General features: G+C 36.6%; 9 protein-coding genes, 2 long non-coding RNA genes and 1 pseudogene across 14 annotated transcripts; 7 read left to right on the forward strand and 5 right to left on the reverse strand.

Moving 5' to 3' along the window:
* The first annotated feature begins 14010 nt into the window (after positions 1-14010).
* LOC137727055 (putative laccase-9) lies at positions 14011-19752 on the forward strand. The gene is made up of 7 exons (XM_068465997.2): positions 14011-14172; positions 14480-14631; positions 15263-15507; positions 16635-16760; positions 17689-18280; positions 18802-19154; positions 19426-19752. Exons 1-7 carry the CDS (start codon positions 14074-14076, stop codon positions 19563-19565), a joined length of 1707 nt encoding a protein of 568 aa, XP_068322098.2. The 5' UTR covers positions 14011-14073; the 3' UTR covers positions 19566-19752.
* Positions 19753-36138: 16386 nt separating this feature from the next.
* On the forward strand, positions 36139-39309 carry LOC137722809 (laccase-14-like). Its single transcript, XM_068461907.2, has 7 exons — positions 36139-36304; positions 36514-36665; positions 36754-36998; positions 37138-37263; positions 37354-37948; positions 38200-38561; positions 38787-39309. Exons 1-7 carry the CDS (start codon positions 36185-36187, stop codon positions 38969-38971), a joined length of 1785 nt encoding a protein of 594 aa, XP_068318008.2. The 5' UTR covers positions 36139-36184; the 3' UTR covers positions 38972-39309.
* Positions 39310-59159: 19850 nt separating this feature from the next.
* Positions 59160-61338, reverse strand: CYP78A7 (cytochrome P450, family 78, subfamily A, polypeptide 7). The gene is made up of 2 exons (XM_068463143.2): positions 60299-61338; positions 59160-59984 (listed from the first exon to the last, which is right to left on the reverse strand). Exons 1-2 carry the CDS (start codon positions 61298-61300, stop codon positions 59352-59354), a joined length of 1635 nt encoding a protein of 544 aa, XP_068319244.2. The 5' UTR covers positions 61301-61338; the 3' UTR covers positions 59160-59351.
* Positions 61339-63771: 2433 nt separating this feature from the next.
* Positions 63772-65052, forward strand: LOC148697151 (uncharacterized). The gene is made up of 3 exons (XR_015962095.1): positions 63772-64074; positions 64176-64252; positions 64798-65052. It is a non-coding gene; the product is annotated as an uncharacterized LOC148697151 (long non-coding RNA).
* Positions 65053-75575: 10523 nt separating this feature from the next.
* Positions 75576-78206, forward strand: LOC137724363 (uncharacterized). The gene is made up of 3 exons (XR_015962096.1): positions 75576-75651; positions 77516-77797; positions 77885-78206. It is a non-coding gene; the product is annotated as an uncharacterized LOC137724363 (long non-coding RNA).
* Positions 78207-84152: 5946 nt separating this feature from the next.
* Positions 84153-85755, reverse strand: LOC137725306 (Oxidoreductase family protein). The gene is made up of 2 exons (XM_068463951.2): positions 85231-85755; positions 84153-84939 (listed from the first exon to the last, which is right to left on the reverse strand). The coding sequence occupies exons 1-2, from the start codon at positions 85693-85695 to the stop codon at positions 84322-84324; spliced, it is 1083 nt and encodes a 360-aa protein (XP_068320052.2). The 5' UTR covers positions 85696-85755; the 3' UTR covers positions 84153-84321.
* Positions 85756-87892: 2137 nt separating this feature from the next.
* LOC148697152 (monooxygenase 1-like) lies at positions 87893-89007 on the forward strand (annotated as a pseudogene).
* A 649-nt stretch (positions 89008-89656) lies between these two features.
* Positions 89657-90886, reverse strand: LOC148697153 (uncharacterized). Its single transcript, XM_088693464.1, has 3 exons — positions 90850-90886; positions 90736-90779; positions 89657-90170 (listed from the first exon to the last, which is right to left on the reverse strand). The coding sequence occupies exons 1-3, from the start codon at positions 90884-90886 to the stop codon at positions 89733-89735; spliced, it is 519 nt and encodes a 172-aa protein (XP_088549590.1). The 3' UTR covers positions 89657-89732.
* Positions 90519-97016, reverse strand: LOC137725307 (cleavage stimulating factor 64). 4 transcript variants are annotated; one of them, XM_088694957.1, is made up of 10 exons: positions 96701-97016; positions 96410-96488; positions 95680-95854; positions 95103-95136; positions 94757-95001; positions 94604-94681; positions 93854-93889; positions 93282-93749; positions 92720-92968; positions 90519-91047 (listed from the first exon to the last, which is right to left on the reverse strand). In XM_088694957.1, exons 1-10 carry the CDS (start codon positions 96729-96731, stop codon positions 90898-90900), a joined length of 1545 nt encoding a protein of 514 aa, XP_088551083.1. In that variant the 5' UTR covers positions 96732-97016; the 3' UTR covers positions 90519-90897. The 4 variants fall into 4 exon arrangements, with proteins under 4 accessions (XP_088551083.1, XP_068320055.2, XP_068320053.2 ...); XM_068463954.2 differs by having other exon boundaries at positions 93282-93755; XM_068463952.2 differs by having other exon boundaries at positions 92705-92968; positions 93282-93755; positions 96701-97002.
* A 1373-nt stretch (positions 97017-98389) lies between these two features.
* On the forward strand, positions 98390-102326 carry LOC137725308 (pentatricopeptide repeat-containing protein At2g17525, mitochondrial-like). The gene is made up of 2 exons (XM_068463955.2): positions 98390-98591; positions 100202-102326. Exon 2 carries the CDS (start codon positions 100292-100294, stop codon positions 102236-102238), a length of 1947 nt encoding a protein of 648 aa, XP_068320056.2. The 5' UTR covers positions 98390-98591; positions 100202-100291; the 3' UTR covers positions 102239-102326.
* A 10-nt stretch (positions 102327-102336) lies between these two features.
* On the forward strand, positions 102337-106004 carry LOC137725310 (plant intracellular Ras-group-related LRR protein 1). Its single transcript, XM_068463957.2, has 3 exons — positions 102337-104875; positions 104965-105131; positions 105222-106004. The coding sequence occupies exons 1-3, from the start codon at positions 104117-104119 to the stop codon at positions 105853-105855; spliced, it is 1560 nt and encodes a 519-aa protein (XP_068320058.2). The 5' UTR covers positions 102337-104116; the 3' UTR covers positions 105856-106004.
* Positions 106005-106802: 798 nt separating this feature from the next.
* LOC137725309 (NAC domain-containing protein 17-like) lies at positions 106803-110813 on the reverse strand. The gene is made up of 5 exons (XM_068463956.2): positions 109990-110813; positions 108816-109093; positions 108427-108723; positions 107617-108214; positions 106803-107370 (listed from the first exon to the last, which is right to left on the reverse strand). Exons 1-5 carry the CDS (start codon positions 110177-110179, stop codon positions 107012-107014), a joined length of 1722 nt encoding a protein of 573 aa, XP_068320057.2. The 5' UTR covers positions 110180-110813; the 3' UTR covers positions 106803-107011.
* Between the last annotated feature and the right edge of the window lie 11083 nt (positions 110814-121896).

The following is a 121896-nucleotide window of genomic DNA, read 5'->3' on the forward strand; positions in this document are numbered from 1 at the left end:
CACATTTTGACCATACTACCCTTCTTATGATAGTCAATATCCCCCCGCAATCTTAACTTGGGTTACCAGGTTTAAGATTGTAACAATGTTTGACAAATAACGGACCATGCAACCCCTTAGTTAGAATATCGGCATATTGATCTTCAGTGGGAATATAGGAGACTTCTAAATCACCTTGTTGCACCTTCTCTCTAACAAAATGGTAATCAGTATCCAAGTGCTTGATTTGAGAATGAAACACTGGATTTGCACTTAATGCAATCGCAGACAAGTTATCACAGTGTATAACAGGTGGTGTTGGCAGAAACAACTCCAAATCCTTCAAGACTGCCCTTATCCAAGCTAGATCAGCTGCAGTGTGAGCCAAGGCTTTGTATTCTGATTCAGTAGAGCTTCAAGAGACAAAACTTTGTTTATTTGACTGCCATGAAATTGGATTATTACCAAGGAAAACAAGATAACCAGTCACAGACCTCCGAGTGTTCAAATCTGCAGCCCAATCAGAGTCTGAAAAAGCCTTGAGAATCAGTTTTGTAACTGCTGAATACACAATACCATACTGCATTGTACCCTTAAGATACCTTAAGATTCTTTTCACAGCTCCAAAATGAACATCAATTGGTGCTTTCATAAATTGGCACACAGAATTAACCGCAAAAGCAATATCCGGCCTAGTAAATGTCAGGTATTGGAGAAAACCTAAAACACTTCTGTAAAATGTAGGATCAGTCAATGACAGTCCTTCAGTGAGAAGCAATGAGTTGTGTGGCTTACATGGTGTTGTGGATGGTTTACAAGAATCCATTCCAGCTTTATGAAGCAAATCATTTATATATTTTGACTGGTTTACAAATATATCACCATTTGATTGATATGAAATCTGTAGGCCCAAGAAATAACTGAGTCTACCCAAATCTTTTAATTCAAACACCTCTGATAATTCATGAATGACTTGTTGAACTTGGACAGAATTAGAACCTGTCAAAATTATATCATCCACATAGAGAAGTAGGATGATGATATCAACACCATTATTCTTTACAAACAGACTTGTGTCAGACAATGAAGCATGAAACCCCATAGCACACAGATAGGTGGTAAACTTAGAATTCCATGCCCTTGGTGCCTGTTTAAGGCAATACAGTGATTTATCCAGTTTACAGACATAAGTAGGATAAGTGGGATCAATAAAACCTTAAGGTTGTTGCATATAAACCTCTTCTTGTAAATCCTCATGCAAGAATGCATTTTTAATGTCCAATTGTTTCAACTCCCAGTGATTCATTGTAGCTATAGCAAGAATGATTCGTACTGTTGTGTGTCGAACAACAGGACTAAATGTCTCTGAATAATCAATTCCATGCTTCTGTGAAAATCCTTGAGCCACCAATCGAGCTTTGTATCTCGATACACTGCCATCAGACTTCTTTTTGACCTTGTAAACCCATTTACTACCAACCACAGATCTGTTACTAGGATATGGAACTAATTGCCAGGTACCCTAAGCCCTAAGGGACTTATATTCTTCCTGCATAGCTTGCTGCCAATGTGGAATACTTGCAGCTTTTCGAAAATTAGAAGGTTCTTTAGTATAAGTTATCTCTGTCACAAATGAATAACCACCAGAGAACACTTCATCTTCTATAACCTGTAAAGACTGCATTCTGGAAAAGATGTCAAATAGGCAACATAATTTTGTTGTTGTATAGTCCCACTTTTCAATCTTGTAACCATGGGATGAATAGATAATACATCTGGGGACATTGAATGTTTTTCAGAATGTTCTCTTAGTTGAGGAGAGATAGGAATTAAAACCTCCAGTTGGGAACTATGATGGACAGGCAACAAGGGTGATTCATTGACTTCTTCATTGAAGTGATGATGGGAAGGTGATTCATTGACTTCTTCATTAGAGTTGCTAGAACTATTAGCAGATTCATTAGATGCTTCCATATCAGAACTGGATTGCACGCTTGACACTTGCTGCTGAGAAACAGGTTATAACACTGAAGCTGCACTTGATACGGATACTGAACTATGAACTGCAGGAATAGGCATTTGAACCATAACCACATCTTCTGTTATGTGTTTAGACTGTTCAGAACGAATATAACCTCGAGATAGTTCTGTTTTATATGGAAACACTTCCTCATTGTATACGACATGCCTTGACAAAATCAATTTTCGATTGTTCATATCATAGCATATTGCTCCTTTGTATCCCAAAGCATAACCAAGAAAAACACATAGTGAAGATCGAGCTTGAAACTTATTAATAGTATATGGTCTCAGTAAGGGATAAATGGTAGTGCCAAAGACTCTAAAATTATGAATCTCTGGTGTTTTTCCAAACACAATTTGATATGGAGACTTAAACTCTAAGACTTGAGATGGCATTCTATTAATTCAGAAAACTGCATGAGCACAAGCATGATACCAGAACATTTGAGGCAAACTTGCTTCTGTCATTAAAGTGATGGCAATTTCTAATACATGACGATGTCTCCTTTCAGCAATACCATTCTGCTGAGGAGTATAAAGACATGAAATCATGTGTGAAATACCCTTACATGCTAGGAACTCCTTAAATGTTTTAATCATATATTCACCTCCCCCATCAGACTGAAAACATTTAATTGAAGCATGAAACTGATTAAGCACAAAAGCTGTGAACTTCACAAAAATTGAACAAGCTTCTGATTTATTGATCATAGGAAATATCCACATGAATCTGGAAAATTCATCCACAAAAGTAATGTAGTACTTATATCATTCTATAGATTGTATTGGAGATGGTCCTCATACATCGGAGTGAACTTTCTCAAACAAACACTTAGCTTTATTTTGTCTCACTGGAAATACTTGTCTACACATTTTCCCTTTTACACAAGAAGAACACATAGTTGGACAAGGATCTTTACTAGTACTAATTTCAACAGTCTTCAACATTCCAGCCAAAATATCCCCTGATGGATGTCCTAGCCGTTGATGCCAAATTGCAGTCCTTACTTTTTGTCCCAAGAATGCAGCACATCGGCTCAACCTTGTAGCAAATGAATTATCAAAGACAGTTATTGGAATCTTGAAAAGTTCCCCATCATCACTCTTTCCATGGTACAAAATCACCCTTGTTGCTTTGTCCTGTATAAAGAAATCCACATCATCACAAATAAACCAACATCCATTATCTTTGCATAACATCTTAACAGAAAGAAGATTGACAGTGATTTAAGGCGCATGCAAAACATTATACAGAATTAAAGCATTATTTGGAGTTGTAATTGTAGAAGAACCAATGTTCTTGATTGCCAAACCTTCACCATTTCCAATTGTTATCTTTTCATCTCCATTGTAAGAATTGACTTGAGAAAGTGCATGAACATTAGAAGTCATGTGGTGTGTAGCTTCGGTGTCTAAAATCCAAGTATCCCCATTTGAGAACCCATGTCCATTGTTCTGTGGTGCATTCTGTCCAATATTAGCCTGTGCAGTCATTGCAGTCAAGGAAGAAGGTGGTGGAGTACCCTGATAACCAAAATTATTTCGTCGATAACACTCCAGTGCAATATGTCATCTTTTCCCACAAATCTGACAAGCAAGGAACCTTGTATTTCCAGTGGCAGCTCTGTGATAGCAATTAGCTGCTGTATGTCCTCTCCTAAAACATATTTGACATTCAGGTGAAACACCAGATCTGTAAGTTGTATTGCCATTCCAGGTATTACTCTTTTGAAAACCAGTACCAGAGAAACTGCTTCCATTCTGTGACTGAACATTTTTACCATTGCCAGAAAAGTTGCCATTAAAATTGCCATTGTTACTTCTGTGACTAGATTGATTTCCATTGCCAGAGAAGTTTCTTGAACCATTATTACTTCTATGATCAAAATTACCATTGTTATAATTGCCATTATACCGCTTATTTCCCACTGAAAAATTGTTCTTCTGTACAAACCTGTCACCATTCCCCACAAAGCCAGAACCACCATGAAACGCATTGGAGTGTTCTCCATCATATTCCCCTTGAAACCTGTGAGAATTGGAACTTTCCCCAACTTCGAAACCGTTATGATTATTCTGAAAAGCATTGGAACCAGATCCATCTCCATGAACATACATTGTTGCCATGGATGTACTCAAAGACTTCATTCGTGATTCAATATTAGCCTTTGCACCAAGAAGTTAAGCCCTCAAATCTTTATATGATGTAGGAGAATCCCGAGCCAATATCACAGTCTTTATCATTTCAAACTCAAGAGGTAAGCCAGATAGCACAGCTATAAGAAAATCATTCTCAGTAATCCTTTCTCCAGCAGACACTAGTTGATCTTTAATTGCTTTAACCCGTAAAAGAAACCTATCCACAGATTCCCTACCTTTTTGGATAGTGTGAAACTCACTCTTCAGTTGATTGATTATAACCATGGAGACAGACGCAAACCTTTCTTGTAAGCAAGTCCAGGCCTCACACGCAGTCTTACTACCAATAATGTGTTCCATAACATCATCAGATAACGTAGCAATGAGAAGACTGAGTAAGGTTAGATCATTCTTCACCCAATCTTTATACGCCACAGTAACTTCATTAGTAACTCCTGACTCTGTATCAATAACAAATCTCGGAGGACATGGATCTTCACCCGTGAAATGATCAAAAAGATCGTATCCCCTAAGAACAGACTGAAACTGGAAACTCCATTTAACAAAATTGTCATCCTGAAGCTTTACCGTAAGCATCCCAAACAACCCTTCAATCTTGACATTAGACGCCGCCATTTGAATACCAAACAACTAAACAAAATATGTTCTTAAACCCCAAATATGCTACCCTTCTTTTCTTATGGCTATCGGCCTTTTTCTTTCTTCTACGAAAACAACTTCCACAGTCAAACAATGGCTATTGGCCTCTTACAAACTCAAATAATGGCTATCGGCCTTTGAATTTGCTAAAAATGGCTATCAGCCTTCAAATTCATAGAAAAATAACAAACACTCTTCAACTAGAACATATCACAAACAGATGGTGTGCACTGCGAAAACAGAAACCAAGAACCTGATATGAACGAACCCCTTGACCCTTTTTGACAGAAATCGCTGTGAACTTGCAGCCATCATTAACCTTCAATCGCAGTTCCTTAATCTCCAGCGGAAGAAACGGCACCAAGAATCGTCCGGGCGATTGATACCATGATAATAGTGCTCAGAAAGAAAACCAGAAAATACCTAGAAATATAGAGAGAGAGAGAATGATAGAGAAAAGAGATGGAAAAAATATGATTTTTCAGTGTATTACATTTGATAGATCACTTACAAGATTTATCACACTTATATACCCAAGTGTTATCTTATCTCCTAAGCTTCCAATCCTAACAACTCTAACTAACTAACTATCTTTTATACCAGTTTTACACACCAGCACCATTTTACACATTTTGACCATACTACCCTTCTTATGCTAGTCAAGACAACCACCTCCACCCGCTGAAGACCACCATATCCATTTCCTTCGCCTCCCCAAAACGCTGTGAACCCACCTCCCCAAATCCCCGTCTCTGCCGCCCTCACCAAGCAAGGCACTCACAGAAGAATTCAAAGAAGAATCCCCAAAAGCCACCTATTCAAGTTATGCTTCAGACGCTGCCGTTTCGCTCGTTAACCCGATTACGATTCAGGGGGTGATCTGATATTCTCTTTTAGCCAGCAGCAAGCTGGTCGAATCCGTAGACTGCCTCGTCGTGTGCAAGTTGGCCAGCGGGTCTAAGTCCATGTCCATACCGGCGGGATGGTTATCCAATATATAGATGAACAATATTTTTCACTTAAACACTGAAATTTTGACAACATTAATTAAATGGATAATGAATTTTATTTGATTGATTTGTTGCAAAATTAATTTTTGAAGGTGATCTTAAAAGTAGATGATAATAATCATCAAGCAAGAATGTACAATGCAAAGATAAGCAAAGATGATAAAACGAGAAAGTTTAAGTGAGAAAGTTGCTAGTATCGTTTTTATTAGCTATTATCATTCTCTATCTAATATTTAGACATATATGTCTACATGTGCGATATATATATATATATAATAATAATTAAATTAAATTACCATATTAAAATAATATTTTCGAGCATAATTTGAGTGTCACTTGTCGCTAAATGAATAAGCCTTAGGATTTCTTATCTTTATATAATCTCAATAATTTTTCGGATATGATTTCGAGTGTAATGTGTCGCTAAAGTGAGTAACTCTCCAGATTTCTTATCTTTATGTGATCTCAATATTTTTTTCGGATAGGATTACGAGTGACATGTGTCGCTAAAGTGAGTAATTAGTTGTGCAATAGAATGTGAAGAATTGAAATAAAATGAGCTATAAGATAGTATGGAATGGTGAAAATGATGTGAGAAATGGTGCAGGAATGACTTAGGCATTTATAGAAAGAAAAAAATTAGAATTTTTTCGTCAAAAAAAAAAAAAAAATTCAAATTCCAACGGTAACCTGACGTCACCTAGCTGTTGCTAGCTGTCATTAAGGGTGCAACTCGGGCGGTTGGAAGGTCAACCCAATCCTAACCCAACTTTTCCAATTCGGACTCGGGTTCAGGTTGGGTTTCATTCGGGTTCATTTGGGCTCGAGTTTAATTGAGTTAGGGTTTACTTGGGTTGGGTTCGGGTTGCCCAACTTTTTTCAAGTTTAATCTTGTAACAACTTAGTTTCCAAGAATTCCTAAAAAAATTAAGCCAAGTAGCATCAAAGCTAGCTAACTTTAATTTCATAAAATCCATCTACTATAAAGCTTTAGGATTCAGAGACTACAAATATGGGTTGACTAATCAAAGACTCTTATTCCCTAAAAACTTAAGTAATTATAATGGGTAATTTATTAAAAAAAAATATATTAGAAAGCGCGTTGGTTTTTGAACTTGGCTTACTTGGATGTAGTATGAGCATTAATTGATATGGGTTACAATCTGTTTAGATTGGGTTTGGTTGGGTTGGAGATGGATGGGTAAATGATCAACCCAACTCAACCCAATCAATGAACGGGTTGAAATTGGGTTGGGTTTGGGCGGGTTATAACTAAACAAAAAAACCACCTGTTCGAGTTTAAAGTTTGGTTGAACATGAGAGGGTTCAAATTGGCCCAACCCAAGTTGCACCCCTAGATGGTGTCAAGCTAACACCAGGTAGCCGTTGGGCTTTGAACAAGCTGGGTTGGAGGGCTGATTGGCTGGATATGGCCATGGCCTGTTGGCCTGATTTCAAATTTTTGGCTCGGTGGGGCCCACGAGCCCTTTGGTCTAGCCCTCGGTTGGATACGATTTTCATGTCAAAACGAGCTATTTTTTGGCCTATGATCCTTTGTTCGGGTCGGTTGGAGATGGCCTAATGTTATCACTCTACTAAAAAAGTCTAAGTTAGATTTTTCCACTCTCTCCCGGACACTACAATAAGAAGTATTATTTTTATAGGAAAAAAAAAAAAGTAGAAACCTTGATGAGTCCTTAATCTGTTTAATAATTCTAAATGGCTGTTCTTGAGAGACAAATGACAAAAACCCGATTCTTGGTTCTTGGAAAGCCAAAGTAAAATGCAAAATCCCATATTTTAGCTTATTAGGGTTGGAGAAATTTCACCCTCTCCGCATCAAGTAAGGAATGACCGCGGATTGCGGCGGCGATTTGTAGCGAGTGACAGCGTGAGCCGAAGGGAGGTGAGTGTGTGAGTCTAAGATTTGCAGCCGGGAGAAATGAGGAGTGATGCAGCATGATTTGATTTAGTCTTTATTGAAATTTCACAACACTCCCAATTATTAACGGTTGTTAACGGTTCGCAGGTAGACCTGAAATTACTCATTACTTAATGGGCGATTAATGGGTTCATCCACTAACGACATGAACCATTAAGCATTCCACCAAAATGTTAATTTTAACGGGTAGGCTAGGTCAGGTTAATGAGTTGGCCTAAAATGTCATCCCCAATTTCTTTCACCTATATTATAAAATGTAGAATACTGCTTGAATACTCCATGTTATATTATAACATGTGACGTACTGCTTGAATACTCGACATGAAGTACTGTTTGAATAACCGACACATGAAGAAATCTCTCCTAGAGTTTAGACTTAGAGTATGGAGGTGGTGAAAAACAGGCATACATGTATATTATTAAATTCTGATTTGAATTTTTTATTTGGTAAACTGGAAATTGTATTCTAGGGCAAAGGCCAACAAAGTATAAAGAGTAAAATACACAAGGGGCCCAGTTACAAGCCGAGAAACCGCCGCAGACCAAAACTCCAACCTGACACCATAGATCCAGCCAATCAAATCCGCAAGAGTGAAGGAGAAGACGACTCCAACAACATCCAAAGACCACCACAAAGATCAGCACAGTAACCAGAAATAGAAGGAAGCTAGTGAGAGATAACCCACCAGCAACAAAGCCACCGAAGACAAATTCATGAGAGGTGGTTGTGCGAACACCCGAGCCGGAGCTCTACGCGCTTCCCGGGAGAATCACGTCAAAATGCGTTGATGGTCGAAAGTTGCAGATCCGAAAATACATAAAGTCAATGATTGTTGGAACCAGGTGGGAAAGATAAGAAAAGGATGGAAGAAAATCATGGAGATTGATGGTGCGAAAAGAAAAAAGAGGACGGGAAAGGGAGATCGGAAGTGATGGCTGAGAAATTTGATTTTTAAAGCACAAAGAGTTGAAGGAAAGGGCAGATAAGAGCGGAAGAAGCAGGAAAAACAGAAACTGAAAAAAGAGAAGGAAGCAAGGAAGAAGGACCACCAACCTTCGTAGCTAGGGCCGATGTCAGAGGGGGAATGGAAAAGTAGAACTAGCCTCGCACACAGGCAAGAAGAACTCTCACAAGACGGAGAGAAGCCTTTACTTTTAAGAGTGTTAAGCTATTCTAATTTGAATTTTTGACAGCGTGTACGAAACGAGGAAGGGTAAGGAACGCACAATTGTAAAACTAAAAACTAAAAACTAAAAACTAGATCAATATTGTAAAACTAAAAACTAGATCAATACATATTGGTTACTAATAAGAATTTTGTAGATAAAGTATATAAAATTACTGTTACATTAGATCGTGGCTGCGTAACAGTGAACAAACTCATTCTCTAAAGGGATTCAATTTTTTTTTAGAAATCAAGACTAGTTGTGGGGCGCGCTCGATATCAAATTTTAATGATATGAAATGTCTATTGTCCAAGTTGTATTTCATACATCATCTTTGTAAAATATTAATCAAATAAAAAAAGTTTGCGACATCTAATTGAGCTCGAAGAAATGGTCGAACACTATGTTTTAAAAAACATTGAAATTTCATAATGACATCCTAATGAGTAAGTTGTTTTGGATTGAGTTTAATTTTCTGCAAAGATGATTTATGAATGTAGACTAATTGATGATTCGGGATGGTTAAAATTCAATACAAAAGTGGGCTTCACAACTAATCTTTATTTTTACATATAAAAAGGATTCCCTTTAGAGAATAGGGTCTGTAACAGTAAATACACTCAATGAAATATCTCACATTGCAACTAGACATTTTGAGATAAAGTTTCGTATTGGTACCGAGAGTAAAGTTGGGAGCAAGGGAATGCATTTTGGGCAGGCTAGCTTTGTTACCAATAAATGATAAGAAACATTTCACATCAGAATCAAGATCTGTTATTAAGGCCATTAAATTACTTGGATGACAAAACTCTGGTTTCAACTAAGCAAATGAAGCATTCTGCGTTTGTCAAACCTTAAAAGTTTACACGCTTCCTTTTGATTGCATAACAAAATCCTTATATAGTTCAATCCAGGCAGGTTTGTCAAGGCGGCTCTTAGAAAATCAAATTAAATTTCGGTCCTTATTTATATGAAAAGCAATGACGCGTCTAAGGATATCCATCATGACACTTTTGTACAATGCGTGCACTCCATTGGCACACTCAGAATATTGCAATTGGACCAGAAAATTAGCCAAGTGGTGGTTGCTATAGCCTTAAGAGCATGGAATATTTCAATGCAATTCTTTTTTATCATGTCCCAATTTTTTAAGGGGAATGGCTGGATACATTTTCCTCTTATTTTGTTTTATTTCATTTACCATTTTGCGAAGTGGTTTGGAAATTATAATTAGGGTCGGTCTACAATACATTTTAAAGAAATTTGTACTGGTATCCTTTAATTTGATGGATGATTGTGAACCAAAACGTTAGAGAGAATTATATTCTCCATCTACAATACAAAGGCATATGAGATGGATTTACAAATTCGTACTTAATAAAAGTCATTTTACAAAACCATTCTCACATGCTTATGTAATGGTTGTCGATGACATTTTGTATTCCCTTTTTGTCATCCATTCTTTAATATTCTAGCTTCAATCCCTTGAGTTGTAAGTTCCTCACCCAAATACATCCTTAATTATTACCTAGTATAGTCATTATACGCCACACTCCAGGTGATGCATGTCCCAAATAGTTGCCCAGATTCCAGTGGTATATCATCAATTCACATGCATCCTTATCTATAATATAAAAACTCATGGGCATGCTTGATGTTCATTGTTAGTGTAAACTAATGAAGGTTACTTCTGTTTGTAGCTGATACGTTCATGATCCACAAAAAGAGGAGGAAAAAAAAATTTTAGAAATGCATGTGTAATTTTGGTCATGTGTTTTATTTTTCTCCCTGTTGAGATTCGAAGGGATTTCAATAGAGCTTCATTTCATGGATTTTGATAAATTAGTTTTAAGGCCATCTCCAACCGAGGGTTGGTCAGATAGCTCGTTTTAACCCTCTGGCCCTCCAAGATTCTCCAAGATATTAATATTTTAATGAACAGTACATGGCCATATTTGCATTCGTCTCCAACCGAGAGCCAAAGGGTCAGAGGGCTCGTTTTAGCCTTATCACAAAAAACCGTCTCCAACTGAGGGCCATAGGGCCAAACATAATTTATTATTTAAATTTAAAAACAACAACTTAAATTTAAAAACTACAACTTATATTTAAAAACTACAACTAAAATTTAAAAACGACAAATTAAATTTAAAAACTACAAATTAAATTCGAAAACAACATTAACTTAAATTTAAAAACTATAACAACTTAAATTTAATATCCATAATCAACATCATCTGCATCATCCGCTATTGTAGGAGTATAATCAGAGGTAAATAACTACCGTCGGCTCATAATTTCTTTTTTTTCCTATCAAAGTGTTCGAGTGTTCCTTTCTATATTCTTATCATCCATCTCTTCTTGTATTTGTTTGGCCCGTTCTTCATGCCTACACTTCCTTTCTTCCGCCTCAAGGGCATTTTGCTCTGCCAATAATCGCAATGAGGCTGCCACTTCATGTTGAGCGGTGTAATCATCATTTGCCTTACCCTTTTCCTTCAACTTTCGCGCCTTGTTTCGTCCCATAGCCCTAGGTATGGAACCTTCACCCGAAGACGAATTTTCTACCCTTGTTTGTTGAATGGTTGGAGATCCATCTTCATCCATATCTGCAGCTAAGGATGCAGTTCCGAACACCGGTATAGGAGCTCTTTGTGGTGGATCTTCAAATAACACCCACCCTTTAGAAATTTCCCAACAACTGTGAAACTAAAAGGGTTTCGAAAACTGAGTCTATAAGAGGTAATTGTGGTAGAAAAAACCTGCCGTCTTCAGTCTTGATGAATTTTTACCGTTTTTAGTCTTGACGAATTTTTACCAACAAATCAAGTAAATACCTTTGATCAATGACCAAAGCCACGTGCCTATTGAGGTGAGGGGAGGAGAGTTTGGCTAACTAGGTATGCGATACCTAAGTCAGTTTTTTTGAAAAGTGTGAGTTTAGGGCTTAATTGCATATCAAAAGCTTACATGAAATTGGTGGAGAATGGGGTACTCATAGCGAGATAGTCAACCACATGTGTCGACGGTCAGTTAGCCAAGCTGTGTCATCTGTTGGAATTATCTCATGAAATCCTTGATAAATTATCTCGAAGATATTATTTAATTAATAATATCTTGGAATTATCTCGTGAAATCCTTGATTGGATTTGATGGTGATTTCTTACTTGATTGAGTTGGTATTGAATGATGAGAGTTTTAACGATAGGATTTGGTGATTAATCTTACCTTTAATACCTTTGACTTTTCTCCTTACCACGTGCATGAGCTTGGAGAAGTCGTCGTCAGCAGCTCATGTCTTCTTGAGGTTGAACTGCGTGTGGAACGGATGTACGTAGACCTTGCCAATGTAATGAGAGCATTTTCGTGTTTTGTTGGTAAAAGTCCACTGTCATCTCCATAATTTGTGGGGGGGGGGGGGGGGACGGACTTGTGCAGCTCTAGAAGAGAGAGAGAGAGAGAGAGAGAGAGAGAGAGAGAGAGAGAGAGAGAGAGAGAGAGAGAGAGAGAGAGAGAGAGAGAGAGAGAGAGAGAGAGAGAGAGGAGACAAAAAAAATGAAATGGACGGATTGTTTACGTGCAAAATGCCAAAAAAATAGACGATCCAAATTCATTTTCAGAAGTGCACCGTGCTTATGAACAATGCTTTAGAATATTTGGATTTTAGTATATAGATTGACTTTCTCAGCTTTTGAAAACAGTAAAGGAGTAGTACGAGTGACCAAGCAATTTTAACAAATAAAATTGTGGCGCAGCTGTCCGGAACAAATAATACTATATCTGATCATCTAAGAGCTATATAGTCCTTTTGACTTGAGTAGAAGTGTAGAAATAAGTTGTTTTAGGTTTAATAACAGTAACAACGGGCCAAATGGCTGTTTTTCTGGATTGTGGGTGGTTGACCTGGTATATATTATTTTTTGACGAAAATATAGTCGTCTAATTTTAGTAATATAAAGCCTGTTTATAGAAAAATACCTTTTGTTAAAGAAAATTGGCTGAGCTAAATCGTGAATGTCATTAAGTATAATGTAATACGCAAATGGAGCAGGTAATGTGAGGAGAGTGCATTTTTGGACTCAACCCTCAAGCCATGAGCAGGTCAACTGCCTATTTGATCTTCATCAAGAGGCACGTGATTTCATGGCAAATATATGCAGACTACCTTGCAAAGTTACGATCCAAGCCAAGGATTAGCAGGTCGTTATTCAAGTTGTTCAATTAATTAAATCAGATGATACTAATTTGCAGGTCATACATAAAGTTTATACTAGAGAGGCTAAAAATTCTTAATTAGTTTAGACTAATATGAATTAACTTCTAAAGAAAGTAGGAGTTTTACCATATAGCTAATTGAGGATATAAGAAGTTGTCCAACTATTTATAAACACATTCAAGGTTCATTCTTTCCCAAGGTGGATTCATATACTCTCAACACGCCCTCCTCACCCGCGACGAATTTTCAAGCTGAACGGGTGGACAACACAAATGGAGTGATGTGGAGTACGTGTGACCATTGAATTTCACATGTACGTAAAACAAATTGTTCTTATACCATGAAGAAAATGTGGGTTCCAACCATAAAGCCAATTGGTAACGTTGGGAGTAGCTCAGCTACTTATAAGCATATACAATGTCCCTTCTTTCTTCAATGCAATGAGATTCATACTCTTAACACTTCATACATAAAATTTGTTAAATCCATACAGTAGCAGTACTTAATTGAAAAAAAGTATAAAAGTTATATTACAAGGATTCAAACAGTACTATACCCAGGAATGGGAAAAAGAAAAAAAAGGAAAGGGGAGGGAGAAAGATTCAAAACTATTACTGGACCAATGTTAGTCTTGTTATTCAAGTATTAGGGCCTAAAGTTGTTACCAGCAAAGCACAGTTGCATTAGAATAAGCACCTATGTTTTACTTGCCTTGTACACTTCGTTTTTCATGTGTTAGTGGTTTTTTTATTTGTTAGGTACGTACAAATTAAAATGTTTAATCGTGGGAGGGAGTCGTATTAACTAATCAAATAAGCAACTTGGTACGAAGTTTACTCTATAAATTGCAGTCGAGAGGAGATCCAACTCGCAAAACATCTCAAGGGCAACCTGAAGGACACAGGGTGGATAGTTAGGTTTCAGACAAACATCTGAAAATGGGGAACTATAACAACATGGGTTTCCTGGTCTTAGCTCTTGTAGGGTTTATTTTCCTGAGCAAGGCTAATGGTGCTATCCATTATTATGATTTCATTGTAAGTGCTTGCTACATATACTGCATGCAACTTTTTATTTTGAGAGGTGATATATTTGATTCTTGTTAATGCCGAGTTCGAACCAAGTTAGTATCATTTGTCCAAGTCACTCACTCCTTAGTGTAATATGTCGGTGTATATAAGAAAATGTCTATTTTTTTATATTTTCGGCATGGTAATATGGGAACTTTTTTTTATATGTTTTTGGGCTTCTATTTTTGTTATGAATATATAATCAATGTTCTCAGATCTTTTCTGGGTATTTCACTCAACAATGTTATTGACTAGTTACTATGATATTGTGCAGGTGCAAGAAACAAATTTTACAAGGCTTTGTAGCACAAAGAGCATCTTAACTGTGAATGGAACTCTTCCAGGGCCAACCATCACTGTTAACAGAGGAGACATCGCTTTTATCAATGTCCACAACCAAGGATATTACGGTCTCACCATTCACTGGTAAACTTCGCTTGCAGCCTCCCCTAATTGCAGACCAGCTAGCTCTCTGTGTGTGCGCGTGTTTTTTGGATATTGACCAGAGTCATTGTAGTTGAAAGATAGAAAGCTTAGCTTGGTAGATATTTTACTAAAAATGAAAAAGAACGATGAATAATAAGTTCGGTGGAAAAATAATATGGATACTTGATAGCTAGCTAGCTAGCTAAGTTCGTTTAGAATTTAGATCGATTGAGACTAATGAATAACTAATTAGTACAATGGTAGTGTAGCCCTCTTCACTTTTAAGTAGAAAGTTTTAGGTTTGAATCTTGTAAATAGCAAGTTTGATAACACTTTGTTCCCTCACCCCACCCCTTAGAATATTATATATCATTCGACAGAAAACAAAAGAACTCAAGGACTGGAGGGTGAAGGAACACCTTAAACTTGGGTCTTCTGACTTTTGTCTACGTTAGATGAATTCCCATCAATAGTTAAAATTTATTTTTGTATTGTTGTGTATCCATAGAAGAATTTGTATGTATGGCTTTTATGGCTTTTAGCTCGGTTTGTTTTTGGTTTCTTAAACAAACACAAAAACAGAACGTTCCAATTTAAATTGACTGCTCAATATGTTGTTTAATTTGTATAGGCATGGAGTGAAGCAACCAAGAAATCCATGGTCAGATGGACCTGAGAATATCACTCAGTGCCCTATTCAACCAGGAACAAACTTCACATACGAAATTATATTCTCCAGTGAAGAAGGAACATTATGGTGGCATTCTCACAGTGACTGGACACGCGCCACCGTCTATGGTGCCATTGTTATTCTACCGGCTACCGGCACCACTTATCCATTTGCAACACCAGATGCACAAGAAACAGTCATTCTTGGTACTTTCACTGTTTTAATATCTATTAATTTTTTTAACTACTTAGTTATGACTGTGTTACTATTTAGGCATATAAAACTGTGGATTGATCACAATGCATGCAATTACTTAATGCATGCACTACCTAACGGTCATATATGATCATATATGATATTCTCTCTTTTTAGTTGTGTTTAGTTAAATGATGAAGGTATTCAGCAAATACATGTACCCAAGCCAAATCCTGTTTTTAGTATATGTGAATTTGAAATACAAGGGTCGATAACATCTCTATTGTGAAAGTGATTTATTTTTGTATGTCTAAATAACTTTATTGATTAATTGTTAATTGCAAGTATCTTACTGAATATAAAATGAAAAGATTTATTTTTAGGAAATTTTAATGGAAAACTCCCGGTACTATTCACTTTAACGAAAAACCACATCTTTACACTAAAAAGTCAATCCTAATACTATTCACTTTACCCTTTATTTTATCTTTATAGTTAAAACTCAAAGTTTTTAAACTATTTTCATTAGTTTTCTTTTATTTATATTCTAACCTTCACGTTACTTTCTGTATTGTCAGATCTGTTCATTCTGATATACGTACTTAATTTATGGTTTAGTGGTTAAGTAATCATCAGGTACTATGGTTTAGTGGTTAAGTAATCATCAGGGCTATCTGGTCTTATCACTTGTAGAACATCACATGATTCGAAGAATGACATGACTGGGATTTGGGATGTAATGCGTGTACTGTTTATTCCATAGAACCTTCCAAAAGGCACTCTCATTCTCTTTCTTTGTTTTCGTCGTTGTAAAGGCATTTTTATTTTGATGATCCGTTGAATAATTTTTTTTAATTTTTAATAATTATATTAACATACAAAAGTCGTTGTTTGTTAGTCTTTCTTGCGTTTGCTTACTTGCCTGCCATAACTACAACGTGATGTGGCACGCCAGATCAGAAAAAATGAATTTTCTTCTTATTATGAAAAAATAAACTATTATTGTGGCCTTGTGGGGCAAAAATGTTACATCTTACAGTTGAACCATTGGATTTATCCTAGAGTAGATAAATTATTAGATTGTAATACATATATTAATATTAAAACTAAGCATCCAATTTTGATCATCTGCCGGCAGGATCATGGTTTAAGGGAGATGTGATGGAAATAATAGAAGAGGCTCTCTCAACAGGTGGTGATCCAAACATTTCAGATGCCTTCACAATTAACGGACAGCCTGGAGATTTATATAGTTGTTCCAATGGTAAGACTAATTAAAGATCCAGCTTAATCTAGTTTAATAATATAAATCTTATCTTATTTATTCATTCTTTGTTATTACTATATATGTTTGTTCTAAAAGCAAGAGTTGTCGGTTTCCAATTAGAGTTGACGTTGAGGATGATAGTATATAAATTATAACACTACGATCCGCATAAATCATGAAGACTAGAAGTTGTTTATGTTACATAATAACATACAGAGAGATACAAAGAGATGCTTATTGGCTTTTCTGACTTCTTGTTCAGTTGGCAAAACATATTGAACGCTGAGTCGGAAGAAAACGATGGAAAATCATTATTCAAACTTCGTTTTTTCTGTAACCAAATCACTATACATATTTGGTGCATGTGGTTTTCTTTATTTACATTGAAGTGTTTGTCAAGTATGCAATAATTTTTTCATAAAATAAAAAATATTTTTTTTCAATTTAGTTATGACTGCAATTTTTCGTATTGCTTAGTAGTTTGGGCTATTGAAGAAAAATTGCAAACCCTAATCTATCATCTTTGGTTAGTCAAAAAACCATCTTATAAAAAAGAACATCAAATTTCTTAAAAACTTAATAGACATTTTGATTTCGTCCAGAATAGAATATATATATAGAGGAAATATATTGCATAAAAAATTTCAAAGGAAAACGGCTCCCAAAATTAAAAGTAAGTTTAGCTTTATTTGGTCTTTGCAAGTAAACATTAAGCGATAAACTCTCTATACGTCATCGCCAAAATAATCTCCAAAATTAAAAGTAAGTTTAGCTTTATCTGGTACAGTACTTAGTGTTTCGATTCCTCCTAAACATAATATATTTCTGCAACCAACATAAACTTTCACATGCATCATCCGTTAGGGTTTGTAGTGATTTTTGTAAAACAAGTACAACTTAATGGATTTCGTGTTATTGCATGCAGAGACAACATACCGATGGATGGTTGATTACGGTAAGACCTATCTTCTTCGGGTAATTAACGCGGTGATGAACGAAGAACAGTTCTTCGCCATCGCGAACCACAACCTCACAGTCGTAGCACAAGACGCTGCATACATAAAGCCTATAACCACCTCTTACATCATGATAACTCCAGGCCAAACCATGGACATTTTAGTCACCGCAAACCAACCTCCCAGCCATTATTACATGGCTTCTCATCCTTTTATGGATGGAACTGGCGTTTCACATAACAACAGCACCACCACTGCAATTGTTCAATACAACGGCAACTACAGCACCCCATCAACCACTCCCTTTCCAACCCTTCCGTTGGAAGCCGATGACACAGCTGCTGATAACTTCACTAAGCAAATCAGGGCATTGGCAAGCAAAGAGCACCCTATTGATGTCCCATTAAAAATTCATTCCAGGATCTATATGACTATTGCAATCAATGAAAGAATTTGTGCTAATTCTTCATGTAAAGGCCCGAATGGAAATGCGCTTTCTGCAAGCTTAAACAACGTCAGTTTCGTGATTCCATCTGTTGATGTACTGCAAGCATATTATCGGTACGTACTAGCTTTTTGTTAATTATTGGTCATTTTCCGTAATTATTAATTAAGTTGTGATAGCTGCTATTGCTACTATTTTCAGTCATGTGTGCATGTTTTCCGGAATACTAGGTTTCGGTTCATGAAGTTTGGTTCAATTAATTAAGAAATGCATTAATGCCTTCCAATGTGGGAGAAATTTCTATAACTACGTATGGGAACACCAACCACATGTATCATTCTATGTGTGACAATAACAGTAGACATGGTTGATATGTTCCAATTTTAGAATATATTAACAGAACATTTATTTATGAGTTATAATTTGAATAAACTTATAACATCACATGACCATATTCTAAGTACATTAAAAAATTACGTAATTGCACTTTATATTCTGGTCAATGATGGGTGGAAGTAACTAGTCTCATAAGAAATGGAGAAAAACCAAAGTAAAACTCCCATATTTGTCAATTAACAATTTGATTAACCTTATTTATTCCTAACAAAACTTAGACCTTATTTCTTAATTTGTACAGGGGTAACAATGGAGTCTACAGAACTAGTTTCCCAAACAAGCCACCTAATACTTACAACTACACTGGAGACGTGGGTAACAACACAATATTCCCGAACTTTGGTACGAGGGTGAGAATGATCAAATATGGTGAAGGAGTTGAGATCATTTTCCAAGGAACCAACGTCATCGCACCTGAGAACCATCCAATGCATCTCCATGGTTTCAGCTTCTATTTGGTCGGAACTGGTGCCGGCAATTTTAACCATACAACATCGCCCAAGACCTACAATTTGGTTGACCCCCCAGAAGTAAACACCATTGCAGTTCCAAAGAATGGATGGGCAACCATCAGATTTAAAGCCGATAATCCTGGTACGTTCTATAATTTTGAGCGTCAGGCTATCACCGTCACTATGTCACATACATATAGTCTTTCTAATGCTAGTGAACGACTGTATTTTAGGGTCTAGTACTGATAATAAATACACAACGTCTTATGATATTGTTGGATTCGTAACACATATTGTGACCATATCGCTCTCTTTTATAGCTACCTAATTAATGTGCATTTTACATGTTTGAGGTATTAAGGTGCTTAGTTAAGAGGAACCCCGAAACTAATTAATTGATTATGATTTTGCAGGAGTATGGTTTATGCATTGTCATTTGGAAAGACATTCCAGCTGGGGGATGGATACTGTGCTCATAGTGAGGAATGGAAAGACCAAAGAAACCAAAATTCGCCCACCGCCTGCTTACATGCCTCCTTGTTCCAAGTCTTAGATAATTTAAAATTCTTTCTTTTGCTTTCTTTTCTTTCATCGATCTCAATTTAAATTTGTGTATTTAACTTTTACTTGTGAGAATAATTGTAAGATTCAAGTCTTTGCCCTTGAGTGATTTTATATATATACTAGTCATCCTGAAGTAGTATATGGTAGTTTAACTGCGTAAGACTGATATTATGATCAATATTTCCAAACCCAAACCTCCTTTCTATAGTAAAACTGAAAATGTTAAAGAGCTACATGGCTAGTACTGCTTAAGCCTAGAGTACTAGCCCGATATATATGCTAACAACTTCAACCTTTTAGTTCTCAAATTCCATCTCTTTTCAGCTCTCATATTCATCTTGAATTGTTGCTTGATGATCAGAGTGTAGCAGTAATGTTCAAAACATGAAATTTGGAATCTAAGGAATAAAAGTGAAGCGATGGGTTTTGGTTGCTTTCGGCAACCATCGCTAATTAAATTCGAATTGGCAGATCACCATTTCAAATTAATTGGCTGCCACCTTTTGGTTTTGGCAGCAGCCACCCCTTGGAATTTACAGAGACTGGTTGTCTCTTCTTGGTTATTAAATAAGTGTCGTTGATCACTATTGCTTATTAATCTAACGCCTAGCATTTGTCCATAACATCACAACTCTTCGACAAAGAGTGGTGATTATTAATCAAAGCAGTGCTTACTGCTTACGAACAGGGTGTTGCACATTTTAAAGAGACACGAGAACCTCTATAAATAAAGGTTGTTTCCAGCATATTTGACATAACTAAGAAGTTCTCGTTCTCCTTGAAGAATCCCGTTGTTCTCTCTTTATAATATTCTTATACAGTCGTGCTCTCCTAAGGTCCTCAGTTTGAGGATCAAATGTGTATTACTCGAGTCCCTTGTAGAACTTCTTTCGGTGTTGGGTTGATTTTCGTAAGTGCAAGACGCAGATTAACAATAGTAATTGCTACGTAACTTGAATAGATATATTTGCACAATTGTAGTGAGGGAAAATGAAGTCTTAAGAAAATCGTAATTACTGTAACTTGAAGCAAAACTCCTTCTAGCCATAACCCATAAACACTGAACAGTCTATTTTTTGTGATAACCTATATTATAGACCAACTCTACAAAAAATAAACCAAATCATAAAATCATTTAACAATTTGATTAACGCTGGTGTTTAAGTGACAAATATGGTTCTTCTATCTATTAGATAACTAATAGATGACTAAAAGGTTTCAGATTTAGTTAAATCATTTAGTTAACTACATTGCAATGTTTGGATATAGAAGGGAAAATCAAGAAGAAAGGATGAATAGAGGGATGAACACATAGATATTAGAGAGAGTTTCAGAGAGAGAAATAGGATTTTGTATTGATTGACAAAATGTAGATTACACACACTGTTTTTATAAGAGAAATCCTAACAACCTTACTAACTGTATTACACTTGTACCCTTAATACTCCCCCTCAATCTCAACTGGGGAAACCCAATTTGAGATTGGAAGAACATCTGCAATCACTACTATGAAACCCAGAAAAACAGAAAAGCTTGAACCAACTGCAACCTTGATTATGCAAATATGGAAATTCTCTCGAACCTTTTCTGAATAAAGAGTTTGTTATAGCTGCAGAGCAGCAGTGAACATCAATCTGCCCCAAATTTATTCATTGACTCATTGCCCCAAACTCAATCTGCAGGCTCAATAGGAAGCACATCCAAAAGTCTAATATTCTTATGCCTTGTGTAGCTTCAATCAAAGAACAACTTCTTGTAAAGTTGTAACACACCCTCATGCCGGTTATAACAATTTCTTGCGGGTTTACCCTTCGTGGGATTTACCGTCAAAAATCTCATTCAACTTGGCTTCAGCCTTTAATATTTACAAAAACAGAAAATTAACAAACTATAGTGTGGCATGGGCCTTAACTATAGCACCACAGGATCGCCCTTTGTGGATTTTACCAAAAATCAACTTCTTCGAACAATGGCATCAGCCTTCACAATTTCAACTGAAAATCAACATCTATGTAGGATTACCCTTCATGGGATTTACCTACTCAAAACACGGGATTACCCTTTGTGGGATTTACCATTAACAACTTCTTCTACCCTTCGTGGGATTTACCTATTCACATCATGGAATTAACCTTTGTCGGATTTATCGTTTCCAACTTCTTCAAACTTTATCCTATAACTGGCCTTACTGTAGATTTATGCTAATAACTGAGTTGGTTAGAATCTGAAATTATAGGCTGTGATAAGGAATATACTGCACAACTCCTCAATTAGCACCTGAACACTCACTCCAGTAACCTTTGCTGAATCTAATAAATAGGCATCCTCAGTTAGCACCTGAACACTCACTCAAGGAACATTCTCATGCATCGTCGTCTCCCAAAGCCTTAACCTCTCACAAGAATTAGTACCCCAACAAACCCCCCTGATCAGGCACATGACTTTGCGGGGTCAACTATTGCAATGGAGACTTAGTCCCAACATATCAATCTACCCAAATCAAACACTCATCAAAACATTCACAAGAAAGATGAATAAAATCAAACATTCGTTCATCAACAACTTGGCAACAGTCATCAAAAGATTCACAAACACTCACCAAATCAATCTTCAAGACATCAATATTATAGAACTGAGATCCACAAACACAAATCAATATTGAGGTTTTTAGTCCCATATATGTAGTTGCAATGCGGATTTTGTTCATCATATTATGGGACTGAACATCAATCTTCGTCGTTTTCCGAACACTCATAAGCATAACTCAGCAAATTAACTTGGCCGGAATCGATCTCCAAGACATTGTGCACCAAATCAAATATCCCAAATATCACAAACACTGATCTTGAAGTAATGACCAATCTTGAGTCCAAATATCACACCAATATCCTAGAAAAGGTTCACAAGAAAGATGAACAAAATGGTGAACATTTTCTTATTGAAACATTTAATCAAACATATTATGTGCACTGTGAAAACCAGAAATCAAGAACCTGATAAGAACTTCAATCTTGAGTCGAAGAACACAGAGGAAGCAAATCAGAAACCTTGGCGAATCAATCTACTGGCTAGCAGCAACCATGGCTTCGACCTTTCTAAAGTGGGACGTAAAAGGGAAATGGCTATCGGCCTCTAACAATTATGCAATTTGAAGCAAAGAACTTTGACTGCGACACTCCATCAAACACATAGAGTGCAAATATAAACAAACCTGACAATTCTGCAAACCTTGAATCTGTACTTGAACTAGAAAATATATGAACGAAGATATTCACCTCCGTTTCGATCACAAATTAGCAGAAGTCAGTTAAACGACGGTGAATTCACGGCGTCACTCAAACATTTCTTGGGAACTTTGTAGATCTTCTTGTATCCGTGCATGTCAATGATCTGATTGAGATGAGCGACAGTGAGATGGAGGTGAGAGTTGGACTAAATAAGGAGAAGGTAATCTTCTCAAAACAAAGTTTAGTATGAAATAACACATGTGACTGAGCATTTACTGTTCTGTTGAGAGCCCATGTGATGGATTCTGATCAAACTTCCAAAATCCAGTTTGGAATGATCAAAGCTTCATCTTTCTAGAACCCGAATTAAATCTTTATGTGGATTAAGTTGTTGATGATGCCATCTGGGTTGCAATTTCTCTTGAAAAAAAAAAATAACCCATATCAAATCGCCAAGCGATTCTACTTCTCGAGAGTATGGACCCTTTCAAGAAACATAGCCGCCTGGAACACGCTGGTGGCACTAAGGATCTTCAAAAGAACACTCATTCTCAGCCCATCGCATCAACAAAAACTGAGTAAGAAATTGATTCTGCTTCCTTCTCCGATTCGAGGATCAGAGAAAAGAAGGAAATACTGAAGAACTTGACGAAAAATTCAAGAAAATATGAAGAGAAAATAAAACTAGAAAAATGAAATCTAATAAAAACAAAATACGGAACCACCAAAATCAATGGCTTGAGCCTGGTGGCTCTGATACCATGTTAACTACATTGTAATGTTTGGGAATTGAAGGGAAAATCAAGAAGAAATGATGAACAGAGGGATGAACATAGAGATATTAGAGAGTTTTAGAAATAGAAATATGATTTTGTATTGATTGACAAAATGAAGATTACACACACTGTTTTTATAAGAGAAATCCTAACAACCTTACTAACTATATTACTAATTGTATTTCTAACTGTATTACACTTATACCCTTAATATCTATTAGATAACTAATAGATGACTAAATGGTTTCAAATTTAGTTAAATTTTTGCATAGATGATCTTTAAAGGACAATCTAAAAAGTAAACAGTTTCGATCATTAAGCAACATTGCAAGATGAGAAAGTTTGTTACTAATTCTTTTGGGTCCTCTTGAAATTCAATGAGGATATTAAGAAATCAAACCATCTTTGCAATTTTTTTTTTGTTTTTTTTCAATAAGGCAGTTTTACATTGTTCCAACTTGAATGCTAAATAGTCTTAAGGTGCAGGTATAATATACATATTTTGTGAACTAGGGCCAAGGTTCATCCAAATAAAATATAACTAGGGACAAGTCCGAATAAACAAACTAAATAGAGACAGATCTAGGTAGAGCCAGCCCATTGAATTCAGCAGTCAAAACTAATGACAATTGAGAAAGGAGGAAAATCTAACCAATGGAGAACCAATCTAAATGCAGGATGAACTTGGGGAGAGGGGGGCAAATCCAAAATTTAGCTTAGATTTACAAGATTAATTGGAAAAATATGTCAACCTTTGACTGTCAATATATATTTATTAATTCTATTAACTTCTCATTAGTTTAGAGATGTTGTAGAGAAAAATAATTTGACAAAGAATGAGGGAATTTTTATTAGAGAATCTTATCTATTACAATGTGAGGCATTGCCATCTTTATATAATGTGTGCCTATTCTGGCATATTACACAAATATCCTTAATTCAATAAGGAGAATCAATTGCCTAATCAATTGCAGAATCAATGACCTATTCATTTGATGAATCAATGACTCAACGATTACACTAATTAGTGGACGTACATAAATGTCCTGCAACACTTTTCCTTTAACGTTCACAAATTGCTTAGCTGAGTAATCACTAGAATTCCAAGTTAGTGCCCCGTCTTCGTCTCTTTAAAAAATGTAATGTTTTCTCGACGATCCAAAAAAATCCAAGTAGGGAGAAAAACTGGTAATCGGCAGAGAGAAAACTCCATACTTATGATAATTTCTCCCCCTAAGTATGACAAAACTCATTAGAAGGACTTCCATGACTTCAGACATGCTTAAGTACATTTGACCGTTACTGTCAAGTTGGAAGACCATAACTGGTGTCTTATTAAAAAAAAAATTCTAAGCAAAACCCAACGCAATGAAAACTTCGCAATGGACAAAGAGTTCACAGGCCACACAACATTATCTTCGGGATCCCTTCCCCTGAATACTAGCATTAATGAGACTCCTTACGCTAGCTTTGAAAGCCTACGTAGCCCAATACCTTTAAGGTGTTTCTAGAATAAGCTCTTAAGCAGAAATTCAGTATATAAGTCAACATGGTTATCTTGGGAACCAATATAACGGACTTCAAATGTCTTCTCTTGCAATTGTTCGTGCAAGAAGTACAATTTGGGTGCTATGTGTTTGGTCGCATCACCCTTGATAAAACCTAACTTTGACTAGTTGATACATGCAATGTTGTCCTCATAGATGATTGGTATGTCGTCAGTAGCAAAGGTTAACTTACATGTACTTCAAATATGCTTAATCACAACTCATAGCTAACTACACTCCTACTTAGCTTCATAAAAAGCTATGAGTTCAGCATGACTAGTCAAGGTAGCAACCAAGGTATGTTTCGTAGAACTTTAGAATATAATGGTGTTTCTGATGGTAAAGATATAACTCGTATGAAAATGTGCCTTGTGCAGCTCTGATAGGTACCCAACATTGGTAAACGCAAGAAGAAGCGCACCAGACTTCGAGGATGCATAGGTATAAAACATGCCTATATCCCTAATACCATTAAAGTATCAGAATAAGTCTTTGATGTCATTCCAGTGGCAACGTGTTGGCACGAAATTGTATCTCTCCAAAAGATTCACACCAAATGAGATGTCTGGTCTAGTACACTAGGTTAAGAATAATAAATCTTCAATAACACTAAGATAGAGGAATCCTAGTCTCAAGATCTCTTCATCTTCTTTCTCAGAATGAAAAAGGTCTTTCTTAGGATACAAATATCGAACGACCATGCGAGTACTAGCTGATTGCTCTTTTAGGAAGTTAAATTGTCACAACACTTTCTGAGTGTAGTTCAATTGGTGGACTAAGATCTTGTTTTCATAGTGCTCGATTTGCAGGCATATACATACTAAGTCTTACCTAGATTCTTCATCTCAAATTCCTTCTTGAAGAGCATATCAATCATTTGGATCTCTTCTAGAGTTCCAATGATGTTCATGTCATCGACATATACTGCAATTATCACAAAACTAGAATTGGTGGTCTTAGTGAATACGAATAGGTATAATTTGTTGTTCACATATCATATTTTGATCAAATACTTCAACCATGAATGCTTCAACTTAATTGGAAGTGTGTTTCATAGATGGGAACACATTGATTTAGGTATAATCAATCCTACTAGAACTTTCATATAATTTTCAAATCTAAATCTTTATAAAGATATGCATTGACCACGTTCATAAGCTGCATACTCAATAACTACTAATCCGATTAAGTAACAGAACGTAATAACATTCATTATGGGAGAATTTGTCTCCTCCTATTCAATCTTAGAGGATTGTGAGAAACCTTGCACCAGGAGACGGCTCTTATATTGTACGACCTCATTATGAAGCCTATACGTTCGAGGGTGCTAGAATAACTGGTCCGAACACGGGACGTTACATTATAAAATCAAGTTTGAACTGGACAGCTTCTTTTAATTTTGGCTAGTCGAATCGAATTTGCGCTTCAACAAAGGATCATGGTTCAATGTCGTAACTTTTTACTATTCCAGCGGCCACACCATAAGCATACACATCATTGATGATCAGAAGTGAACGAACTAAGAGGCAAGGATGGTCAGCTAACCTTCTAAATTCCAGTGAATCTCAATAGATAACTTAGGTGCTGCCTCTTTGAAGGTTGGAGTTGGCCTTCATACATGTCATCCAACTGTTTGATAAAATGCCTCAAAGAAGGTTTGTCTTCTTATTATTTTACTTTTGAATATTACCTTGCCAAAACGACGTCATTTTGAGCAGTTACTCTATAGAAAAAAGCAGTAGCAGCAGGGAAAAAAAAAGAAAAAGAATCCCATTTGTAGGCTGCAGCGAGCCACAAACCCCAATCCCCACACTCAATTCCAAAATTCCAATTCCCATTTTCAAATCCCAATCCCACCAAACTCAATCCCTACTGCCCAAACTCCTACCATCCTACTCCGACGATCATTTTGATGACCACTCAAATTTCATCTTTCAAATTTCAAATTAAGTTCTTCATAACTTATTCAAATTCATTTTATTTTATGAATAATTAGATTTGATCATTGATGTGAATCATATATGGTTTTTATTTAGATCAATTGATGTGTAGAATTAAATTGTCACTTTGATGAGATAAATACCTAGTTGTCTCTTTGTATGGATGTTTGAGTCCAAATGATTCATTCTCTGCTTTTGATGAACAAAAGCTAATTCGTTTTGCTCAATTTTGTCAGAATGAATTTACTTCTTATCAAATTTTGGCACTTCAATATCAACTTGGGCATTATTTATTGATATGGTTTGAGTAGTGAATTTTCTCAATTGAAAGAAGCTGCTACTGCTTCACTGAAATGAGCTTTTTCTGCTATGAATATTGTGAAAGGTCCATTGCATAATCGAATGGGAGATCAACGGTTGAATGATAGCATGATAATTTATATTGAGAGTAATGTTTTTTTCTTCCATTGATAATGAAGCTATAATGCAGCATTTTAAAAATATGAAAACGCATCGTGGAGAATTGTAACTTGTATTGTTCTTTGTTCTATGTGTTATGAATGATGGAGCTATGGTTTAATTTTTAAGGTTATTATATGTCTAAGAAATATTTGTGAACTTTTACATATGACCCTCCAAATAATTTTTCCTGGATCCACCACTGTTGATGATGATCTTGTTTCATTTCTACTTATCTTCCAGAGAAGTATCTTAAAGTTCTCCGGGTTGGGATTCTTAGGTCTTATCCAGGATATTCCTATGATCCAAAACAATGTCAACTTGTGGAACTATAGAGGTAGCAACAAAAGGACTAAGACACTAGACATGTTCTCCTAAAACACGGCATCCGACCAGGATGAATTTAGGAACATCATTCCTTACAGGGATATTGGCAACAGGAATATGTAATCTTATGTTTGTCACGAGAGCAAAATGGGCATATAGCATATTCTAAGCAATGCTTTGAAGGTTTAGGATTCTAAGCACTTCTTTTTTGCATTCTGTTCTGGGATCAAGATGAGTCAAAGTGGTGGCAAACCACGTCAATTCTTAGCATTCTTCAAGAAAACAAGTGTGACCTTCTTTGCTTAATGAAGAGAAGGTTGAGTCATCTGTCACGCTTTTGAATTCAGGGTCGGTGGAAACCTCACACTTGGTGCACCCAAAAAAATGAAAATAAACGAAATATGGAGTTGAAAATAAACTTCTCTGATACAAATAATTTGAAAAACCTTACAAGGTGTAGAAAATGAGTAGAATATGTAATCATAATGAATGTAAAACCAAATTAAAGGTTGTTTTGCAAGAAAACTTCGGTTTCTGTGACACACCCCAACGTAGATGTCCATTGGACACCAAAACTGATGCATGTTGGCCATCTTCGAGATGGGTCAGAAAGCTATAATATGCATGAAGTCATAACTAAATTATTAAATATTAAAATCTACCGAAAATTCAGCAGAGCTTCTCCTAAAATAGGGATAAGGTCAAATCAAACCACATGCAGATAATCGCATTTGTTTCAACACATCCTCGAAGAGCCACACTTGATGGGTGTCCGACCCTCAATCACATGCATGAGAATTGGTTGAGAGCATAATTACCAAATACAAGTTCTTAAATATCACTACTACAAAATTGGCTTATTGTGTCAGTTAGTGGTGGCGGTTTTATACTGTTACTATTGGATAAAATGTTTTCCGACAACATGTTTACAAAGTATCGGAAAATAAGGTATTATTGTCGATTATATTCGACAAGATTAATGAAGTGGGCCTTTAACTCCATTAGATACACTTTTTAAATAATTTTAACCAATTCTGGCGGTTATATCTGACATAAGTAAGTAATGTGTCAAATCTGTCAATTATTTTCAAATTTTTTATACTAACTCTGGCGGTTATAACCGACACAAATATTTTCAAATTTTTTATACTAATTATGGAGGTTATCTCCAATACAAATTGTGTCAAAATATTATATTATTTTCAATTTTTTCTAAACCATTACTTTTGATTAAACTTTCTTAAAAAATATTATATTATATTAAACAAATAGTGACTTTATTGTTTATAACCGTCGAAATTTTGGGTCCCGTTAACTAATCTCTGAATATTTTATTTTATTTTATTTTTTGCAATTTTTTACACATGCTATCTCAGAGTATAGACAAACATATTTGACGGGTGGATTGTTGAAACTAGTTTCGTAAAATGCATATCCTATCAAATTGATAGATTTAACAAACACTTAAGAGTTAATGTTATACTTCCATTAAGTATAAAATAAGATTTATCCAATAGTGTAAATATTTTAAATTGAAAAATTCATTCATTGCATTCTTATAGGGTCGTGGAGTGTAGCTGTAAAAAATCATCAAAATCGGAGCTACAATAACCGTTAAATTGTGATTTTTCATTTATAACCATCGAAAACTTTTATTTCGTTATCTAATCTTTGAATGTTTGTTTTTTGCGATTTTTTACATATGCGATCTCGGAGCGTGTACAAACAAGTTTGACGGTTGGATCGTTGAAAAACGTTTCATAAAATGCGTATCGCGTCAAAACGGTAAATTAAACAAACACTTAGAGTTAATGTTATACTTCCCCATCAAGTATAAAATAAGATTTTGTGGTATCCACTAGTGTAAATATTTAAATTGAAGATCGAATTTGTTCAATGCATTCTTATAGGGTCGAGGAGTGTAGCTGTAAAAAATCATCAAAATCAAAACTAAAATAACCGTTAAATTGTGATTTTTCGTTTATAACCATTGAAAACTTTTGTTTTGTTACCTAATCTCTGAATGTTTGTTTTTTGTGATTTTTTACGTATGCGATCTCGGAGTGTGTACAAACAAGTTTGACGGTTAGATCATTGAAAAATGTTTCATAGCATGTGTTTCGCGTCAAAACGGTAGATTAAATAAACACTTAGGAGTTAATGTTATACTTCCATTAAGTATAAAATAAGATTTTGTGGTATCCACTAGTGTAAATATTTTAAATTGAAGATCGAATTCATTCAAAGCATTCTTATAAATTCGAGGAGTGTAGTTGTAAAAAATCATTAAAATCGGAGTTAAAATAACTGTTAAATTGTGATTTTTCATTTATAGCCGTCGAAAATTTTTGTTCTGTTACGTAACCTCTGAATGTTTATTTTTTGCGATTTTTTAGGTATGCAATCTCAAAGTGCGTACAAATAAGTTTGATGGTTGGATCGTTGAAAAAAGTTTCGTAGAATGCATATCGCGTCAAAATGGTAGATTAAACAAACACTTAGAGTTAATATTATACTTCCATTAAATTTGCCTAAATTTTGAAGTGGGAAAAGTAATTTGTGCTAAATTTTTATTTATGTTTTTCAAGTATTGATTAGACAATATTTAGTTTGTGTGATGACATTTTCATTGTACAATTATCTTTTTATTTCTTTATCGCATATTTTACATGGGTTATTATCTATTAAACCAAACAATTATTTATTTAATTTTAAAAAATGTATTCTACTTAAATACATATTATTTATTTATTAAACCAAACAATTATTATTTTATTTTTTAAAATCGTAACAAATTTTTTTTTGGGGCGGGGGGGGGGGGGGGTGGGAATTTAAAATTTTAGGAGGGAATTTTGGGGGGATTTTTGCCACCAATTTTTTTTCTGTCCGTTATGACCGACAGTAATGAAATTTATTTGTCGGTTTATATTTTTAAAAATGTTTCTGTCCGTTTTAATCGACAGTAATGAAAAATTTTCAAAATAAAACCCCTCCATCTCTTCCTTGCACCGGTGCCTTCTCCCTTCCCCATTCTTTCCTCCTTTTCTCCTATCCTCATTTCCTTCTCCTTCTCTTCTCCCCTTCTCCTTCTCGCTTCAATCACCATGGATGAACAATTCGAGGAGCAATATTCTGAAACCAGTACGTTTTATATTATTTGTATTACGTTTAGTTTGTGTTTTAAATTTTGATTATGTTATTAAATCGAGTTTGTATTTTGAATCTTGACTTGAGATACCTTATCAAATATTATGCATAAATTGAAAGTTGGTCTTTATTTAGAGCTTTTATGTAGGTTTTGTTTTTGTAAATATGCATCACCAATGTTTTTTTGTTATTAACAAGGAGCAATGCCTCAACGGAGAACTCGGAGCTATGGAATCCCAAATTGTATATTTTTCCTCTGACAAAGGATTGGTGCTTGATTAAGGAAGATGAAAAGGAAGTCGAATGTAGGTATATATATTTTTTTTTTTTACAAATTGTATAATTAGTAAAAGATTATAAACATAATTAACGAACTTATATAAATATATATATATATATATACACACACACGAATATATGTTTTATTTTTAGTATTATTTATTCAATTATTAGTTTTGTTTATGTTTATTTAAATTTTCCTTTTTAAATTTTTTTATTATTAATATATTTGTTGTCGGTTTTATTTAACAGAAAATGCTCTTATTTATTCATCATTAATAAATTCTTTGTCGGTTATATCCGACACAAGTTCTGTCGGATTTAGACTATTTTCTGTCAGTTTTATCTGACAGAAAATGCTCTTGTTTATTCATTATTAATATATTCTCTGTCGGTTATATCCAACACAAGTTCCATCGGTTTTAGAGTATTTTCTGTCAGAAAATTCATTTCATGAGGCTGGCAATTTTGTCACTTATTATATCCGTCACTGCATACATTTTCTGTCAGATTTTGCTTAATATCCAACAGTAATATACGTGTCTTGTCGGTTATCATAGCGACACTAATATATGGTTTCATAGTAGTGTATGTTGTGTAAATACCATACTTAGTAAAATATGTCAGAGCTGCTGGAAAGTGCTCAACGTCAGATGTGATCATTACTACGACTATTGAATCTTGAGGGGGTGCAAAACATGAAAATGTGAGAGGACGAAAAATAAAGTTTTCCAAAACGATTTTATTTTCTAGACATACTAACCCCCTGTTTTGAAAACACATATAATACTACATATAGTTTCTAAAAATCTAAGCATGCCATAAAAAACTGAAATCTATATATACCTGTATATACTGAGAGCTGATCAGAGACATATATATTGAGCTGATACTTACCAGTTGCATGACATACAACATCATCCACTAGTGGAAATTGGATAATATAATCAGCCACTTGCTGTAGCTAGTGGAAGCTGGATAATATAATCATGTCATTGCTGAGCAATCTTGAGGCAATTACAAGTTGAGAATATATCATGTCATAAATCACCATTCTAAAGATATAACATGAAATCAGTATAATTCGTAAAATATAATTGAAAATTCATATTTATCTAGGCATGCTTAGAATTTAGATAAATAAAACATTTCTGAAATAAAAGTCCACTCACTGATCGTATATGAAGTCTTCCTTAAGTTGGGTCTGTCCTTTAAGGCTTCTACAACTGCTTGCATTTAAACATATAAAATGGCATATTAGTAAAACTCATTTAGAATGTTTGAATTTGAAAAAATGGTGCGCAAATTCGGAATCAGTGTGTCAAATTACCCTAGGAGGGATTCGAGGCCGAAAACTGAAAAGTCAATGGTCAACGTTGACCATTAAAGTTAATAGTCAAACCAAGTCAGATCCGAGTTGACCCGAGCCACCAGAGCTTACCCTACTCAACGGAGTCGAACCTAAGCTACTAGAAAAGTCGTTGGTTTCAAGAAAAATTTAGAGAATTTTCCTAGCTTCGTTCTCACTCGATTCTCAACCAAAATATGTGAACCATACATAAAAATTCATCTACTCGATGAGATGAACACAAAAAAAGTGGTTTGAGGCCTTACCTGGGCTGAATTTGACAGGAAATTTGCTATAAAAAAAGCCCCACTGCAGAGCTCTATGAAACGGTGTCCACAATTTTAATTTTTGAAAAAGAAGACTGTGGGACCATGACTTTCCAAGGTCGGAGTAAGGCTGATCTGAATACATTTATCTAAGAAGTCTGGTCATGGATTCGTTAACTTCGTGCAGAGCTGTATCAAACGAAGCAGTAGTGCCATCATCACCCTATTCCAAGGCATTAGGCGAAGTCCTAGCGACTCCACTGGATGAGCATGCTTCCCAAGACACGCGATTTGATTTGTATATGGACATTGTCAGATCCTATAAGTCTTAGAGTTCCAACAATCTAGGAATTGGCTTGTGCCGCAAGTAATTACAATTCCTAAGAGGATGCACTATCTACTCCTAGATATCCTCTAGGATTCTCCTGACTTAGAACGAGGATTATATCACAAAAAGGTCTCTCTCCCCACGGTATAAATACAGTCATCTAGGGTTCATCTATGGTAATGCAATCTAAACACTTCAATTCTCTCGCCCACTGCTTAAGTCTTGAATTATTCACTAACTTGACGATCAAAGAGCCTTTGGCGGGCGTACTCCCCTCTCTCCTGCTTGCTTATGGTTGTTTACTATTTTACAAGTTGCTCGAGTTTATGATCGCGCATTTGGTTCCAACAGAGACCACTGTTGGACTCGTGGTGATGAAAGGAAGGCGGTGGTGATTTTAGAATGCCATGGTGAGATTTGGACTACAGATGTGCACTCATAGTGAAGCACAGTTAGCGAGTCCACTTGGGCTCGGGTTTTGTTGAGACTTGAAAGTCAAAATGAATTAGTTGAGTTCATGCCACTTAAATGAATTATTCTTATTCGCATATTCTTCTAAAATATGGAATTGGGCTTCGACATGAAAGCAAAAAATTATGCATTCAGCTAGAATGTGAATATTGTTTTAGACTGGAACACTAATTTGGGCATTCGATTTGAATGCATGGGATGAACTTCAGGGCGTTGGGTTGGAATTACTTCTGGAAGTCAATTACCAATAAAGTTGCTGGGATTTTTTGGCAATGGAGATTGGGACATCATTTTGATCCTCCATATATGATACACACATGTTTATAACGAGAGAAAAAAAAAAATTCACGCTCAACCATTTTGGATTTATAATGCACAAAATTAGATTTACGAGGGTTCATGCGTCATGTTGATGTTTTTTATCGTGAGGGTTTTGCAAAATTACAAAAAAAATAAAACGATATATGATAAACATAAAAATCACACAAGTAATAAGAAAATATTATAATCAGTTTCACGGGATGTTTAAACACATAATAGAGTTTGTCATGAACTTGAAATAATGAAACGAAATAGTTACTTCAAAACTAAAATATGATCCTACTCTCACTAAAAAGTGAGAAAAACCAGTCAGCACATTTGTGACGAGATTGGTCGCGAAAGATCTTCAGTAGCGGCTTGACAAAACTATGGCAGCATAAGGCTTTTGCAGCGCGGTAGGGAAAGAATTGCACCAATAGAGTGATTTTGCAGCGGCATGGATTTTGGCGATGAATTCTTAGGCTAGGGTGGCCGCAAAATAAATATCTAGAATTTTGAGAGATTATTTTCTGGTGGTTTTGATTCCATTAAGAGAAAAAGTGCTGATAATGTGTTGGAGAGGGAAATAAATTGAGAGAGGATGAGGGAATTCATCATTTGTTACAATGTGACGTATAGCCACCTTTATATATTGCTATGGATATCCTAACAAAGTACAAAATGTCCCAATTTCAATAGGGAGTAATAATTGCCTAATCAATTGAGAAATGAATGGCTTACTCATTTGAGGAAGCAATGGAGCAACGGTTACACCAATTAGTGAACGAACATAAATATCCTCCAATAAGAGCTTCATTATATCTCACATTTGTAGACATTGCTTGCTACATCATGCTTTGTTAGAATGTTGTTGAAAAATGTGTAGAGCAAATTGACGGTATAAACATCAAGTAACACACTTACGACAAACAGTTCATTTATTTGATACATTTAGATAACTAAACAATTGCCAATTCAAATAATTTTAGGATTGATTTTTAAATAAAAATTAAAAAAAATTCAATTATTAAATTATAAATTTAAATATTATTCGCAAAAACTAAAATATGTGAATTCTCCACAAAAGAATGCACTATTATCCATTTCAAAAAGCCCTATAATCGCAAAAACTGAAATATGTGAATTCTCCACAAAGAATGCAACTATTATCCATTTCAAAAAGCCCTATAATTGAAGTGCATGAATCAAAGTAGGACTTCTGAGGGGAAAAAAAAAAAATCAAATTAGAACTTGGGCTAAAAATAAACTTTTCGGCAAGATAATACCGAAATGAAATAAATCCTTCGGGCCCACACAATAGCCGCTTTTTCCTTTCAAAACAGTTTTATTCCCTTCTTTCCCTTTGTTTTTGTTTGGTTTTTGTTTTCGGCTTGCTACTTTTCAATTTTTTGGTTTAGTTGTGTTACTTTGGACTTTCAACTTTTACATTTATACTTTTCTGGAATTTTCTGTTTTTACCAACAGTGTAATCTCTCACACAAACGATTCTAACAGTCAAAGAAAGCGGGTTTAAAATGAAGATACCAAAATTGCCATGAAAGAAAAGTGTAAAATAAGAAGAAAAAGGAAAACTTTCATCACATGGAGAAATACCGGAAGCTTGCGACAAATTTTATTAAAAGAAATACAATAATTTAAAGCGTTTCTAGTGCAGGGGTGCAAATTTGAGATGTAAGGATCCCATTTATGTTTACGTGAGATGTAAATGTGATTTTTATCCTCAAAGAAGAATGTAAATTATTTGAAATAAAAACAAATTAAAGACTGAAATTTTACAGAACAGCCAAGATGAGTATTTTATTTTCCTTTGAAATTGTCTAGTAAAGAGATTTTCGATCAACCAGAGATGTAATGTGTTATACGTCCCCAATATGCTTTAAGTATTTTAATACATTGGGAAAACTAAAGAAGCTCTGTATAAGTTCGAATCAATACTTTTAGAAAGTTTCCCATGCGGGTAATTTGCCTACGTGTACAATACAAGAGAGTCACTGTAACCCCATTTGCAAGTAGGTGATGTTATTTCCCTAAAGAGATAGGGTCCACAATACAAGTGGTCCCATCTCCCTAGCGTTTTCCTTGCAAGTATAAGAACCCCACCCAACAAGGTTATAAGAATTAACAAGCACCTGCATATATTCTAAGAGATCGAGCAGAGATTGCACTCTGAAAATGGAGTGCTTATTCAAAACAACGGGCTTCTTTTTCTTAGCTCTTCTGTCTACTTTGCTCCTCCAAACTCAGGTGTTTTCCTGCTTGGCTCAAGGAAACGTTCATTCCTATGACTTTCTTGTAAGTCGATTTCCCCGCTTTGTTCTTGCTTTTATTAATTTTCGACTTGTTTGTGACAAAATATTCACAAAATGTTGACAAGGTTATAAAGATTTGAATTTTCATGCTAATGATCACATTACTGAGTTCAAATTTTATATATGGACTACAATCGTTGAATAAAAAGAAATTTTTTAATTTTATTTTATGTTTTTGATCTGTGATTGCAGCTTAAGGACACCAACTTCACAAAGTTATGTTGCACCAAGAGTGTATTTGCTGTGAACGACAGTTTTCCGGGGCCGGTGATCCAAGCTCAGAAGGGAGATACGGTCTATGTGAATGTTTACAATCAAGGAAGATATGGTGTCACTATGCACTGGTAATTAAGAAAGAGTGCTTGTTTCAAATGATGTTCACTGAAGATTAATTAGATTTTTGGTTTTTAATTTGTATATGTTATTTTGTAGGCATGGGATAAAGCAGCCTAGAAATCCATGGTTCGATGGACCTGAGTATATCACACAATGCCCTATTCAACCTGGAACAAATTTCACATACAAAATCCTACTTTCATCCGAAGAAGGTACATTGTTTTGGCATGCTCATAGCGATTGGTCTCGGGCCACTGTACATGGAGCATTTCTCATCTTGCCAGCAAATGGAACCAGTTATCCATTTCCAAAACCAGATGAAGAACAGGTTATTGTATTTGGTATGCAAAAATCTTCTACTGTCCTCTCTCTTGTGCAATTTTTAGATTTTCTTTGTTAGCTTAAAGTTCAAAGCTATATTTTATAAATTAAAGTCGTACATCTTACTTTGTACTTGCGCCTCCTATTGTTCTTACGCAGCATCCTGGTATAAAGATGATGTGATGACATTGCTGGATGAGACCCTCGAATCTGGTGGACTTACAACGTCATCAGATTCTTATGTATTCAACGGCGAACCAGGAGACTTTTACTCATGCTCCAAAGGTACAAATTTAATCTGAACATAGAACATAACAATCTCTAGAATTTTTTCCACAGAACTAATTAATAATCTCTAGTAATTTTGCATTGCAGAAACGACATATCGAATGTCTGTTGATTATGGAAAAACCTATCTTCTCCGAATAGTCAATTCGGTGCAAAACATAGACATGTTCTTCGCCATTGCGGATCACAATCTCATACTCGTGGGTATGGATGGTTCTTATGTCAAACCTATAGTTTCCAGTTACATAATGATCACCCCAGGACAAACAATGGATGTTTTAGTCACAGCAAACAAATCTCTTGGGCATTACTACATGTTTGCCAGTCCTTATTATGATGGAGAGGCTGATGACTTTGACAAAAGTATTGCCAGCGCCATATTCCAATACAATGGCAACTACACTCCTCCGTCATCGCCCATCTATCCAACCAACATTCCCGGTTTTTATGACATTGGTTCTGCGAGCAACTTTGTGAAACAATTCAGGAGTTTGGCATCTGCAGAGCACTCGATTGACGTTCCACTGAATGTCACCACCCGAATGTTCGTAACAGTTTCCATAGGCATGTTGCATTGTCCTAACAGATCATGTGCTGGGCCTGAGGGAAATAGGATTTCTTCTGGGTTGAACAACATCAGTTTTGCCAACCCTGCTGTTGATGTTTTGCAAGCATACTACAGGTACTATTACCTTTCACACTTTCAGCATGATATATAACTGTATACTACATAATTAAATGGTGCCATTTGATGAGAAGTTTTCTGTTTTTTGGACGATAACAATGACATACATACATACATATATACATATATATATATGTATGTATGTAGTTGAGATTATGCAGATAAATCGCCTCTCTACTTAATGGAGGTCGTAAGTGCGAATCACTTCAATTGTGTTCTCCCGATATAACAATTTTCATTTGTCACAGGAACATCAGTGGATATTACGACACAAGTTTCCCAGACGAACCGCCCAATCTATTCAACTTCACTGCAGAAGAATTGAAAGCAGACAATTATAGCATTACTGATCGGGGTACCAAGGTGAAGATGCTGGATTATAATGCCACAGTCGAAATCACATTTCAAGGAACCAATGTTATGGACTCAGCAGAGAATCATCCAGTTCATTTGCATGGATTCAGGTTTTATGTCATTGGATCTGGTCTGGGAAATTTCGATAATGTTACTGATCCATTAACTTACAACTTGTTTGATCCACCTGAAGTTAATACCTTCTCAGTTCCTAAGGATGGTTGGGCCACCATTAGATTCATAGCTAACAATCCAGGTATGCTCTTCAATATCTGATATATATATATATGTGTGTGTGTGTGTGTGTGTGTGTGTGTGTGTGTGTGTGTGTGAATATATGTGTGTGTGTGTGTGTGTGTGTGTGTGTGTGAATATGTGTGTGTGTGTGTGTGTGTGTGTGTGTGTGTGTGTGTGTGTGTGTGTGTGTGAATATATAATTAATTAATGAAATATATATTATTAACATGAAGTTTTTTTACAGGAGTTTGGTTCATGCACTGCCATTTTGATCGACATATGAGTTGGGGCATGGGAACTGTTTTCATAGTTAAGAATGGAGGAAGTGATGAGACAAGTATGCGCCCACCCCCTGATAACTTGCCTGCTTGTGTCAAAAATTCACTATTTAAAAGTTCCCACCAGTCAATGTTACGGTTGGGAGAGTAAGAAAATTTACAGGAACATTAAAAGTTCTACGAGGCATTAATTTGGTATTATCTACGCATTATAAATATGTCAGAAATTTCGGATTTTATACTATGTTTTTGCAAAAAAAAAAAAAAAAAAAAAAAAAAAAAAAAAAAAAAAAAAAAACAGGATTCTTTACTAAGTAGTTCGATCAATGTATCTTATTTGCAGACTTATAGTAGTGCTACACCACATTCTTATTTAATATATGTTCTAAGACCATCTCCAACCAAATGGGCTCTGTTTAGGCTCCGTCCAGATTATAGATTTGTAAGAAATTATTTTTTAATGAACAATGTTAGACCATATTTATATCATCTCCAACTGAAGATGGCTATTTTTTAGCCCCCTCAATAATTTATTATTTTAAGTTTGTTCTTTAATTTTATTGGTTAATTAAATTAAACTACCATATCAAAATAAGGTTTCCACACATATTTTAGTGCCACTTGAACATGTGACCATTTGAAAATTACTGAAAAAATTAAAGGAAAGATTAATGGAAGAGGTAAGAGATGGGTGTGTATGAAAAGATTGTTTGAGATGAATAAAATGTGAATAATTGAAATAAAATGAGGTAAGATAGTATGGAATGATGAAAACGATGTGAGAAATGGTATAGAAATGTTAAGGTATTTATAGAAAAAAAATAGATTTTTTAAATTTTTTTTAATTTCGTCTTAAAAAAAAAAAAACCAGCTATGAAGGGGCTGGCTGGCTAGCTAAAAATGGCCAACCCGCTAGCCATATGGTTGGATTTTGGCCTGGTGGATCCTAATAATTTTTGGCCTAAACTTCCATTGAAGATGGGTTTTGTGTAAAAAAAGGCTATCATTTGGCGTATGGCCCTATGACTAGTCCGGTTGGAGATGGCCTAAAATTTACCTTAATACGAAGTAATGCTATATAACTTTTAGGGAATCTCTCATTGGAGATCCAAATGTCTTTTTTGGTCGGAAAATTCTCTAATGGCAAAATGTAAAATATACATCTTCGACAAAAATAAATAGAATCCCAAAATTTACATTCTTTTTTTTCTTTTTTTTTACATTTTTTGGTGATGGGTCCCACGAATCAAAGAGATGAAATTAAATGGAATCTTAAATATCCCTTTCATTGGAGTAGAACTTTTATTTTTATCCGCTGGAAATGTAAAATGGAATATAAATATGGTTTTTACATTTTTTTTTCTTTGCCTCAAGATGTAAATAAAATTGTATATTTGCATCCTTTTTTTATCTTTAGGAAGGGTTGTCCACTAATCAAAGAGAAAAATAAATGAGATCTAAATTTACATCCCCAATCGGAGTGGAAATCATTTTACATTTTTTGGAGATATAGAGTGAGATGTAAATGTGAGTTTTACATCTTAAATTTGCATCTTTCTATTCGAGGTGCTCTATTTATATAACTGGTGTTGTATGCAAAGTCATATTTAATATAAAAATTGATGTAAACTACATTTTTTATTTATGTATTATGACTACGAAGCGCATTTTACACCTCATCATTGAAGCTTCTTTTTTTTTTCTTTTTTTCCTTTTTTTTTTTTTTTTTTTTTTTTTTTTTTTTGGTAAACATCATTGAAGTTTTTTTTTGCCATAAAAAAAATGTAAAACACCCAGACCATTTTGCATTTCCTATTAGAGGTCCTTAAAATAATTGAAGCTAACCAAACTTTCCGGACGAAGGATAAATATTCTCATAATATTTAGAATTTTAACGAAAAGTTTCCGGTACTGTTTAATTTAACAAAAAAAATTAAATTTTTACACTAAAAAGTCAATCATAATGCTATTCACTTTACCTTTTATTTTGTCCTTATCGTTAAAACTCAAAATTTTTAAATTCTTTTAATTAGTTTTTCTTAATATTTATCCATCATGCTGGAAGAGTACTAATAATTGAGAGCCATTTTCTAGTTCAATGATCCTGTTTGCATTGAGTTGTATATGTGTAATATTGAGAAGACTTGCATAGAAATGTGAGAAAGGAATTCCCATTTTTCGAATATCAGGCTGAAGGGATGTGGGATCCACTACACATCCATCCCATAACAATTTTTTTTTTTTTTTTTAGTAGTGTGAATTCCTTTTTCTAAAGACCTCTTATGCATTCAACATTAACGCTTTCAAATGTCGAAATCAATACAATCTTTCAACACCGTACTGGTAAAATATTATAACTTGCTAATACAGTGTGTGTGTGTGTGTCTATTGGATATACGTGGTGTATACATAGAGTTTATAGGAGCTCAACTACCTGCAAAAGAAACATGAACTAGTTGATTTTAATATTTTTCTTTTATTAGAAAATTAAGGCTTGGAGGCAATCCATTTAATCACTTTTTAATGCAACTAACTAGTATCAAATTAATACACAAATAAGCTTTGTACACCCCACACCAGTAGACATCCTAGAAGCCTATTATTATCATATTCATGGGGTTTACAAAATGGGTTTCCCAGATTTTCCACCTGTGGTGTATAATTTTACATGTGAAGACCTCCCATTGATTTTACAAATACCAATGAGAACGACAAAGGTGAAAGTTTTTGACTATGGTGCAACTGTGGAATGCGTTATTCAAGGGACGAGCTTGGTCACTGGGATTGATCATCCAAAGCGTTTGCTTGGGTTTAACTTCTACGTTGTTGGACCACGGTTCGGGAATTTTGATCAAGATAAGGACCCATTGTACTACAATTTAATTGATCCTCCTCATAAGAACACTGTGACTGTGCCCATAAGGGGATGGGTCGTCATCAGATTCCAAGCCAATAATCCCGGTAAGAACATCTCTAAGGAAGTAAGGAGTTAGCAAAATTTTTCCTTAAAAGTGTCATTTGCTAACTCATTTGAAATTTTTATGCTACTTTAAAAATTTGTTATTCAAACTCACTCTTCAAATTCTTTCATTTTAAAGTATTAATATCTTAACTTCATCTTATATTGTGATTAAGGCCCAACTTTTATTTTCAAAATCCAACAATCCTTTTAAATAAAATATAATTGCGAGACCCAATTTGCTAAATTAAAGAAATAGCAACTGACTTGTATGTTTATAAGGTCAGTTTTTAATTCTTTAGTTTGCTAATGGGTTGCTACCTTCATTGGAGTAACGTTTGTACTATGAGGAACAACAAATCTAATTGCTACCCATTTGTTATCTCCTTAGAGATGCTCTAGGTATTATAGCTTAATTGTGCATAAAAATAGTTAACTATTTTAATTTAATTTGAAATATTATTGTTTTCTGATTTTACTGGTAGAATAAATAATCATGAAAGTAACCAAAGCATATTTAAATCAATTTCTAAAAAGGGTTGATCGTCATGTCTCTTGCTAACAACTACTTATCGGTTGGTTAATTGTAAGATTTGTTGTTTTTTGTTATGGAGTTTCATAATTACCTATATTTCTGTAATTTTGGAGTCTTTCTTTTTCAAAATATACAGGAGTCTGGTTTCTACACTACCATTTAGAGCGTCACCTAACATGGAGAATGAACACCGTCTTCATTGTAAAGAATGGAACGCACAATAAAGAAAAGTTGATGCCTCTCCCACCGAGAATGCCTCCTTAATTAACAGTTTGTCCAAAACTGCATATTTCATAACCATATTACCTGTGGCGAAGCTAGGAATGGTTGGGGAGAGGGACGAACTTATAGAGTGCAAAGTTCAAAAAAATGGCAACAACCAAATCATTTTATATAGTAATGTCTTCCCTAATTTATTAATACAAATAAATTACAATTGTTACCGACAAGATTTCATATTTTGAAAATGTCGCATAATAGGCTCACTATCAATAAAAGAAAATACATTTCTCTCAATGTAAACAATTATATTATCACTCAACCATTGATCCATTCGCAATTGTATAATGGAAAAAAAAAAAATAATCTTAGATTATTAATCCTAGCATAGACTATACTAATATGACTAATAACTGATCAGGCCAACAATTCAATTAATAAATATGAATAATCGTATACATTAGTTAATAATTCAATTGATCAGTTAATAATTAAGAATTAAATTTTTATCCTAAACAATAATTTCATTCATCAATAATCATAGAATTCATTTCAATAATCAATAGCCAATAATCATATTAGGATATTACTCAGTAATTCTATACCAATTAAACAAAATTTGTAATAAATAATCAATTAGGATTTAAAATAATATAAATTTGGAAAATTAAAATTTACCTAAAATTTGGAAGGATGGGGGATTTGCGTGTTTGGTAAAGTGGTGGTGATAGGGATTGGGGAGAAAAGAGGAAATGACTGGTCCCCCCACAATACTTTATTTTTTTTTATTTTAAAAATTGAGAAGTAAAACGATAGCGTTTACTTAAAAAAATTATTATTTTTTCATGAAGACAAACCCTGCGCGCAGGGGGAGCTGCGTAGCACAACCATTCCTAATTTCTAGTTTCCGGCCGAACCAAAGGAGCTTAGGACTCACTCCTAGCCTTGTTTTCCGATGAGCAGAGGGGCGGCTGCCCCCCTTCGCCCCTATCTAGCTTCGCCACTTCATAACTCTCCTCATCTTGCCTGTCGGGCAAGGTTCGTTGCTTGGTCTTCTACAATGTAAGTTTGTTATTAGTTTGAATGGTGCCTTTATTGCTTAGTCTTTTGCAATATAAGTTTGTTATTAGTTTGAATAGTGCCTTTGTGGGGCTTTTATTATGTCTTAAGGCTCACAATCAAAACTAACATGAGTATGAGCATGCCACTGTTCTTTTTTCTTTAATAGATTGTTTTCTTGATTATTCAGTTAATTGTTTACTGGCGCCATAAGTCACTTTAACTCCTTGGTTTATCAAGATTGTTCACAAATGGGTTAAGTCTGTACTAAGTTCTTTTCTTGCCTTTTGATCAAGGACTTTTATTTATAATATCATATGTTTGTTTATAAAGGAGTTCAAGGTCATTCAAGTTAATTTCTTAGTTATCAGTTTAGGTCAACAACAAGGAAACAAGAGTGTTTAGTTTGGCAGGATTAATCATAGATATAACTTTAACAAAAGTAGTTGGAAATGACATAGAGTCTAATGAAAGAGGCATAAACCACATATCTACTTTATATAAGTACAAATAAAGGAGACTTAGGCAAGATTACAACCTTGGCGGGCAAGGTTTGTTTTCTTGCGGACACTTCTCATTGTATTTTACAGAGATTGAGGCATTTGAAAAAGGAAATATAAACAAGGTTTACTAAAGGGATTCGATACTACAACAAAGGGAAAGGTAGCAGAGATTCTAAAAACAAAAGAAAGCATTATGTGGTAGACCTATGACTGAAAAAAGATAGGAGGTGGACAAACTAAAACTTTCTGGTTTCATTGTTGAGTGTGTTGAGAGTTGTTTCTTTGATAGGTTGAGAGAAAGTTTTCTGCTCGCATCCTCTGCTATTTTTATAGACTTCTTAGCCCGAGTGTCCAAGCCTTCCCTTTTGGTGATCACTTCCAAGGCACAAGGAGCCATCATTTGCTTGTTAATTACTTACCCATGCCATGGAAAAGTGCTTTTTGCTGAAGGTGAGCTGCCCTCTATTACTTGTCATTTCTCACATAGGCATGCTACCTATTAGTTGCTAGAAATGGTTTTAAATTCATCATGAGCTACCATATGTCTCAGCCCAATTCCTCTCTTATTTTTTGCATGCCTGGGCCTTCAATTGCCTTGAGCCCGATATTAAATATCCATCCAAACAGTGCCTCCTTTAATCATTATTAAGTCTGCTAATTAAGACCTTGATAACGATTAAAATTAACTACTTGCCGAAATTGGGTATTAGCACCATTTAACTAGCTATTCTAAATAATCTCTTGCACTAACCCACGATTTCTAATGTTAACTACTTGTCCGTTATAAAACTTCCATTTTACCCATTTTGAGCCATTACCTTCCACAAGCTTAATCCCTAGTGCCAGCAAATTTTCTCGAATCTTCAATCCTTTCTCAACTTAGTTCCTGCTACCTTCTCCACCCTTTGAATTCAGCAATGGCTCCCAAATCGCGTCTTGCATGTGAGTCTGGCGAGGGCATCGTCACTTTTCATCGTCGTCTCAACGGCCTTCATCGCCTTCGGGCTAACCTTAATCTCACAATTTTTTTCCTTGAAGATGGGGCACATTCCCTAGGACCTGCCTTGACCTCCAGGGTCCCTATTGCCGTAGAAAGCAACATGTCCACCAAGGAGTGGTTGGCTTCTAACCCTTATAAAGCTGAGGATGGCATATCAGCTGCCAAATGGTCACGTTTCAAGAGAAGCTTCCCTTCCATGACCAATGCAGCTTGGTTGAAGTGGGTGGACAAGATGGAACCTATCTGCTGGAAGAAGAAATATATGGCAAATGGCATTTACGAGCTAATCATGATGTCTAATATCACCATTCCTATCAAGTACAAGGTCTTGTCAACTACTCTTCTTTTCTGGAACAATGGGACCAACACATTTGACTTTAGGATAGGGTTCATGACTCCAACTGTCTTGGACATGGCTCAGGTGTTCAGGCTAAGGTCATCGGGTAGGTTTATGGACATCACCCATGATTGGTTCTCCATTTCCCAGCCAACTACTGAGAGTTTTGAAGCTTCAATGTCCATCACCAGCTTGGATTACAACTCTATAACTTGTAAATTTCGTTGCATACAAATGATGCTTCACAAAGCTCCACATGGCATATGACTCATCACAAATAGACAAGTCATCAATGACATATGACACAAATCAAGCAAATGAAACTCAAAAGCATTCCCAAAATTCGGAAAAAATGGGGGAAATATCCAAATTGCTTCCAAAACTGGAAAGAAAGCTAAAGCATCTTCACAAAACAAGCAAGAATTGAAGATTGCTCACAAAATAGGTAATAAAGCCCTATATATTTTGGCCAAGCAAGGGAAAGTAGTTGAAATTAAGACACAAAACATGCCTAAATTCTCCCATGGATGAATCAAGACATAAATCAAAGCTAAATCCATCCAAAGGCAACCTTTGAGAAGTCAATAAATACAAGGTCCTCAGACAAGCATAAAGGTCACAATTTCTACATTCAAAGCCGAAATTCTCACAAAATGAGAACCTCTGCCAAATCTTTGAAGACTAATATGTTGTCAAAGCTCTTTTCAAAGAACATATAACTAAAGCTGAAGCTTTCCTTCGACCAAAGATGAAGCATTCCCTTGAAGAATCAACAAGCACTTATCCCGATTCTTTCAAGACATTGGATGCAACCTTAAAACTTGTAACGACGTTCGATTCAAGATCAAGTCGCCAAGACCCTTGTATCAACGAAATCCTACATCAACACTACCTTTGCAGCAACTTTGAGGCGAAGACCATCTAAGCATTCTTTCAAGCTCAAAACTTGAAGCAATCGTTTAATTGTTCATCCGAGATTAAGTCACCTTGGATCAACAAACTATGCATCTACATCAAATTTGAAGACTGAATTAAAGGAAAGTTGTAAACAGAGATTGTAACCCTACAAATTCAAGAAAATACAAATCTACTTTATACACGTGTTCTCGTTTCATTCGTTACAGAATTTTCGTGTTTACAAATTTGGCACGCTCGGTGGGATCTCTCTGCCTCTCATCTCTGTCTTCAAATATGCAAGAAACACAAATGTCATCAAGAAAGGATCAAGTCGTTCCCACAACCAACGTGAAGAACAAGAACATCATTGCCGCAAGTGGTGACACTTTGGGCGTCACAATATGTAGCAAGGCAAGAGCTCTCTTTGTCGTGCCTCCACTTCTACATCAACCCTGCCGAATGAGCAAGAGCACCCAGGACACGAGCCTCTGACCACCCTAGCCTTGCTAAAAGCGCCAAGGGAAAAAAGCCTGAGAGGTACTCCAAGTCGTTGACTTTCGATGCCGACTTAAGCAGCAGCACATATCCCATAGCCATACAAGTCATGACTATTAGTGCAACTTCAATCGAAGAGCAACTGGCACAAATGAGTGAAACAATCGCAAGACTGACAAGGATCGTGGAGGAAAATGACTTGTAGATTGCTACACTCGTCAACCATCTGGAGACGTAGCATTATGATAAAGCTGACCCGAAGGTTGATCCACCAAAAGAGGAAACTGACGAAAATGAGGAGGCTCTGATGGACAACATTGAGGAGAAGCTAGAGGTGGATCGAGCTGCAACGTTTATATGAGCTCTCTCTATCCAACAACTGCAAGAAATGATCACAAACACAATCAAGGCATAATATGAAGGAAATTCGCATGATTCTGTGCTATACTCAAAGCCATACTCTAAAAAAATTGACGCCTTGAGGATGCCAAGGGGTTATCAGCTACCCAAATTCATACAATTCGATGGAAAGAGCAATCCTAAACAACATATTGCCCATTTCATTGAAACCTGTAACAATGCTGAGGCAGAAGTAGAGTACCTCGTCAAGCAGTTCGTGTGCTCGCTAAAAGGTAATGTATTTGACTGGTACACCGACCCTGAGCCCGAGTCTGTCAACAGCTAGGACCAGCTTGAAAAGGAATTCCTCAACCACTTCTGCAGCACTCGTCACACCGTAAGCATGCTGAAGCTGGCAAGTACGAAACAATGGAAAGATGAACTTGTCGTTGACTACATCAATAGATGGCGTTCATTAAGTCTGGATTGCAAAGATCGGCTTTCTGAAACCTCCACCATTGAGATGTGTGTTTAAGGCATGCACTAGGGGTTACATTACATCCTCTAAGGCATAAAACTGACACCATTTGAGGAGCTGGCAACTCGTTCCCATCACATGGAGCTGAGTATCGCCAATCATAGGAAAAAGAAGCCAATCACTAACTTCAAGAAGGATATGGTGTTCGCCCCAAAGATAAACAAGACTGGGAAGAAGCCTGCCAAAGAAGCTTATACCGTCAACACTACTCCCATCAAGACCTCATTTGCGCCCATCAAGATCTTCTTTAAGAACAAAGCGAATGAGATAAAGAGAGCTGAGCCTTCTCGTACCCAAGATAGGTACAAAAACACTTTGAAGGAACTGAAGCAGAAGACTTACTCTTTTCCTTACTCTAGCGTAGCTGCAATGTTAGACGACTTGCTGGAAAAGAATGTGATTGAGCTACTCGAATGCAAGTGCCCCGAAGAGATGAATCGCATTAACGATCCTAGGTACTGCAAATACCATCGTATCTTGAGTCAACTTGTTGGCAAGTGCTTCGTTCTTAAGGAGCTCATCATGAAGCTGGCATACTACTACAATTGCATTTGGATCCTTCAATCCCGTGCCTCTTCAAGTAACACTTGACCACTTCCGTCCATGCTCAAGTTACACGGCACCTTCTGCACAACCATTGTTGCGGGCAAGTGACCAAAATGCATATATCGACAATGAAAAAGGGTGGACAATGGTGACCTACAAAAAGACAAGGAAGCTAAGATCACAGGCCACACGGCCAAAGGTAGAACAAGGGAGCAGTCACCGCCGCCTCAACAATTGAAATCCCAAAAGGAGCGTAGGAGCTGATAAGCCAACATATGTTAGGGAACTTATAGAACAAGAGCCGTGTATTCCCATCTCCTTGCATGCGTACTTCCCGAGGGACTTCTTCTAACAGTGCACTACCACTAGTTGAAGTGGAGATAGAAGAGCCCTCAAAAGGCAAAGTTATCGTCATCGAGGAAGAGAAGACTTTGATGCCTAAAGAAAGCCTGTCGACACACTTTAGCATCGAATAAGCACTACGATTGCCCAAGGAGATGCGAAAAGCACTAATAGCGGTCTTGGCGAGTTCCGACGATCATGAGGTACAAGAAAGCAAGGATGAATGCTTGAAGCTTCAGCCACATGAATATGCCATATGCTGTGCTTCCCATGACGCAATTAGGTTCACTGACGAAGACTTGTTGCTAGGCTCAAAGCCTCACAAACGTCATATCTTCGTCTCTGGGTACATGAGAGAGAACAAAATCAACCGCATGCTTGTGGATGGTGGGTCGGTTATAAACATCATTTCAAAGTCAACAATGACCACAATCGGTGTCAAGGTGGATGAATTATCCCGAAGTTGCCTCATAATCCAAGGTTTTAACCAAGAAGGACAAAGAGCGAGTGAAGATGACCATTGGTGAACTCAAATCAAGCACGCTATTCCACGTGATTGATGCAATAACTTCCTACATCTTGTTCTTAGGAAGGCCTTGGATCCACGAGAATAGAGTAGAACATCCACCTTTCCTCAATTCTTAAAGTTCTACTGAGAAAGAGTAAAGGCGATACAAGGCGACACCAAGCCATTCACCGAAGTTGAATCACACTTTGCGGACGTGATGTGATATAAACTAACACATAATTAAACCATTTTTAGATACTTGTTGTATATGAAAGTAGGGATCGTTCTAAGCCGGGGATTAGAAGGGATGCTAATCTACACTAATTAGACTCAAAAACAGAAAACTAGACTCAAACAACTCAAAACAAGCTAAACTGACTCAAATAACACAAAACTAAGTTAAATTCACTCAAAACAAGAACTAGAAAGAAGTTTGGATGAAAATTAAACTAAAAAGACTCAGAATACTAAATGGGGATTGTTTTGACGAATTTAAACTAAAACTAATTAGATTGCAGAAACAAACAAAAGGTTGCATGAAATTAGGCGAATTAAAGGGGTGAAAGGCTAGCTAGAGGATTCTTCTCCACACATGACCATATGCATACAAATCGATTTCCAATTATTATTCCAATAAACCATGAATGACAATGCCCCAAATTAATTGTGAATTGCAGGAATTAACTCTTAGATTTTCCTAATTTCATTTAATTGGACTCAGCGACGCAATCAAATTATTCTTATCAAGTTTCTTATATAAACAGTATGATAGAGATACATATCAAAGATCGTTAAGTTCTACGAAAATCATAAGCACTGACAAGGCATTCGTAACTATGAACTGCATGATATTCCTGCCATGGATTTACTTAACACAATCATGACTAGTGATTTCCACTACTTATAAATATAAGTTCATAACTATTAGGTGAAATTCCCTTATATTTTAGCATCAGATTCATGCATGCAAACTAAGTGTGCATCCTTAATCAACATACAAGAATAAGTTATCAATCAAACAGATAAGTAAATCGCATTTATGTTTTATGAAACAATAACTGGAGGAAATCAATTCATATCACATATATGTTCATGGCTTCGAATTCACCTCTAGCTAAAAAGAAATTAGTTCCACATGTTCATCATAATGGAAAACCAAATTAAAACAAACATTGGACTAAAACTAAGGATAGAATACACCTAGAAACGCTTCAGCATTCCAATGGCAGATTGCAGGTCACGGCACCAAGCTTCTTCTTCTCATTCCTTCCTTGTTGAGTCATTTTTTGTATTTTTCTCTGAAATTCTCTCTTAGGTTTTCCTCCCAATTATGCGGCTAAGATGTGCATTTTATAGGGCAGATACACGACATTGTTTATGGAGGAAAATGATTAGTTCTTAGCATTGTTTTAGGACTCCTCGAAATCATATAAGAGGTGGTTTAATATGATAAGGAATCCCCCTTGCAGCTGGAGATAAGGTAAGATAAGATTAGGATTAGATAAGATAAGTTTAGTTTGGATAAGGTTTGGATAAGATAAGATTGAATAAGGTCTCCTTGTTTTTAGCTGATTCCAAGCCTTAATTAATTCTTCCTGATTCCTTGCACATTCCTAGCACCTTTTAAGCACCAAAAACGTCCATTCCTTGTACTCCATACGCAAACTATCCATTCAGCCAAAAACTGCTCTAAAATGCTCCAAATTTCCTTTTCTTGCCACTTTTGTCATTTGAACCTACAAACACATGAAAATAGCTTAAAACACTCTAATAAATATAAACTAACTAAATAAATGCAAGGAAATAGGCTAACAAAGTCGCATAAATTTGCTCCTATCAGGACGCCAATTTCTATATGGATGAAGACATGATGCCTAAAGCTCTTGCAAAAGAAATCAAATACATAGGCAAAGATGCACTTAAGAAATAAAAGTGGTAAGCCGTGCCCATGAAACAAAAAGGGGAAGTTGTGCCATCTTCAAGCAAAGATGATGATGAGCTTGCTAAGCCTACAACAATCAAAGGGAGTGTGACAACCTCAAAATGACTAAACACACCTATCTCCCAATACATCCCAATGTCGAGAAGAAAGAATGGGCAATCCCCATTTGAAATTGGAACAAGCAAAGCCGACACACAGCTGCACAAGGATAATGCAAAACTGCTCAAAGTAAATACAGTTTTAACTCTGACACAGCTAAGCAACGCTAAAGTTTCAAAACCACCACAAGGTTTGGTAAAATCCCTTCCAAATGGGGCGAAACCAAGCTCTCTTCCAACCAAGAAGACCGAAGATAACTTCGACCTAAACGCTACAAACTAATGTCAAATGCTAGGTACGACTTTGCCTCTTCTTCAAACCTTGGAAAGAAGAATGCAAACATCGTCAACGACAAAGAATGTGACCTCACCGAGACTCAAAAGAAGTTGAACGAGAATGGTTACGGAGTTGACAATAACAAAGCTAGACTTGGCTTCACACCAAATACACCAGTGAAGATTTCAAGCAAAGCGAAAAATGTTAGCGCTCAATACATCAGCGTAAGCGTTGAACAAGATCGAGATAAGCCTAAACCCGCCCCTCGAATGTCAGTATTCGATAGGTTGAATTGTTCAAAACACAGAATCTTGGCACTTGATCGCATTGGTGGTCAAGACCGAACCTCCGTAGAGTGAACACCTCAGCCGAATTGAGAGCGTGTTTCATGGTTTAGAAATATTTAATCCAGTCAATGTAAGTTCTTCGAGAACTTTCATATAAATTTCCATATCAAGATCCTATAGAGATACGCAGTTACTATGTCCATCAACTGCATACTCAGTTTTCCAAAAACTACCAAACTGATAAGGTAGCAAAAAGTAATCACATCCATAATGGATGAATAAGTTTCGTCATAGTCAATCTCAGGGCATTGGGAGAAGCCTTGTGCAACAAGATGAGCTTTGTAACGCACAATTTCATTCTTTTCATTACGTTTCCTAACGAAAACCCACTTATAGCCAACGGGCTTCACATGTGGAGGAGTAGGAGCTACAGGTCCAAACACCTTACGTTTTGCAAGCGAATCGAGTTTGACTTGGAATGCTTATTTCCAGTTTGAATAATCATTTCTACGTCAACATTCATCAACGGAATAGGATTTAATGCCATCTCTCAACATGATCTCAATAGCTACTGCATATGCTAATACATCGTCGATGATCATCTTATTTCTACACCAAACATCATCCAAGCTAGCATAATTGACTGAAATCTGTCGATTCTATGGAGGTAGATTCGTCTCTTCAAGGATGCTTCCATAATCTAGAATTTCCTCATAAGTTAGATAGAATGAGTAGGCGATAGTCGAATTCATGGTAAGCTCAGAAGGAGCCTATGCCGTGGGTTTCCTCTTCCGGGGGTGTGAATCCTTTGAACCAAGTGGTCTGGCATGCTTTTGTGTAAGGGTGGAGAATTAGCTAACTGGTAATGTATATGGATCAGCCAAGTTAGCATCCCGGGCCTCCAGAATGGAGGTCCATCATACATTTGGTACAATCTAGACCATTGCAGCTGGAATATATAATCTTGTCACTCACGCTAGATCGGTGAAAGCATTTGGCATGCTCTGAGCTACACTCTAAAGATCTAATATGAGCTACACTTCAATTTTAGACTCAGTAGTGATAGGATCTAAATAAGACAAAGTGGGAATCGTTCATGATAAGTCATGTCGTTCTTCAGGAATATTGACAGTCTTATCTCCCCCTAACAACAAGAAGATTGTCTCACAGAAGTGGCAATCCACAAAACGAGTAGTAAACAGATCGCCTGTCAAAGGTTCTAAGTAACGAATGATTGAAGGAGAATCATATCCGGCATAGATTTTTATCCTTCGCTAAGGCCCCATTTTTGTACTTAAGGGCGGTGAAATAGGCATATAGACCACAAAACCAAAAACGAGCAGATGTGATATGTCGGGTTCATATCCAGTAACCAACTAAAAGGCATTATATGGTTGGGCCTCAATAGGCCTCAGGTAGACCAACATAGTTGTGTGCAATATTGCATGGCCCCAAGTAGCGATCGGGAACTTGGTATGGATGACCAACGATCGAGTAATCATTTGTAAGCGCTTAATAAATGCCTCTGTCAGGCTGTTCTGGGTGTGAACATAGGGTACTAGATGTTCAACTTCAACCCCAACTAACATGCAATAGTCATCAAAAGTTTTAGATGTGAATTCTCCAGCATTATCCAATCGAATAGATTTGATCGGATAATCAGGGTAACCTGAGCTAATAGTTTGGAGAATGCAGTATTCCTTGTGGACAACAAGCACACGCGTGACCAAAATGTGGAAACGTCAACCAAAATCATTAAATATCTAAATGGCCCGCATGAAGGGTGAATCGGTCGATAAATGTCCCCCTGAATCCTTTGTAGAAAAATAAGAGAACGAATCTTGTCATAAGAATGTTTAATAATAAGATTTCCCATGGAGCAGGTTTGACATGCAATTCCTTGAATCGAACCAAAACTTCGGGTTAAAGGTTGCTTGTATAATGATTTGAGTATACGACGCATCGATGTTCGTCCAAGACGTCCCAAATGATCATGCCAAAGTGTAATTTTATGCGCAATCCCAGAGGTAGGGCCGACCATAGTGGTTCTCTATAGGGCATATGGTCGTAGTATACAGACCACTCGGGATACGCTCCATTTTTTCTAGAATACGCTACTGGCCATACTTGTAGGAAGTGATGCACAGAAATTCAAATCCATTTTCTACATAGGTTTCAACATGATAATTATTATCTTTAATGTCCTTGAAACTCAATAACGTTCTTCCAGTACGTGGGGAATAATGTGCCTCTTCAATGGTCAAGATTGTACCATTAGACAACATTATATGTGCCTTACTGTATCCTTCAATCATGTTGGATGGTCTTAAGAGGGTTGTCAGATGTGCATTCTTAGGTATGAAGTTAATGAAATAGATGAATTCACGTAAAACGGTGTGCATTATTGCACTATCTACCAAGCAACTAACTTTCCCACTAGTCATACTTGGAAATAAAAATTAATTTGAATCGGTCGCATGCATAAAAGTTCTAAAAACAAATATCCATTCAAAATAATTTAAGTATTCAAAGATGGTAATTAACAAAAAAACTTAATATCCAAAAATATATCGCCAACAAATAATCCAAACATAAAGGAAATTGTACAAAATTAAACCAAAAAAAAAAAAAACAAAGAGAGGATTCGGCCACTAGGTGGAATTCAACCCCCAAGTGTTCTAAATGCAACTAAAAATTGTTTATGTCAAAGATTCTAATGGGTAATAGCCTCTTAAAAGTCAGAAATCTCCATCTTGGTACTCTCTAGTTCATCCACTTGCATAAAGTTTGATTCTAACTTCTTACGACGAGAATGATATTCGGCTACAACTTTCTGGGAGCACTGCAAACACGGGTCCAATGGTCATTTGAACCATAGCAATAGCACATGTCCGCATCCAAGGTTTCAGGTGCTTTGCCCTTATTCTTGAAGTTTAGGGTCATGGGAGCAAGGTTAGGGCGCTTCTGGGCTTTATTTCCACCCTTAGATGAGCTTTGGCTCTGTTAACCTTAACGGAAACGGCCCCTACCATGCCTATGTTGGTGTTTTAAATGTTGGTTGGTGCTATAATGTTCTTCAGGCACAATAGTCACCCCAGTAGGTCGAGCTTGATAATTCTTCATCAACAGCTAATTCTACTTTTCAAGGAGAAGTAAAACAGAGATTAAATCTGAAAACTTAGTGAACTTATAAGCCCTATATTGTTGCTGCAAGACAATATTAATGGTAGAAAAGGTCGAATAGGTCTTCTCCCAGAGATCCCTTTTAGTCAAGGTCTCGTTACAAAACTTGAGAAGTGATCAGATTCAACAAACTTCATAATTATATTCATTCACAAACTTAAAGTCTTGCAAGCGTAGATGATGTCAGTCATGTTTTGCTTCTGGCAAGAAGATGTCCTTTTGGTGATTAAAGCGATCAGCCAAAACGACCAAAGTGCTCATGGATCTTCCTCCGCAAGGTACTCGGTTTGCAATGCATCATGAACATGTCTTCGGATGAAGATCATGGCCGTGGCTTTCGCAGCTTCACCAACAAGGTTGTCCGTCTCATCTTCAATGTTGGGATGCAAATTTTTTACAGTGAGGTGGAGCTTCGCATCTTGGACCTACTTGAGGTAGTTTCTTCCTGAGACCTCTAAAGTGGTGAAGTGGAGTTTGTTCAAATTCGACATGTCCCTATCACAAAATAAATGGATAAGAATGTGGTTAGTGTAATGGAGAAAAAAAAAATCCACTCACATAGAAGTAGAACATTTAGGTTCTAATAGACATTTATTAGTTTAAATTTACATGAAAAACTTCGGGTTTTCATAGGTGATGTTTTTAAGGAAAACTTCAGGTTTTCAAATAAGGCATGTTTCTAGAAACTTCAGGTTTTGAAAGAATTATGAACTTCAGGTTCATATGTTCCTGCTGACAAACACAAATATATACACAGAAATATGCAACAAGAAAATATGCAAATAGATCTTCAGGTCTAAAGTTATAATTGAAGTGTGGGTGAAACATTATAAAACCCAAATTGTATAAATGAAAATAAACAATTAAACTCGAGGCCCAAAAACAGGGACCAAAGCCCACGAGTGGGCTGAGCAGATTTGGACCATGCGGCCCAGACCCAAAAACATGGGTTGGGGATATGGGTAATAGGCCCAAGAAAATAGGCTTAAAAAGAGCTCTGATTTAGTACGGCGAGGAGCAAGCTAGAACTGCGGGTCCTATACGGAGGTGTGCTCCGCTGCTTTGCAGTGTCTGTGTACCTGGGGGACGCATTCCTATACATCGCGGCATAAGGAAACATCGCAACCATGGAGGGGCTGTGATCAGGTGTGTCTCAGTGCAGGTGTACTGACTCACTAGTTTCAGGCTAAGATCCGACGCGGTTCTATACACGGAGACACCATAGCCCTACAGGCTAGTGCCACGTTTGAGCCGAGCCAATGGCTTGTGCAGCTGTAGGTGAGCCCAAAAAAGAAAAGGAAAAATTTCTCAGGCCAAGAAAACCAAGCCCCAATTAGGCTCGGGTTTAAACCAAAAAGCACCACAATTGCGCTGGGTGTGGTCACTGGGGATGAAGATCAGTGTCGCCACTTTAGGAAGTTGTGTTTTGGAAGGAAAAAAAAATCTCGAGGTGAGTTTGTGAATCAGCGGGGATCACAAATATGAACAGAGATAGAAAAAATCTCAACATTTCAACAAAAATACCCTAGAAATTCAATCGAATTTTTGAAAAAGAAAAAAATCCAACAAGATTCAAAGGAATCTTGGTCAATCGATGTTGGTGGACGAGCTTCAAACCGTCGAGATGATGACCCAAGGTCAAGGTTGGGTTGTAGGCCCACTTGTGATGGTGGGGACGTCATGGAAAGGGTTGGGTTTTTCTAGGTTTCAAACCAGGAGCCCATGGCTCCGACTTCGTGGTCTCGCGACTCGGCTTAACCACAAAAGCTGCAGGCCTGGTGCTGGTGGCTCAACTCGACGCGGCTTGGAAGCCAGCAGTTCATGGTATAGGATGGTGACGGGATGGGCTTTGATAAACCCTATTTTTTATTTTTTATTTCTAGATTATAAATTAATTCAATTGCATGCATATTCAACATAGAATTCAATGCATGAGCATATATTTGATGCAATTTATGGCAAATATCAAATTCACATAATTCAACAATTATGGATATAATGCATACACAATTTATGTAGCATCTAAAATTTGAAAAACGTAAAGTCGAGTCATGCATTATGGTGAATGTTCATGCCATCAGGACTGCAAAATTTGATGCAGAAAACTTCCACATCAGATTCCTAAGCGTAGTGGTCGGAGCGTGCTGATAACATGTTGTGGCTCATATTAATCTGACAGGGGATAGGAGGCCGATGGCACAGAGAGAAATGTGTTTGTAGAATTGTGTAGATAATGTGTTATTCCCCCTACGCAGTGCCTTTATTTATAGTAATAAGGGAGGGAAGAATCATTCTCCTCCAAGGAATACAAGTCATAAAAGGAAAGAATAACCAGTATCAAATCTAATCTAGGATTTACACAATCACACTTAAATAAGAAGTTGATAACACTTTTTATAATTTTGTTAGTTTTTTTATTAATTGTTATTAGAGGTTTGAAAAGCAATATATAAAGGAAAGCAGTTCGGTTAAGATTCCTATTAATAGTTATATTCAAGGTTCTAAGAGACGTTAGACACTAGTTAGGTGGCGGGCTGGGACCTAGGTGAGAGCTTAGGCGGACTCAACGGATTTAAGTAAATTTATTATATATTGTGTAAATAAGTGCCTATTTATATTTAAAAAAAAAATTTAAAAAAAAAAAAAAAAAAAAACACATAATTGTGTTGTGATACATCAATTGCAAAATAAAATATCATGCATATTATAAAGTATAAGAACATATTGCAAACATGGGTAACAAGCATATAATGAGCACTCATCCAAGTATTTAACAAGTCTCTTGCATTTTCTTGACAAATTAAAATGCAAAATAAAAGTTATCGATTTTCTGTCTAAGTGAGAGTCACAACCTAGGTGGGTTTGAGGGGGCTAGGAGGGCACCTAAGCGGGTTAGGTGGACACCTAAGCGGCTTTAGGTGCACTTTGTTAATTGTCAAATGCCTAAGGACTAATTAGGGCAATGGCCAACCGCCTAACACCTAAGCAAGGATTTTTAGAACAATGGTTATATTTGGAAAGTGATTCTATATACGCTCAATACTAATCTTTTTGGACACCCGAATCAATAGGTAATAGAGTTCTTATTTATAAGTTTTTGTTTTAGAATTTTAAAGAAGGTTAAGTTTTCCATATTGTAAAACATTGTGGGTGTTTCAGAGAAGGAGAAGAATAACTTGGGTTTTCTTAGAAACACACATTGTTTTGAAAATCTCCGTCTAGAGCACCACTGCCCAATTAATCCTTTGGTGTTTGAAAATTAAGAAGGGTCGTCTACACTTGCTTGGGCACCCGGCTAGACTTTCTAGGCACTAGCCTAGCCCACCCAGACCCGCCTAGGTCGCTACTCTCAATGGGACAAAAAATACATAACTTTCATTTTGCATTTCATTTTTTTCAATAAATTGTAAGAGACTTGTTGAATAGTTAGATAAACACACATTATATGCTTGTTCCCCATGTTTTCATTACGTTCTAATAGTAAATAAACTATATGTCATTTTATTTTGCAGTTTATGTGTCTCACTGAAATTATATATTTTTTAAGTATAAGAAGACACTTATTTATCTGATATAATAAATTTACTTAAATCTGTTTAGTCCGCCTAAGCCCTCACCTAGCCAACAAGGCGCTAAGCCCTAACCTTAGTCCGACTAACGCCTACCGTCTTTTAGAACATCCAAAACACACACATATATATAGGTGTCCAAAGACGTTTATTGGGCCCGACTAAAGTAATTGTTCATGTCTTGACATATAGAAGTCTTTTTAATAACAGTGAAGTTTATGTTAAGTTTCATGTGGTAAATATGCTCTATATAAATAAAGAAATAAGTAGATCATCCTTTGTATCATTGCTTTTTCTTGCACCTGAGTTGGGGAATGGAAACTTTTATAGTGAAGAATGGAGGAGCTCGTGAGAGTAAGGGTTTGTTTGGAAGTGTCTTTAAAATGTCTAAAAGGGTTTTTGGTGAAAGTATTTTTTGAACTAATTCTTAGTAAAAATGCAATTGAATCGTGAACAAAACACTTGAAGTGCTTCCTACAAGAAGCACATTTGAAACCTAAAAATATTTTTACTAAAAACGCTTTTAGGCATTTAAAAGCACTTTTGGACGAGCTTTAGTATATGTGAAGCCTGTATATGACGTTCCTCTAAATTCTTGTATACAAAAGTTTGATGCAGTTAATAAAAAAAGAAAATGCAGCAAATATAATTTGATTAATGTGTTTGCAATAGTAATCAATTTTGCGTGATTCAAACACACAAAACCTCCAGAAATCTTTGTGTTTTATATTATGCAAAATTCACTTAATTAATTAGTGAAGGCAACTGAAAAAGTTGTGTCTACAATGACAGAAAAATACGAAGAAATATATTAGAGCGATTATTGAAGGATGAGCTTCTACACCGTACACCTCTTTCCTACACAGCCTCCGTTGTTTTATTAAACCCTTAGCTCCACTTACTCAGAAGCTAGTCCTTCGATTCGAACAGCCACAACAGTGAGAGGGTTCTTCATCTCACATGAAAGCTTCAACACCTCACTTAAATCAACCGGGTTATTAGCCACATCTTGAACCCATTTGAAATGGTGCACCAACTTAGCCACCCAAAGGTTCACCGTCACAAGCCCTAGGGTTTTACCAGGACAAGCCCTACGACCTGCCCCAAATGGTGCAAGCCTAAGGTCCCCTCCTCTCACGTCCATGTCAGTACCACCCGCACTCTTCAAGAACCTCTCTGGCTTGAACACCAATGGATCTTCCCATATGTTTGGGTCATGGGTAATGGCCCACATGTTGACCATGGCGGTTGTATTTGTGGGAACCACCATGGCGTTGCTGAGCTGGACATCCGACGTTGATAGCCGTGCCCATGATAGGAGGGGCCCAGGAGGATGTACACGTAGAGTCTCGGTCACCACAGCTCGGAGATAGGGTAAGTTAGCAAAGTCTGCTTCTGTGAGAACTTTGTTTCCTACAACTAGTTCAAGCTCATGGCGAAGCTTCGCTTGCACATCCGAGTTCAAAACCAACTCAGCCATGACCCACTCAGTCAAAAGTGCAATTGTATCAGTCCCACGAAATATCATCTCCTGTAATTGATACAAAACAAAGCTGGTAAGAATTAATATATAGTGTATATAGCTGAGGAGAGGTTAGAGATGTACCCTATTCATTGTTTACCTAATGTATCATTAATTATGAAGAGTAATGTTAGAGAGTATGTCAGTGTTGTATGTTTAAATGGTATTAGCCTATATATACGCTATATACAGTATTAATTGTTTATCTAATTAATACAAAAAAGTAACTAAAAAAATGTAGTAAAAGTAAATGTGCATTTTCATACTGAACAGTAACGTTTATTAAAAATTAATGAAAGTATGAGTAGAAATTTTATACGAACCCATAAGACTGCCACCATGTCATCAAGTTCAAGCTTCTCCTCGCCATCCATAGAAAGCAAAACATCAACAAAGTCCGAATTATCGCACACCCTTTTGGACCTCCCAATTCTGTGCTCTTCAATAATTTGCACAACCACTTCTCTAACACGAGCAACAAGAACCGAGCCACGTTTCTTGATACAAAAAGGATCGTAAAACTTGTTTAGCCAGGGGAGATAATCAGACCAATTGAAAGCACCCAAAAGCTCAAACCCTTCTCTTACAATCTCATGCAACTTTCTAACCTCAGCATGGTCGCATGTTGCATCATACCTCTTGCCGAACACTGTCTCCATTATGTTGTTGAGAGCAGCAGTCTGAAGATGTTTTCGCAGACCAACAACTCCTCGTAGCGTTTGTTCATTATGAATGAACCTCAACATGATGTGACAGTCCATGTGTCGTCCAGCTTCGTGTGCTGAAATACGTTTAGGAGTGAAGAGATGAGTAGACGCAATTTTTCGCAGAAGTCTCCAGGATGGTCCATTTGGTGCAAAACCAATGGCTCGGCTGAACATAAGACACTTAGCGGATTGCTTAATAGGACGGTTGGCAAAGTGGGAAGAGATTAGAATTTCTCGAGCAATATCAGGGTCAGAGGTAATAACAGCAGGGGTTATGCCCAAACTGAAGGCCATGAGTTTAGTGGCAGCCAGATTAGAAGACAAGCATGCCAAAGTACGATGAGGAAGACCATGACTCAAGCTGAATAGGCTGCCAAATACAGGGACGCCTCGGGGTCCTGGTATCGAAACTCGACCCGTTTGGTTCCTTCCATTTTTCCAGGCTATCCCTCCGCTGGAGAAAGCCCAGGTTAAGAGACTGAGACATAGAAATGATATAAATGCGGCCAAGCAAAAGAATCGAGTGAACAAGGTTTGTGTTCCCAAATGTGAAATTATTTCAAGTGAAAACATCCACCAGCTGATGATTGGGTACATTGAAGTTGGAACTGAGTCCATTTAGAGTTTGAAATGATCGGATAGATGGGAAAGAGTGGTGGGAATTGGTGAGAGAGGATGAGATCGAGGTTGGTTTATATAGGTGTTGCTTGGTGTAGCATGAGAAGAAGTGCAAAAAGAATTAGGGTGTCCAAAAATAAAAACAATAATGTTATTCTTACCATAATTTTATACTGCATTTCTTTACCATCTTAGGTGGCAAATGAGTTGGACAGCCACATCATCTAAATTAATTAACATTTAATCAAAATGTTAATCAATAATTAATAAAAAGATTGTTAATTAAATAATGATTGTAGTATACGAGAAGTCTCATTCTTTCATCTAAGATTATTTAAGTATTTTAATTAATAAAAAGATTGAAATTAAATAATGAAGTTTGTTCAACTCATCTACCACTTAAGATAACATAAAATTATGATAAGAATAACATTACTTAAATAAAAAAAGTGTTAGGGCTGTGACTTCCGTGAAGAGGGGGTTTGGATCAACATATATGTGCGTGCAAGGGTGACCACATCATGGCAAATATATTTTTAAAGTTAACAATCAAAGTTATAATTGCACACTTTCGAGAGCCAATTATTTGGCATATCTAGGACAATCTAGGAAAATACATGTTTTCCATGAAAGTGAAAAAAATTTCATTGTGAATGGAATATGGGTGGTATGTCACATGTATTTATATAAATGGTGAAATTTTTTATTTTTAAATAATTAAATTTGTAACACACATATCGTATCATTTATATAATAACATGTAGTATACTATTCCGTATTCTAGTCATATTGAAAATCTCTCTATGAAAGTTGACGGAGACTCATTATTGAACTTTAGTTTGATAAGTGTAATTGTCGTGTGCGTTGTAGCTTACAATAATATATGCTTTACGTGGAAGTTGATTGAGACTCATTGAACTTCAGTTTGATAAGTGGAATTGCGGTGTGCATTGGAGCTTGCTGTCGTAATGTAAAGCATTTTCAATCAAGCTCCTTACTTTTAAGTCAAATTACAAAATTGCAATTTGAGTCATACCACCTCGTTAGCCGACATGGAAGAGTATCTTCTTCGGATTCACTTTGTAGATCCTTAATCGTTTATCATATATCGTATAGTTATTTTTCGTCAAATATTATTTGTATTTAATTTTAAATAAAAAAATCAAATAATTTATGACCATACAATACATAATGAACAACTAAGATGTGAAGATTCATAGAATCTCCAAAATGGATCCGGATGGAATCCAATTCCAGCCGACATGACATGCGAGGAACAAAGTCATAGTAGGTTTGATTTAATTAGGCCTAAATTGTAACGAGTTCCTAGGAGAATTTTTTTTTTTTAATAATAATTTATTATTATTAAGGAGAGGGATCAAAACTTTTACTATAATTTATGAGAGGGGAAAGTTTTAAACTCTTGAAGTAAGGTAGAAACCCAACACCTTATTCACCAAAATAATATTATTTTGAGTTCAAGTTATTGTTTCTAGATAATGCAAGCAATTATTTTTGTTGTAAATGGTATTTTATAACTATGTGTGATTGTGTATACTTAGAGCAGTAATCTCAATATGATTTGAAGATCAAATCCTCATATGTTTTGTATTACTTGTAAAAGCAAGGAAGCTTATCATGATTAGCATAAATTAAGGCATTAGACATGAGGAGTTACACACAGAAATCGTCAAGCCCTTCTCTCTTTTTCTTTTCTCTAGCTAGCCCTCTCTATATTCTCTCTCTCATTAATTAGCTTCCCAACATGTTATCAGCACGAATGGCTTTAGATGTTGTGCTTTGGAGTTTTGGCCGACCCTAACAGTTTTGACCTATAAAATAGGTCTTTATAATGAGTCCAAATTGCCTGCACCCAAATCCCTCTGTGGCCTATTTCAGAGGTTGACACATGTTCATCACTAACTCTGCTTTAAATACTATTAACTATCTGAAAAAAAAATTAAATATAAATAAATAAAAGGGAGACTTTGGATGCGGTCCCTAACTATGAATATTCTTTGACTGAAACCTTGTTGGTTTTCAATTTTTGATCAAAGTATCTGAAATTAATGTGATAATTTATTTCTATGTATATTACTATATTTTTTTAATTAAAAATTGAAACTTATAGTCATTCATATTAATGAGATTTTAAATTAAAAATCATAATTTGTGGGATTAAAAATATTAAAATACAAATATACTATTGTATGTGTGTGTATAAACATCCGTTGACCATCGTTTAGAGAGAAGTATGACTTATTCTTTTAGAGCATTTGTGTAGTACTCGAAGATACAAACGCATGGGCACAAGCGGAATTGAATTTGGAGCTACGACGGAGATTTTATGACTTACGAAGTCTAAGTGTATTTTGGTAAATTCATTATTCGAGATAAACTACCCTTTATTATTTTAATATTTTTCATTATATGTTTTTTTGCATGGTGGGACCTACCCACATGGGTCTCTTATCCCCTTTGGCCCTGTGTTCTCTCATCCTCACTCTCTGGGACATCTTTCTCTTCTGTTCTCTCTCAAACTCTCAACTCTCTCTCTCTCTTCCTCCTTGGCAAGCACCGAGAGGGTGCAACCACCTCGAACCATCACCACTTGCCATCTTCGGCAAGCCAAACCTTCAAGCCACCATCAAATCTCGCCACGTCGATAAAGGTTATCAACGTTCCAGCCCAGAACTAGAACCAAGGTTATGAACTCGAACCCCATAATTCGACCTCCATATCTTCCGATGAGGACCTCACGGATTTCAGTGTGGGTGAGTCTCAAAAATAACTCAAACCTTATTGGATCGTGTTTTTGGTTTGTATTTGTAAATTTCCTAAAGTTTTGGTGGGAGTTTTGGCACTGAAATGGCAGGGGGGAAATTTCCCCATATTTTTTGGCGAACTCGGGAGTGTTGTAGTCTTTTCCGGCCACGAAAAAACCTAGTGACGGTATAATTCCATTCCTCTTCTATTATGCTTCATTTTGGTACATAGAATGTGAGAAATGGTTGAGATTTAAGGCTAAAGGGAGCCGGGAAGCTTCTTGGCCAAAAATCCAGCTTTCTCCTTGCTGGGTTCGGCAAGCGTTGTGCAACCCGCTTGTCCAAAGGGGTCAACCCAACCTGATTAAATAAAAAGGCCCAAACTTGGCCCATAAACCCGATCCGGCCCATTTCTGAAATGGACCTTGAATATATTCTAGAATATTCTTTGGAATATTCCTTGTGTTGACTTTTTCGAAATTTTTTCGGAAACCCTCTTAGGCTAATTTTGATGCCCCAAGTCCGTTTATGACATTCATTTAGTGAAATTCTGAAGTTTTAACATAGTTGACCACCTGAGCATCTCAATTGACTTTTTGTTGACTTTTTACAAAAATTGCCCAGGGCCCTTCTTAGCATATTTTGACGCTCTGATTCCAAATATACACTCCGTTTTCCTAAATTTAATCATTTTAGTTGAGTTTTACTAATGGGTCTCAATATTATGCTTAGGTGCAATTGCTATCGGAGACTCCAGCTTCCTAGCTTCAACGGATGTGACATCGTAAGTAACTATGAATGGGTCTTTGCTTTTGAATATTATATATTTATTTGGTTTCCATTTATACATTTGAAAAAAGATTTCCTATGCATGCCTAGATTAGACGAATGTTTATAAGAATTAACAAAATGACGGAATTTACGAAATTATTCTAAATCCTGTAGGATGCACATGTATGCGTACTATTATGGGATGCTCTAATTATATTTGCGGCCATGAATAGTGTTATGGTTGATTTGAATTATCGATTTACCATTATATGGTTATAATTATATTATCTACTCATCATGTGTTGCACTGGTGTTGTACTTGCTCGGGCTATGGCTAATCTTTCACGTGTATGTTCACATCGCACCGTACGCTCAGTTTAGATCCATTATAGGTGCCAATCCTATCCTAAATTGCTATAGGTAATTAGGACTCATATGTAATGCACATAGCACCAGTCTTCACGTGATTGTAGTACTAGAGCGTAAATCATTATTACACTCAGTCATGTTCATGTCAGAATATCTCTGCATGAACTCGTGTGTCAGCATGTGTCAATAAGCACTCGATGTGATATATTTATTTCTGCGAGATATTATGATTACTATAAGTTAAATGCTTATCTACAACTTTTGTGACGTATTGAAGTCTTGAGATATTGAAAGTTACGGTAAGTATTTTCATATTATCAGTAGTGTGTATATTTTAGAAACTATACTTATTTTACGGCGAGGAGTTATAATGTTTTCGAAAAGGTTTTTATAAAACTTTATTTTTAGGCTACGGTAAGTATTTTCGTATTATACGTAGTATGTATATTTTGAAAACTATACTTGTTTTACGGCGAGGGGTCATAATATTTTCGAAAAGGTTTTTATAAAACTTTATTTTTAGGCCCAATCACCCTTATTTTTTGCCCCTCCAAGTATTAGTGGCAAAGCTTTCGTGTCGACGAGGATTTTTGGCAAAATGTTGTTGTGGGAATTCTACCGACGGTATAATTCCTCATTTACCTTTACTGTACTTTACTTATACTTTGAGATCATGTGTGAAATTGGTTCATTCCCGCTCACAAGCGCACTTTTATATTTAGACACTTTCAGGTTTAAATTTATTCACATTTTCCACATCACTACACCTTATGGCTTCGTCACTCTCCTCGTGTCGACCAGCACAAGTCGATTCGGAGTCCAGGTGGACATTCCGAGTCGGGGTGTGTTATTAACCAAAAAATTATAGATCCAAAACATGGGTACATTCTTCAAAATCACAAAAACAAAAACAAAAAAGATATTAGGCTTAATAACATTAGTAAATTTCTTCGATTAAACTTGACATGGATACATTCTCAAATCAAAGAAAAAAGAATGTACCCATATAAGTTTTAAAATGAATTAGAAAAAAAAAATTGAATAGATTTTATACCAAAAAAAAAAATGGTACATTTTACATATAACAAATTGGTATATTTAAGAATGAGTACATTTAAAGATTAAAATTTTGAAAAAATTACATGAATGGGTACATATAAGATTAAAAAATTAAAACATTTTAAAAAAAAAACTAATGGGTACAAACTTATTCTAATTTATTTATTTATTTTGGAAATGTTTTGAATTGAAATTTGGTTAGGAGTTTAATAAAGGTGTGAGTATTAAAATTCTAAATCAATTATTAATTTTTATTTTAAAAAAATATTTAACTGACATGTAAATTCATTATTACATTAATACTAGGAACCTGGATCACAATCTGAAAAACTAATAAGATTTCAGTCAATGAACATTAGTACCAAATACTATTTTTTCCTAAATAAAAATAAAAAAGAAACGTGAATACCCAGATCACTACCACGCACAGCAACCATGCATCTCCTCTTCCTCCTCCCTCTCTCACCATTCCAATACCCGCATGGAGGATTGAGAACTATGCCTTGCAGATGAATGATAGAGAAATTCAAAAACAACGAACCCATGATTTGACAAAAATACCCTAAACCCTAAACCCTAAACCCTAAGAATCAAAATGACAAAAATACCCTCAATTTAATAAACAATGGGCCAAATGATATGACAAAAATTGAGGGTATTTTTGTCATTTTAACTTTATTTAATGGAGATTTTTCGTGGAATGACCAAAATGATTGATGGTGGACAAACTCAGGAACTACTTCTATTGATTTCAAATCTCAAGAACCAAAGTGATGAGTTATACAAATCTTAGAAATCATTTTGGCTAAAAAGTCTTTTTTTAGAGTGCAATGTTTGTTGAAGCATAACTTGCTAACCAAATGTTCCTTTCTCTTTTTATTACAGAGCTACTATTCAAACTCTCGATTTACCATTTTAGAAAGAAAAAAAATTTCTTAATTTAAAACAAATATATAAAATATCTTTAAATTTCTAATAAGATTCCTTCTTGTTGGCTAGGCTTCACTATTTAGAACGACAATGGCTTTGGAAATTAGCATAACCTCATTTTGATCTTTGATAATGAAAATCATTGGAAGTGGTCTATGAGTTTGTCCACCGTAAATCATTTTAGTCTTTCTACGTAAAATTTATTAATATCCTCGTTAAGTGGGAGTGATTGGTTTGACAAAAAATACCCTTTAAAAGGTCATCATGTAGTAGCTCACATTACAATTTAACGAGAAATTAACAAATTTTTCACTGTATGGCCAAAATAATTTATTGTGTACAAACTTAAGAACCACTATTATCGATATTCATTTTTAAAAACTAAAGTGATAAGTTATATCAATCTGAATGACCATTTTAGCTAGTCTATTTGGAAACAATCTTTTTATCTTTTTGGACAATCCCTCCCATTACTGTTTTTCTGTTCACGAGTTTATATCTCATGGATTACATTTGTTGAATTTAAAAAATTAAAAGGTGATCACTTTGCTTAAAAACTGCTCGTCTTCGTACTTATTCTTAACAAATTCTCGTAGTCCGCCTAAGTAGGCTTTTGTAATTGAATCACAAAAATGCACGCTCTGACCAGATTTCGAAGCGAGTGGCAATTATCAAGGTACCTTTATACTTTGCCAAGTATTATGAAAGGATCAATGATACGTGATGTGTTTCTGGGTGACCCTCACAAGTGTGCGACATTGGTGTTATCAAAGGATGTAGATTTTCAAGGCATCACCCGAGCACATATTACGACGTTCCATGGTGTCGTCTTCCTCACCAAATCCATGAATGTAGGGCTGACATTCTCATCCTACTTTATTGCTTTTTCTCATTTGCAATATTGTATGCAATTAAAATCGTATACATTCTAGTTCAAGACTCAAGAAAAAAATCAACCAAATAGAAAAACATTTAACTAAATAACATGGTTAGTTTATTTACCGAATAACCATTAGACGGCCAAACATTTTCATACTACTATCAAATCCTATAATATTAAAATGGTGAAAATATGATTTCTCCAGCATTTTACTTCTTGGCTTTCATAAACCACCTATGACCTAATAAGTCTTGAGTACCAATATGTTTTGCACATTACACGCATAGTCTCGTGAGCCGCCCTTTGCAATACAATCATATACAGATGAATTAATGATTTTGTTCCAAAGAAGTTGGTTTTGAAATACAACCATATAAGCAAAGACCAAATTATGGAGTAATGCTAAGGATACCATATTTTTTAAACCAAATGATGTGGTTGTAGATTATTGGATTATTAATTAAATTTCGATTAACGTGTTTATTTTTTATTGGTGACATATCATTTAATTTGCAAATTGGTTTAAGAATTTGATCTCTCTAACATTATCCAAATTATGAGTAAACTTCCTTTTCTGTTAATTCTTTATTTATTTATTTTTAGAAAACTCGACAATACGGGGATAATTTTATTGATATCGAAAAAAATAGATACACCTAGCTAGGGGGAAATAAACCTAACCCCACATAATACAAGAAAAAAGGATTAAAAATACATGTAAAAAAGAAGGACATAAACCTTACCCCTCTAAAAGCAAAAACAACAAAGATACAAAGAAAAGAGGGGGGACATGAAACCTAACCCCTCTAAAGGCAAACCTAAAGGTTTAAACCTGCAAAACAGAACAAGCAACCTCACATGGTTAAGAAAAAAAAACCATAAAAAGAGATAAACTTGCATGTCGAGATGCACATTAATTTGAGAAGAGGAAGGTAGGAAAGTCAACATAGTCTGAAAATAAAGCAGCTAGAACCGCCAACAAAGGGGAGTCATGCCATACCAAAGTTGGAGAAAACAAGCCCATGTTAGCAAATTATTTGCAACCACACTTCCTTCACGATATATGTGATAAGCATAGAAAGTCATCTTGCGAACATGGTCCAAACAAATAGACCATTGCGTACGAAGAGGCCAAGGAAGATCAAAATCAGTCGATTGGAGATCACAGATAACACTAGAAGAGTCACTTTCCTGACAAAGACAATGTCAACCCTGCTTATATGCAAGCTCTACACCAATAATAACTGCTGATAATTCTGCAAAATAAAAAAGTTTCGATGACTAATCCCTTAGCAGAAACCACCAAGAAACTAACCATGGCAATCTCGAAACACTCCCCCACAAGCAGGACAAAAATTTTCATTTCTGTTAATCCTAATTACCTCTTGTTAATCATATTTAAAAGGGGAAAAGCTACTTGTGTTCTACGATTTGCACCTTGCACGTGGGACATGGATATTATCAAGGAATATACATCTTCAAGAGGCACACACACCAACCATGTTATTCTAAATAGTTTGTTTACTAGGTCTAGGACCAGGTGTATAATTTCATTTAGGTTCATGGTTAGCCGAACTCATTTATTTACAAGTACTAGATTGCCACTACTCGTAAAAGTGAAGAAAAATAAATATTAGTTTGTGATTGTAGTACTAGATCGCCACACTTCATTTGTTTACTTGTACTTCTAAATGCCCCTTATTTCATTTACAATAATATTAAGAAAACTATGTTCGTGATACTAAATTTTAGTTATACACATTACTCTCGAATCCTATAATATTAAAATGTCGAAAATATGATCTCTTTAACATTTTTCTTCTTTACTTTCATAATCCACCTATGACCTAATAAGTCTTGAGTACCAATATCTTGCACATTACACGTATAATGCAAGTATTAAATTTAGCTAATCGAGTCTCGAGAGCCGCCCTATGCAATACAATCATATTCAAATGAAATAATGATTTTGTTCCGCAGAAGTTGGCTTTTGAAATACAATAGTATAAGCACGCTACGTACCCAGATTTCAAAGACTACATCATCAGTTAACTTTCTTTTCTGTTAATCCTAATTACCTCTTGTTAATCATGTTGGAAAAGGGGAAAAGCTGCTTGTGTTTTACGATTTGCACCTTGCACATGGGACATGGATGTTATCAAGGAATGTACACCATCTAGAGGCACACACACCAACTATATGTTATTCTAAAATGTTTCGTTTACTGGGTGTATATTCATATAGGTTCATGAGCCGATCTCATTTATTTATAAGTACTAGATTGCCACAACTCGTAAAAGTGAAGAGAAATGAATAATTGTTCGTGATTTGCCACACCTCACTTGTATACTTGTACTTTTGATCGAGCATACGTTGTTCGGCAGCCCGTGTCACACGTTCTCGTGACCATTTATAATCTACAAGTTATTTTCGCATGATTATGGATCATATAACATAAAGAAGTACAATACTAAACTCAGAAACATAAAAAGAGAGTGCATAAATGATCTCCCTATAATCCATTGTTCTTAAAAAAATACACCATACTTTCACTCTTTCAAAAGGCTCTTAACACTAGTACAAAAACATATTTGCGCGACGGAGCAAATTGCGTTGCGCAAAGTATGTTTGCACAATGGTGACAACAGAACGTCACACAAAGACATTTTGCGAAGCCAATCTGGGTCGCACAAAACTATTTTGCGCGACCTATGTGAACCTTCGTCGCGCAAAGCTATTTTGCGGGACAAATGCACACCTTCGTCACACAAAACTGTTTTGCGCGACGTCAGTCTGCTTCGCGCAAAGTCAACGAATTTTTCCACACTACTAAATTTTTTTTGTACAGGATTTTTGTATACAAATATCATTGAAGAACGAATTTGAAGGTATTTTCTTCAAGTTGCATATGAGATTTTTGTATATGTACCTTTGCCTACTTGCTATGCCCTTTTTTTTGTAATGGTGGAGTTTTGTGGGATTGAATTTCTAATTAGTCTTTATTAATTTTACCCATTAAAAGGAGTGAGACGGTAGATATATTGTTGAAGACTTGTTTTGGCTTCATTTGGAATTAGCATTTGAATACTTTAAAGGGGTTAACTTATATATTTACACGGAAGAAATTGTAAGAAATGTTGGTTTTCCTTGAAATTTCCTTGATTTGTGCTATATGGTTGAACCGAGGGTAAATCCAATGCACCTCGGGTAATTAAGAATTATATTGAAGTAAAGTCACATTTATTAAGTAGCTTTAAATTTATATATTATTGTGTTTTATGTAAAAAAAAAAAAAAATGAATTGGAGTAAACTCACATTTTCAGTAAATTTTATATATATATTTTTTAAATATAACTTGTGAGACATCACAATTGGGTCATTGCGCAAATACACTTTGCGCACACCAACCTATGCATTATGCAAAGACTGTTTGCGCGACACAACAACCAATGCGTCACCCAAAGGTTGTTTGTGCGACGGACCAACCAATGCGTCACGCAAAGGTTGTTTGCGCGACGAACAAACTGCGTTGCGCAAAGTGTTTTTGTGGTCCACTAGTGTAAATATTTTAAATTGATGATCAAATTAGTTCATTGTATTCATATAGGATCAAGGAGTGTATCTGTAAAAAAAATCATCAAAATTGGAGTTAAAACTACCATTAAATCGTGATTTTTCGTTTATAACCATCGAAAAATTTTGTCTCGTTACTTGATCTCTGAATGTTTGTTTTTTGCGATTTTTTGCTTATGCGATCTCAAAGTATATACAAACAAGTTTGACGGTCGGATCGTTGAAACTAGTTTCATACAATGCGTATCCCATTAAAATAATAGATTCACTAACACTTGGAGTTTATTTATACCTTCATTAAGTATAACATAAGATTTTGTGGTATCCACTAGTGTAATATTTTAAATTGAAGATCGAATTAGTTCATTGTATTCATATAGGGTCAAGGAGTGTAGCTGTAAAAAATCATCAAAATCGGAGTTAAAATAACCACTAAATCGTGATTTTTCGTTTTTACCATCGAAAAATTTTGTCCCGTTACTTGATATCTGAATGTTTGTTTTTTGCAATTTTTGGCGTATGCGATCTCGAAGTCTATACAAACAAGTTTAATGGTTCGATCATTGAAACTAGCTTCATAGAATGCGTATCTCATCAAAACAATAGATTCATTAACACTTGGAGTTTATTACATTCATTTAGTATAACATAAGATTTTGTGGTATCCACTTACGTAAATATTTTAAATTGACGATCAAATTAGTTCATTGTATTCATATAGGATCAAGGAGTGTAGCTGTAAAAAATCATCAAAATCAGAGTTAAAACTACCGTTAAATCATGATTTTTCGTTTATAACCGTCGAATAGTTTTGTCCTGTTACTTGATATCTGAATGTTTGTTTTTTGCGTTTTTTTGGCGTATGCAATCTCGAAGTATATACAAACAAGTTTGACGGTTGAATCATTGAAACTAGTTTCGTACAATGCATATCCCATTAAAACAATAGATTCACTAACACTTGGAGTTTATTTATATTTTCATTAAGTATAACATAAGATTTTGTGGTACCCACTAGTGTAAATATTTTAAATTGAAGATCAAATTAGTTCATTGTATTCATATAGGATCAAGGAGTGTAGCTGTAAAAAAAATCATCAAAATCGGAGTTAAAACTACTGTTAAATCGTGATTTTTCGTTTATAACCGTTGAAAAGTTTTGTTCCGTTACTTAAAATTTGAATGTTTTGCAATTTTTGGCGTATGTGATCTCGAAATATATACAAAAAAGTTTGACGATTAGATCATTGAAATTAGTATCATAGAATGTGTTTCCATCAAAACGATAGATTCACTAACACTTGGAGTTTATTTATACTTTCATTAAGTATAACATAAGATTTTGTGGTATTCAGTAGTGTAAATATTTTAAATTGAAGATCAAATTCATTCATTGTATTCATATAGGATCAAAGAGTGTAGCTATAATAAATCATCAAAATCGGAGTTAAAATAACCGTTAAATTGTATTTTTCGTTTATAACCGTCGAAAAGTTTTGTTCTGTTACTTGATATCTGAATGTTTGTTTTTTGTGATTTTTGGTGTAAGCGGTCTCGAAGTCCATTTTTTTGTGATTTTTGGCGTAAACAATCTTGAAGTCCATACAAACAAGTTTGACGGTTCAATCATTGAAACTAGTTTCGTAGAATGCATGTCCTATCAAAACAATAGATTCATTAACACTTGGAGTTTATTACATTCATTAAGTATAACATAAGATTTTGTGGTATCGACTTGTGTAAATATTTTAAATTGACGATCGAATTAGTTCATTGTATTCAAATAGGATCAAGGAGTGTAGCTATAAAAAATCATCAAAATCAGAGTTAAAACTACCATTAAATTGTGATTTTTCGTTTATAACCGTCGAACAGTTTTGTCTCGTTACTTGATATATAAATGTTTTTTTTTCCTTTTTTGGCGTATATGCAAACAAATTTGATGGTTGAATCGTTGAAACTAGTTTTGTACAATGCGTATCCCATTAAAACAATATATTCACTAACACTTGGAGTTTATTTATATTTTCATCAAGTATAGCATAAGATTTTGTGGTACCCACTAGTGTAATATTTTAAATTGAAGATCGAATTAGTTCATTGTATTCATATAGAATCAAGGAGTGTAGCTATAAAAAAATCATCAAAATCGGAGTTAAAACTCCTGTTAAATCATGATTTTTTTTTTATAACCGTCGAAATGTTTTGTCCCATTACTTGATATTTGAATGTTTGTTTTTTGTGATTTTTGGCGTATCTGATCTCGAAGTATGTACAAAAAAGTTTGATGGTTGGATCATTGAAATTAGTATCGTAGAATGTGTATCCCATCAAAATGATAGATTCACTAACACTTGGAGTTTATTTATACTTTGAAAGTATAACATAAGATTTTGTGGTATCCAGTAGGGTAAATATTTTAGATTGAAGATCGAATTCATTCATTGTATTCATATAGGATCAAAGAGTGTAGCTATAATAAATCATCAAAATCGGAGTTAAAATAACCGTTAAATCGTGATTTTTTTTTTATAACCGTCGAAAAGTTTTTTCCCGTTACTTGATATCTAAAATTTTTTTTTTTTGCGATTTTTGGCTTATGCAATCTCAAAGTATATACAAACAAGTTTGACGGTTGGATCGTTTAAACTAGTTTCATACATCGTATCCCAGCAATTTCAATGGTATATATATATATATTAAGTAAATTTAAATTTATTTATGTTGTACGTATAATACTTAAGAAATTTAATGGTATGTATATTTATTAAGTAGCTTTAAATTTATTATTGTAGTTCGGGTCAGGTTTTTGTTAGAAAAATATATTATTGTAGGGTTTATGTAAAAAAATTGAATTTGAAGGGAGTAAAGTCACATTTTCAATATATTTTACAATATTAAAAAGCAAAAAAAATACCTTGCATGACACCACATTGTGGTCTTTACGCAAAAACACTTTACGCGACGTCAAGATGTATACCTGCATTGCGTCATTTGTGAGAATTTTGGCGGTGCAATTGTAAAAAATAGGTGTTTCTTTTTTTTTTAATTTTCCCAAATGGAGGTGCAAACCATGCAATTGAAAAACAGTCGATCTCTCTTCCCTCTCTCTCACTTGGTCTCTCTCTTCTTCCCGTAGCTTCCTCCTCATCGCTCATATCAGCCAGTCCTCATCCTCCTCATCCTCCTCATCCTTCCCTCTCACTTATCTCTTCTTTCCATCGCTCATCTCAGCCACTCCTGATTGCAAACTGTGCCATAGATTCATCTCAGAATCATGTATCTATCTTTTTTTAATTCTTAATTTTTCTTCTTTCTAAGGTCAGAATCAGGCTTTAATGCCTTAATTTGAAGATTTTGGTATTGTAATTAGACTCAATTTGAAAAATTAAATTAGAAATTGGGGGTTTTAAGCTTAAACCGAATTTTAGTGTTAGGATTCAATACTGGCGAAGTCTTTCAACGGTACTGGTGGATTCTTCACCCTCTGCAACCAGCCATAGATCTCACCATATAATTTATCAAAACTCATTTAGTTATAACACACAGAAGAACTTTAAGTTCCAAGTATGAACCTTCATTTGGTCGAAATTGAGAGGCAAAACTTAAAGTTTTGTAATAGTTGAGGAAAGATTTCTAGGCAGTGATATTTTTATGTGATTTAAAATATTCAAAACATTTCTATTGCTTGAAGAATTTGATTTGTTATCCAAAAGATTTGTATGTTTCCCCCTCAGTCATTTGGCACACTTCACTTTTTGGCGTTTTCGCTCTAGAAGAGTTGCATAGAATTCAAGTCACATGTAGTTTTTTTTTTTTTAAATTTTATTTTTTATGAAGTTTACATTGTTTAATTTTAACAGATAGATTTGAGCATCGGTTTCAGGGATATTATGTGATTTTCTTATCTTTTGATTTATACAGGAGAATTTTCCTGGAGGAAGAGGAAGAGATACCTTAGAAACTTCCAAGGAGCTAAAACAATGTTGGTCTAAGCCATTTGGTAAGTTTTCATTGCATTTCGAAATCACTGGTAATTTCATATGCTGTTTATTACAATGATCCAGTAATTAAGATAATATTTCTGCAAGAGATGAGCAAAAGGGGATCAACAAGGGATGCACAAGTTACAACTATGAAGCTACACATTATGGTTAAAGATCTTGATATGAATACCACTTCCATGTCAAGAAATAAGAAACCAAAAATTGCTACTTTTCAAAATATATTGATCATCAATGGCTACCTAAGTTGTATCCCATTTTCTTTCACAATCTAAAGATGAAAACATAGGATTCATAGAGACTACTCAGACCCCCAAAAGAATCTGATGCTTTAGTTCAACAATATCTTCAAGACATTAATATTTTTGAAGCAAAGAATCATAATCACGTTAGTAAAAAAAGCTTGATCAATTTCCTTGGGCCATGCCATCCCCAACTGTATTCTTACCTATTATAAGAAGAAGAAAAAAGATAGAAACAAAGAATCATAAACAGAGTAGGGTAGTATAATCCCAGTGGCATATGGATTTTTTTCTCTCTTTCTTTTCTGCCCAGAAAACATGAGTGTTGCTTGCTTTTAAGATTGTAAATAACAATTAATTATTGCACTATTATGTAATGCACCCACATACACAGCTTAATTACTAATTCACTTTTCTTTTCGATGGTGGTTAACTGCTAATTATGCTATGCACTTGGGTTCTTGTTGTTGCATTGGATGCCTGCATTGTTGTCATGGATTGTCAGTGAGGTAGTGAATGAATTGTCTGCATTGTTTTTTCCTATCTTTCTTGGGTAATGACATGAGCTTAACTTCCTTCTAGTGTGTGTACTATGGTTTCTTGCTTTCTCCAACCCTTTAGAGATTTTGCATTTTCTGTAATTTTATTAGATTGGGGAGCTGCTGTAGGATAGTTTTTAGAGTTGTATTGCAATGTTAGAGGTGTATTTTTGGATTTGATTCAGGGTTGCATCATATAGTGGGTGGATCTCTGGTTCAGTAGGTTTTTCTTCTCAATTTTAACTCTTTAATAAAATTTCATTTCTCAAATATGTGGAGTCTGGAAAACACAAGGTAGCACTAGTGGATTGAAGAAACTATGTGGATATTTCTTTTGTTGTCTTAACTTGAATCTGAAGTGTGATTGGTAGTCGCATGGGATATTTAAATTGTAAGGGTCTTCAGCCAACCGCTGGCTAATGAAGTAGTCGACTAACTATGTTGGTTGACCTTCCATCCAAAAAACCTTCTGGTTTTGGTTATCTTTCGACAGTGTGTCTAGTCAAGCTCCATTTAATTGGAGTCCATACGTGAAGGGTCTCAGAGTGAACTAATTTTGGTTAAAGAACTAGGCTATCTAGCCACAGTCTAAGCTTATAGTGTGGTAAAGTCTAGTATTAGCACATTCTTGGCATAATTTCATATTATAATCAAAGTTGGATGAGACCTTCAAGCTTCTTACACATGTTGTCATGATATCTTCAATGAAAGTACAACAAATAAAAATACGACAGATTAAATTGATTTTCATCATGTTAACTTGCATATCATGTTGTATGGCCACTTTGTTTGGTGCACTTATTTTAATAATAAAAATATAAAATCGAGCTTAGTTGCACATAGAGAAGGCATCGCAATTGCAACCAAAATAATCAAGATACACATAAACAGAACATCTGATCCCATTGGTTTAAAGTATAGTTGACATCTTTAATTAGTATTGTGTCTACCGTTGCACTACTGCTTTATATATAAGTGAACAAATGCAAGAAATGATATGATATTACTTTGGCTGCTAATTGATTAATTTCAAATGCAAGAAAGGATTAGTTTCTAATGTTATATTTTTATGGTTTAAAAAGTGTATAAATGTCGTCGTTGATCACTCGTCGTTGGATCGTGACCAATGTGCCTTCTGCATTATCAACATCTACTGCTCCAGGCGTGACTGCTCCATTGATAAGGGAGCCTACACCTCTTACTGAGGCCTACTCCTATGGCGTCCCAAGTGCCCATATCATCGGCATCATCAATGTCGGTTCAACCGCTCAGTGCACGGTGGCCTCACCGACGCCGTCGCGAGCCAGAGCCTTCTGATCACACTTTCTAGGCATCCATAGTCGAGGGTGGGGCCTCCCAGCCAGGTAACTTTTTCTAATTCTCACTACGTTTTTTTTTTCATTTTAAAACTATTATTTTTATGATTGTGAAATGGGTGCCTTCTCTTCCAGATCAACCACATGAGAGGTCCTGAAGAAGGAAGTTACAACCTTAAAAGGTTAGCTTGCGGCCCAAGGCAAGCAGATGAGTATTATTGTACTGGCCTTACAGATGTCCGACCTCTAAATCCCGATGCCAGCACCTGATCTTTCTCCACCTTCGACCTCTTAGCCACTTGGCCCAACCAATACCTAATAGCCTGATGTATAAAACCTAAAAGACTACTTGTTGTAGTTTTCTCTTTGAGTGGTGTTAAGCCCACCCTATTGTATTATCATTTCACCCTTTTTAAAATATAAATATCAATGATAAATATCTCATCTTATAAAATGACATTTAAGGACTTAAACAATAACTACTAACATTTTGACACATTATCATTAGTTGAAATAGCAGAAGAAAAAAAAAAGGAAAAAAAATTTAAAAACCCACCCTACTATACAAGCCTAAACAGTCCACACCCGCACGCCTCCCTAACGGTGGCGTCGATTCTAGCTCCTCCATCTTCAAATTCCCTTTCTCTCATGATGGATGACAGCCTTAATATAATTCCGGCAGAATGGAGATTGCGTACAGCGAAGGGGAATATGTGGGTGGAGCCGTGCAGGTGGGTGGTTGTGAGGCTATGACCAGGCTGTGAAGGGTGGCATAGGGTAGGGCATAAGTGTTGGCGTGGCTGTAATTTTGGGGGTCATGGTGTTGTTGGGGTTTTGGAGGTCTGATTTTTTTTGCAGCGAGTGGCGAGACATCCGTCTTTGAAGGTCAATCTGCCTCATTACGGTTCCTTTTTCTCTCTCAAATATCTTCAGAACACAACCCTCAATCCAACAAAAAGAGTAAGGGATCGAGCAAAGTAATTCTCACTGCACATGTACCAAAGTGCAGCAATGCATTGACATACTCATATTTCTTGTCCATAGTTTGATATTCAATCTTTAATTGGCACTCTGACTTGTTTTTTTATGATGATATATATGTACCAGTACCTCTTTTGCCATCTCCGTCCTTCTTCGAGCTTGACCCAGAAAAAAGGTGACTATAGACCTTCCATGTCTGCCTTGATGGATTCTTGTTTGTTGTTTGAATTACTGTTGAATATGTCCCATGGTTGGTTTTTTTTCTTGAGATAAATATATTATACGTGCATATATACATATATATATTTATATATACATATATATATTTATATATACATATCACAGAAAATAAAAATTAAAGAACTTAAAGATATATAAAAGGTTATAATTGGAATAATGGTGGGTGCGAAAAGAGTGATGTTATTATTTACCTTTTTATAGTGGGTGGAAATATAATGTGGGTGGAAAGATAAGACAATGGGGTAGGCTTAGTACTACTCTTTTCTTTTTTGTTTGGACATCTTGTATGTACATTTTCATATATTTTATAATTAAATACTTTTTCTTGGTTATTAATTATTGTTTAGAATTTAATTACAATATTTATCAAAAATTAAATAAAAAATATTTTTGCCAAAAAAAAAGGTTTGCACGACGAAGAAGTAACATGCGTCGCGTAAACTGTTTCTCCATATCAAACCCTACTTTCACTGATTTGGCACGCAACAAAGGTTTCGTTGAGCAAATTTTTGGGCAACGCTTTTTTACTTTGCACGACGAATGACCTGCGTCACGCAAACTGTTTTTTGCACTAGTGTAAGTATTCATCAACCCTGAAATTTACGTAGGACTACAAGTTGGAATAGTGTTTCAATTTGGAAATTTTGAATTCAACCCTGAAATTTGAATTCAAATCATTTTCGAAAATTAGAATGCATTTAGGGATTCTAATAGTTCCGAATTTCAGATTGAAATTTTCCGGCATGGCTTTGAACTTATTCCAATAATTATTATTTTTTCCAATATATTCTTATTTTTTTTATAATGATTTACTCAAATCATGTGTTTTGTAATCAACGTTTATATTTTATTTTTAATTTTGGATTCCATTTGTTCATTGTCATATCCCAGCCCAGGGCGGATCACTTCCCGGGCCCGCTCCACCACCGTAGCACGATATTGTCCGCTTTGGGCCCCAACCACGCCCTCACGGTTTTGTTTCTGGGAACTCACACGAGAACTTCCTGATGGGTCACCCATCCTGGGAATGCTCTCACGCGCTACTCGCTTAACTTCGAAGTTCCTGCAGAACCTGAAGCCAGTGAGCTCCTAAAAGGCCTCGTGTTAGGTAAGGATGAGAATATACATATAAGGATCACAATCCACCCCCCTTAGGGGCCCGACATCCTCATCAACACACCACGGCCAGGGTTAGGCTCTGATACCAAATTGTCATCCCGGCCCGAGGCGGATCACTTCCCGGACCCGCTCCACCACCGTGGCACGATATTGTCCGCTTTGGGCCCCGACCACGCCCTCACGGTTTTGTTTCTGGGAACTCACACGAGAACTTCCCGATGGGTCACCCATCTTGGGAATGCTCTCGCGCGCTACTTGCTTAACTTTGGAGTTCCTACGGAACCCGAAGCTAGTGAGCTTCCAAAAGGCCTCGTGTTAGGTAGGGATGAGAATATACATATAAGGATCGCTTTGGGCTTACCATTCCTTAACGATTTTGTTTTTGGGAACTCACGAGCAACTTCCCAGTAGGTCACCCATCATGGGATTGCTCTAGCCTCCTTCTCGCTTAACTTCGGAGTTCCTACGAAATCTGAAACCAATGAGTTCCCAAAAGGCATCGTGCTAGGTAGGGATGAGAATATACATATAAGGATCACGCCCCTGGACGATGTGAGATGTCACATTCATTGTTTTTATAACAAACATAAAATTATATATTAAAAGTATAGTGCACCAATAAAATTGAATTTATACATAAGCATATATCAAAATATAAAAAGAATAATAATGTATGTACAAAAAGGTGGAGAATATTCAGAAACCTATAAATTATATGAATTTTCAAATTGTGTTCCGAAATTTCTAAGGTACTCAAATTTTGAAAATTTGAAAAATTTTGAATTTGAAAATTTAATATGGAGAAACGTTGTTCTCAATCCGATCCGTTCGAAATCACCTCCTATCCATACGATAATAATGTGTATTTTCATCTCGATCAGTGCAAAAGCACATAATATGTCAAGGCACGTAATGAGGACTTCTTTGATATATCTTTTGACCCATTTCGCATTTCCCAAGTGTTTCCCTCTTTTCAGTCGGTGTAGGCGACCTAGAACAATATTTTGTCCTTCTTTGGTCGGAATGCGCGGGCATGCCACCACATGGTTAAAAGTGGCCAACGAGGAAAAGACGTGAGCATGATTTGTGTTTGCGCCTTAGATTGGATTCTAATCAAAACAATTGGACAGTTGAGCAAGGAATCTCTCTTCTTGGCCTAGGTTCTTTATGTATCAAGTGAGAAAGTAAAAGGAATTGAAAATAAATGTAAAACTAATCTACTAGCAAGAAAGTAAATAAAATGATGAGCGAGTGCATAGAAAATAGAAGTGCGTTGTAATTAAATAAAATTGAAGAATACAAAACAGAAAGTAAAGTGCGTAAAATAGAGAATTGGAAGATGAGTGCTTGAATAAATTGCAATAAAAAAGATAATTGAAATAACAATAAATTAATTAAATTGCATAACGTAAAGAAATTGAAAGACAAGTGGTAGAAGTAAATTGCATAAAAATAATCTAGACTAGGGCTACTTATGCTAGGACAGAAATTGAAGAGAAAATAGAATGATAAGTTGCGTGTTTGGTCAGGTGTCCCTTCCCTTCTCTTGAATCTTCATATTTATAGAGCAACATCGGCCCTGGACTGGCCATTTGTTTCGCCCGTGAGTCTTGCTCATTTGAAAAACCTTCCTTCCGCGACCACTCTAATCTCGGGATATGATGTCCGCTAGATCAACTCATTTTGTAGTATTCATTCCTTTAGGTACCGTTTGGTACGTGGGACGGAACGGAACAGAGTGGGACAAGGCGTTTCGTCCCACGTTTGGTGCGACTAAAATGGGTGGAACAAGCTGTTCCACGGAACGAGTTTTGGATGAATTTTTGTTCCACCTCACCCCCCTGGAACGACTTGTTCCACATCCGTGGAACACAAAATTATAACCTCTCCGTCTCCTTCTTCTTCCTCCTTGTTTCCATCCGAGGGCATCTTTGCTCCCGCTCCGTTCCATTCCTTCCTGTCCCGTCCCGTCCCGTCCCGTTCCGTTCCGTCCCGTCCCGTCTGCATACCAAACGATACCTTATGGATTGATTGACCTCGATCCTTGCCCTTGTGAACTTCTGCATGTATTGATCTCCTCCATACCTCTTTAAAAAGCTCGTGAACTCTTTTTCTTTGGTGAATCATGGACCTTGATTGCCTTGGATTGGATATCAATTATTCTCCAGACCTTGGTCCTTGCCAATTATACAATTTCCACTCGAAGATCTTCTTTAGGCCATCATGGCATTCTTCATTTCTTGGCCACGAGCCTTCATAAATATTTAATTTAAAGTCTTGTGGGACCAATCATGTGCCATTATCGAAGATGTGACTTTCAGATCCGAATGAATTGTGGGAACGACTAAACCTATGCTTGAGACCTGATATGTGTTTAAGAAGAAAAAAAATGTAATTTGCTTTTAGAAAGAGAGAAGAAATAGGAAAATTTGCTACTTTATCCCCTTTTTGGTATTTGGTTTCACTTTTGATCCCTCTCCCACAAAATTTCTCTTTTGATCAAGTTTCCCTCTGAAAAATCCATACTGCCTTTCATTGATCTTTTTAATAGTCAACATGCCCTTCATTGATCAAAAACCACAAAAAAAATGCGGCAACACCCTACCGACACTCTTAAATCCATTTTCGGATTCATTCCTTTAGTTGCTCCGCCTTGAGTAATCAAATTTGAAGAGGTGAAGAACATTTGGCACACCGTAAAGTAGTGTGGTAAGCTTTCGATTGCTCCTTCTTGTGATTAATAGAGAATGTGGATCATGTTTGTAGTAATCTCTCTCTCTCTCATCTTGCAGTAGCTCATTATTTGATTTTTCGATTTGAAATTTGGTTGTGGTGGTTGTGGAAAGAAGAAGGAAAGGGTTATTGAATGAATTATTGTGATTGCGGGGTTCCGAAATCATAAAATAAGGTATATCAGTGGAGTATCGTTGGGGCGTCATCACATTGTTGTTGTGGTAGTGTTGGTTTATAATCATAAAAGGAGAAGTATCGTTGTAGTGTCATTGTGGAGTAATTGCACTATAGTTATGACGTCCTTGTGATGCTGTTATCTGAGTGGAGTTTAACATCGAAAGGAGGAGTGCCATTGGGTTTCGTTTGGGCGCCATTGCTCTTTTTCCCCCTTTCTGATTAATGAAGGGTAGTATGGACTCTTCACATGCAAATTTGATCAAAAGACTAATTTTGTGGGAGAGGGATCAAAAGTGCAACCAAAACCCAACAAGTGATCAAAGTAGCTAAGTTTCCTAAGAAATATGTCTTGGTTAGTTAGTCGGAAGACGGTTTTAAATTATTTCTTACAATTAGTTATTTAAGGTATTAAAAGTTTAGGGACCTTTCATAAAATAATATTTTAAATGCAAGGGAGTTTATCCAGGCGTTGCCAAATTACTTAGTAAGTCGCAATATATATTTGGAGGACTTAACATTAGTAACAACTACTCTCCAACAAAATTAATTTCCATACATGGTTATGAGTTTTGTAATGGCCATATATTATGATTAGTCAACCTAGTTGTACTAATAATTCGTTGTATTCTCGGAGACAATTACCGATCAACCACGAGCGTCGTAGTAGGGCATAAAATTATGTCAAGGAAAAAATCTCTAACACTTGCCTTGACCGATTTTCAGGTTTTCTAATTCATTATGTCATCTTCATTTAACATTTGGTTGATCATGTGCATGTTTTAAATTTTGTATTTAACCTATATGATAATTATGAATTTTATGGGTGATTAATATAGCAATTAGACCCTACTTTTCCAACAAATTCATCACAAACTAACACCTATTGAGTGAAACTAAAATACAAGAGATCATATATTTTTATGAGATGCAAAATGACGTATTCCGAATGCTCTACAAATTGACAAGCACAATAGTTGGACTATCAGTTGCCATATCATCATCTAACGGTCAAATTGACGGTTTGACTAATAGATATATGATTGCAACTAAAATACAAGTTTGTGTATGACATTGTAATGTTTTAAGGATGATGTATGCAGTTGCAATTGCACTCAAATTTGAAGGTTCAAAATATAATTTACCCTTAATTTTATTTAGCATACATTTCAACAGTAATGTTCCAATCAGACAAGTTCATGAGGCTCTGAGCCAATGAGGATCTTATTCTTATTACTGACATCTTATTCTTATTAGTTGTTACTGACTACAAGAACGTCCCAGTTCAAATATAAGATGAAAAAGACATATAAGATGAGCCTCGGTTAATATGCGATATCGATGGCCTCAAAACCCTTGGCAATTGATGCCTTGACAGCGTCGATTACGATCTGTGTCTTCCGACTAAGGGTTGGCCATTTCTTCTCAGGTTTTGCACCATTTTTAATAGCGCCTACCAGACGAGAAAACTCTCTTACCATGAGGGCTTCCTGTGGAAGATCCGTGGTAACAATGTGATGACTTGGTGGCGGAACCCAACTGATGGCCAATTCATCAAACCAACTTTCTGAAGCTGCAGAAAAAGCGGCTTCTTTCTCTTGATGAGGGATAACAAAACCATCGACATGCAGAGTTCCCCTTGTACCGATAGCAGTTATATCCATCGTCAAACTTGATAAGAAGGAGCAGTGGAAGGTTGCCACTTTCCCATCTTCCCAATGCAGAGAAGCCCCACAAGATAAAATCACTCCTGCTTCATTAAGTACAGGGCCACGCAAAGCAACTACAGTTTTTGGCAGTTCATAGTTATTGGCCCACAAAATTGCCCTGATACAGTACCACCCTGCATCCCCGAGAGCCCCATGAGCATCAAGGTCTGGCTTCACCCGGATGTCTTTCTTGAGAAATTCAGGATCAAAAGCCAAAGTAAACACAGTATGTATCTGTGGAACCAAAAGGAGGATGTTCTTAGAACAATAGCAAGTGAATTTCAAAATATCCGTCAACTGCAATTTGAATGAAACTGGACACAAAAAGCACGCTACTGTACACCCAAATGTCATTAGTTACATTTTTTTTAATATTACAATAACCTAATATATTGCAAGGCCTCCATCCCCAAGCACGTCATGTCAGTAGAATCAATAATTTTAACAGTATTATATGGAACTAGAACAACATGTTTTCTGTGAGAAATTGGGACATCTTGGCAATCCAGGAGCAGAAGGGCATACCGTTCTGAGCTGACCAAAACGGTTAGCATCAGAGAGAAATTCGGACATCTTGGCAGTCCTGGGGTGGTGCATCCACATGGTACCGTCCATGATCTGCACCCCATTGGATTCGCATGCCTCGGTGATCTTGTCAAACTCCGCCACGTTGAGCGCCACAGGCTTCTCCAGCAGGATGTGCTTCTTCTTCTGGGCGGCGAGGACGGCCCACTTGATATGGAGGCTGGTGGGAAGCGGGACATAGACGGCATCGACATCGGGATCGTCTAAAACGGCGTCGTAGGAGCCGTAGATCTTGGCGTTAGGAGGGAAGTTGTTGGCATTGGCGAACGCCGTGGCCTTTTCTATAGAACGGCTTCCGACGGCGTATAGTGTCGCGTTTGGGGCAAGAGTGATGGCTCGCGAGACTTTCCGGGCTATATCGGCACAGCCCACAACTCCGAATCGGATTGGCGTTTCGGAAGACATCTCGAGGGAGGCAAGCAACGGCACTGTGGGTGTTAGTGTCACTGTGACTGAGTGTGGTGATATTTTGCTGGTCGTGTTTGTTTCCCACTGAATACTACAGAAACTTTATGTTATATAATATTTAATTAAATGTGATTTTCAATTATAGTATAAAATCCTTACTGAAATAGAAATTAATATAATCATATATATTGTAACATTTTACACACGTTATTACATGGAATTATATATATATATATATATATATGTATATATATATATATTGAGTGAAACGATAGCATTAGTAAGTTAAATGTTAGATTAGTCACCGACGGGATTTCGAACCCACGCCATTATGTAAAAGCACAACACATTTCCACCACTGTGGTAAAGGACTACTTGCACATGGAATTATATTTATAAATGGTAGACGTGGGAATTTATCTAATATAACCCTTAATCATATATATAATCATTTATAAGATTTAATTACAGTATAAAATCTCTACTAAAATGGAAATCAATATAATTATGCACATTGTTATATTCTACACACGTTATTACATAGAATTATTGTCACATCCCAACCCGCCGCTACCAAGATATTGTCCGCTTTGGCATTCCCTGGCCCGAAGGCAGGGCTACCGCACGGCTTTGTTCCTGTGGAACCGGTACCTCCAGCCGAAGCCAGCGCCGTCGCCACAAAACGCGTCTTGGTAACCAACAAGGTTGCGAATGGATATATAAGGCCCAAGGTCAGCCCTCGTGTGGCCGATGTGGGATACTACAATCCACCCCCCTTAGGGAGCCGACGTCCCCGTCGGCCGTAGCCAACGACAACGTCACACACCGAACCAGCACGAGTCCGGCTCTGATACCAAATTGTCACATCCCAACCCGCCGCTACCAAGATATTGTCCGCTTTGGCATTCCCTGGCCCGAAGGCAGGGCTACCGCACGGCTTTGTTCCTGTGGAACCGGTACCTCCAGCCGAAGCCAGCGCCGTCGCCACAAAACGCGTCTTGGTAACCAACAAGGTTGCGAATGGATATATAAGGCCCAAGGTCAGCCCTCGTGTGGCCGATGTGGGATACTACAATTATATTTATAAATGGAACAATGTGGGAATTTATCAAATATAACCCTTAATCATATATAAGATTTAATTAATTTGGAATTTTACCTGTTGTTATCCCATGTGCTACGTAAATGTGGTTTTCAAGTATAGCATAAAAGCTTTACTGAAATGGAAATTAATGTAATTATATATATTGTAATATTTTACACACGTTATTACATGGAATTATATTTATAAATGGTACGATATGGGAATTTATCAAACATAATCCTTAATAATATATAAGATTCAATTAATTTCAAAAGTTGTCTGTAATTGTCGCATGTATTATATAAATTGTGATTTTCAATTATAGTATAAAATCCTTACTGAAATAGAAATTAATTTAATCATATATATATATATATATATATATATATATATATATATATTGTAATATTTTACCCACGTTCTTGCATAGAATTATATTTATAAATTGTACGATGTGGGAATTTATCAAATATAGCCTTTAAATTCAATACTATTCATTTTTATAAAAACTTTCAAAATATAGGCAATTCTCCTTAAATAAAAAAAATTTAAATTTAAAATTTAAAACGTCAAGGGATCCAGCTTATTTAAGGGATTATTTGCAAGACCCACTTCACATCATAGCCAACTGTTCATTTTTCAGACATTCCTTCAAAGATTATCTCTACAAATAATCATTCAAATCCGAAACCGTTTGACGATTGGATTAAATAGTAGTCGTAATAGTGTATATGAATCATCTAAACTACCTATTAACAAAACCTTCTTTGTCAACTAAAAGAGAAGAATTTTTATCAATAATAACTAAATGAAAGGACAATTTGGTTTTCTATCACAAATTAAAATCATGGGCAATAGCGGTAATTCTGCATAAACTAAATTGTGGTGTTCTTTTTTCTTTGCTCACTCATATGTCATGAAAGCATGTCTCTAATTTTAAATTTTATAAAATAAAAAATAAAGATTTAAACATCTTCTATGTTCTCTCTCCTTCACATTTCTCTCAAACTTCTCTCTTTCACACTTCTCTCTTTCACATATTTTTCTTTTTCCTTTTAGTTTTTTATATTCACACACCATAGTGTGTGCGCGCTTCTTTTAGTATACATTATGCACATATCATACAGAAAGGGTTTCACAAGTGTGGTGTTGGGAAGATCAGAATCCCTACGTGGTAGTGGAGGAGGTATCACTATTCGAGCAAATGGCTGGCGAGCCTTGGATGAGCTTGGCGTGGCCTCAAAGCTCAGGCAAACTGCCCTACCACTTCAAGGGTGTGTATGCCTAGTAAACATGTCTATTTAATACGAAATAACTCACTCTTGTCTTGTATAGGGCCCGTGACATAACCCTTAATGATGGCAAGCAGCGAGAAGTATCGTTTGGGTAAGCGAGGAGTGTGCAATATAACATTGTTAGAGTGTCAATGACAGCTATCGCTAAATAGTATCTAATTCAGTGATGCTAGTCATAAAATATTTTCATCAAATTTGTTTATCAAGTGATATACATGTTAGTACTTTAATTCCATTAGAAATATATAAAGTTTGAAGTCGGTTCAATAAATGAAATATTGTCATGTCATTTGATAGAGGATTAGAGAGCTTGGCAATTACCCCTTGGATGCCAAGAAATCTCTGTTAAGTTGGACTCGTTAACTTCCTATCCAAGCCAAAGTCGATCGTTTCATTTATTCTCTATATCATATCATTACAATTTTGAAAACGGGTTTGTACAAGTTAAGGTGACGAACACAATTGGAAGAATTCCAATTCATGATAACTTGGTCTATTGGTTCGTAACTCTCAGTGCATAGCAGATAAGGTGCATCATGACTACATCAAGAAAATTGTATATGTGAGCAGATCAGTGCAAGGTTTCGAAGGTTTCGAAGGATGCGTGACGGTGGCTGGAGATGCCATGCATGTAATGGGGCCTTTCCTCGGTCAGGGAGGCTCCGCTGGCATCAAAGATGCCATTGTTATTTCTAGATACTTGGCTCCGACGCTGGCCAAAAATTACGATAAAAATCGAGGGGAGTGAGAGAAGCCTTGGAGAAGTATGTGAAAGAAAGATGAGATTGGTATGCTGTCTACACAAACTTATCTAGTTGGTGTGCTGCAACAAAATTCAAGGTTGATGCTCAATTTGTGTGTTTAATCTTGATGGCTACTCTTTTCAGAGATCTAACTTGGCACACTCGATATGATTGTAGACGCTTTTAAAGACTTCTTTGGGACATTTTCATCCAAGAGTATACTATTTTATTTATTTTTTGTGACAAATGATAGAATAATCTACATTATATGAAAGGAAGAAGATTTAAACCCATGACGCAATGAGTTGAGAAAGAAAATCTTATTCACCAAGATAATCCAACACTTCATACAAGAATATACTATTAGTACAGTATTTCATTGCATAGGTTAGGCCAGTTGGTTAAGTAGCGTTTTACCGGAACCCCTAAACCAAATTTGAATCCCTTCCCCAAAACTGAGCATGATGTGTAATGCATCATCACAATGATTATGCATTTCCGCGGTCTATGATCTAACACAAAATATCAGATTTATTCAAATACAATTATTGACCACAACCTCTAAATACAAAATTATTTCCCAACCATAAATTAAGAATTCGTTTGGCAGCTCGGATTGTACTGACTATTTCTGTCGGATAGGATAAATAGCCACCAGATAGTACTGACTAAATTAATCGAGCGTTTGGTGCAGTATCGGACTATAACCGTATTATTCATACTATATCGAATATAAATATGTAATTATCTAAAAACCCAAATACTTTTCAAATCCTAAACTTCAAAATAAAAAGCAAATTAAAAAGCCCCAAGTTAAGCAAAATCTAATTTAAAAAAAAATAAAAAATTGCCCAGATGAAATATTGTTCAACAGTCAGGCTGCAGACAACCAAATGAACAAAAATAAACAAATTAAAAGTTGAACAAAAATACATAAAAATACCAAAAAATTGCCCAGATGAAATATTGTTCAGCAGGCATGATGGTAACCCGCTTGGCATGGATGGCGTATAGGTTGGTGTCCTCAAATAGACCCACAAGGTAGGCCTCAGTAGCCTCTTGCAGTGCCAACACCGCCTGGCTCTGGAAACGCAGATCAGTCTTGAAATCCTGGGCAATTTCACGAACAAGCCTCTGGAATGGCAACTTCCTGATCAAGAGCTCAGTACTCTTCTGGTACTTACGGATTTCACGAAGAGCGACAGTACCAAGAGAGCAGCAGTGCAACAGTACCAAGAGAGTAGCGACCGGGAGAACGACGACAACGAGAGGTATGACGGCGAGAGGGACGACGGCGAGAGGAGGTGTCGTGGAGAACGAAGTGCGAGAGAGAGGAAAGGTTATGCCCAACTAATAATCCACTCCTCTTGGAGGGTTTATTAAGAAGGTGTATACCCGACTATTCTATTCGGCTGATTAAATTAATACGGCGACTATTTAACACGATACTAAACGGCCAAGTTCGTACTATTAGTCCTATCCAATCCCTTATACGACATGTCAAACGAAGCCTAAAAGACAAACGACCGCCCTGCAAGCAAATTTGTAGATGTTCTTATTCCTTGTTCGCCGGGCATCGAGTCATACACCCTCAATACTTCCAAGTAACTGTAAATAACAAAACAACTGAGGAGAAAACAAGTGACGAGGCAGATGATGAAGCGATCCATGAAGCTTTAGTAGACGAAACGATACGTGTACGAGAAATTTTTGTAGTATCTGAATATACCTCGAGCAAAGTACACAACGTTTGGAGCGAAGGATTGTCAAAAGTGAAGCAACAAATTTTAGCTGAGGGAACGTAAATTTAAATGTTTGTGATACAGACAAAATTTTGCTATTCTAACTAATTTACTGACTAGACTAAAACACAAGCTTTGTGTAGGCTGCACGAATACAAAATATACTATAGTACTCCTGCACTGCAGAACCTCTGAATCGACTCCTTACGTGAACATACTGTTACAAACAATCAAAATTGATTGAATCAATACCACGCCTTTTGTTGCTCTAGCAAGCAAGTTGGTACCTGCACATGTAACAACTTGCTGCATCGAAACTGCCATTTATGACTTTGCTACGATGGCTGAATCTGATCTCGCCGAAGCATCTGTTGGAGCTTTATTACTTCTTGTTGCTGTTCCGGAGACAATGAACTCAGTTTTTCCGGTGTTAGGCTCAAAACTTGTTGTAGTAGAGCAGACTCCACCCCAGGTGGAAGCTCAGACTGAGAAAGATTAATCATGATGTCAGATACTCCAGATCAAATGGCAAATTGGAGCAGTATCTCTTATCCGGTTGTTTTTCGAGAAGAATAAAGTTTATTATAATAAACTTCAATCATATAAACAGTGAAAAAAATTAACTGCATACTATAGTAAATTGCATCAAGATTCTGGAGCAACAATCTCAAAAAATGCTTCAAAACTAAAACAAGGAACTGAAAATACATGCGTTCACATATGACCGAAGCACAAACTCTAGGCACGTGTTAGATACTGTTAATATGTGCTAGCATTCTAAATTTTCTTTTGGAACTAGTAAAAAAGCTACAATTTCAGAAAAGCACAAAAATGTGAATTTCTAAACTCTCAAGACGGCCTTTCAATCCTCACCTCCACCTCTTTGTACTAATTCAAGAAATACCCTCACACCCTATTAATTGCTGGCCCCTGTTACACCAAGCAAATCTCCATACCCCGAACTTATTCTTAGCACCTGCATTATCAATGTCAGAAGAGCCTGTTACTACATTCACAAAACCCACCTTCCTATTCTATCCATCTGCATATTCCAAGCAACATCCAAGGTCTATCATATGGACTGATCCTAGGCACCAAAACGAAACTTATCCATTATTCTGCTCCATTCTACAATGGTATATGGCTCATTGAAACACCCAAATTAATATGCTTAGGAATTCTAAAGCGCAGAATTGATGACACCTAAGACATTGATCATGTAACGTAAAGAAGGTCAAAGACAACTAAAGTAGGAATCCAAAACAATAGACCTAGAGTACAAGTGTAAATTACATTAATTCCAGGTAACAAACAAGCACTCAATCATGTAGTGCCTGGTACTTGGATGAGCTTATTTATCATAATAAAAAATTGGCTCTTGCATCATTAAATCACTTCTAAATTCCTTTTAAGTCTTTATGTTATATAAGCTAGTTCATCAAGAACCCACAAGTAAAATCCTTTGAGATGTTGATTAATCACTACAGATGATTTAAACCAATAGTTCAGTATCCAAATGACTTTCTTTTCCGAACCTCCATCCACTAGTTAAGAGAAAATTAGCCCCTTTATCAGAGAGAATTTTGCAATGCTTAAGCTACAAAAAATATGGGGAATGTCACAAAACTTTTCCCAATTGGCTGAGAATATAAAGTCCCACATTGTTTTCTGTTTTCTGTCTATCTAACATTTCAATTCATAAAAACCATATGCCCTTGCACTTGGTTTTTCTATTAGATGCTGTAGAAGCAACATGATATCAGAACAAGCAGCTCGTCAGGTTTCAAGCCTACTTTTGTAAAACTTGCTCCACTTCAAATATAAGGGAGAATATAAATTCATGTGAGCGGACATGCGAGGGGATGTGTTGAGTATATCAATTCTCACATCAGGTATTCTGAGGCTTATATTTCAATGTATAAGATTTTAGGAATCCACCTATTGCCAATTGGTTAATACTTTTCAGTTGGAGGCACAGGCCCCAACATAATCTTAATAAAAATTTGTGCCAGCAATTCATGATACCAAAAAAATCAGTGTCACTGAGCAGCAAGACAACTTTTCTTTTCACACAAAATTTTCTCGTTTCAAGACCGAACTAGCTGCGAAAATGTGAAAAATAAACTGGAATAAAGTAATCACCTGGGAAGACATTACCTGAGAAATCTGTTTCTCAGAGTGCTGTACTTCTTCTGACTTATGAACAGGTTTCGCAGGCAAAGCATGGGGCAATACAGACCCATTGGCATTAGGCACATTAAGACCCACTCTTGACAAAGAGCTACCCCTTCCATCATCCAATTTCATTAGCTTTGAAGAACGCTTGACTGATTCTACAGAATCGTTAACCATTTGAAAGGATCTATCAGCGTCCTTGTTGATTCCCAAAGACATTGAAGAACCAGGCTGTAACAAATAAAGCAAAGTTAGATAACACAAACAATGACAAAAACTAAAAAGCTAACTAAAAGCATAAAGAACAAAACGATGGAGGTCAGATAATTTTTTCGCACCCTAGTCCTCTGAATTTTGTAAACACAACCTTCATCCAGAAATTTTATAAATGTCAACTAAAATACAACACAACAAGCATAATGCATTATGTAAGTTTCTGTTCAGCTTAACTAATTATTCTATCCGCCTACGCAACCAATCCTCTTTTTTCAATCAAACGTAACATCAAAATCAAAATTATCACAAGTACTATAAAATATGGCACCTGGGAGCTGACTTCAGACAGAGGACGAGGTAAAGAAGAATGCTGTACAGTAGCAATTGGATTAACCATCTGCATGTTATGCCCAAAATTTGCACGTCCAACCTGACCCGGGTGCTGTAGTAAAGAAGGCTGCATTTTCTGGTTTGAACTAGAAGAATTTGTAAGCTGAGTTTGGGGTCGAATGGACAAACCACTTGAAGACTGAGGGTGTATGGGAGGAAGTGTTGGAACTCCCGATTGCCCCAGCAATGAGGCCTGTTGCAAAACATGGTGGTTTGCATGTTGTGGAAGCTGCATTCGAGGCTGCGTGGGTTGCTGTTGGGGTGCAGAAAACTGGCTTCTAACCAATGGATTTTGAGGTACAGCAGAAAATTGGCCTTCTTGCACATTGGGCACCAACCCAGACTGCAAGGCCTTGTTGAATGGAGGCTGTGAGGTATGACCTGAAGCTTGCCTGATATTTGGCATCTGCAACTGAAAAAGGAAAGTCAATGTCTTACCATTAATAAGTTAATTAAGCACAAGTACTTAACAATATTGATATGACAAAAGTTCCAGGTGGAGAAACGAACCATCTGTGGGCTCACCATTCCAAGCATTATTTGTGCCTGAAAACAAAGTTAAGATATCAACACTATAACAATTTAGCAAAATAAACAGCGCAAAAGCACAAGTGTAAAAGGTTATGGAGTATGTTGGCCCTTCAATTTCAAGTGTGGAATCATCTAGATCATTAGCAGGTAACCAAAAGCATGACAGGGACACAAGAATGCTTCTACTTCAAGACATAGATACTCAATGCATCGAGATGAGTGTTTCAGATTTAAAACTCAATGCAGATGAATGTGGATGTTATATGCTCATAATTGCAATGTAAACAGCTTTTACTCCATGCTTCCTAACTAAAAGAACGCAAAGCCTACACACGGTGGTCATTCCAATATGCTTCATTCAGTTAAGAGAGTCCCAATTTGACACAACAATTTGTCTACAACTAATTATTCAAAAAACTTCACCTTGTTCAAGAAGAATTGAAGTCAAAAAGGGTAAAAAGAGCATGTAGACAAAAGGAGGGAAAACAAAATTCTGTAGAAAGCATGTCTGAAAGACCTCGCTGGACAAGGAAACCAGAAATATACAGCTCAATCAAATCTACTCTTCCAGGAAGTTTATGGTCAGATATCAGGAAAACCTCTCAAACAAAATTACATATTTACAAAAGAATATGCATGAAAGCTTTAACAAAAGGGTAGTATCAAAAAAGAAATTTACTGGTTGAAATCTGTACCACATAAACTCTAATACAAATAGTCAATATTCACCTGGAAGAGGGCTTTTGGCAACTGTGGCCTTGCAAGCAATAGTTGACGAGCTAGTTCTTTGTTTTGTATAGCCATTACCTATAATTAGAAAAAGTATGAGAAACATACCAAGATGGATCCAAAATAAAGAAATAAGCTTCTTCAATTTCTAACCCTGAGTTCCGCCATAATTTGATTCAACTGACCCCTAGACATTTTGGCCAGATGAAGTGTCAAGGGATCATTTGGTGGTGCCAATTGATTCTGCAAGCCACTTTGAGCTGACTGCAAACCAGCCTGAGCACCACCTAGAGCTCCTGCCATGACCGTAGCAGCAGTAATAGCAATATGGAGACCAATTGGCTGATGTTGAAGAGATTCTGCATGAACAGATGGTCCCCCTACTTGCTTATGGGGATCTATGATGGAACCAAAAGAAAAAGATAGCACAATTCAGACCTCTCTTAAGTCAAATAACAACTCAGTAAACAAGAACAAGAAAAAAGAGAAGAAAACTAACCAACATTAGCAGTCAGTCCTGGTCCACCACGACCCTGCAAATGGAGAAAAATTACCTTAAGTTTACAATAAAACCAACATTTATATGCACTAACACATACGCAATCCTGGCATAACCCCCTATTCAACTATCACTACCAAGATGATTTATGTCACTCGTTTGGTTTATTGACCACATTTCCAAGGAAACAGTACTATGACTGATCTCAAAAGAATAAAGATCATTTAAAAAAGGAGGGATATAGAGTGCAAACAATCTTGAAACAGATTAACCGACTAAAATATGTCTGACAAACCAAAGAAAACAGCCAAAATATAAGTGTAGTCCAGCCCTTTTAGATACTGTTAATTCCAAACCAATGGTCAAGTAAACAAAATGTTGGACAATCCAGGTCAGACTCGTCATCCAAGAATTTAGAACCTACAAAATATCCTTCTAGCTTGGTAAAGCCACTTCTAATAATAGAGTGGGGACAGTAAAAGAAAAAAGACTACAGTGATGCTAATTACATAACTTCAAGAAATTTAGAAAAGCAAAGAAAATGGGATAACACTGCAGCTAAAAGTCTCCTATTCACCTGTTCTCGACTTCTGTCAGTGCCTTTGTCATTTTCAGCAAAATCAACTCGTAATTGCCGGCCATTGATTTCATAACCCTGAAGATTGCGACGAGCACTTAGAGCAGTCTCTTCATCCTTGTATTCGCAAAACCCATATCCTTTTGGTTTCCCGGTCTCTCTGTCAATGACTAGTCTGAAAAAAAAAAAAAAAAAAAAAAGGGGATGCATAGAAAAATATATTAAAAATATTCAGCTACTTCTAGAACACCTAAGTTTGGCTACTTGCCATGCAGTACACTTACTTCATAACCTTAAAAATATTGTAACATCAGCTACACGAAAATAGCTAGCTAATAGAACTTCGCCTATAAACGCACTTTAAAAACTGTAGACATTTATAACGTATTTAACATCCTAGAGCATATAGCTTCACTAGCATAAGAAGAACAACCTATTTAACATCCTTTGAAATTCAACCGCATCTAAATTATGAAAGGTAAAGATTATGTTTGTTTTTTCTTCTGAACAACGATAAATCGGTCTCTAAGTGAAACGTAACAGCAAAATTAAAATTGAAAAGGACAGGAAGAAGAGGGTTCGTAAAATTTGTGATTAAATTATATTGTTTTTTCTTCGGAATGATGATAAATCAGTCTCTAAGTACAACATAAAGCAGAATTAGAGTTAAATATTAGGGTTTATGTAAAATTGTAAAGTTTGTGATTGGGAAGGGAGTCAACTGACTGACCTGAAAGATACAACAGGACCAACCTCCTGGCAGATTTCTACAAGCTGTTCCTCAGTGGCATCGTAAGGTATATTCCCCACTGCATCACAAATAATTCAACCACAAAAAAAAAATAACATCAGAAATTACCCATATAAAACTTCAACCCAATTTCTGCAAAACCCTTAAGAAATGGCATTCGGACTCAATTGAACTCGTTGCGATTGATTTCGAATCAAAATCGAACCCGCAAGAATTCAAAGGGAAACAAAGAGAGGATGAATGAATGAATGAGAAAAAAAGAGAGAGTACCAAAAACGCAGCGGTGCTGAGAAGTGGCCATGAATCTCAAGAGGAGAAGAAGAAGAAGGTGAAGCGCTGCTTCATCTTCTTCCCTCTTAACATCCTTTTCTGTTCTTCGCTTTCGGTGTTTGCGATTAACTCCTCTCGCCGAGACGAATTTGGGAATTGTGAAATTCAGGGAATGCGAAGTGAAGAAGAAAGGGCTAGCAGCGGCAGGCAACTGCAGACAAGGTCGAGAGAGAGGAGATCGATTTGGTGGAGGAAAACAGAAGAAGCAAGAAACGGCGGTTTATGAATGTTTACTGTCAATTGGATTTTTTGTCTTATTTAAGAGCCTGCTGTTAAAAGTTGGTAATAATATCAGTGATATTTACAGGTACGATATATTAAATCTAAAATGTTCGTAGTGTTTAATTTTTTAAAATTACGAGTTAAAAATCAAATTATTATGACATGTTGATTAAGTGGTTTAGCCTAAATCTCCTGCTCTTAGTCCAAGTATCATTATATATAATAGTTGGTGCTAATGATTTGGATATGACATACATAAACAATAAAGAATGAGGATAAATATAAAGGTTTGTTTATCTCATACTCATTCATTCTCGTATACCTTTATACTTATTATCATACCAAATAAGTACATTTTAGCTCTTACATTTCATGTGTTTACTAAAATACGCGTGAAAATTTATTTCTCTTCTTTAATTTTCTCAGGTGTTTACTAAGATATTAAATTAGAAAAGTACAAGTTTCCCATTAAATTCATAACCGACTACTTAAAAATAAAGCCAGAATTGATATTAACAATGTTTATAAGTTCTACGAGTCCTTCATTCTTATGTTTTGGTTACGCGAACATTCCTTGGTTCTTAACTTTTCATATGTTTACTAAATTATGAAATTAAATAAAGTGGGTTGTATTTAGAAATCCACAATCAAATATCTGTGTTTTTCGATTCATAACTTACCTCGATACAGTTGAATATCAGAGTACGCCACGAATAAGATTACCAAATAGAATATTATTAAACAAACAAGAATGTCGAAACGGTTACAAAACTCCAAGAGACTACATTGTGAATGACTTGTTTCTTAAACTAAATTACAAATTATATTTATAAAGAACTAAACCTAAAAAACCATAACTCGGATGGACTAGGCCCAAGTCCTAAACTAACAAGCAAAACTTAAGTACTAAAATAAACCTAAATACTAATATTTTCCAACAATTACTTATATACTAATCTCCTTTCACAGGCCTAAACGTGTGCTAGTTGACTTTTAATTTGCGATGAAAACTAACAAATGAAAGTAACTACCCAATAAGTGGATTTATGCTGAAATTACTATTTTAACCTTAGTTAATCAATTGTAATGTTATGGAGTTCTAGATAAGAAAATGGCAAAATATGGTATTATGAATGATTCACAGACAAAAATAATGGAACGCAAATTCCCAAAAGCAAAAAAAAATTGAAGTGACAAGAAAAATAGAAGGACCATTTTACTTCTCAAATATCCTTGATAATTTTTGTTCGTTGATCTTCTTCAATTCATCCAAACCTACGGTCGAAATTTAAAAAGGTGTGTGAGAAGTAAAATGAAATTTGTAGATATCACAGTCCAAATAGAATTATAATTACTATGGGTAATTTTGTAACTTCGATAAAAACAGAGATAAAACTGTACAACGGCTCCCACACTTGTCTTCTCCTCCAGGCTCAAGTACCAGTATCAGACGATATATACAAGAGGAGAAGAACAACCGCTCATTTGGGACAAGCAACCACTCTCCGCCATTTTAACGGGTGGAGACTTTCCATCCAAACATTTTCTCCGCCATTGTAACAGTCCAAGGAGTTTTTCCGACGAGGGTACGCTTCACCAGAATTTTAGGGTAATTTTTCTCTCCTGCAAAGCTCCTTTCGTCCGTTTGGATAAACTATACAAGTTTCATCTTTCATTCACAAGTGGTTGTAAAATATAACGATTTAGTTGCCTCCATGTCTACTATTTTTGTGGGAGCAGGCAGCAGATACTTCATTTGTTTTTATTTAAATGCTGACTGACTGCATTCTGGTATAATATAATGTGTTGGCCTGCATTGAACTTGTTTCGAAACTCTCCTTCCCAAGTCCGGGAGAGGGAATCGGAGTGTGGAAAGTGTCCTTGGCGTTATGCATACCATGTGTTTGAGGAAAATCCTCAAAGAAAAAAACAAAAACAAAAAACTAGTTAATTAGGAGCTGAAATTTTGGAATTATGTTAGATGTTTAAGCTTGAGTCCGGAGGACATACTCCTCTTGTGAATAAGCTCGAGGGAAAAGAAAGGGGTTGTTCCGTGTTTGGTTCCCGAAGAACGAAGAACACCAAAATTAAAATTATTTGGTAAAACTCAATGCCGACAGTTTTGTTTGTTTTGTTTTGTTTTGTTTTGTTTTGTTTTGTTTGATAACTACTTGGCTTATGTTATTCATGAATCAATTGCCTTTAATTAAATAAATTATCTTTAATGCTACTTTAGTTTACTACTTCCCGGAAGCAAGCGATGAAAGACTTTTGGTCTAATATGATAGCTAAAATCCTAATCCTTATAGTGTATCAGTTAATTGTTTGGATAATTAAGATTTTAGTATAGATTACGGATTTACCTGGGAAGTGTTACGGAATTGGTGCTTTTAGGAGGATGTTGGAGACCCTACAATACTGTGCGGACTGTGCTCGTGTTTATATTTCCTGTATCATATTTTGAGATATGAATTTCTGGCTTTTTTTTTTTTTTGACATAATAGTATTTTCTTTTCGGTTACAATAATAGTGGTTTCTCTGAATTCCATGGATTATGCGAAATTCAATTTAACCGCAGTATGACCTTACATGCAGTAGCAAAATGGCTTGGTTAAAAATGCTATTGTAAGTTGACAGTTATGTAAATTTGTGGTCATTGGTTAGGGACCTTGTTAGTTAGTCAAAGACAGACAGTATCTTACGACTTATAATGCGGACTTAGGGTACCTTGCTAGATTTTGTTAGAATGTGAATTACGATCGGCTTGATCCCATCACAAGGTACGTAAGCATTCTAACCCAAAAGTTAGATGCAGTCGTAGAATAGAATAAACGCTGCCCTCTATCATGACTCAGGGTTCGCAGGGTGACAATATGTGCTCTAGACTTAAGAGTTTCTGTGGCAGTTGTTATCAATGGTAATTGGTGGTGAACAAATGATTCGTTGGGGCGAAAGCTTATTTTTTATTATTATTTGTTTTAGTCTTTGAGTTACAGAATGAAGTTTGTCTAGATTTGCCATTTCAAATGACTTCCAAATATCTGGAATAAGAAATGACCTTCAAATATTATTAGCATCATTCTTGGCTTCCAAATTTATGTTAGCATTCTAATGCATTGCTTATAGTCACAGTTCAACCTGGAGTTCCTTGTAATTTGCCACAATGGAGTTTTGGTAATTTTATGTATTATCTTACGTTGTTTAGTGTTTGATTGGTAGAAATAGATCAAGGGTGAGCAAAAGGAGAAGGTAGACAACGGGGCTCTACTCTGTCAAGAAACTTAAGAAAACCTGCTTCATTAGATTCCCATGTGCACTCTTGTTTTCAGATCCTTACCATGTAAGTCTCTCTCCCAGTATAGAGGTGAATTGGCCATTCTAATCTTCAATCCTTCACAGCTTCCAAATGTGGATCGTAGCCATTTTATTAGAGCCATGTCATCGTTGTCTCCGACATCGTCATCAGTTGCAACTCCATCCCATAAGCACATTGCCCAGCTTTTATTAGACCAAAAATCAGCAGCCCAAGCCCTCGAAACCTTCAAATGGGCCTCCAAACTCCCCAAGTTCACACATTCTCCCTCCACTTACCGAGCTCTCATCCACAAGCTGTGCACCTTCCACCGCTTTGACACCGTTCACCAACTGCTTGATGAAATGCCCACATCAATTGGACAACCCCCAGATGAAGACATCTTTGTCACCATCATTCGAGGTCTTGGCCGTGCCCACATGGTAAAACAAGTGATCAAAGTGCTTGACTTGGTTTACAAGTATGACCAGAAACCTTCTTTGAAGGTATTCAATACAATACTTGATGTTCTTGTGAAGGAAGATATAGATATAGCTAGGGAGTTTTACAGGAAGAAGATGATGGAAGGTGGCATTGAAGGCGATGGTTATACTTTTGGTATCTTGATGAAAGGACTTTGCCTGACAAACCGAATTGGTGATGGTTTTAAGCTTTTGCAAGCAATGAAGACTCGGGGAATCACCCCAAATACTGTGATATATAACACGTTGCTTCATGCACTTGGCAAGAACAAGAAAGTTGGTAGAGCGAGAAGCTTGATGAATGAGATGGAAGCACCGAATGATGTGACTTTTAATATTTTGATATCTGGGTATTGTGGAGAAGAGAATTTAGTGCAAGCTCTTGTTCTGCTAGAGAAGTGCTTTGGTTTGGGGTTTGTGCCTGATGTTGTCACTGTAACTAAGGTGTTGGAAATTCTTTGCAACAATGGCCGTGTAATGGAAGCTCTCAAGGTTATAGAGAGAGTGGAGAGCAAGGGAGGACTGGTGGATGTGGTAGCTTATAACACCTTGGTCAAGGGCTTTTGTAGATTAGGGAAAGCGAAACTCAGTCTTCGCATTGTGGAGGAAATGGAGAAAAAGGGATGCCTTCCAAATGTTGATACTTACAATGTCTTGATCTCTTGTTTTTGCGAGTCTGGGATGTTGGATATGGCTCTGGATCTGTTTAAGGATATGGAAACAGATGGTATCTACTGGAATTTTGTTACGTACGATACATTAATTAGAGGTTTGTGTGGAGCAGGAAGGACGGAAAAAGGGTTTGAAATTTTGGAACTAATGAATGAGAGAAAACACGGTTCTAGGTGCCAAATCTCTCCTTATAATAGTGTGTTATACGGGTTGTATAAGGAAAATCGTTTAGGCGAAGCACTTGAGTTTTTAACCAGTTTGGGGAAATTATTTCCCAGAGCTGTTGATAGAAGCTTGAAAATCTTAGGTTTCTGTGAAGAGGGCGCCACATTGAATGCAAAGAAAGTTTATGATCAGATGATTACAGAAAATGGAGTTCCAAGTGCTATAATCTTCAACTGTCTAATCCATAGATTTTGCCAAGAAGGCTCTGTTCGCGAAGCATTTGACCTAATGAACGAGATGATTGGTCATGGTTACTTTCCTCTTGCATCGACATTTAATCCTCTGATCAATGCGTTTTGTGACAAAGGGAAAGTTGGTAGTGCACTGAAACTTGTGGAGGACATGGTTGAGAGAGGTTGCTCACCAGATGGTGGAAGTTATGGTCCGTTGGTAGCTGTTCTTTGCCGGATGGGGGATTTTCAGAAGGCTTTGAGACTGGTTTTGCAGATGGTAGAAAGGGGCATCGTTCCAGATTACTTTACATGGAACTCGTTGCTTCTTTGTTTAAGTGAAGAGACTGTATGGTTGAAGGGCAGAAGTGTAATCGATGTAAATAGCTTGCTACACTATATTATTGACAATTAAATGCATGCCTAACCTGTATGGGCAAGATATAAGAAAATCAATGCATATCAACGATATTTATCAATGCAATACATAAATTTTGTTGGAATCCGTTGCAAATTGTGAACCTTGAATTTTTTGAAAGAAATTTTTCTCTAATTTCGGCTAAATTTGAATGAGTTGACATATTCACTCTATTGCAAATTTTCATAATTTTCGTCAAATACGATATATCTATTGATATTTTCATAAATTTGCATGTCGATATTTTAAACATTGACTAAGGTTGACTTTTTGGTTCATCATGTGTTGTTGTTGTACTAATAGTGTTTGCAAAATTATTATACAATAAAATATTTTTTACGTGTATTGTATTTACCCTTAACAATTTTCAACATTACTTTACAATTTTTTTGTAATTACTCTCGACAAGTCTCTACAAATCATAATTGTTGCATATGTTAACATAAACCTATAACAGATGTTGACAAGAACACAAGTTCCGACTACCTTCGCATACCAATACAACCCACACAGAACAAAAAGAAGAGACAAATGAATAATGCAAGTTATGCAACCCAGAACAAATAACAAAGTAAATAAATAAAAGAAATATAAATGACAATAATAATAAATAATGCAACTAAAAATAAATAAATAAAGAAACAAAATAAATAAAAGAAGAATGGATGACAATAATAAATAGATGGACTCCACCATCGCATCGCAATCATCGATTTGCCGATCTCTGCATCCAAAGGACTTAACCAGGATTCTGAGAATCGGTTAAGCTGTATTCCAAGGTTAATATTTATTGAAACATTACCAAAGTTGCATCGAGTTTTTTACATTTCCAAAGTTGCGGTCTAGGTATACGACCCTTCCAAGAATTCTCTGGAATTGGATTCTATCCACATTCATTTTGTGAAGATTTTAGATATCTTCATATCTTAATCATTTATCGTGTATTGTGCAGTTAGAAATCATTTGATTTTTTTATTTAAAATTAAACACAAATAGTATCTGACGAAAACTGATCACACAATATACGATGAACGATTAGAATGTAGAGATCCTAAGGATCCTCACAAAATGGAACCGGAGAATATCCTCTTTCGAATTCCCTAATAACTTATGTTTTTAAGCATATATTTTATAATATTAACATAGAAATTGATGTTAAATTTTAAAATGGCAACTCATGTTTTTAACATAATATTTTACAAAAAAACTATTCTTACCGTCTAATTGTATTATCACTTGTACTATTTTTTTAATAAAGATGAGATCGTACCTACTGGTGGGTTCTATCTTTATTGAAGAGATGATACAAATGATAGTAACACGAAAATTGATATTAAACTATGAGGTGACCGAGAGTCTGTTATGATATTTTTATATTATTATACTCACTTTTGTTAGCGATTTGGACTAAGGTAATGTTAAGGAAGCTAAATTTATAGATAAAATTTGCAAACTCAATGATGTGTTCCTAAAAAGAATGAACATATTTATCAACGCTTAAGTCATAATCCCATCATCAACATTCATGTTACTCAATTAACAAATTTTATATATAAATTTAGTTTCTCTAATTTTATGGAAAGATATATATGTCAACACGTATTATTTATCTCTGTTGTATTGCATCACAATTTTGATGGCGTGAAAACAGTAGCAGTGTCCGACTTCGTCAACTCCATCATCCATTCCGTTATTCACGCCCTTTTCCAAAACAAAAACCACACACACTTTGTGATGCTCAGAGTCTCAGACTAACCTCCTCCTCCTCCTGCCTTCAAAATCCAATCCAATTCAATTCAATCGCACAAGTCACCGCCCACACAGACAGAACCACCACCCTCTCTCCGTCTCTCCGATCCGATCCCATCCCATCCAATGGATCCCAACCCCTCCAAATTCCCCATGCTCTCCTACGTCATGTCCCGCCTCCCCTCCTTGGTTCCCAAGCCCTCAACACCCGCCGCCCCTCCCCACCTCTGCACTATCCGCATCGACCCCCATCCCTCCGACCAGCCCCCCATCCTCAACCAGATGCCCCACCTCTCCGACCCCAAAGTCCTCGCCGCCATGCAACGCGCCGTCGCCGACGTCTCCCAGACCCGTTCGGCCCTCAAGACCCTCGGCGACCAACCCGACCACGAGCTCGTCGACACCGCCAAGGTTAGGCTCTGCGAAATCGACTCCGATTTGGCCAAGAGACTAGAGGAGCTTGTCATCTCTCCCCGGCCTTCTGACTTTGACAGGCTTCAGTGGCGGGTTCGCCTGGCCGACAAAGAGGCTCAGTTCCGCGAGGCGGCGGAGAAGGAGAAGCAAGGCTACACTGCGATTCTGCAGCTCGATGAGTTGCACTCCGCCTACGACAAGCTTCTCAAGGACGCCGAGCAGAGGCTCGTCAAGATTTACAAGTCGGCCATGGCTGGGGTCGTGGAATTTGATGAGGAGAAGGAGGAGGGCGGTGATGAGGGTTTGATCAACGACCAAGTCCCTGAGGAGGTGGCTGGGATTCTTCAGGAGGCCACCCGGACCACTCTGGATCGGGTCAACCTCTCGGGTCGGCAGTTACGGTTCTTGCCCGAGGCCTTTGGCTCCATTCACAGTTTGCTCCTGCTGGATCTTTCCAGCAATGAACTCAAGGTTTGATTTGGTTTGATTTGTTTTGATTGGGTTCGATTAAGTTATTGAGATTATGATTAGATTAGGAATTAAAAGAACATTTTGGACAGGTTATTCCTGAGTCAATAGGTGGATTAGAGAAACTTGAAGAGCTAAACGTGTCTTCAAACCTTTTGGAGTCACTGCCGGAATCAATTGGGGCGTTGCAAAAGTTGAAGGTCCTGAATGCCACCGGGAACAAGCTAAGTGCCCTTCCTGACTCCATCTGTCAATGCAGGTAAAGAAATTTGTTGTCTTTAATCCATTCGAATTTCGAATGACAAAGAAAGGGAATGAATAGTAATTTGGTTTTGTGAAATGTGATTAGGTCGTTGGCGGAGTTGGATGTGAGCTACAACGGCCTCACATACCTGCCAACCAACATTGGTTTCGAGTTGGCCAATCTACAGAAGCTTTCTATCCAGTTGAACAAGATTCGGTCACTTCCTACCTCTGTTTGTGAGCTGAGGTCTTTACGCTGCTTGGATGCTCACTTCAATGAGCTCCGCGGCCTTCCTCTGGCCTTTGGTCGGTTGACCAATCTCGAAATCCTCAATCTTGCCAGTAATTTTACCGATCTAACTGAGCTACCCGACACCTTTGGTGATTTAATCAACCTCAAGGAACTTGATATCAGCAACAATCAGATTCATGCTCTTCCAGATACCTTTGGCCGCCTTGACAATTTGACCAAACTGAACGTGGACGGGAACCCTCTAGTGGTTCCACCCTCGGACATAGTTCAACAAGGTGTGGTAGCTATCAAGGTTTTCATGGCCAAGAGATGGTTGGAGATACTGGTGGAAGAAGAAAGGAAAAGCATGCTTCAGGTTCAAGATCAAGAAGAAACAGGATGGTTGACGCGCAGCACGTCCTGGTTGAAGGACTATGTTTCGGGTGTTTCTGAATATCTGGGGTCTCCAAGAGCTCCTAGAGATCCTATTCTTGACCAGCCGCTATAATTTCATGCAAGGGTTCTTTGCTGCACGTAATTTGTGCTCACTTTTTCCTTTCTGTTTCTTCCTTTATTTCGTTTTACTTGTATTTCCTGTAACTCTTCTAGCTTGGAAAAGGTGGAAGCCTCAACAAATTTTCTTCTTTCAGTCCCCAACAGTTGTGAGATTTCGGATTCGCATTATGCTCATAGTTAGAAAGGTGCACAAGATTTTGGATTTGCTTTCAGGCCTTTCATCAAAGCATGTTGCGTATGGTGAGTTTTGTTGCGAGTCGGAAATTTGACAAGTGTGAATTTGTCGAGGAACTGAAGCTGAATCAATGAGAGGAAGATGGGGGATCCAAATAAGTGTTTTCTTCTAGCAAGGAGTATGACATTTTTACTCCTTAAAACTTTAATTTCGTTTTCCTCAAAACATCAAAATGTGTCAACTTTGGTCACTTGTTTTATCTAGTTCATTACGTGATCTTTTCGAATAACTAAAGGGAATTTACTTAGTACAATAGTTATTTGATTTTTTTTTATAAGATTAAATCTCGTGAATAGTAAATTCAATATAAATTTATTCTCGTATCAAAATCAGAATAACTATAAAACTTGCTGGTTTGTTGTCCCGTCCATTCTCCCCCTACATTCAAGAGTTAAAGCTTGGGGACACGTTAAATTAGGTGAATAAATGTTTAGGCTAAGAAATTGAAAAACCAAGCGCCTTATTCTAATAGAGTATTTTTATATTCAATTTCCGCTAATAAAATGAAAGCATGAAAGCACTGTATGTATTATACACAAATCATATGCCTTTTTTTTAACTACGACCAATACAATTAGACCTGTACATTTCCAAAAGGCGAAAGGAAAAATTAAGGCCTGTACATGTGCACGGGAAGAAGCAGCAAATATGTGAACGAGTGTGCTGTGAAAGTTTGTGCACGCTAGTTTGCGACCGAAAAACACTAGCCGAAAAATTCATGTTAAATTTCCTATTTACTTTTGTAAAGGCAAAAGGAGCTAAAATTCATCCTTTACAACCAAAATTCAGATAGATATTAGAATTCTATGTTTTCATAATGATTTGAAATCACTTCCCATGAACTTTCCGACAATGAATATAAATAATTATATGTTATATATATGTATAGCAGCAAAACTTCCCACTTGCAGACTCAAGCGGGGAGGCATCTCCCCGGTGGTCTGAGAGTTGCCATCAAAATCCAAAAAATGGCACATAATGCTACAAGAACCGGAAGGAAGAAGAATCCCCTCTTTATGCCTGCTCTCATAGTTTCAGAACCATTACCTGCTGTTGTACTTGCCGTATTAATTCTCAACCTACTGAAGCTAGACATCCGTTCGAACGCACGATTCACCAAAGCACTCTCTGAAGCAGATGCAGGAGTGGTAGGTATAGACTCCACAAATGCCCAAAGAGCAGAAGAGAACTGACTTGTAGCACCTGCAGCCTCATTGCCGATTTGATTTTGAGTTGCTCGGGAAGGAAGATTTGAAGATTCATATACCACACCTAGACAATACCAGATAGGAACTGCCTATATTAGCGACTACTTATAAGAGTTTATAGGGCCATTCCAATTTACAACACACGGAACGGCAACATATAATATAACTAGAAGTGAGTCATGCCAACCACTGCAATGAATAATACATTAGCAGAAACCAGCGTAAAGAAGAGTTCTTGAAGCTGAAAACCTGCACCACTTAATTTACAAATGCAAAAGCATTGACTATTCATCTTCACTGATATATATACCTGAGGTTGAATACGAGAGAGATCCCTGATTCGGTTCTGTTCTTTCAGTGTTTGTCCACAGCTGATTGTTCATCTGAGTTAATTCTGGATTCAGGATATGGTTAACCTGGTTTTCAGCTGCTGGATTGGGTTGTAAGTGGTATTCAAATTGGTCTACAATATTATTCCCCTGTGAATTCATGTACTGATGATGAGAAACATTTCCTTCATCAAAAGGCCCCAAGTCATGAAGAAACATGGCTGCATCATGATACAAGTCGAATTCACTTAATCCATCTAGCTCTCCAAACTGCAAGTCATCCACGGGATTCAGAGTGTTTGGTACAGTAGATTCAGGACCAAGGAGATCATCCATCTCCAAGAAATCCTCTTCATGCAGAGCAGGAGGGCCGTGCTCATAAATGTCAGGAACAGCTGTGGTGACTTCAGATGCCTCATGCGATTGCATTTGGGAGGTAGCTGACTGTGTGAAGTCAAAGTTGGCCTCCACATTGCATTGCTGCACATTTGGATTGAACTCTTTGATAAGTTCTGGATCGAAAACTTCCCTGGAGTACAGATCAACCAGACCACTTTGGGTATCTTCTTCGCTAACAACCTAGAAAATGAAATTGCATAATGTTAATCACGTGTTCTTGATGACAGAGATTTAGTGCATGCAAGACTAAAATCATGCAAAGAAAATTCAAAAGTACAAACTTTCTTTATTTATGCAATCACCCCTTATCAGGTAACATCTAAACCAGATCCATCAGCCTCTAAGATACAAAAATAACCCTGCAAGAAAATAAGTAGGGAGAGATTACCAACCTGGGGTGCTGTGTAACCGTACCCATTCATTTGTGGCAGCACAGCCTCATCAGCCATCTGTTTCATGAATTCCTCGATGTCATCTGGTGCATAATGGACTTCACCATTGCCTTTCACATTATCAATAGAAACAACATCTACAGCTTCCTTCACTGAGATTTGGCAATCAGCAGAGGTCTTGATTACTGGGGATTCATCATCAACCCAGTCTTCTTCCCTAAATGGCGCCCCATATTGCTCGCCATTTTTGGGACCAGGTCCACTTTTTTTGTAAACCTTGTAGAGAGCATAATATTGCTAAAACAAAGAAAGAACAAAAAGGAAAGTTTTAGTTTACAGAATAAAAAAATTCAAGACCATATTGAAAAGGATGTTATTCCAATTAATACCTGTACATTCTGGCATCTCTTGAGCTCTTCCTCATCCATGGTATACTCATGCATCACCCAGTCAGTGCGCTCCCCACTAGGTGCACGGCCTTTGTAATAAACTAAGGTCTTCTTCAATCCAACAGACCGTGAATAACATACAATATTACGATCCTTTCCTGTAGCTTTCCAATACCCGTGTCTGGTTGCCCTGCTTGATCTTCCTCCATTAGGGTATTTCCGATCTCTAGGACTGAAAAAGAACCATTGCCTGTCTCCAGTTTTCAACAAAGATAGTTCTGCATATCATATCACATTAACTAGTTAGTAACCAAATTCAATCAACAAAAAATGTGAGCTCAAAGCAGCTTTCTAATACATAAAGCTAAGATTAGCATAGACTAATTAAATTAATAAAAATCAGAATTATTCAAAACCATTTCCATCCCAAACACAATCAGATTAACAGACACATCTACTTGGAATTTTAAGGTTGGGATTTGTAAAATTAATGGATATCAAAATCATTCAAAACCATTTCTGTCCAAAACGCAATTGGATTTAATACACACATGGAATTTTAAAGTTGGAATTTATAAACCAATGGCTAAGAACAAATATTAAATTAGTTTGCCACTACGCACTACAGACATTATAGTAGTCATTTGATTAGCTCATAGAATATATCACCATAGCATCCTGCAAAATTCGAGTAGCGTGTGTCGAAACAAATCTGAAAAGGAATGAAAACCCTGTTAACCAAACCCATCAACAATAACCAAAGTATTAAGTCTAACCAATCGTAGCAAACCCAGCCAACCCAACAAAGCGACATCCAGTCAAAAAATCAAACAATACTCCGAAACCCATCAGCCAATATGAATATACAGCAAGTAGAAGCAAAGCAATCTAAAAAAACCCAAATCCGCAATGATCCAAACAATTAAAATTAGGGCTTAAGAATTCATGCACCTATTGGACTTTGATCAAAAAGGTTGACTCAATGATCAAGGCTCTATCACCTGTTCTACAGCAATCAATCATCCACACAGAAGCTTGACTTACACAAAGCCGATTAAAAAAAAAACAAAATAAATACCCAAATTAATAGCCAAACAATCAAAACCCAAAAACCGCATATCAAAAATCATACGAAAAATCAAGGCTTTCACAGAAAAACCTCTAAAACCCTTACCGGGAAGTTCCTCAGGGTCCCACTTGTAGACGTCGGTCTCGGCGATGACGTCAATCTTGAGCCTCTTCTTACAGATCTTCCGCTTTAGATAGTAGAGGACAAGCTCCTCGTCGGTGGGATGGAACCGAAACCCCGGCGCGGAAAAGTGGCCATCGCAGAAAAGCGCGGCTGGATCGTCCTCCGTCACCATCGCTTCCTCTCCAACAAAATCAAAACCCTCAAACAAACAAAAATTGAAGAACTTGAAGCACAAATCAATCGATCAGAAGCAAGAGAGAGGGATGTGGATAGAAAGAGAGAAGAAAAGTCCTACATAATCACAGCAGGACTCTCCTAGGGCAGAGGAGAGAGATAGAGGATGGGGTGGGTGGTCAATGTGAATTGTCAGAGGAGGAACAGTACGGATGAGAAGAGTTTAGTAGTGAGGGGATTCAGAAGTTTCCTTGAACTGCACTTGCCTTGCAGCTTGGCAATTTTTTATTTTATTATATTAATTAATTTTAAATGATTTTTTTCCCTTTGTGTGCGTGATAATTGATATGAAGCGTGGCCAGGGGGTAACCTGGGTCTGGGCGCCTAACTTCAGGGTGTGGTGCGGTTAGATGATTCGCTACGAGTCTCACGGCAGTCTCCTCACTCCCGCACACGACGTAGACCAAGACTACTACAGTGCCACCGCCGTAGATCAGATCTGGGAAGATGTGATGGAGTCTCAGGATGACATTCGAAACAGTCCGTTGACTAAACAACTGCAAGACTCGCCGACATAAACGCACGAGTAAAAGATCTGGAAGGAGCCCATGGGTTCAAGATCTGGGAGGAGTGTCTCTCACTTCTAGAGATGGCAATTTAAACCGTCAAATTAGATCTTCGCAATTAATTGATCCAAATGGTTCGGTTTCAGGCATAAAATTTCGGATATTTTACGGTTATAGGTAACCGTCAGGTAAATTTTTTGGTTTCGAGTTTGGTTATGGTTATTAGGGTATCCGTCTTAAACCCATACCCGAAACCGAACCATTTTATCTATGAATAAAAAATATATAAATATTTATTATATGAAAAGGGGTTGTTAATAATCATGCATTGAAGCCTCACGGATTTGGAGGTGAATGAGTGTTAGGAGACGACTCTGCATGATGTGAACATGGAGGAGGAGATGAGGATGAAGCAACAGCTGGCTCAGTAAGAGGCCTATGATGAGGACGATGACATGCCTGGTGGTGCTCAGAGGGTGCAGTGTGCCTAACATGATGACTGATGCTAACTTTTGAAAACTTGTACAAGTTAATAATATAAATAAATATATAAATATCATAAGGAGGAAAACCGTTTCCCGATCACAAATTTGTCACCCAACAGGTTCGGTTATGGGGAAAACACATTTGGGGATTTTATGAAGGAAGATTTGTGAAAAACAAGTTCATTTGAGCAACATCAACAACATGCAATTAACAATTAAAAGGCGGAATCATGTTTATATGCACTCAAAAACAAAACTTAACCCATGAACTTCAAAGCCTAGTAAGTAGGTGAACCAAGACTCAACTCAAAACAAAGTGAGTTGAGAAATCAATACCTTTGTAGATTCCTCTTTGCATAAGCAAAGGCTAATCACCCAAAGTGAGGGCCTTCATTCCTTGCATCTTAGATCCATGGATTTGGATGGATGAAAAGGTTTCTCCAAGTTCCCAAAATTGAGAACCTCTAAGTCTCCACACCAAGGTAAGATTGGAGAAGAAATGAGTGACCTTGAGGAAGTAAGATTGCTAGATGTTTTCCTCAAGAGTGGCCGGCCATTTTAGAGAGAAAGGAGAGTTTGTTTTCATCTTTACTCCTTAGAAAAACCCTTAGGATGAAATGGCTATAAAGATGTCTTTATACCACCTCACAATGGAGTGGCAAACTTGCAATTAAGCCAAGTTCACTACCCTCCTCTAAATGGCCGAATTTAAGGGGATTTATTGGGCTATTTGGGCCTTTGTGAATCATTATTCATTAAGTTGTCATACAACTTAAGTCAATGGACTTGACGTTCGAAAGCCATTGGGCCTTAAGGTCCAAAACTATCCCGAGGTCTTTTAACGAACTTATTCGTTTGATTAATAATCATATTAATTAATCCTTGCCATAAATAATTAAACCATTTAATTATTCTTACTCATCTCCGTTGAATCTTCAATCTTTACCTTACACGGTGTACGATCCATTAGGTTCCTTTTAGCGAGGCAGTGGGCGATTCAAACTCTTTCAAATCGATTGTGAATTGAAACTTACTTTCAATTCTCCCGTTAATGATAATACACTTTTAGGGCTTCCACAAACCATGGTTGACGCCTAGCAGCATGTCATGGTTACCCAAGCTAATCAGAAGAGGTGGAGAACCTATTCAGTTTTAGGATTACAAATGCAATACGGTCTTTCTCTAATACAATACTCTTGACCACATTGTTTGGTTTGATAGTTTATTCATGTCTACTATCCAATGTGAGTCTTGTGCTTATATGATTACCTTGAATGTGATTTGGAACGCATTCCAACATCTCATTCATACTCTGGCCAGAGATTCTAAATCATATCATAGAGTATTCTCCCTCAAACAGTTTGAAGGTTAGAGATCCCTTGTTGCGCATTCACTTGCCTCCATGGCTAAGTGGCTTAACCCCAACGATGCCGTGGACACCCTCCTGATGGAGTGACTTTGACATAATCAAAGATTAAGGACCAAACCACAAGACAACTGTGATGCCTCAGGTCAAAAGACTAATTTGCATTATCCCAACCATGAGTTCTCATGTGACATGAATATGAGAACTCTTCGTTGATCGTGTTCAGTGAACTCATTCTCTATTGAGCACCTACATGCTTGTCTTGATGTCACACACACACCAATGACTCGAGACTAGTCACTCTCCCTGAGAGAAGACATAGCACGTACTGATCTTAACGGACTGTCAATGCCCAATTGACAATCCTATGATCAGGAACGTTTAGGATGTGTCAACGAAAGAATGGTCTCATGAATCTAACTTCTTTAGATCGCATTCTTCCAATCACATATTCCTTGGACTTATCGTTTAAGCATATAACATTTATATGAGACGGCTCAAACAATAATCTTTGCCCTTAATATTAAACTAGATTAGTTTAACATGTGAAATGTCCATAAAGTATCATCATATGATTGGTTTTAGGGCACATTTCCAACATTTTACGGGTTCAGGTTCAGGTATGGGGATAGTACATCCGAATCCAAATGCCCTATTGCCATCCCGGGTTCGGGTATGGGGATGGCACATCCGAATCCAATATGCCTCATTGCCATCCCTACTCACTTCAAAGAGGCATTGGCTCAGGCAACAGAAATCGTTGATTGGAGTCTTGAAGTGTCGCCCCGGCATCCTGTACCCTAAACACGCCCCTTGGAAGGTTCAAGATCTCCGCCCCTTGGAGATAGAAACCTTCCCAAGAGTAAATTGCATATACAGCAAACAAAAATATTTGAAAAACACCTAGAAGACGTCCACTCACCCTTTGATGACGTCGTCATCGTCAAGGTGCAATTCTCTAATGCCATGGTCAATCGTATCTTGGTGGATGATGCGAGATTTATACGCACACAAATTAAACCCTCTTTTTATCAATTGTAGTATAGGTGCAAGTAGGGATCGTTCTGGACCGGGGATTAGGAGGGATTGCAAATCTCTTGGAAACTGACTCAAAAACGTAAAATAACAATATGAAATACTAACTTAGACTCAAAGAATGCAAAACTAAAAATAAGAAAGATTAAGACTAAGACTTAAACGAAATATGGGGGGATTGATTTTGGACGAATTTAAACTAAAATGGATAGATTGTAAAGAAAACAAATTGTAAATATGAAATTGACGGAAATGAATGGATGGTATGGCTAGCTAAGGGGTTCATCTCCATACATGTTACACTTGCATAATAAAATGGTTTCCAATTGCATTTCAATAAACCATGAATTCTCAACACCCCGGGTTAATTAGGTCCGCTTAAATTAACCGTCAAGTTTTCCTTAAGTTAATGAATTGGATGATTGCATACGACAACCCAAAGCATTCCTCACAAGTTCCCTTCATGAATTGCATAATAGAGAAACAAGCAAGAATCATTAAGCATCATGAAAACTATAAGTGTTGACGAGGCATTCGTTACTATGATTGCATGAAACTTATGCCAAGAATTCGTTTAACGCGATTGTTTATAAGCAACCTCCACTACTTGTGAATATAAGTTCATAACGATTAGGTGAAACTCACTTATATTCTAGCGTCATATTCATGCATGAAAATTAAGCGTTCATTCTCAATAAACATACATAAATAGGATATCAATCAAATAGTTAAACAAATTGAATTCACAACTTATGAAACGTAATTAAAAGTAATCAAATCAAAATGCAAGCATAAACATATATTTCGAATCCCCCCCTAGCTAAAGGGGGGTTTAGTTCCTCATACAAAACAAAGAGAATTGAAATTAAACATTGAAATCAAAGAAACGCCTAAACATTCCAACAACTCAAACTTGAATTGTATGAACGTTTAGGCCCTCTTCTCTTCCTCTTTATTGTAGCATAAGGTCTAGGGATAATTGGTTTGGGGGATGGAAGTGTGGAATGGAGTGGGGAATTATGGAAATAGGTGAGGAGTGGTGGAGAAAATGGTGCAGAAAATGGAGAGAAACTCACGGCTAGAGAAGGAATGGAGTGTTTGTGTTGTGGTATCTACAATGGAATGAGATGTTCCTTGAATGAATGAATGCAAGGGTATTTATAGGAGTAATGGAGGGAACATGACAGCTAGGAGGTGGGTGGAAATGTGGCTGCAAGTTTGGTGAATGATTATGAGTGAATGCATGTGAATGTGGCTAGGTTGGAAAGCTGGAAATCTGAAAATGCAAATGGGAATGCTGAAATGCAAAGGTGGCCACGGTTTTGAGTGTGTTTTGTGTTGGAAATGCATGTGAATGCATGTGAATGTTGTTTGTGTGAAGTGTGTGTGGGTTAAAGAGTGAATGGTGGTGTAATGATGAAGTGTGATGGCTGAAAATGTCAAGGGAAATGCATGTGGTTGCAAGGCAAAGAATTTCAGGATGCATGTGTGTTGGTGTGTTGTGTGATTTGTTTTGTGGTTAATGGGAATGTGGTTGAATGATTAAATGGACATGTGGGTGAATGTGAAGGGAATGCATGTGTTGATTGATTTGTGGTGCAATGATGAAAGGCAAAGTGGAAGAATGTGGCTGAAATGGTTGAGGAATTATGCACGGCAATGGGTTGATTTTTTTGATGATTTAAAATGTTGATGCATGATGAAGAGTTAATAAATAATGCATGTAGGGTTAGCTAGGTTGTGTGATGATGAGTGTATGTGACATTGTTTTGTGACAAAGAATGGATAGGGTGAATGATTATGTGGCTACATGTTTGAATAATTAAAGTGCATGTGGGTTGATTGAATGAATGCAAAGTGAATGATTAATGAAATGGGAAAGCATGACCAAGGTGGAAATGCATGTGAAATGTTGGAAAGGGATTGGGAATGCACGGCTTTGGGGAAAGAATGAATGGATGTGCAAATGTGTCTTAATTAATGAAAGTGTTTGGAGAATGAATGCAATGATGAAGAGTGAATAAAGAATGCATGTAGGGTTAGCTAGGTTGGCTTTGTTTGGGTGCATGTGTGTTAATGGTGGTTTTGCATGTGAATTGATGGATTGGTTTTGATGGAATGGATGGTTCTTTGCATGGCTATAAGGGAGAGAATAAGAGAGAATGGGCTAGGCCCTTTGTTTTATGTCCAAAGTGAATACAAGGCCTTCAAATTCGTCCATCCTTTTGGCTCCATGGATAAGCTATCCAATCCATGCCCAAAAATGCTCCAAATGGCCTCAAAATGCACTTTCTTGCTCCCTAGGCCCTTAGAACCTGAAAACACACAAAAGAAGCATAAAGGACTAAAATAACTAGAGAAACATAACGTAAATGCACGAGAACAAGCCATTTAAGTCGCATGAATATGCTCCTATCAAATACCCCCACACTTATCTTTTGCTAGTCCTCGAGCAAAACAGAAAGAAAAACAAAACAAAACCAAACGAAACAAAACAAGTAAAACACAACCTAAACCTTCCAACAACTGTCTTAGGGATTTCCAATGCACATGACACGTTAAAAATCATCATTCCCACAGATTTTAGTCATCTTTACACTTAAGTACATTCTTAATCATAGTCACCATATACTAGTTCACAATCAAGCATTTAAAACCATGTTTTGAATGTAGTAACATGCCTTAGAGAATTTGCTCAATTCCTTACAAGATATGCACTCGATTTTCACTCAGATTTTCTAACTACACACCCTAATCTAGTCATATGTGAGAAGATTGATGTAAACATGTAGACGAACACTCACATAAGTTATAACAAGGAAAGCATTTTCTGGATTTACGATAATGACATGAATATGATCTCATGAATGGAATGCTACTACTTAGAATGAGAACCAGTGATTCCATAAGCTCATATCAATTCCAAACTCCACAAATTGAAACACATAACACTCAAGAGAGAAGCATAAGGGTTGAAACGGAGCTAAAGGTGTTTGGCTAACAAAGAAGGGATATGGAAAACAAAGGTTCTTAAAGAAATAGCGAGCAAAGCATTTGAATTAACGTAGAATTCACTTTTGAATGAAAACTCAACTTTTGAACAAGGGGGAACAAGCTCTTTTTCCTTTCTTTCTTTTCTTTTCTGTTTTTCTTTTTCATATGTTTTTCACAAATTTTTTTTTTTTTTTTTCTTTTGACTTCTCAAAGCATACATAAACACTTAAAAACAAAACATTCTCTCCCCCACACTTATTTTCTTTCATAATGTAACTCAAAAGGAATTCAATTAAGTCATGCTCACTATCTATTAAGAACAAGGGTGGGGATTGTCCTAAACTAGGCTAGGTGAGGAAAATGTGGGTAAACAAAGAATAAAGGCTAAACAAGGCTCAACGGGGTTAAGACTTACAACAAATACGAAGTATGGGAAGTAAGGCTATTTGGCTATGGTGGTGGTCACTACACAACTTCTTCTTGAATATGTGTTATGCAAATCAATAACATGCTTTGAATGAAACGGATATAAGTTCTAGCATTTAGTTCTATCATGATACAATTGCATTCTAAGTAGCAACCAAGCAAGGAATAATGAGATCATGCAACAACTTTAGAAAACAAAGAATCACAGAAAATAACTCTCCAAAGAAGGTAATGGCTCGAGTCTCACAGGGATGTAGCGTTATTATGAGTTCCTTCCTTCAAGCATGTTACAAAAACGAATTTTTCTTTTATGATTGCATGTGAAGTCATACATTATAACCATAACTAAACATATACCAAGAGTAAATCAAACTTTCATCCATGTTTATAACTCTTTTTAACAGTCATGCAATTACAAACCAAATCCTCATCATAACGTTGGAAGGTTTCCTAAGACACAAAAACAACTCAAAACACTCTTTTTAGACTTTTCAAAAAAATGTTTTTCAAATTTTTATGTGATTTTCGGAGTTATAAAACAAAACACGCTAAAACAGTTTAAAAACACCTTAAAAATATTTAAAACAGCAAGGAACAACACTTGAAGTTATGGGTGATAAAATTCAACGAATTTGCATCAACATACTTAGCTACCCCCCCACACTTAAATCCAACATTGTCCTCAATGTTTTAAGCATAGATTCACACAAAGCATAAGTAAATACACAAAAAGCACTTAAACATACTAAACATGGCAGAATGTAATTAACAAAGAGAAGAGTTTAGAGACGCAAATCTGGTTATAGAGTGTAAATTCCATCTTCTCCTTGGTAATTGCATTGAGGCTTTTGATCTTTGTGATTCCACAGGCTTACTCTTGAACTGGTTTCTGCCCATCGTTGATTTTCCTTTGTGCTACTTCTTGAACTGGGCAGCATGATGGTTCATTTGGTCTCCCCCGAAGGTCTGAGCTTATCCCTTTTATCTGTTTCTTTGTTCAATCTTTCCAATTCGTATTGAAAAGGGTTGGAGGATAACTCAGCCTATGTTTGTCTCCACATGCTTCAATGTATCATTTTCACTTGCCTTACTCGCTCCCCTTTGCAGAAGTGGTCCCTTCTCCGGAAGTGTATCAACCGTTGAAGATGACTACTCGAGAGCAACGCTAGGTAAGCAATCAGGAATAGATTCCAGGCAGTTGGCTCCAGATCGGAAGATTGACTCCAAGTGCCGGCTGATTGCCTCTTTTACTTTGCCATGCGAGTAAGAACAAGGACAAAGAAAAAGACAGGGAAAGAGCATGATATGAGATACTTTTGCTTTTGACCTTGATGATATGAGATACCTTTGCTTTGAAGAAGCGGTGAATGAATCAGCACATGCTTCAATCCGCCGTTTCCTCCTGGGTCATATGTACTCCAGGCATCTGGTATCATCTTTGGGGAAGAAGAAAGAATTGAGTATTTTGAAAGGCTTTGCTGGGAGTGCGCCCTCAGAGGTGAGGGAGAGTTGGGCATTTTCTTCAGGTTTTCCCTGCCATAAAAGACGAAGGTCGACATATATAGAGATAATATCAAGTGGTGGTACTTTTTACCTTTGTCGACAAACGTTTTGATCCCGCAACTCCGGCTTTTTGAAATAGTGGTGCCTCTTCGATCTTTGAATTCGGCTCTTCGATTTCTGAGCAGGCGCCCCTTCGATTTCTGAACGACGCCCCTTCGCTTTCTGAACGACACGTGGTAGTGCAGATGCGGCTCCTTTTGACAAAGCTGCACGCGTTTTCTGAAAAGCAGAGAAAGCGTCGCCGAACTTTGCGCTTGTCGGCTAAAGACGTGTAGTTGCGATGATGGCCTCCACGTGTTTTCAGCTTTGTCAGAAATCTTTTGACAAAGTTGAACGCGTTTTCTGAAAAGCCGAGGGAGCGTCGCCTAACTTACGCCGGAAAATCCGGCTCTTTGAATCAGTGGACGCGTCGCCTTGGCATTTTATAGAGCTATCGATCACCGCCAACATACACACTCTGAAGATTTCCCATTCCTGAAACTCGACTCCGGCCCTTTGTGAAATTTTTAACTCCATCCACCCCTTTTCTTTGAACACTTTTGAAAAAAATGGCAAACTCATCGAACCTTAGCTTAGATTTGAGTCTCAGCAGCGATCCGGTTGCGCCCCGTCAAGGTAATGTATGGCGCCCTTCTTTTTTATCTTCTAACGGTCCTCTTTCAGGTGAAGACTCTGTGATGCAGGACGCCACAACAGCTACAATAGTAGCTAAAAACCTCCTCACTCCAAAAGATAGTAGGCTGCTGTCAGGACGGTCCGATGAGTTGGCCGTTCAAGAGTCCCTCGCACTTAGTGTTCCGTGTGCGAGCTCTGTGTCCAACATGGGCCTACGCCTGCTTGCCCGCTCCCGTCAGGTGGAATCGTTGATGGCAGAGGTGGAAAGACTTAAGCAAGAGATCCAGCAGCTTAAGTACGAGAATAGAAGTTTGCATGTGCTTGCAAATAACTATTCGTCGGGGATGAAAAGGAAGCTTGATGAGCTGCAAGAATCTGAGGGTCGAATTCACAGTGACCGTCAAAGGCTTGCGTCTTATCTCCAGAGGCACATTTTTCCTGGGTCATCCAGCGCTTGGCCAAGTATTGAGGCCTGGAATGCTCTAGCTCCGATGCCTCCCGCTCCGATGCCTTCCGCTTCTATGCCTCCCGCTTCTGCGCCTTCCGCTTCTGCGCCTCGTAGTGGGACTTCACGCAAACAACCTTTGTGAAGCACCACCTTTCTCCATGTTTAGTATCTTTCTTTTTTTTTTTTTTTTTTTTTTTTTTTTTTTTTATTAACATAAATAAAATCAAACGGCATGGAATTGGTCCTTGAATGGAAGGTGATACTTGAAGTGAACCGGCATTGGTTTGAATTCTAGTGTAGGTGCCTGATTAAAAAAAAATAGCAAGTTAGTATAAAATCTAATGGAATTTGGAAAAAAATACTTACTTGTTTTGTCCGACAAGAACTCAATGACAAATACCACTCCTTTGAAAGTTTCAGGGATATTGGACTTGGCCAGATTGCAAGTGATGGTTATTACTTGTCCAATGTCATCAAATTTAACTTCTTTGGATTTTGTGGTTTCAAGAACCTCCTCTTTGATGGATTCATGACATTCCCTACTTGTCACCTTTGGAAGGGCTTCCAAGATGTCTTTTTCACCTTCTTCTTCCTTGGAAGTCATGAATCTGCAAGGAATAGGGATACTTGTTGGAACGGGGTTAAAAATAATGAAATTTGGAACAACCATACCTGTATTAGATGGCATAGGAGCAATAGGTGCCTCCGGTAAAGGTGTTTCCACCCTTTCCGTGGGTTGGGTGTATTCCTCTTCCTTGTGATTTGATTTTGATGGTTGAGGGTCCGTTCCAACCTCCTTGTCACTTCTCAACATGATAGCATTGGTGGTTTCAAATTCTCCCTTCTGATTTGCAATGGTTGAACTAGGGAGTTCTCCTTGGTCGCAAAATTGTACTTCGAACTCCGCTATTTGCCCAATTTGCTTTTCCAGAGTAGTAAGTAATTGAAAAATCGTATCATTATCATTTGAATTACCTACATTACTTTGGGCAGGTTGTGGTGGCTGCATAGGCGTTGAATAGAACTCCTCATACGGCTGCCAATATCCTTCTTGTTGAGCCTCATTGTCTTGATTTTGTAAGCCCTGCACCAAACAAATTAATTCATCAAGCTTTTGATTATAATTTATTGACGAACTTGAGTTTGGTTGGGCATATTGAATATGAGGTTGTGGTGGCTGCCAATATCCTCCTTGTTGAGCATTTTGAGGTTCCCACCACATAGAGTTTGAATGATCACTCCAATCCGAATTGTAAGTATTGGAAAACACGTTATTCCTTGATTGAAGATTCAATATATCAACTCTTTGCATTTGAGACCTTTCCATGAGTTGTGACAAAAGAGAAGCATTATCAAGTGCCATCTTGTTCTTAACAAACAAAATAATAAAAAAAAAACTAAATCTAAAAGACAATACAGAAACAAACAATCCAAGGGATTAGCAAATTTTCTAATCCCCGGCAACGGCGCCAAAATTTGATGCGAGATTTATACGCACACAAATTAAACCCTCTTTTTATCAATTGTAGTATAGGTGCAAGTAGGGATCGTTCTGGACCGGGGATTAGGAGGGATTGCAAATCTCTTGGAAACTGACTCAAAAACGTAAAATAACAATATGAAATACTAACTTAGACTCAAAGAATGCAAAACTAAAAATAAGAAAGATTAAGACTAAGACTTAAACGAAATATGGGGGGATTGATTTTGGACGAATTTAAACTAAAATGGATAGATTGTAAAGAAAACAAATTGTAAATATGAAATTGACGGAAATGAATGGATGGTATGGCTAGCTAAGGGGTTCATCTCCATACATGTTACACTTGCATAATAAAATGGTTTCCAATTGCATTTCAATAAACCATGAATTCTCAACACCCCGGGTTAATTAGGTCCGCTTAAATTAACCGTCAAGTTTTCCTTAAGTTAATGAATTGGATGATTGCATACGACAACCCAAAGCATTCCTCACAAGTTCCCTTCATGAATTGCATAATAGAGAAACAAGCAAGAATCATTAAGCATCATGAAAACTATAAGTGTTGACGAGGCATTCGTTACTATGATTGCATGAAACTTATGCCAAGAATTCGTTTAACGCGATTGTTTATAAGCAACCTCCACTACTTGTGAATATAAGTTCATAACGATTAGGTGAAACTCACTTATATTCTAGCGTCATATTCATGCATGAAAATTAAGCGTTCATTCTCA

This window comes from Pyrus communis, chromosome 5 (assembly GCF_041283825.1).
Source record: "Pyrus communis isolate YQ-2024b chromosome 5, ASM4128382v1, whole genome shotgun sequence".
Taxonomy (NCBI): domain Eukaryota; kingdom Viridiplantae; phylum Streptophyta; class Magnoliopsida; order Rosales; family Rosaceae; genus Pyrus; species Pyrus communis.

Coding starts and splice junctions, on each gene's coding strand:
- CYP78A7 (XM_068463143.2), bottom strand. CDS start 61,300: ATGGACTCAGTTCCAACTTCAATGTACCCAATCATCAGCTGGTGGATG. Junction 59,985..60,298: donor ACATGGTGGCAGTCTTATGG/GTTCGTATAAAA, acceptor TATCAATTACAG/GAGATGATATTTCGTGGGAC.
- LOC137725310 (XM_068463957.2), top strand. CDS start 104,117: ATGGATCCCAACCCCTCCAAATTCCCCATGCTCTCCTACGTCATGTCC. Junction 104,876..104,964: donor TTTCCAGCAATGAACTCAAG/GTTTGATTTGGT, acceptor CATTTTGGACAG/GTTATTCCTGAGTCAATAGG. Junction 105,132..105,221: donor GACTCCATCTGTCAATGCAG/GTAAAGAAATTT, acceptor AAATGTGATTAG/GTCGTTGGCGGAGTTGGATG.
- LOC137722809 (XM_068461907.2), top strand. CDS start 36,185: ATGGAGTGCTTATTCAAAACAACGGGCTTCTTTTTCTTAGCTCTTCTG. Junction 37,264..37,353: donor CTTTTACTCATGCTCCAAAG/GTACAAATTTAA, acceptor TTTGCATTGCAG/AAACGACATATCGAATGTCT. Junction 38,562..38,786: donor ATTCATAGCTAACAATCCAG/GTATGCTCTTCA, acceptor GTTTTTTTACAG/GAGTTTGGTTCATGCACTGC.
- LOC148697153 (XM_088693464.1), bottom strand. CDS start 90,886: ATGGCAGTTTCGATGCAGCAAGTTGTTACATGTGCAG. Junction 90,780..90,849: donor GCAAGTTGTTACATGTGCAG/GTACCAACTTGC, acceptor TGTTTGTAACAG/TATGTTCACGTAAGGAGTCG. Junction 90,171..90,735: donor AGAGGTTCTGCAGTGCAGGA/GTACTATAGTAT, acceptor GTGGATTATTAG/TTGGGCATAACCTTTCCTCT.
- LOC137725306 (XM_068463951.2), bottom strand. CDS start 85,695: ATGTCTTCCGAAACGCCAATCCGATTCGGAGTTGTGGGCTGTGCCGAT. Junction 84,940..85,230: donor GTTTTGGTCAGCTCAGAACG/GTATGCCCTTCT, acceptor TTGGTTCCACAG/ATACATACTGTGTTTACTTT.
- LOC137725308 (XM_068463955.2), top strand. CDS start 100,292: ATGTGCACTCTTGTTTTCAGATCCTTACCATGTAAGTCTCTCTCCCAG.
- LOC137727055 (XM_068465997.2), top strand. CDS start 14,074: ATGGGGAACTATAACAACATGGGTTTCCTGGTCTTAGCTCTTGTAGGG. Junction 14,632..15,262: donor TACGGTCTCACCATTCACTG/GTAAACTTCGCT, acceptor TAATTTGTATAG/GCATGGAGTGAAGCAACCAA. Junction 18,281..18,801: donor GTACTGCAAGCATATTATCG/GTACGTACTAGC, acceptor TAATTTGTACAG/GGGTAACAATGGAGTCTACA.
- LOC137725307 (XM_068463952.2), bottom strand. CDS start 96,731: ATGGCCACTTCTCAGCACCGCTGCGTTTTTG. Junction 95,855..96,409: donor GGTCCTGTTGTATCTTTCAG/GTCAGTCAGTTG, acceptor TTTTTTTTTCAG/ACTAGTCATTGACAGAGAGA. Junction 93,890..94,603: donor TGCCAAAAGCCCTCTTCCAG/GTGAATATTGAC, acceptor CTTTGTTTTCAG/GCACAAATAATGCTTGGAAT.
- LOC137725309 (XM_068463956.2), bottom strand. CDS start 110,179: ATGGTGACGGAGGACGATCCAGCCGCGCTTTTCTGCGATGGCCACTTT. Junction 108,215..108,426: donor ACGGTTACACAGCACCCCAG/GTTGGTAATCTC, acceptor TTCATTTTCTAG/GTTGTTAGCGAAGAAGATAC. Junction 107,371..107,616: donor TCTCTCGTATTCAACCTCAG/GTATATATATCA, acceptor GGTATTGTCTAG/GTGTGGTATATGAATCTTCA.